We start from the raw sequence: 107,915 nt of genomic DNA, 5'->3' as shown, positions 1-107,915 counted from the left end.
TCTTACATAAATATTCAAATGTATAATGAGTTTTTTAACCGAAAAATCATTTAGTGTTTCAAATTAAAATTTAATAGTTCGTATATGCTATTATCAATATTCATAATTTATGTTGTGATTTCAAACACTCTAAAGTTTATAAATTAATTCAACTGTAATTTTTAAGAGATACATAGTAATTATGGTTTTGTATTTTAAAGAGAACTAATTTAGACAGTAAATTGTAATGAATTTTTTAAATTATTATTTATTTATTTGAACAAGTTAATAGAAATGACCCAAAAAATTCTCTAGTTTTAGGTGGAAATCGAAATGATAAAAGCAGGCAAAGAAGTTAAAATTAAAAATAGCTATATAATATAATAGTTGTGTAATGTTATTTCTGCAATAAATAAATAAAAATAAAAAATTATTTAAATCAAATTTATAGAAGATACAAAGACTAAACTAATTAAATATTTTTAAAAAAAAAATCAAAAGAATCTATAATTTTTAATATTTAATATATATTTAAATTTAAGTTTAAAAAAATAATATTTTTAATCTTCTTTTTTACCGTCATTTAACTTTATTCCTATCTCTTTATATCATTATGATCGAAAGTTTTTTTATTCTTTTAGCTGATGATATAGTACATCATTAGCTTTTTATACTTTTCATTACAATGAAAAGAATAATTGTAATAATATTATATTTACAAATGAATTATATTTTCTATTTTAATATTTGAACTTTTATTTTTAAATTAATAATTCAACTATTTAAAAATATATCAAATAAATAATTTTTATTTATATTTTTTCTAACATCGATGCGTGCCACATGACAAGAAAAAAGTCTCATATTTATTAAATTATTTTTATGATTTTAGTAAAATAAGGCAAATAGCTTGTGTAAAAACACCTATGTACGGGATCAAAATGACAAAGCATATTTGATTTATTTGTTGCATTGTTAGAAGTTCAGTGATTAAAAATAGTTAAAATGACTCGTTTGATTTATTTTTATAAAGTTAAAACATTAATTTAAACAAAATAAAAATATTAATTTAAAGGTACTTATACACTTAAATTTGCTTTTCTTGGATCAACATATATTGTTCAACCGACGAGTTTAGTGATTAATTAGGCTAGCGATACAAAGCAAACCCACTATGTTATAGTACTAATATCAAATTAAAAAAAAACATATGCATTAAGCACAACTTTTTGGAAAGCTACAAAGTCCAAGATGGATTCAAAGAGACATAAAGATTAGTAGAAGATAATCAAGATTATCATCAGAAGATGCTCTTCTTTAATTAGATTATGTTAGCAAGCAAAGACTTTTTTTCCCTCCTCAAGGCTCCTTCTTGGAGTGTGGAAGGTGATGTGGAACAAATCATCACAATCCATATGCAATTAAATAAACATAATGCATTAATATTCTTCTACTAAAATGCATAATTAAATAAAATAGAAAGATCTGTCATTGAAGGTGGCAGCCGGCCTTCAATTGTCTCAGCATTTTAGATGCAAATCCTACTCAGAGATACCAAAACAGGACGAAATATATATATATATATATATATATATATATATATATATATATATATATATATATATATATATATATATATATATATATATATATATATATATATATATATATAAACATTATTAAATAATAGTAATTATTAAAATAAAAAAGTAAAAGAGAGATAAAAAAAAGTACCAATGGAGGGGCGAGGGGCGGCCGCCCCGAGTGCTCCCTCTACTTTCGCTCCTATCTTAACAAAAACATTATTTTCAGCGACAGAAATAGAAATTTGATTTAATTACAAATAAAATCATTCATAATATTAAATATTCAAATTATAAATAAAATGATTGAACGTAAATTAATTAATATTAATCATCGACAATTTTAATACTTGGCAATGAAAAGTATAAATTATAATTTTTTTATAATTCATAACGCTAAGCAAATTTCTAATGTAAAAATTCTGATGTGGGTATTAGAATATTTAATTTTTCCGACAACCACGTTAGTACATATACTGAACTATAAAATAAAGAATAAAAAGTCAACGCGCCCCCTGAACTTGTGACACGGGTTCATCTAACCCAATTTATACTTCTTTGAGCAACTAACCCCAAATTTTTTTATTTTTGGGTCAAATAACCCCATAATTTATGTTTTTATTTCAAAAAATAGATCTAGGATAATTATATCGCAACAATTAAAAAAATATTTAATTACTTTTCTACATCACTCACCTCCGATTTGTATTTTACGTGTTTAAAAAATACAATTATGGGGTTATTTGACCCAAAAATGAAGAGTTTTGGGGTTAATTGCTCAAAAAAGTATAAATTGGATTAGATGACCCCGTGTCACAAATTCAGGAGGTGCGTTGACCCTTTGTTCATAAAAAATTATTTGTTTTTAGTATTATTGAGATTTAAAGTTCATGATTATTCTGCAATTAAATTTTAGAGAGATATATTTTAAAATCCAATAGAAGATCAAAATTTGTCAAATGTTAAGTTTTTTGTTTTTTAATATTTGTTTGCATTTAGGAAATCGGCATGTAACATAAAAATTCAAAGTCTAAACTCATACAACGTGTGTATCATTGGATTATGGGCAAAGATCTAACCTAATTAATTAACTTGATCTACTTGAGGATCTTTCTTTGACTCGTGTAACTTATAATTAAGTCTTAATTAGATTTATGAGTCCAAATGTTGATTAAAAAAAGAGATTAAAAATGTGTAAACATCTATAGATCAATGTCAGAATATGTAAGCCATGTGACATGTTGGTTTACATATTAAATGTTGAATATGCCATTTCTTTGCAAAAAATGACCCTTGCAGGGGACTACAGACCCTAAATTATAAGTGTATAGGGTCCTAAACTTGTTAGGGCATTTGATGGTTCCATCAATATTAAATGGTTGGGGTCTAATTTGTATTACTAGTGAATCCAATTCAAGCCCAACAAAATGTCGATTCATTTAAATTTTGTACCTTTTGTAGGGTACCAAATTTGGGTCTGGTATCTTTGTGCTTTACTTTAAAATAAAACATTCTAATTTTCTCAATTAATTTTATTTTAGAGCCAAATATTTGAGCCTTGATTGGTCTTTGGATCTTTGCTATTGGTTGTGGGGTTAATTGTTTTAATTATTATTTTTGTAAAAGATATGATTTTCAATGTTACTTTCTATACATTCTTCCCTTTTAATGCAACCCAATACCACAAATTCAAGATTTTTTTTTTGATTTATAGTTCAAAAGATAAATATTTTTTGTGATATCTGATTTTAAGTTCATTTATTTTTGTGATATAATTGTTTATCTAAAACTGTAGATATTGAATTTTTCTGATGCAAGGTCAGTTCTACTGAGTTTAAAGTGTCCAAGTTTTTTTTTTTTTTTTGACATTAAAGTGTCCAAGTTAAGGAAGGTGGGTTGAAGTATGGTGTAGGCAGATTATGAGGGTTTCCTTTGTTTTTTTGTTTTTTAATTTGACAAAATAATAAAATTACAGTAAAATGTTTCCTATTTGTTTTATTTTGCATCTCCTTCAATGGTTGAATTACAGAATCAAAATCAATTTATCTATCCATAACACTAATTCTTTTTATCAAATATATTATGCTCTTAAAATGAAAGTCGCTGTTAATTACATGTACTTTATAAGCGATCCCTAAAAAGTTGTTTCTGGCGTAAGTGAAATTGTAAGGCTGGATTGTATTTATTTAGATAGCCATTTAAAATATAAAAATAAAATTATATTTCTCAAAAAAATTATCCGAATTAAATACAAGTTAATCTGAATATAGAAAAATTAAAAATACTGCTTCATAATTAAATATTCATTATTAATTATCAAGAGGGTTGGAATAGAGTGACAAGGAGTCAATGATTCCTACTCTCTTAACTAGAGGTCTTTCGGTCCGAATTAATTACATGTAGCAAGAAAAATTTGTTGATTAAATTTATTTTATTTCATCTATAATTTCTTTTTCTTTTTTCAAATTTTTTTAGTGGAAATAGGGTGAGAGAAAAATGTCAAATCAAATTAACCTATTGATACTTTTCAGTTTGATTATAAATTTAGGTTCGTTCAGTTAGCTTTGAGAAAGAATATTGACTCCAATTTTCGGTTCGGTTTAAAATTTGAATTATTTATTTTTGTCGGTTTTAAATAGGTCGGTTCGGATCAGATTTTTTTCTTTTTTTTTCTATTTGAGTGGTTCGGTTTAGATTAAAATTTCTTATTCAATCGATTAAATTTCAACTTTTTGATCGATCAGTTAATTTTATTTGGAGTTATTTAATTCGGTTTTGACTAAACCGATCAAGTGCTCACCCGTAATGAAAAGCTCAACAATTTTCTTTCTCTTATGTTTTTCCATTTTTTAGAATTTGCTTTCCTGGATTCTTGATGAAGCTTAAAGCTAGGAAGTGTGTTTTTTTTTGGCAAAACCCATACTGACACCCTTGTACTATACCATTTTTGTTCAGAAAGCCCCTACCGCAAACTTGTTTATGTTCATATCCCTCTACTTACCTATTTGCGATTTTCATGCCCTTAATTGGACGGAATTTGGCAAGTGTATCTCACCTTCCGTTAGTAAGAGTATGAAAGGACAAAAATGTGACATGGTAATTTCAACTCTTCATGGCAGCATGCGTGGAAAGCTGACTGTGTACCTTCTTCTTCATATCTTTTATTTTGAAGAACAATTACAATTCCTTATTCATTTCTTTCTGTCTTTCTACTCTAAATTTCTAATTATGCAGAAATTAAAGGAAACAATCAAAACTCAGAAGCAACAAATTAACCGTAATTCATATTCCAAAAAAATTGTTGCACTTAAATACAAACACAAAGCAATCATCTTTCTCCTTTTCCTAATTTATCTTAAGCTTTCATCAATGGCATAAAAATAATAATAGCATCACCATTACGTCCAATGACAACACTGCCACCCCCAAACAAAATCAAGCAATTAGAGAGATAAAATTGAGCGAGTGAGAAGTTATGGGACTTGGAAGCGAAAAAATTGAAATCTGGATAACTCAATTTATGGCAAAAAATAGAGCTAAGAAAGGAGACTTGCTTGTACTAATTCATCCATGTTTCGATCCACGTGCTAACTGAAAAATTAAACCCATTTTTAAAAAAACGATGATCAGTGCTTAAATATACACATAGAAAACTTTTAAAACCCATCTCAGATTCAGCCATAGAAAATCAACAAAAAGAAAAAAAATCAACATTTAAATCATAAAAGTGATGATACAACTCATTCTTAAAACCAGAATTGGAACCAACAATACCAACATCGTCATGTTGATCGAAGAGAAAATCCAGCGGCTCAAAACGTCAATAAAGCAACCAACCACTTTAAATAATATGGGTTACATCACATGAACGAACTTTGTTGCCAGCGCCGGCGAGTGAGTATTAGGAATTGATTACATATTTGAAGTGGATTTTCAGAGAGGATGAACGGGGCGATCATTATTCCGGTGTGAAGTGGGTTGTTGAGGCATTTGCCTATGAGAAGACAGATCCAAGCTCAGTGAAAAGAGTATCGGAGAAGAAAGATTAGACAGATCTGGCGGTAGAGAAGGAAAGGGCTGGGGTTCGGTGAAACATTGGGTTAACATCATAGAGCTCGTCGGAGACGGGAGTTGGAACGGCGAAGAAGAGATTGATTAGGAAAAAGAAGTGAAATGCATTTTCATTTGGAAGAGAAAATAAGTGCCAACGTGGATTTTTTTTCATTTTTAAAATTAAGGAAAAAGTGCCAGCATGGCTTTTTCTTTTTAAAAGTTGCTCCGTTAATTAACAGAAAGGGAGAGTGGCATACACTTGCCAAATTCTGTCCCATTAAGGGTATGAAAATCATAAATAAGTAAATAAAGGGACATGAACGTGAATAAGTTTGCGGTAGGGGCTTTCTGAATAAAAACGGTATAGTACAGGGGTGTCAGTATGGGTTTTACCTTTTTTTTTTTGCCAAAGAAGCTAGGAAGTGTTGAGATAAAAGAATTGGTACCTATAGTATTTTAAACCTACCTAATGGAGCATTTTAAATGGTCCTTAATTATAGATAATGCAGAATCTTCACTGCACTCCAGCTAAGTGGCAACCTAACTTTATAGCTTAATGATATTTTAGAAGGAATCAGTGACCAAGTTTAACTTATATGAACCACTTGAAAAAAGAATCAAGAGGTACTAAAGCTATTTGGTAATTTCAAATCAAAGAAACAAAAATTTATGTGTGCTTTTTTCCTTTATAATCATCATTCTCATATACTATAATATTTCTAATTCTGAATCGATAAACATTATTTAAAACTCTTATCATTATTTTTATACTTAATTGTTATAGTAAGTCTTTGTTAGTTATGATTAAAAGCACTAATTAAAAAACTACATGAAATACTAATTATAAATACATTAAATTGGGATAATATTAAGTTGTTTTATACAAATAAAATAATTTTTTTTGAATATTTGTAAATTTTAAATTGTCTATCAATATGAAAAGTGGATAAATAATAATTATAGATATGATCTTTGTGTAGATCGTACACTCATTTGGTTAACTTTTAAAAATCATAATTGGGTCAAACTATGTTGTGAGCTCGAGGCAATGAATACAATATGGTGGTGCCTTGTAATCATGTATCAACTGAAATTAAATTAAAGTTCAAGGTGACCACAAACTCATTCAGAAACTGTTTACTGCACTAACGCTCATACCATTTAAACTATAATTCATTAATTATAGTCAAATACTATAAGAGAGTTTTTTTATAAAATGACACAAAAATTATGATTTATATGGGACGTAAAATACTGAGACATGTCTCTTTTTAAATGGGACGGAATAAGTATTAATTTAAAAATTCTACTAATTTTTTATTAACATAATCAATAAATTTTTAAAAATATAATTTTTAAAAAAGTTCAATTTTATAAAAGATTAAGAATTCTAATTTGTTTTCGCCTAACACGTAGTATACAAATTGATGAACTTTCAAAATATATGGTTTTCATAATATTTTTCTTGCCAAATAATAGATATTAGTTGAACTCATAGATTTCATAAAATTTAAGGTCTAATAGTAAAATAATCAAACTTTTGCGGATTGTTGCAGATTTATCTAAATATTTTAATTTTATAATATTAGATTCCAATTTTATTATTTCGTTCCAATTCTGACCAAATTTTTCTAATCAATTTAATTGTTTCAATTTTTAATTGAGCTTATAATATAACTTTGCAATTACCAAAATTTATTTTTTAGAATTTTAGAATTTAACCTTTATTATTAAAAAAAATTGAAAAACATTAAAATCTAGTTTTAAATTCTCTAATTTTTTCGATGGTTGAAGTAAAAGAAGAAATGAATTTGAAACTAAAAATGATCAGAAAAGTCAAATAAAACCGATAGATATTGTCTTTAGATGAAAGATTGAAAAATTAAATTAATTGAAAAAAAGATGGTTAAAATTGCAACAAAATATTAAATTAGGATATTATTATACAAATAAAAAAATTAAATTGCACAAATCCGTAATTTTTTTGTTCTATTTTGCTATTAGACCTAATTAATTATGATTTTTTTTATTCAAACGATACTTTAGACTATTCCATACAGTTTTTGTATAACCTAAAATCAATAAAAAGATTAATTATTTTTAAAGACAATCAATTTAACTCATATGTTATAACTTTTAAAATAGTTTAGTTTAAATAGTTTTAATTTTTAATAAATTAGAAATGATGTAGTTTGTCGTCTTAACCATAGGTTAAACCTGCAAAATAGAATAGATGGTCAATCAGACGGTGGTTGTCCCATTAACTCTCCAATATCAGTTTTGACTCAAACAACGTATTTGTGTATCGAATTTTGTTATGGTTGTAGGCATAGCTCATGTCTTTATATATTGCATGATGAATATTTTATAATAATTAGAGTAGTAAAGTGATTTCTATTTAGTTGTATATGTCTGGATAGGAAAAAGAGTTCTTATTCAATAAGAGTCATGTGTAGGAATATATTTTTAAATAGATTTATATTTTCACATAGAAATATATTTTCAAATAAAAAAATGATTCCATGAAATTTGGTCTTTTGTTTTCGTGTAATCAAGTTCTTCGGCGATGCGTTTTGTACTTGATTTTGGATCCTGGCGAATCCTACGAGATTCGGTCTTGCTGGGTATTCGGGTGAATCCTCTTGAGCAGTCTTCAGTTATGGCGAAGTCTCAAGGACTCAGATGCCGTTATCTTTGAACTTTCGCCTTTAATTGAATCTTTGAATTCACTCGGATGAGTGATCCTATACGACTCAGTTTAAAATTTATTCTGAAATTCAATTTCCATCGAGAAACATGTATATAACATATATAATATTTTTTTCAAAAAATAATAGTACTAAATTCATACATATTCAAGGTGTTAAAATGTAGGTAGCAATGATTAAAAGAATACACGTCTTCATATAAATATAACTAAAAGGTTCAATCTAAATAATTTTAATCCGATATAAAAGGTTAACCGCAAATTTAGCACATTTTAATAATTATTAAAATTAATATATATTTTTAATATTCTAAATGATGAATTAAGGAAATTTATAGGTGTGTTTTTAAAAAAAAAAATTACTTTATTTTATGCATTTTCACATATATTAACTTCTAGAAATCAGAATTTTAATACTTAATATCACATAATAATTAATTGCTGATATACAAATGTAGTAGACCTTTAAAATCGAGATAAAACTACAGAAATTTTAAAAAATGATTTAGTAAAAAGTAGTAAAAATTTAATTTTTTTTGTTCATTAGGCCTAAAATGTATGATATACTATTTCTATCTCAATTTAATTTCAAATTTTAACATCACTTACTTTTTCATTTTTACTTTTCAAATGAAAAAGATACTTATACCTCGATAAAACTAAAAATCAAAATTTATCTCTTTAATACGGTTCATATTCTCTTTCCTTAAACAATAGATTGTTTTTTTTAAATAAAAAAATACTCAATATTAAGATGCCTTAGATATAAAAAATTTAAGTTTTCTTGATTAATTTTATCTGTTTGTTAAGTTTAATATTTTGTACCAACTACCAAAATTATACTAATGCAAAACTAATTGAATGAGCTATTTTACTATGATTAGTATATTTTCAATTGTCCATGTGTAAGGCATTCCAAAATTGTTATAATTAATATATGAAGCATCCTAAGTCTTGCTGCTTGAAAGAAAACAAACAACAAAGACAGACGAATTTTTTTCTTCCCTTAAGTGCTATTCTTTTTATCTTTTGGAATGGAATTTTTTTTGGCTTTTATAGAAGATTTGATTACGATTTTAGCGGAACGCTCAGAAATCAGCAAATTAGCGACGGATTAGGAATTTATCACTAAATCTGTCATTTCCTGACAAATCCGCAGCTAATTTTCTGACGGATCGGAATTTCTCGCTAATTTAGGGAAAAACTTCCCGGCAAAAATTATCAACGGATTTTATCGACAGATCCATCGTTATTTTGGCGCAAAACTTCCCGCTAAAAGTTACCGATGGATCCGTCGTCATTTTGACGGGAAACGAGGCGCCAAAATATCCGGACAGAATTAGCGACGGAAAATTTGTTGCTAATTTTGGCGAGATTAGCACGGATTATTTGTCCGTAATAGATTTTTAAATGCTATTATGCACATTTTTCAGAAAAATAATTTGTATTTGTTTCTTAAAATGCCTAAACTATGTGGCTGACACACATATATAATTGGAATGACGTTTTATAGACAAATTCATGTATAACAAGAAAAGAAAAGTATAACTTTTTGCTCACTTTAGGATTAAGAGTGACTGAAACCATCTCAATTCATGCATTGTTTTGTGAGATTAAGGCTAAGCTAAATGACATTTGATTTTGAATTATTGGTTAGGCAGGAACATTTCCATTATTTTTTATGATATCAGAAATAGACATAAAGATTATTATTGTCACCTTGTCACCTCTGCAGTTTTATGATTAATCAAATCACAAAATTGGGTTTGTTTGTATTTTTGGGGACAATTTTATATTTATAATACCCTAATTTTATTTTGCAGGGAACCACCTTTATTGACCTCTCAGTCTTAAGTAATTCCAAATATGAATTATTTTCCATAACCATATATGTACGAGTTCATTTATGAATCTTTCAATTTGATTTTAATTATAAGAACTTTCGATAAATCAGTATCAAAAATCACTATAAATAAATTAGAATATATTCTATTCTGGTGTAAAACGAGATGTTTGAGTAAAAATGTGTACGATATTACTCGTGTTTTTCCTAACAAATTTAAAAAATAAAAATTACAGTTTTTTTAGTTAAAATAATACGACGAAATTCGTAATTTGAGTTGCATCATGCTCGAATTAGCAATATATATACTGATACATGAAATAGTATAGTAAAGCAAAAAAAAAAAAACAGGAAACATTGTCATAAACATATCTAAGTCTTAAATTGATAAAAATTAATGCGAAGCATATAGAATGTTTTAATGAAGTTTGTCATCATTGAATAATTCAAACATGGGCATGTGACCTCTACCCTAATTGCACATTACAAATTTGGAATTTTAGTCATGAAGTGGACCAAATTACTGTGGCCTACTAATTTTTGAATTAATTAGTTGAAGTAAAGGGGGTTTTATATGCTTGAAATACTTGATATATTTTTCCTATATTTTCTTTTTCTCCTTCAAATCAAAGTTCTAAAAAGGCCCGATGCTTCAAAACAAAAATACAGACCTTTATAATTTTTGTATTTTTTTTTATTAAATTTGACTTAGTTTACAAAATTTCATTTTAATTATAAAAAATCAAGACAGTATTTTATTTTATTTACAACACAAAAAAATGATATTTATTTGGGACGATGACAAAAATACCTAAAATTTTAAAAATATTTACAAAAGTCCTTGTAAACTTTTTTTATTTACAAAAATACGACTGATTTAAAATTAATTACAAAAGTATCAAAAAATGAAAATTAATTACAAAAGTACGATTTGTATAATGTCGGTATAATTATGGTATAATTTTGGAATATTAAAACTATAAATCAGATAATTTAAAAATAATATTTGGTTTATTATTGGTATAATTTCAGTATATTTTTGGTATATTGATTATAAATTTTTATATATATTTTCTAGTTGATAACATGTATTTTTTTTTATGTGTATTTTTCACTATAGTTGGTAATGAACAAGAAAATTTGTATACTCTTGGTATACTGATGGTATAATTTTGGTATATTATTAATTTAATTTTCAGTATACGATTTGATGTAATTTTGGTAAATTTTTATTTAATATTAATAAAGTCTCAGTATGTATAATGTTGGTATAATTTTGGTACAATGTTGATATAATGTTAGTTTATTAGTATACTAACATTATACCCACAGTATACACCGTATGTTTGATATTATTTTTTATTTTTTTGTACTTTTGTAAATATTATTAATATTTTTGTAAATGAAAAAAGTCAACATATACTTTTGTAATTATTTTCATTTTTTTTGGTAAATGGTGTAATTTCCTCTATTTATTACTCTTTAAAAATCTTGATGCACGAGTATCACTCAAATACCACGATAAGATTATAAATAAAACGATTTTTTATAAATTAGACTAATATTATTTTTATAATTATTAAAAGTTGGAATAAGATTTGATTTTTTCTTTTAGGAATAATTAGTAGGCTTTATAAAAATAAAGGAACGCTAACTTCCAACCAACTGAAGAAAAATACACTAGTAAATTAGTATTGTACATATTAATACATCCCAATGTTCTTGCTTTATAAAAAGTGACAACAGCAGAACAAAAAAAAGTGGAAAAGATCCAAGTTATGGCCTCAATTCTCAATCTGATGTTTTTGTCAAAAGCCTGAATAATGAGATTACATGTTCTAAACATCACACAGAAGGGAAGAACTTGTTGAGATTGAAGGGCAGAGAGTAGAACTCTTCGCTTCGAGTGTCGGTCTTGAATGACCGAAACTTAGCCCACCAATGCGCACCTCTATCTCTCCTAATTGCGCTGTCTTTATGGTGCAACGTCGTGTCCAAGAAGAAAGCTAAGAAGCCGGCCACAAATGCTTCCGACGAAAATGGCACATTTATCATGTCATTGAACTGCCAAAACGTTCCAAATCATTAGTTCCACATTACAATATTTTGTTTCCATTTCTGAAAATGCTGAGGAAACTCGAAAACTTTATATTTATAACATATTCTTGTAAATAATATGCCATTTCACTGTTTTCCGTTTTATCAATCCCATTTCAGCATTTTCGTTTTCGTGAAACATAGATTGTTGAAATAGAAAAGAGAAGTTGGCGGTTAGTTACCCATCTTGCTCCGGTGTGGACTGGGCCGTAACCATTAATGGCGGTGTATTCGTTGAAATATTGTGGTATTGATAAGCCCATGAAAAAGGAGAAGCCAAGTATAAACTTTGTCCTGAAACTGTTTAAGTTGCAGAACTGAAGAAAACTGAGACCTCCTGAACCTGCATCATGTGTAAGGAGAAAAAGAATGAAATTGATTATATACCTTAAACTGCACTATAGTCTATAAGCACAAAGAATTAGAAAATTGCATAAACTGAGGGCACATACCAACATATGCAAAGAAAAGACAATAGAGAGCCGCAATAATTGGCGCCGGAATTGAAGCAAAGACAGCACCAAATTTCCCTGCATTTATAACCAATTACTTTTAGTACAAGAAAATGGCAGATAGAGTTGTGCTTGATAGTTTACTCACCAAGAATGGAAAAGAAAATCATGAACCCTGATGATATTTGGACAACCCTTCGACTGCCAACGCGGGTCAATGCCAATAAACCGGCATTTTCACTGCAATTAACATGCGCAAGCCAATTCGATGAAAACATTGAAATGATTGAATGGTTTAAGTAGAAAAACGTTATGAGGATGCTTTTTTTCATTACAAAAATCTCACATAGATACTGATGCTCCATTTCCAGTTCCGAATATCCCCGAGAAAAGAATTCCAACTCCCTAAAGTGAGGATAGAAGACGTAGATTGGACAATCAATCATATTGCAGTGTAAAAAATAACTTTAGCTGTCTCATAAGTAAATCACACAACTTTACCTGCCAACCAACACCACGGCTAAGTATAGAAGGTGGCAATGGAGTGGCGCTAGCATATCTCGACACAGCAATGAAAGCACCTGTGGACTGTTAAATTATACAAGCACAAAATGAGAAAATATTGGTTGATCATGGGAACAGATAAGTATAATATAACCGGATAAATCTGGTATCGAAAATGCTAATTTTTCACATAAAATGTTTCATCAAGTGAAGAACTTATAGCTTCTATTCACAAATGAGAACATGACCGGGTAGTATAAGTAATTCATCAGCGCAACACGTATTCATAGGTGTGGAGCCTGATCCACGGTTAGATATGAGTGCATGGATTAAAGTGGTGAATATCTACTATAAATATACGAAACACTTCTAATTTGTAAATCACCCGGAAATTCATAAGCACAAGTAAGCAAACCTCTACAAGAGCAACAAATGAAGTGGCCATCATTGCAAAGGCCTCTCCAGCATCAAATGTTGGAGCTCCCCATTGGAAAGGATACGGAACTCTTATCCTGCACAAAAAGAGTGGACAAAAATAAATAATGCTTGTTAAGAACTTAAGACTAATAATAAATAAAATGAGATATATACGCACAAAAAATGCCACCAGCAATATCCGTTTAAATAACTAGAAATGATACTCATTCAGGTAGTCGCTCTCAGAAATAGCAATGCTGCTCATTTATATTATTATAGACATAGTCAAGATTACAGTGCCCTATGTTGTAAATTAGGACGAAATACTATAAGAGTCTCACCATGGAGCAGCACCAATAATTCCTGAACGATCTGTTCGGCAGCTTAACTGAGTTTTCGGCCCTGTATTTTTATATGCTCCACCGACAGTGAGGAGATGAGCATAAATCCACACGATAACTACTGAGAATATTACGGCAAAGCGATCAAAAATAGCCCTCTCCCCTTTTATCAAGTGGGGTAAATACTGCACAACACATCAGAATTACTTAATTTTTCATTCAAGCCTAGACTTAAAATGAAATTCTCTACAGTGCCCCAAAGAACATTGAGAGTATGTAATTTATAAATGAATGATGTGGAACTGCATTATACCTGTGAGAAAATAACTAGAAAGACAATCTGCGGTAGTCCAATCTCCACACATTTTGCAAGCTAGAAATCCCAAAGCTAATGTCAATTGATAAAAAGTAACAGAAGATAATTTGAGAATGAAATATCAAATACGTACCAAAGGAAAACCAAATTCATAGAGGCCAAAACCAGATAGAGCCACCAAAGGAACAGCAGACAATGGACTCAAGAACCTGGGCAAGCACATGGAAGCACAAATTGCTCAATATTAGTTTAAGCCGCTTCTTGATTATAACACTATGACGACTTCAATGCCTAACCGCTATAATCTTTAGAGTTACTACATTATATGATAAATCGAGTAGCAATTGACATTATAGTATTGTTCGTTCAGCACGGGAAGCTCTTAATAAGTTAACAAATTCACATTCAAGAAAATGGCAAACAACTAGATAAGAGAGGACAAAAAACTGAACACAGCTGTTCCTATATAAATTTAATAGAAACCATAACCACAATTCATTTCCTAAAAGTAAAAGATCATGTTATAATCGACATCTATCGGAATTTATCAAATGGAGTAGAATTAATTAACCTTGCAACATTCCTCCACAGGCCACTGAAACCAACAACGATCTGCAGAGTTGAAGCAACAATAAGAGCACCTTGGGTTCCACGCATTATCTTCTCAAATTTCTGCACGATTATCATAGAGGATATATCTGAATTCAATGTCAAGTAACAGTTGATCTTAGAAGCAACGAAATTATACAAATAACAAAGGTTCTAGTGAAGCAACCTCTTGGGGATTTAGAATGTCGCTGTATCGACCAGCCAAAACAATTGAAATGGTAGCAGGCAAATAGGTATACGAGGCTCCAATTACTGCAGGTAGACGAGAACCGAACAATGTTTGGAACAAAGTATTCAATCCAGCCACAAAAAGTAAAGTCTGAATCATCTTTGCTTTTTCTTCCTAAAACAAAATTCATACAAATTAGCAAACAATCCGTATAAGAGATTAAGATCATCTTTCAGCAAAAAAGATTGAGTATTAAAGCTCACATTTCCTCCACCCATCTGAGGAACTAGAGTAGTCGGTATAATTACGATTGTCCCAAGCATCACCAAGTAGTGTTGAAAACCTAGTAGAATTGCCTCAGCTGCAATTCAGAAATATCCCCATCTCATGATCCAATAAACAAGTGTAGTTTTGATTATCAAATGCGTATAATTCTAAAAAAATTAAAAGTATGCATTCGAATTTCGAAAGGCAGGATCCAAATTTCATCATGCTAGAACATGAACTACAGCAAAACTTAATGTCCAAATATATAGGAGTTATAAAAGTAGCAAAATTGGAACAAAATTGCTTTGATTATGATATTTCCAAAAGAACTAGACAATTACATCCAATGGTCCCATCAGCAAAACACTTTGACCATAAAGAATTTCTATTACAGAAACAACAACAAAAAAAGAATATGAAAAAGGAAACTCACGCCAAGGAGGAGGACTAGTAATACAATAAGCAATATTAGGCAGCTGATCCCTGGGTGGATGTGGCTGTAACTCTTCCATTTTCGGCGGCGGCGCCGGCCCTCCTCCTCCTCCACCTCCTGCCATCTCTCTCTACACCACCCTCTATTTTCTTCTCTGTCTCACTTCAAGAAACTCCTTTTAACAACTTTAGTTACTATTTTCACACTACAAAACTCAAATCTCCACAGTAAAACTCAAACCCCAAATCATTCAAGAAACCCAACAGAATCAAATTTTAATCAAACCCCAGATAACAAAATTCCCAAAAGATTACTCAAACAAAAAAAAAAACTTTACCACTTAAACCACCACCTCAGTTAAAACCCTAGTAAACAAACTAAGCTGACATGCAGAGGGAAATTAAAACACTTTACAGTGAAGTGCAACTGAATATAATGCAATGTAGCTTAATGAAGGCTGGTTTAAAGACAGAATAGAAAAAGAAAAAAAGTGAATGTGAATGAATTAAAGCAAAAGAAAGAATTCAAAATTAATACCAACACTTAGCTAAAAAGAATCTAGCTTTATTACTTGCATTGCTTTGCTTTATAATTTTTATTATGTTTTATGAAAACTTTAGCATATGTTTAGTGTTTAACGTGGGTCTACTGTCTCTCTTTAATTTCTCTTTTCTCCATTCACGTAAAGATAAAGCTTGGCTCTGCTACTACTGCTACTGTTTAAAAAAAAAAAAAGTTTACTACTCATTTTTCCACCGTCACCTTTTTTAACCATTTTTAGTTTTGATTAAGAGAAGAATTAACTAGTGTTGATTTGCATGTTAAAAAAGCTCTTAAACAGCCTTACCTTTCTGTTTCTTGCAGTTTGTATTACAGACCCATTAATGGATATGAAAAAACTGCAAAAATTTTTAGTGAAGAAAGTTTGGAAATTTTTGTACTTTCAGAGATTTTTTTGTTAATGGTGATTAGAAATTGAGGAAAGGGTCAATTAGGCATTTGAATTTGTGTTTTAAAATTAAATAAATTACTTTTAATATTTTGAGTCAATTAGATCCAAAAACGTATATCACATGGTTAAGTCATATTTAATGTTTTAGTCCGTTAAATCTTAAATTTTTGTCTCGGAGTCAAATAAATCGCGTGTTTGAGATATACAAATTAAGGTTATTTAACTTAAATTAAGAGAGTTTGTAATCTGATTGACTGAAAAAGTTAAATGTGACTTACTTAATCCCAATATATAAATTTTGAGATTTGTTTGGTCAAAAAAAATTAAATGTGATTTAGTTGAATATGTGACACAAGTTTAAGGGCCATAAAGTATACTGAAATAGTTTCAATTGACAATATAAAAAGTTTTTTGATTGTGATTAAGTAAAAATAAATAAATTATCAAGTGTTAATTATTAATTATAAAAAATAGTGTTAGTAATTTATTTAAGGTGTTTCTTGAAAATGAAGTTAGAAAAGAACAAAAGAGTAATGTTGATTCTGGTGTGAGGAATTTCGTGGGAAAGATCAGTTTTTTTTGTTCTAGTTTTGGAGTGTGTTGGTATATAAGACATGATATTTGCTGTTGCCTTTCAACTTTTCAGGTCTGTGAATTCTTTGCTTGTGGTTTTGGCATCACACAGTTCTGATTCAACAAAATTGACATAAACCCTCCAAAATTCTAATCATATAAAAGTATAATCTTCCTAAATTTAATTTGAGTTTTATATATTTTATCATATTCCTTTTTTATATATAACAATAAATATTTCATTAATAGTACAATTTCATCAACTTTTACATAAAAAAACACATTTCAAAGTACAAAATAAAAATAAAAATCAAATAATAATTTTATTATTAATATTCTTCAATCGTGTTTGATAGTGCTCTTTGATTGTGTAATTCGGCGATATGTCCGCTCTATTTAATGGTTATTTTAAACCGCAAACCGAATACTGTGCCTTTGAACGAGTCTAATTGAAAAAACATAAAACACGATTTTCATCAATAATAATTCAGATCTTGACTCCTCCATATATCCATGAAAGAAATAATAAAATATACTAAGATGTAAATAACATCCATATAGCTCTTTCTTCTCCCTATAACAGCTAGGGATTTCCACCGCTTTTTTTTTTCTCGGTTGGAAACAATGATTTTCATTTGTAGACCGGGGCTTTACTGTTCCTTCGCTCACCTGTTTATATTTTATGCTCTTTTTCTTTGTCTTTTTTTAGTAAATTTCTCCGTTCTTGATTTTTAATTGTGATTTATTTACGGTTTGTCAATGTTTTGTGATTCTATCAAGATCATATAGTTACGTCGTTCACCTGTACCGAATCTTATTTTAGTTGTTAATTTTTTAGTTCATTTCAAGTTTATTGTGGTGGTTTAAGAGTCTTTCTTGCTAGATTCAACAAGTTCTTGCGATGAAACAAGCTTATTTGTTGCAGATTTTTGATGGATTAAAGGATTTATGTAGCTCCAAGTTTGTAAGGCGATTTGCTCTCAAAGTGTTTATGTTTTTAGCATAAACGTCTTATTCTATGTCAGGTCATCGAATTATATCACAAAGCTTATGCTTGTAACTGATATTGTTTTGAGCTAATATAAATCTCTGTGTTGATTTCAAAAAAAAAAATAACATCCATATAGAAATAATAAAATTCCACAAAAGAAAACAATACATATTTAAAATATGTGTTTATTGAATAAAGAAGCTAAATATTGGACTAATGAAAAAAATTGTCAACCAATGATCAATAAAATTGATCGGCTATGGCTACATTTAATTTTTTTTCCTATTAATAACAGTAAGGAATAGAAGGAGAAAAAAGAGGCGACAGCTTAAATTAAAGAAATTTTAAAAGCTATTTTGACATGTCTAATGACGCTATCTTTTAGCATAAAGCCATAAACTCAGATCTTAATTGGAAAAGAGAAATACATAAATTTTAATTTAAAAGCACTAAAAAATTTCCTATTTAATATATGAATTATAATCCTAATTAAACCTGGTTTATTACTTCAACGATCTCTAATACTACCTCCGTTTTTTTTAGTTGTCCATTTAGCCAAAATTGCACATATTAAGATAGTGGAATTTTTGTCTTAAATAATAGGAGTAAATACTAATATAACCCTACTATATAATAAATGCTTTGTAAATTGAATTATAGAGTCATTTATTAGGGAGGGTTAAATTTGGAAGATAATAGCTAATGTTATCTTGAAATTCTAAATGGACAACTAAATATAGACAAATTCATTTGACTAAATGGACAACTAAAAAAGAACGGAGGGAGTAACAAACACAAGTGATCTCTCAACTCCTGAGGGATTCAAATTTGGTTTCAAATGCCCAGCCAGTGATTCTACCAGCTGATAAATAAACGTGAGTCTTTATTTTTATTTTTGAAAGTTAAACTTGAGTTTTTTAAAATAATTCATTCATATAAGTGACTCGAATCGAACTCTTACCACTTGAACTAAATCCTCTCGTTAAAGTAAACATTAATTAACTTGTATAAGGAGAATATCGCTTGATTAGTATTGACAAGAAATTTAGAGCATTTGGTACAAAAAAGTGTGCAAATAGTGATGATTTTGTAGCATGATGGATCGAATAATTGAGCATCTGCTTCATATTCCATTCCCATTATAAACAAAGCGTAATTACAGCAAAAGTAGCAATCACTAAAGTTATGCTACCATTAATGTGGAAATTGAAGAAGAAATTCAGGTACTAATATGATCAAATCCTACATAGAATAGCCAGTGCACCTGCTCGTAGGGCTGTGCGCAGAACCGAACCAAAAATAGTCGGTTTGGTTTATAAATTAGAGATTTTTTATAAATCAGTTTGGTGCAGTTTCAGTTTTAAAAAACCGAAAATCCAAAAAAAAAAGCGAACTTTTTTTAAAAGTATTTCTCTTTTTAAAATATCACTGTTTTCAGAAAATAATACTATTATAAATGTTAAAATGTATAATACATTACAATTTGACTTGGATTTGATTTCTAAAATTTAATATTTTTCATTTTTATCTTTAAAATTCTAAACAGTAACAATTAATATTTTTTATTATTTCGGTTAAACAAACCGAACAAAACCAAAATGTAACCCAAATTTTGGTGTGGTTTTTAATTTCTAAAATAACCGAACAGTTTGGACATTTGCACTTCCACACCGAACCGAAAAACCAAATGCGCAGCCCTACATGCTACTATCCTACATTCTTCGCTGTAAAAGTTGCCTTAAGAAAGCTTTAGATAATTTTTATTTAAAAGTCCATTTTTCTTTCTCTAAAGCAACTTTCTTGCTTAAAGTATATCTTCATAAAGAAGAGCTAAATAGCAACTAATCTTCCTAAACAATAGGTGCTCACCTGCTCACTTTCTAGAACAACTAATCTGATTTAAACTTTAATTAAAAAAATATCCGGTTTACACCAGAAACCAGATATGATCTGAACAACTAATTCAACTTTGTGAATATGCATCAGGATATTCTCCATGGAAATAAGAAAAACTCAAACTAATTTGGGAATATTTCAAGGATGAATTTTAGATGGACACTTGTTTTTAATAGAGATAACTTAGTTTAGAACAAATGAGAACTCAACAAGAAACTGCTAATTTGCAATAGCTATTAAAACCTGGATAAAGTTCTGCTCCACTGAAACAGTCGCCAAAATCGAAAATGCCACAGGCAGCATAATGAGCATAGCTAGAAAATACGGCTATGGCGAAAACCATATTACCTCACCAGCGCAACTTGCAATCTTCCAAGCATGGCTATTTGGTTTGCTCAGTTGAGATTGTACTGAGCTTGTGCAAGCTATAAACCGACATGCATTCTTCCAGGGTTTGATTCCCAACAGTAATAAGATGTGTGCTCATCACTGACCGGTACCACGAACATGCAACCTCTTCCTCTCAAACTCGAGCTGAAAAGGAGCATCACATACACATAAGACTTCCCAAATATCTGGAAAGGCGAAAAGAATTGTTTCATTTTGTTAGATGCATTACCACTTTCTTCACTCTTTCATTCGCAGCAGGAGTTCCTCCGCTTACACATTCAGCGAGATAGGGACTGTTAACGCGCACTTCATTCATAACTACTATAACAGTCTTGTCCCAGCGTACCGGAAGCCTGGTTACATGCAATAACATTCATTGCAAAATTTCACAATTTATTAGTGGTTTAAAGAGATGTAATTCTATAAAGCTAAATACCATTTTCATAACTGATATTTAAATTACAAAAGACTACAGCTTATTCAAAAGCTATGAGAGCACACAGACACAGTTCATGAAAATATGATATCTGGAATCAAAACCAGCAGATGACATGGTGGGCTGTTGGCTTAATGACTCGCCAAATGCTGATTCGTGATTCAAAGGACTTCTTTACTGCCCTAACTCCTAGAGTTGCTTTATACTAAGAGTACATTCATAGCAGTAGAACCCCAGAATTCCATTAAAGGTAGAAGTTTCAGCCAGCACATACGAAAGAAACTATCATAAAAGACCTCCATATAAGAAAACTAATAGACTTTGAGAAAAAATGAGTTGATGGCGCATATTCTAAATACAGCAATCAATGGAACTTTCTTCACTAAATGCACATCAAGCCTTTTAATCCATAGATAACTGACTTTTTGTTTTGGGGCCATTAGACAAGAGAGAGAATTTGTAAGCAGGGACAGATTCATGTTGCAGCTACGCATATGAACTGGCAACTACTGAAAGTCTTATGTTTGTTCCATTTGAGTCTAGATCAGCCTTTAGGAGGTGAAGTCTAATTCCAAACCCTAATAGACTCAGTAAACAGCGTCCTATATGAATCCTTCATCATATAAAGCACGGATAGGATGAAGCCTGTTTGAGACCTATCTTTCTTCTTCTATCATTTCCTCCTCTTTTCTAATTACTGTTATTAAAGGATTCCACATTATTACTCCTACAATTCAGCGATCACCAGACCTTACTCACATGAAACTTCAAAGTCATTGCATCATCACACCAACACAAACTTCAGAGCCACAAAAAATTATTCAGCACAAATTCCACTAACTAAGCTGTCCAAAACAAGCTATAACTCTCAAGATATAAATGCTGTTCCAGGATACCAGTATTTTGATCTTATTCGATTCATCAACCTTCTCCCATTAAACCTCTTAAATGTTTAATCATTTTAAAATCTTGAAAAATGACTCGCTGCCTCGATTTAAAACTTAACCCGACCTAACTGATTCTAGTCATTGCAATGGTGCAGAAGGAAAAGTGTTAACATAAAGAAATAATCCAAAGATGTCGGATGCTAAAATGAATCAATTTACAGAACACGTTGAATAGCCTTCTAGGAATTCAAGTTTACCACATACAGAATATATAGAGTCCCTGTTGAGTAATTGACTGCCAGAAGTTCATAGACCATTCCCAGTTAAGAACATTCTAAAAATTATCACTGCATCTCCTTGACCAGCATATTTCACCTCAAAATAAAATCTTCAACATGCTCAAACTTCACAAATCATTTCACTTCTGACCACAAACTGCTTTATCAAATAAGTAAACATTTGAGAAACCATGTGCATAACTTATAACTGTTGTAAGTCTAATTCATACTACCAGCTTAACCATCTGAAGCTTTCTTGGCAGCATTCTCGAAGTGAAAGCCGCACACAGAGTGCCCCAGAAGTGCATTTAAGAAAATTAGTTGACCTAATTTTAAACATATATTAAATTGCACCTTCAGACTCCAAACTATGCAACATTCTATCAGTCATCAACAACGATAATAAAAAATCAATCGTATCAGCAATAAATATATCTACTAATCAGCTAAGCTAAAGCCCGATTCCATTTACGACGACAAACATACTACATTTAACGTAAATCTCACACAGTCAATATAGGGCAAGAGTACATACGTTTTAGACAAGGCATCATAGATATGCTGTGCCTCAGCAGTAACACCTATTCCAAATCTCTCAGCCTCCGCCTCCGCTTGCCTGCAAAATTCAATCCATTTCCTCAAAAAACCAATCACAACAAATAAAGATACAAAAACCCAAGTCAAAACCACCTCAAAGCCAAATCCTCGCGAGCTTGAAGACTATTAAGATCAATATAACACTTGCTAACATCAAGAGGATCTTCAGCTTGACCAAGAAATGAAAAATCCTTAATATAATTAGCTTTCAAAAACCTTATATTTCTCTTAGCCCCATGCTTTGATCCCTCTTGTAAAACACAAACCCTAGTCAAGGAATCCATTACCGTAATACAGTTCAACACTCAGATAATTAGGGTTAGTAACAATAATAATCAGCAAGGCAACATTAAATAAGAAGCAAAGACTTGGTTTGGACAAAATAAAAGGATATGAAGTACGAGGATGTTGGAGAGGCGGTCAAATGTTATGACTTGACCTTCGAATTCGTCGCCTAATGTGGTCGTGATACATAGCAAGCAGCCCACTGCAAATTCTTCGCTGTTGGTATTATTGTTGTTGCTACCTTCCATGGCTGTTCTCTTCGATTTCTTGATTAGTTTCTAATTTTATTTTATTTTTGGGTTTTTGATGTGTATTTGAGTTGGGTTTATTATTGGTCAAGCCCATTAGCCCAATAAGTTGTAATGTGGTATTGGCTAGTTGAATAGAATCGTTTAGGCAATCCATAATGGTCTATGAAAAAGCAATATGGAGGGCCAACTTTTTTTTACTAATCTGGAAAAGAAGAGCCTTTGTGGAATAATTTGAATCCACGACCTAACAGTTTGCTACCTATCGCTTATACTATTTGAGTTATAACTCATTAGTTACTGGGACTAACTTAGAGATGTGAAATAGAGCGATAGTCTTCTGTTTTTGGCTGAGTCATTATTGTCTCTCTTCCGTATCTATATGTTCCTTTTATTGCTTGTCGGCTTAATAAATTTTTATGGGGGAGATTTGTTTTGTTTTTGTGGCTAGTTATATCAGTAGTTATTATACTTGTGTGTTTTGTCAAAATTTTGTGTGTTTCAGACGATCAACTATTTTAATTCTCAGCAAATCTAGTTGTTTAGATGGTTTTTAGTACATTAAAGTTTCTTGTAAATATTAGAACTTGCGATAAGTTGCCGCTTTTTTGAAGAATCAAATTGTGTATTAGCTCCAATGTAGTTATTTAATTCATATTTTTACAAATTTATAACGTGATATGTGATTAATACGTTTATGTATAATATGTCTTTTTTCTCATATCATCATGTTTACTCTGAATTTTAGTTATGTAACTGTGTTTGTTATTGAATTGATATATAATGTTTCTATGTTGAATTAAAAAATATGTTTTAAATTTTTATTCAGTTAAGGGTCAATTTGCCTTCAATGTACGACACAGGGTTAAATGATTTTTCAATTATTTTGATCAATTGATAATAATTCTCTCTATTTTAAAATTAATTAAGAGTAATACTATCTAATTCTGAGTCATTTAAGATAATATGTTGATCTAAAAAACAAACAGTGTAATTTTTAATTGATTAAAATGGTTTAAATATGTTATTTGGCCTGAAATCGTTAGTTCACTTCAGAGACCATATTAATTCTTTATTAAATTTTTTATTACATTAAGATTAATGATCCTTGATTTTTTTACAAACATCTCTTAAAAATTTAAATTATATATATATATATATATTACAACTTCAAATAACATAATTTTAATACAAAATACGACATTTATACTTCTTGCATATTGAGAACATGAATAACAAGAAAAACTTTTTTTTTTTTCAAATAATCAATCAATTGGTTGATAAAATCATTATTGATAAGTAAAAGCAAGAAAAAAATTATCAAACTACAATTTTATAGGTAAAAGGAAAATAGTAATTTTAAAAAATATATTGATATTTGATATATTGTGTGTTAATATTCATTTATACAAAAATTAAAACATTCCAATTAATTTTCATATTTGGAGTTTAAATTTTTAAAATTTTCAAATTGAATTGATTTCAGGTTGACATGTAATTGATATCAGGTAAAATGAAATTAAAATATTATAAAATATAAATATAAATTCCTAAAATACTAAAATATTAATACTTTTTTAAATAAAAAAATTGCAGATTATTAATGTAAATTTTACATATAACAGTTGGGTCATATAATGTATAATTTTTTTATAATTTTTATTAGAAATTGAACAATAAACTGGATAAAAGTCCAATAGTTGAAAATTGATTGATTTAATTAAAATAAAATATTAAATTATTTTATTCTATTAACCAAATCGGTCACATAAATTGAATTAGCTAATGTTTCTAAAATAATTTCGAATCAGTCAAATGAATCAAAAAATCCGCTAAAAGTATTAGAAATGATCATTAAAATATATAGATAAATAGAACATAAAATTATTTTTGTTAACTGGAATTTTATAATTTCTAACTATAACACAACTAAAAGAATTACTAACCAAACCGATCCAGTCAGAATAATAAATGAATCAAAAATTATTAATTAACTTTTTTTATTGAAAAATCAATCAAATTAATTGAAATAACAATCGAATAATTCGATTGAGTCAATTTAACCAACACAATTTGCACCTCTTTAGATTGGATGCATCGCCAAGACTAGAGAAAAATGAAAACCTTATAGATATTACTATTGTGTTGTCGGTGAAGCATGTGTCATGAAATTACGCAAACTAATTTTTTAATTTTATCCTGTAGATCAGATCTAAATTTGAATAAATCTAGATGTTTATGAATGGATTGTAGTAAATGTGGGTTTAAAAATTAAAATGACAACATAAACACAAAGACTAAAGTCAGTATGTGACAAAAGCACCTAGTTCTAAAATATTTTTAATGCAAATACAAAATAACATTATATTTGATTTTTTCAAAATAATGTTGATAATAAAAAAAATTATTACACCCAACCGTTGCGTTATGTCATTCGTGCGACAACCAATTATAGAATTTTAAATCCAACTATGATATTAAATTAGATAATTACAGTGGAGTAATATATTTCGGCTATCTAAAATGCCACCTACACAATTCATTACATACAACCAAAAAAAATAAATCTATAAATAAATTTAGACAAATGAAATCAATATAAAAACAGCAACAAAAAACACTAAACCGCAAACTAAATTTTCAAATAAAATGCAAAATATAGTCAAATTAACTGATCCATTAACTGAGTAAGATTTTTGAATAATCTTTTATAAAAACTTTAAATGGAGAAAAAAAATCCATATAAAATAGAAAACAAGACTATAACGCTAAAACTATTGATGTATGGCAAGGATCATTTATTAATTGTTAAAATTAAAAGAATTAAAAGATTTATTAGTCAAATATAATTTCTTAAAATAAGAGAGACAAAACTTCTGGTTAAAAGAAAAAAGAAAAAACTGAAAGAGAAGCAAAAAAAGTACAAAGCCATTTACACCGTTCAAAAAGTACAGTAACGAGCCGATTTAAATTTCAAACTCAATTTTTTTTCTAATCATCAATGTTTTAGATATCTAAAATAAAATAAAAATAGTTTAGCTTTCCATTCTTTTAGTATTAAGTAAATGAAAATAAATAAAATATTATTTTAAATTTATTATTCAAATATAAATAATAAAATTATTTATATTTGAGGTGTATAAAATAGATAATTTATTTATTAAATAAAGTAACTTATGTTTGTGGCACAAAAGGATAATTATGTTTGGCGCAATGCACAAAGTATACATGTGTAAGCTACCTCTATAAAAAAAATCTAATCGTTTATAGTTTTCTTTTAAATTTTTTCGCCTGCCGTTAATGATTTTTTCTTACTATTAACAATAGTCATCACTTATTTTATTTTATTTTAATTTCATAAAATATAATAGATAGTTAATTTTTTTTATTTTTTTTGTGGATTGACATTTATCGACGAGCGCAAGTCCAATTCAATTTTTTTAAACCAAGAATCAACGATTAATTGAAAAAAAATTAACAAAAAAAGGAAATCATTTATTGGTTATAATAGTTTTTCTATATATTTCAATGTTTGTTTGTTTTATAAATTTTTTTGTCATTTCTGTGTGAAAGATTTGTTGTCATTTTTCTGTGAAAGATTGGTTATTCCTCTTTTATGAAGAGTTTTTCTAGGTAGTGGCTATATCCGTAGTTTTTATTTTAGAAATCAGTTTGCGGGTGATAGAAAAATTTGATCAAAAACTGCGTTTATTAACAAAACGGTTAGATAATTTCTTTTTTATTTTCGTAAATAGATCTGCGAATCAGATCATATGTTATTTCTTGTATGTCAGGTCTTTGGATTTAGTTCTCGATTTTTTTTAATTTTTCTATAAAATATAATTGATTTATATTTGATTCAATAAAATTTGATGACTTAAAAGAATGATTAGACTGGATTTGAAAGCATGGAGTGTTGCTTGTTGACTATAGTAGCTTATGTTTCAAAAGGAATTATTCCTTTTTAGGTAAGAGGCCTTCTCGTAGCATTATGTGTTTCTCGCATGCATCACATTTTGGACCCAATATATGTTGCTCCCGGACGCGAATGACTGCTATTTTCATGATAAACCAATAAATATTTGTGCTAGTATTTAATATTTTATGTAATCTGATTTCTTCCATAAACGCTTTTTTTTTAATTATAAGAAAAAATTATATAGCTAATGTATAATTAATTTGTATTTTTTTTATAATTAGGAAAGGAGAAGCGCTTATGGAAGGAATCTAACCCACGACCTAATAGTTTACTGCTCAACACTTATACCATTTGGTTATATCTCATTGGTTGCATTATTAATTTGTTGAAAACATCAACAATTGTATTGTATAATTTTCCTCATTTTTCATGTGCTAATTAACCTTCAACTTAAGACTTCAGATTTAAATGTTGAAACAAAATAATTTTAAAAAGAAAAAAAAATTATCGTCTTATAAATTTTATTCAATAGCTAACCGAAGCAAGAACTTCAGATGTCGTAGTAACTAGTGGTGTAGCCATTTGAATATTTGATGGTTAAAGGGGGATTTTGCTCCCTTAATTTTTAAAAAATATATATAAATTTTTAAATAATTTTTGTAAAATGTATCATGTCATTTAGAAATATCTTTCATGTTAACCCTTTTAATTTTAATAAATTCTAAATATATTAAAAAAAATGATCCTTTTTAATTTTGATTTCTAGCTACGCCACTGAGAATAACCATACAAAATCAAGACTCCTTCTTTTTTAATATAATTGATTGTGTTTATTCCTTTTTAAAATGTTTTTATTTTTTAATAAATCATAATCTTTTAAATTAATATTTTTATATTATTTTTATTTAAAAAGTTTATTTGTTGCTATTATTTTAGCTATTATTTTAAGAAAATAAATTAATAAGAATATTAAAAAAATGATATAAATTTAAAATATTTAAAATATTTTTTTAAGTATGTGGAAATATAAAGTTCACAGTTATATGGAGTAGCTATTTGTTAAAATAGAAATCCAATGTTCTTCATTGTCATCATCACCGGCCATGTTTGATGAAGAAAAGATGGCAAGTGTTGTGCTGGTTCTATTATTTCATGAATGCAAATTTATTTTATGAGCAAAATGGTTCATTCATTGAAAGACATGTGAAAATCAGTAATGGGGTTATGGATACAAATGATGATAATCTTGAAATGTCTCTATATCCCATTCTTTTATCCATTTATAAAAGCTGATGCTACCAACACTCAATTTATTTATTGGATCTATATCTTTAAAGATTTTAAAATTAAGTTAATGGAGCATACATTTTTCTAAATGATCAACTGATAATTATTATATCAAATTATTACCCATATAATATTTTAAAAAAATCAAATGACTTCTGATGACCTTATATATAACGAAATATATGGGTAGAAAATGAACGATATTATTCGCATATCATCTTACAAATAATAAATGAAATCCATAATATATCTAATACGAGATATATTTTAATAATCCTGAAATCCATAATTCTACAAAACTTGAGTTATTCAATAAATGACTCATTTGGTTTTTGAATTTGTCACTCAAGGTTAAATAACGAACAAAGAATCAATTCACCACCTCAATTTGTTACGAAATATCAAATAAATCATTTTAAAGACTTTTGGTACAATTTAACCCGCAACTTAGCAAAACCGATCAATTTTCACCCTTCTGACACAAAAAAGAAAAATAAATTTCTTAATTAAACAAATTAATCATAATGAATCCTAATTAATACTGATTAAAATTTTAATTTAAACACTAATTTTAAAAAATTAACCTCTTTCTTCTTCTTCTTCCATTCTACCTTCCACCACCTCCGCCCAAAACACCGCCGTCAAATCTGCTCCTCCAAAACGAGGAGCAACAGTTCCTTTAAAAAAGAGGAGCAGAGCTCCTCATTTTTTTTCGAGGAGGAGCTGTTGCTCCTCAGTTTTCCGGCGAGGGGTAGGGTGGCGTAAAAAAAATTATAAGAAGAAAAGGGATTAAAAAGTCTCTCAGCTTTAGTTTAAAAATAAATTGATTTTTAAAGTTTTAAAATACAAGGGGTAAATTAAAGTTTAAAAATTATTAAGCATTAAATCAGAAACTAAAAATAATATTGAGTACTATTTTGAATTTTTTGTCCTTCAAAAGCAGAGGGTGTATTACACTCTTTGAGGGAGGGTGCAATTTGTTCGATTTTACCAAGTTGCGGGTCTATTTGATCCAAAACCATCCAAAATAATTTTTATGATATTTTGTGCCAAATGAGGGGGTGAATTGATCCTTTGTTCGTTAAATAACTCACGGTTAACTATTGAACAGGGACAATATACTACTAAAAAATTGTCCTTTAGCGACAGATCTTTCTGTCACTAAATTAACTATTACTATCGTTTTTAATATTTTCATAAACCATTTTTAAGATTTTTGTAATTTTTTTTGTAGGTCATTCATCCTGCCATTGCTCCCACAAAAGGTCCGTTTAACTATGAAGTTCCCAAACACTTAACTATATCTTAACCAACTCAAATTATCGTTATATATATATATATATATATATATATATATATATATATATATATATATATATATATATATTATATTTAACTTATAACAATAAAGAACAAATAATTACTCTTGTACTTTAAAATAATTATTTTTTTTTAAAATATTTTTGTTAATACTTTTTGCTAATATTTTTAAATAATTATTTTAATAAATATTTTTTTATAATTAGCGCTAATCAGCGACAAACACAACAAGTCGTCGTCATTTTTCGCCCTAATTTTTTGACGCTTCTTTTATTTTCGTCGCTTAGTTGACACATGTTCTGTTATCATAAGAGTGAGATTGCTGACCGAAAGAAAAGCGGGTTGGCCACAAATGTTTATTGTCTGCATTTCGTTTCTCGCCAAAACAGCGACTAATCATCGCTAAAAATATGTTGGTAACTTTTGGCACCTCATTTCCCACCAAATTAGCGACATATAAATCTGTTGCTAATTACAGATTAAGCGACGAATTTGTGATCCATTGTTAATTTGTAGTTTTCTAATAGTAATATTCTCAATTGTTGGGGGCAGTTAAGAAAATTTAAATCACTTTAACTATAAAACTTGTTCACCGTGTTCATATGGGAAAGGTGCAGAAATGATCCTAATGTATAGCCCGCGTGTCATATTGGCATTTCATTTGGAATCTCAAAAATGACTTTAACATTTTGAAAAAGTATCGAAATTGACCTTTCCGAAAATATTTCCGTTTAATGCAGTACACATTTATGTTTAACGTCGTCCATTTTTTTTGATATTTTTTCATAATATTAGGATCATATTGAGATTCGAAAAACATGAGGTGACAACAAAAGACACGGGGTATGTATGAGGGTCATTTTTGCACCTTTTTCCTTGTTCATATTATACTTAATAGACCAAAAATGAAAAACATTATTTTTAATTTTTGAAAGTGAATTATTTGGTACTGAGTTATAAGTTTAAGGACCAAATTTATCTTTTACCCAAAAGTAAATTATCTTTATGCAATACAGAAAACAGACAAATCGCTGTTCGAAATTTAAATAAATTAAACTTCAAAAATAAAAAACAAGTCACGGCTCTGCTAAAGAAATAAAAAAAGGAAAAAATTAGTTGGCCAAGACACAGGGATAATGGGATTCTCAATGAGCCTTTGACTCCATCACTCCACTCAAAAGAAAAATAAAAAGCTCAACTCCTCTTCCACCACTACCACCACCACCACCACCACCACCACCACCACCACCACTCCGTGCAGCCATCTCCGACGACATCAAGCTACAAAAATGCCCACCTTAAGTCCAACAAAAGACCACTCCCTCACCAAGAAATTTCTTCCATGGACTTTTTATACAATTATAGCTTGTGTTTTGCTTCGTCTATATTATCACCCACTCCTCATCTCCTCTTCACCACCTTCCTTATCTCTGTCACCTTCTACTTCAGGTACCCTACACTACTCCTTAATTTTTTTTATCCACGACCTAGCAGATTGCTGTTCAGCGTTTATACCATTTGAGCTCGAGCTGCTATAATTAATGCTTATAGTTACTGTTGTTTTCTCATTGCAGAACTGGAAAAAGCTTCTGAATATCCATGTGACTACAGTAATGGCAACTGGGTGCATGAAGACAGAGGACCTTTGTATAACACCACAGCCTGTGGAACCACCATTAAACAAGCTCAGAACTGTATTGCTCATGGCAGACCTGATACGGGCTATCTTTACTGGAGATGGAGACCAAGAACATGTAATCTCCCAAGGTTCGAACCTAACCAGTTTCTTAATCTGTTTCGTAATAAGCACTTAGCTTTTATTGGTGATTCCATGGCTAGGAACCAATTAGAGTCACTGCTCTGCATGTTGTCAACTGTTTCTGATCTTAATCTTGTTTATACTAATGGTGAAGATAATAAGTTTAGGAGATGGTATTTTGATTCTCATAATGTGACTGTTTCTGTGTATTGGTCACCTTTTCTTGTTCAAGGTGTGGAGAAGTCTAGTTCTGGTCCGAATCATAATAAGTTGTATTTAGACCAAGTTGATGAGAGATGGGGAGGTGATTTAGAAGGGTTTGATTTGATTGTTTTATCGGTTGGTCATTGGTTTTTGCATCCAGCGGTTTATTATGAGGGTGGTTCTGTTTTGGGTTGTCATTACTGTCCTGGTTTGAATCACACTGAGGTTGAGTTTTATGATATATTAAGGAAGGCTTTAAAGACTACACTTAAGACTATAACAGAAAGGAGAGGGGGTAAGGGCATTGATGTAATTGTTACTACTTTTTCGCCTTCACATTTCGAAGGTGATTGGGATAAATTCGGTGCTTGTCCGAAAACTAAGCCGTATAATGAGGAAGAGAGATTGCTCGAAGGAATGGATGCGGAAATGAGGAAAATTGAACTTGAAGAAGTTGAGGTTGCAAAGATGAATGCTTTGCAATTTGATAAGGTGAGATTTGAGGCATTAGATGTGACCAAGTTGTCGTTGCTGCGGCCCGACGGTCACCCCGGACCTTATATGTATCCGTTTCCGTTTGCGAACGGTATCGGTGAGCGTGTGCAGAATGATTGTGTGCATTGGTGTTTGCCGGGGCCTATAGATACTTGGAATGAGATATTAGTAGAGGTGATTAAGAAATGGCAATATGAATCAATAGGAGAGGAATGAGTCACGACAGCAACATATATCTTTGTCTTGAAATGATGCCTTTGGATGGTGTTAATTACGCCACTTGCTATACTTTAAACAAATGGCTCATATTAATCTTGATTCATCGGAAATTCTTTTTTTAACAGAGACAAACGGAAACAAGACGCATAAGGGAGGTTAGGTGGTGCCAAATGCCAGTGATAATGATCTTTTTGGAACATAATTTTTGGTTTTTGTTCAAAGTATAAATCAAGATTGCTGCAAGGGAAATTACCGATTTTTACGTTTTGGCGTTTCATTTTTATTCATAAATAAAAATGTTATCAGAACACCAAAATTTCTGTTTATATCATATTCTTGTAAAAAAAAAACTATTTTACCGTCTTCAGTTTCAAGATTTTTCGTTTTTTAGTAATATAGCATTATGAGGAAATGGTATTGATTGTAAGTAAGCAATCCTTCATTAATTCAATTTTTATCCTTATTGCTAAATTGTCGATTATAAAAAATTATAAATTTTAACGTGTTTTATGAAAAAAATATACATTAACATTTTTCATAAAAAAATAGTCCGGCCTCCGAATTGTAAAAAATAATAATTTGTGTTAAATATTGTCAAGATTTAAAATTTATGCAACATATACTAAAAGTTGAGGTAATTTGCATTTAACCCATTTTTCTTCCTTAGAGGTGTGTTTTGTTGAAGGGATGTAATTAGAGTAGTCTGCCCACAAAAGTCTCGACTCGTTTGCCGAATTTACTTTACCTAAATTTGCCAACCAAAGTGAGACATGCCTTAGAACTAGAATGATGACAAAACACTCTTAATTCTCAAAAGGTAAAAACTGAACCTTGCTGTTTTTTTTTTCCTTCCAAAAGGTCCATTTCTTAGGTTAAAAACAGAAAAAGGCCTAATCCAAAAGAATCCAATGCCTCTTTGGTATGCTTGTAATAGAAGAGATCAAAGGAGCAGTTTTGATACTACCAATTTGGTCACCACTTATGATTGTAAAACATCTATTTACTATGTGATAATTAAGTGACATGTGGCGTTATGGGCGTGATTATCAATCATTATAATACAATTATTCCCTCCGTCCCAAATTGATAGGTAGTTTAGGACAAACATGGTTATTAAGAAAGTTAAATTCTCAATATAAAATGAGTTAATACATAAGAAAATGTCATGTTTGTCCTTATTTAATGTAGTTGTAATTTTTATCTTTTGTGAATTTTGTTGTCTTTCCAATATATTCTCTATAATTAATGAGGGTATATTAGAGAACTACTTAGTAAAGTAAATATCTAATGCCTATAATTTGGGACAAGGAAAATAAAAATAGTGCCTATCAATTTGGGACGGAGGAAGTAGTTTTTATTATCACCAATTTATATGATATTTAACAATGATCACATTTAAAAAGGTCACGCAGAAGCATCACATAATAAATAAAGATTCACAGTCCTACATAATAAAAAAAAAGTCATTTATCTAAAGTTTGACTTGAAAATCAAATAAGCTCTCAATATCTAAAAATGTTCAAATATGCACCTAACATCTTAAAAAGTGAACAATCAGGCCCTCAACGTCTCATTTATGAGTCAAAATTAAGGATTGATTGTTCACTTTTTAAGATATTAGGAGCATATTTGAATTTTTCCGGACTTTAGAAACTTATTTGATCTTGTAAAAAAACATTAGGGGTATAAATGACCGTTTTTTCTAAATTAAATTCATGTTAAACATTACAAAAGCTATGATAGCAATTGCTTTCCTCATTATGCAATTGGCATGGGCATCAATTCTCCAACATAGGGCTTTTTTTAATCATATTATCATCAACAAACTCATTTCAATGGCACACCATGCTACTAAAAAGAGAAATCAGAGCATCAATTATTGAAACTTGACATGATTGCTCTACTGATTAAAATAATAAGTTAGTGGTTGCCAGTCAGAAGTTGGAGTAGTTATAATTAATTGATAAACAAGTCATCTAGACTCGTTGTCTCTATTAGCCTAATAACAAGTGGAGCTTATTCATTTTGTATTAAACTAAATTAAAATCCTAATCCATCATTATAATATTGTGTCGACATAAACAACTTGCAATTCATAGTTCAGTCATCAGACACTGGTCCTGGATTTGAACTGATTCTTTGTGCTCATCTAACATGTGCATCTTTTAAATAAGGGAGAAAGTGCAAAAATAACCCTAATGTATAATACACGTCTCTTGTAAGCACCTTATAGATTTTTAATTTTAAAATTACCCTAACGTCTTTAAAATGCATAAAATAACACAAAAATTAGATGGTTTTAAATAGAAATATAAATGGAGTTCAGCTTTTTTGTGTGTTTTTTCATGCATTTTTAAGACGTTAGTGTCGTTTTTGAAATTCGAAATATATGAGGTACTTGCAAAACACACGGGTTATACATTAAGGTCATTTTCCACCTTTTCCCTTGAAATTGATGTGTTTAAACGAATATTATGTGAAAAAAAATTAAAATCCAGCTGTCTCTCTCTTTTTTGATAAACTTTTCAAATTTTAATAAGTTTTTTTATATTCTTATTTATTTGAGAAGTGGTTTTTGGTCTTTTTTTTTATCAACGATCACTTCCCCATCTCTTAAGTTTTGTTTATAATTTTTGGATTTTTGTTTTGAATATAATTTTCTCAAACCAATTTTGATCTAGATTTAAAAATCATTTTCTTTTAATTGGTTTAGATCAAATTTAATCTAATTTAAAAATATATTAATTTTATTTTTAGAGATGAAAATATTAATTTTTGAGGGGCAAGTGATTGAATTTTGCAACAATTAAAGTCGCCATCTTAATAGATGATAACAAGACAGATGAAACAATCTCAAAAAGGAATCAAAAAGCCTATCCCCACTCTCAAAGAACCAAGAGAACCAAGACAGCCACAGAACAATCAAGTCAGTAACATCACAAGATAACTAAGACAATCATACCACGAGACATCCGAGATAAACACATCACCAGAACACCGAGCTAAGCAACCGAGCAGGATCGACCGAGCATATACCATTTATCTCACGAAGGACCTACTCGGACAATCGAGCAGGATCGACCGATCAGATACTATTTATCCCTCCAAGGACCTACTCAGGCAACCAAGCAGGATCAGTTGATCACATAGCGCATCCCAAAGAAGACATGCTCGATCAACCGAGCAAGACCTTCCCTGGCAGAAGGTCCTCTGACAACACCAACATTCCCTTCACAGACAAAAAGAATAAAATCATAATTGTCGGTCCAAACAAAGCCATACGACCATCAGAAATACCAAGACAAAGACATAGTATAAAAGACTCAAGAGCGGGTATCGTGCTTTCCAAGGGGAGATTAGTTGTGAATGGAGTTCTTTGTGGTCTGTTTTATTGCGAGTTAATGTTCCGTCAAAAGTTCAAAACTTCATGTGGAGAGTGGGTAATGGGTATCTCCTTACTGCGAGTGAGTTGCTGAAAAAAACATGTTGATGTGAATCACCTTTGCCAAGTGTGTAATGAAGCAACTGAGACAGTGGAACATGTTATGTTTGAATGTAACTTAGCCAAGAAGTGTTGGGCCGTGTTGCATGTTATTGTTCCTGCCCATGCAAGAATAAATGTAAAATTTTGGATGTTGTTAATTCTTAAACAGATGATAGTGGATGAAGTGTGTTTGATTTTTATACTGTCTGGCGAACATGGAGTCATCAGAATGAAGTCGTATGGAACAGCAAGTGGGGCACCATTGAGCAGATCATTAACGAGGCAGGTCACAACCTTGAAGCCTGTAAATTTTCTCAATCTTCTAGGGGGAAGATAGCTGCTACATGTCTGGCCAGAGATGAAGGGAGAATTTTATGGAAGCCTCCGCCGGCGGGTTGGCTGAAAGCAAATATTAACGCAGATGTTTTTCCGGAGAAGCACGGTATTGGCATTGCTTGTGTAGTCCGAAATGAACAAGGACACATCGTTCAAGTCAGGGCAGAAGCTTTTCAGGGGTTTCATTCTCCTAAGAACGCTGAAATTATTGCCAGCAGAGAGGCTCTGAGCTGGTTGAAAGGAGTTCCGGATGTTATTTTTGAAGGCGATGTGTTTGAGGTGATTTCTGATATTAGACTTCCGCTTAGAGTTGGCATCGATCCCTTAACTGATGACTGCGTTTGTTTTGCTAGTCAGTTACATAATTTTAATATTATATTTGTATGGCGGTCTACGAACTCTGCTGTTCATTTTTTGCTCAAACAACTCGTTCTATGTCAGGTCCTCAGGAGTGGTTCGATAACTTTTTTGGTTTTCTTACGAATGTAACTGATATTGATTGGTATTAATATATTCTCTTTACCCTAAAAAAAAAGTAAAAACAGAAAGATACTATATGTCAATTTTGGATTGATTTGCTAGGTATGTATTAGATTTAATAACCAGAAGACAAGTCTGCCAACAAATGTAGTATGTGACCACGGCAGCAGCAGTATGATAATGTTATTTATTTTTTTTAAAAAAAATTGACGTTCAATTTCGCATTTTAATTTCGCATTTTAATTTTTAATTATTATTTATTATTTTTAATTTTAGTATTTATTAATTCATTTTATATTTATTTTTCTACTGAATATTATAAAAAATATTAAGAAATAAATTTTTTTATCATTATATATAAATAAATAGGGATAATTATTTTAAAATCACATTTTTAACGTGTTTTGCAATTTTAACATGAATTTTCAATATTGACAATTTAATAGACCCAAAACACCAAGTAATTTTTCATTATAATATACTGATGATAAAATACATTATTTTTTGACGGAAAGTTGATGGTTACTCCAAATTTCAAAAATTTCAATATTATTGTCTGCATTATTAAAATTGAAATTTCGCATTAAAATTATAATACACGCTAAAATCTGTAATTTTTAAACAAATAAACCAAATAATTCATTTAGATAAATTTTTTTTATCACACATATGTTTCTCCCGAACCGTTTATCACTTGGACACTTCACAAAACCAGTTAAACAAAAGAACAGACACACCAATGAACAAAAACTCAGTCCTCCATTAATGGCCGCTACAGCTGCAACACTTTCATTCTCTTTAAACCTATATTCAGATCCCCAAACCCACCAAAAATTCTCACCTGCAATTTCCAATTACCCGTTTTTAACTTCTAAAAAACCCCACCGTCCCCACCTCAAATCCTTCTCCTCCCACTCCTCTCCGCCGGCAACAGAACAAACCACCGGACCCTCTTCAAACTACTCAAATCTCGAAGATTCGTTCAAGCCCGGGAGGTTCTTAACCAATGAAGAGCTCGAACAGGTTAGAAAACTCGAGAACTTTACATATTTCCAAGAATTAAAAACTGGGTCCTTACTCATTAGAGTGATGAGGCCAGATGAAATGGACGTCACCGTTAAGTTATTAGCTGAGTCTTTTGCTGAGTCGATGCTGTTGCCTTATGGGTACGTGTCTTTGTTGAGATTCTTGGTGAAGCAGTATTTGATTGAGAGGGGTAGTGTGATGCCGCATGCTGTTACTCTGATAGGGTTTTACAGAGATGGTGATGGTGAAGATGGGGAGGAGATGGTGTTGGCTGGGACTGTGGAGGTTTGTTTTGATAAAAGAGGAGCAAATGCTTCGCCTCCTACGCCTACTCCGCCCAAGAATTCGCCTTATATTTGTAATATGACTGTTAAAGAATCACTTCGCAGGTGTGTTATTATCTCCTTAATGTGATATTTATTGATTGGTTATGACGTTTATTATTGGCATGTGTCGCACAATAAGTTGATGGTCCATCGCTTATCACCAGCATTCAACTTGATTAGTTGGCTATATTTTTGTTGTGTTGCTTCCTATAAGACTACTCTAAGATGCAATGCAATACCAGCTTAAAAAAACATGGGATGTCTTCGTACAATGTATTGAATGAGAATAGATTTCTGATTATATAGTTGTGGAACTTTCAGGAGAGGCCTTGGTTGGAATCTTCTGAAGGCCAGTGAGGAACTGATTTCTCAGATGAGCTGCGAAAGAGAGGTGTACTTGCATTGCAGAATGATTGATTCGGCTCCCTTCAATATGTACATAAAAGCGGGATACAATGTTGTCAATACGGATAGTATATTTGTCTTGTTGATGTTGCAGAGGCGCAAGCATTTGATGTGCAAGAAACTTCCAGTCTTAGATAATTCTTCAGAAGTTGCTTTGTCAGACTCTGATATGGAAGTTTCTTCATAATTGGATTTGCGGATGCAATAATATGCGTCTCTAAGGTACACATATGTAGTTCCAGTTTTCTCTCTTTCACTTGCTCTCACGCTCTCTTATATATACACACATCTAGCTTGAGGGGGAGAGTTGATTCCGAAATTAGTGGAGCTGTATATGGCTGATTGTGCACCTTCATTTACTTGTTGTATAAACAGTTCACGAGGCTAAATTAGTGACACTATGTTATTATATAACTATGGTGGGCAAAATCGCAAGTATACGCATTGTTATCAAGTAATGTAGTATTGAGTAGAGCATCGTCCCACTGACGTAATTATTATTTAGTTAATTGGAAAGTGAATTTAATTGAAACAATAAAACAATACTTAAAGAAAAACATTTTTGTACACTGCCTTCATATGGAATTTCTATCAACTTGGTGACTATCATAATCAACATTTGCCTGTTAGATTTTCTAATAATAGAATTGGATTCTGGTCCAGGTTCTTTGTACATTATCTGACCAGATTGTGGTGATCATCAACTCAGGAGGATTATGGCGGGGAGGTAGTTCTGATTCTGTGGCAACTCCTTGCTTGTAATTTGTTGTAATTGTGGTAGAAACCTCTTGTGTTAAAGGTAATTTGAAACAGGTACATTCATTTCTTACTTACCTTTTACTCAAATTAATACGCTACATGTATATCTGTATTATCATTTGAGCATGAACTTGGATGAAAATAACAGAGATAAGAATGAAGAGGAAATATCACATACTGAGTTTGTGATAAAAACTGATAGAGAGAAGATGAATAGTTTTATAGATTTTATTGAAACCAATATATGCTCTTTCTTTGAGCAGGATATAATATACATTAATCTCTAATAAGCGCAGCAAAAAGAAAATCCTACTTAAAAATATTGATTCTAGATTTAAGCCAAACGAACAAGTGAAAGTTTCTTTCTGACTGCGGTCCTCATACTTTTTTCTTTTAAGGTTCATGTGAATCCCTCCTCCTAGATCTTCTTCAACTATGTAACTGATAAAGTACTAGGTTTTATTCTATACATGTCCTTTCCGTTGTATCATTAAACTCATAGGCCCCTTAGCTTCCAAGTTTTAGCACCCAATTGAAGGAATATAGAAAATTTGTGCTATTGATATATTACAGTTTGTGTCTGCTGATAACACATTAGGCCCTATTAGAGCTTTTGAAGGAATGCAATGCCATGCCCAAGGCTTTCGAGTTTGTATATATTGTCATTTGTAGTTCTTTTACACATTCAGTAATTGAAGGTCTTTCACTGCTCTCAATACGAACACAGCGGGAAGCCAGGTGTGCAAACATGGCTATAGATTCCATTGTGTATGAACTCCGACTTAATTCTGGGTCGATCACCTTACGCAATTTCTTCCTATCATTCAATATATGCCTAACCTGAAATGACAAGGATCATTCAATTACTACTTGTATAAGTTTATGCTTAGTTCCTGATGTCGTTAAGGACAAATCTGTATATAAGAAGAAGAAATATGGCCTCCCACCTGTAGTACAAGGTTCTGATCGCTTGATCCCTGACTCAAGTCTATAGCCCTACGTCCTGTCAAAAGCTCAAGAAGAACCACTCCAAAAGCATAAACATCACTTTGTAAAGTCAGTTTCCCCGTCTGTCACAAAGTTAAATCAACTATATGAGTAGAGAAACAAATGGAGGACACGAACATTTACTTTTTTGGGTGGTAGTACATTTTTATTTGATTCTAGGGCGTATAGTAGCCTCTGACCCCAAGTAGTTTGGCTGTATAATACATGATTGAGCTGTGTGTAAGTTAAGGTGACAGCAACTTTCGGTTTTGTTTATTTAAGTAGCTGTCAGATATATTCCTTATTCTGATTAAACATCACACGTTCAGTTTATTAGTTATGTCTATATATTATTGAATCATGCTAAGAATTGTTTAGTCTGTTTAGGCTAAATGTTACTGATTTGTTCGCAGAAACAAATAGAAGTAATAGAATTGAGGTGAAATGGTAGTTGAAATTTCACCTAGACATTCGAAATTGATAGTGACAAAAAAGATGCATACCGACGTATACTCTGGATCAAAATAGCCAAATGTACCGAGAACCCTAGCTGTCACAAATATTTCCTGACCTTCTGGCATCATCTTCGCTAGTCCAAAATCAGATATCTATGAGGAATCAAAATGTGAAGTTAATTTGGTTTGGTCAATAGTTTTAGTTTTGAAGAAAGTCTATAGTTTGAGGGACCAAAATATTGATTATTTCACATAAAGTTGTTTACCTTTGCTTCAAAATTGTCATTTAGGAGAACATTAGTTGATTTAAAATCTCTGTGAACAATAGGTATCCCAACTGCAGAACTTGAGTGGAGATAAGCTAGTCCTCTTGCTGCCCCGAGTGCCACTTTGACCCTCATTGGCCAATCCATTTTCGCTTCTCCAATTCCTACAAAGTACTAGGATGTAACATTGTGTAATAAGCTTGATATGAGATTAGAATTTTTAGTGATGCCTACCATTTAAGTGATCCTGCAGATTCCCCTTTTGCAGATATTCATACACTAGAAACCTGTGCTTCCCGTCAGCGCAATATCCTCTCAATGAAACCAGATTTGGGTGGTCGAGCCGGCTCAAGATATCAACTTCTACACGAAACTCTCTTTCTCCATCAGCTTCTTTAAATGACGGCAACTCCATTTTCTTGATTGCTACAACCTTCATGTTACAGAGAAAACAAATAGTTTGTGTTTATATAACTGGTCTGTGATCTTGACAATTTTTATTTCAATAATCATAAACTTTACTGAAGTTTGTCTACTGAGAACAAAATTGCATTATACATTTTCTTTTGGCAACCTGCATATATTCTTGGATGGTCTTAATATTTATTAAGGTTTGTAAGAGCTGTTCATGAAGGACCATGCTTTCATGCCATTAGAATCTATGTAGCACAAATGTAAATATGGGGAAATATGGCACTTGGACACGGTGAAACAATGCTATTTTAAGGTTTTCTATGTTAAAAATGAAGTTTCGTGTCCGAAACGCCAAGTTCCCGGCACGTTTACGAGACGAGTACGTTAATTGAATGAAGTGTTTATGCTACTTAGATTAGAATTATCATTGTTAAATAGAATGGCTTTGTTAGAACATATGTACCTCTCCTGAGCGCAGAGTGCCCTTGTAAACTCGGCCAAATCCGCCTTTTCCGAGAAAATTTTCCTCACTGAAAGAGGAGGTTGCCTCTTCCATTTCATTGAGTGTGAAAACTGAAGATCCATGACGTCGTTTTGTAGGCGGCGGCGCTGGTGTCTGATCCTCAAGTTTCCATAACTCAGCAGGTTTATAAACCCCTGAAAGAAAAGGGGTTAAAAAAAGAAAACGATGCGATAATGAAGACGAAAAAGAGGAGAACATACAAGGATCCGTGTGATCTTGCGACTTGCTTCTGCGGCGCTTGTTCCATGCAGAGACAAACCCGAAAGGCATAACGGCCGGTTCTCGGTGGATTCAATCTCTGTATAATCTGTTAGATAGACAATGTTTCAGGACAGTGGTGAAAGCATATTAGGCTTGTCACTACAGTGCGTTGAGTAAAGGGAAATATGATGAGGAAACAAAAGATTATAAAAGGAGTTGATGTTAGAATTATAGCATGAGTAGGCATTAAGGTAGATTAGGAAGATACTCAACTACATGGATTTTGGAATTTGTACTTGAAGAAAAAGGAAAAGCAAACTAAGGCAAAAAAAAGTTGGTATTGCTTACTTAACTTCTGGTGGTGATTTTGAAAAGGAAATACAATCTGCAGTCTCCAATTTTCATTTGATTTTATTTCATTATCAAAGAGAAATATTGCTGTTGAGATGCTGCTTTCATTCATTGTCATTTCTTTGCTAATTTTTAGTTTATTTATCAAAATTATCGAATCTTTTCCGTCTTTTCTATGATAATATTATTTATTTTACAATCTGAAAATGACAAATGAAACAATAAGTTGATTACACTGATAATGATAATCCATGTCTTGTATTTTATATAGTCACTATTATTCACTTTTCACCAACATAATAGGCTTTCACCAACATTATAAGCTTGAAGTTATGTTGTAATCAGAATGAACTCAATATATGAGAGAATATATTTATGAGCTCCGAAATGGAACCACAACCGTGGACTAAACACCACATTCAACTCAAAATTCAAAAATTATTTTCACTTATATATTTCTCATTCTACTTATATTTTTTTAATGTAGAATTTATCACACTTACTCCAAGATTGTCATTTGCTCAAAAAGTGAATCATACATTTAGATAATTTCACTATAAACTACCAATAATTGTCATGAAAGGTCATTTAGTGATATTCTAAACCATATTTAGTTTTAATTTCTTATTGTCTTTCAAAGAAAGAAGAGCTCTATGTTGTAGAAGAAGATTTGGGTAATTTTCATGGAATAGTTTAGGTTGTAGGGGAGTTGTTCTTGACTTGTTGTATTCCAAAGATAACAAAACCTTTTCAAGAGAGAAGTTCACCTCAATTATAAAAGGGTTATTTAATAAATCATTTTATTAATTTATTTAATTAATTTAGTATATACTTTATGTAAGTTATCTTGATACTATAAATAAAATTTAATTTAATGTATTTAGTTAAGTTAAAAAATCAGTTAAAATGATAAGTTAAACTTATAAATCTAAAATTTCTTGGATCAACATTTAGTGCTGAAATATTTCTGGCTCACAACAATTTGGATTTGTCTATTCCATTAGGATATCAGTTTTATGTATGGGCTTTACCAAATCCCAAATACATTACATAATAATATGCTTTTATAATCTCTGGGATTGCAATTGAAGTCTTATTTCAGTCATATTTTCTGGTTATGATTAAAAGGCCTCTCCTTTCCCTTAGGTTGAGTAAAGCAATTGGAAGAACACCAAATCAGATGTAATTGATGTCTGAATTTGGCAATGTACATTAGGCTGTAGCCAATTTGGTGTTTTAGATTGAAGATGACCTTATGTAAAATTGGCTAAATTCTTTGTAAAGTCTTTATATTATTTTCTTTTATTTGTTTGATCGGTAATAAATATTTGACATTTTATGTAGTTTTTAAAATATTTACTTTGTATACTCATACTTCTTTAATGCACGAAAATATAAAAGACGTTATCATTTTCATGCCGATCGAAACGTCAAAGTTTCAGATTTCTGATTCATTGAATGGATTCCCTAGATAAAGAAAAATGAAGACTGAAATGATTTTGCAACGAACAACTAACAACGAAAAATTATTAGGTATATTTAACTCAAAAAAACAATTATTAGGTATATATATATACACACACTACAAGTAATCCTGACAATTTAAGATATAATTAAATAATATGACATGATATAAAATAAATGAATTTAAATTCAATTCTTTAATGTAATAAATTTACATCATTAACGGATCAATTAATATATGACACGATTAGTCTTGTATCTAAACATGTTAAACTTGTTAACCCATTTATTGAATATATTAATTAAATATTATTTAATATTATTTTTTTAAGATTTTATGAAATTTTTAATAATATTTTTATTTTCATGTTTTGTAATATTATTACAATAATGAGTGTTAATAGTTTCACCTGTGCTACGTTAGCTTTTTTTTTTATATACATTATGTAAATAATAAAATAATTTTAAATGTGTTATTTTAAACACGTTGATCCACCAACACGTATAGTTAAACGTTTTTAAATGTGTAATTCATGTTATTAATGTTGTGTGCTTCAATTATATATGTGAAATAAAATTATGAACTGTGTCGTGTTAATGATTAAATTAACGATATTTTGTTTATACAAGAATTATTAGGGGTGGGCATGAACTGGTTAACCAGTCAATAATCGTTATTTGTAAACCGTTTTATGAAATTATGAGTTTTAAAATTAAAAATTAAAATCTAAAACTTAAATTGGTTAACCATTTATAATGATTTGAATTTTTGGTTTTATGTTTCTTAACCATATAACCATAAAAAGGTAAAATTAAAAAAAAAACAAATTTTAGGTGTATTCTAATACGAAACTATAATTTTATTCTATTTTTTGAAAAATAAGAAAATAAAATAGAAAATGTATTTTATTTTAAATATTTTAGTATATATACAATTTATAAAAGAAATATAAATTCTAAACCGGTTAATCGGTTAACCGCAATGTTTAAAACTTCAAATTCTAAACCTAAATTATTAACTATAAAATTTTAAAATATCAAATCTAAATCTAAATTCTTGGATAGATTAACTATATTGTTTAGCTTGATTTTCGGTTTAGTTAATAGGTTTGGTCGGTTTTTCTACCCAACACTACGAATTGTCATGTCTAACTACAAGTCACATATACTTTTAATATGCTAAAATATATTAGAAACAAAAAAAATTCTAAAATGTATTTTTTTTAAAATAGCATTACATGAATATATAAGCTGTTTAAAATTTTATAATTTCTTAAGAGTTTATTTTAAATTTTATAAATATCAATCTATATAATTTCCAAACAATAAATTTTGTAATTTTAATGCACGTGGTATCCACATAGAAAATCTGTTAGAAATTTAAATTCCTACTTAAAATCTTAATATTTTTTTAATAGCATTTAAAATTTGAAAATTAATAAATTTTAAATATTTATAACTACTCTATACATAATTATAAATTGAGGAAATTACACCATTTACCAAAAAAAATGAAAATAATTACAAAACTACATGTTGACTTTTTTCATTTATAATTTTTTTAATAATATTTACAAAAGTATAAAAAAATAAAAAATAATATCAAACATACGGTGTATACTGTGGATATAATGTTAGTATACTAATAAACTAATATATCAACATTATATCAATATTATACCAACATTATACATACTGAGATTTTATTAATATTAAATAAAAAATTACTAAAATTACATCAAATCGTTTACTAAAAATTAAATTAATAATATACCAAAATTATACTAACAGTATATCAAGAGTGTACACATCAAAATATACTGAAATTTTATTATTAAATCAACATTACACCACATCGCATACTAAATATTAACCTAGCAATATACTAAAATTATGCCAACAATATACAAATTCTCTAGTTCATTACCAATATAGTGAAAAATACATATAAAAAAAATATACATGTTATCAACTAGAAAATATATATAAAAATTTATAATCGATATACTGAAAATATACTGAAATTATACCAATAATAAACCAAATATTATTTTTAAATTATCTGATTTATAGTTTTAATATTCCAAAATTATACCATAATTATACTGACATTATACAAATCGTACTGTTGTAATTAATTTTCATTTTTTGGTACTTTTGTAATTAATTTTAAATCAGTCGTATTTTTGTAAATAAAAAAAATTGACAAGTATTTTTGTAAATATTTTTAAAATTTTAGGTACTTTTATCATCGTCCCTTATAAATTTAATACATGAGTTTAAGACACTGAAAATAAATGAAAAAAGTAGTTAGTAATGACTCGTCAAAATAGCCCAACTAGTGTAACAAAGTCCCACATTGCTTAATAAGAGATGCTTGAAAGCCTTTATAATAGCAATGTTAAGAATAGCAGGACACGACCTTACTTGAACAGGATCTGTTCTATAGGCTCGTACTTCTGTATCCTTTATCACTAAGGAGACAGGAACCTAAATCTGGTGGATGAATCATGACCGTGTGATCAGAGCGTGATTAACGGCTCAATCATTCTCGGATGACCACGGTTGTAGAGGATCGTTTCCAGCTGGCTTAGTCTGGCTGGAGTGGTCTCACGGTTGTCTGACAGATTTCTATTTTTTTTTGTTTGAATATAATTTTATTAATTATGTGTTGTGAAATGTTGTCCCACACACATCAATTGTATACTGGATCATGCATTCGTGTATGTTTGCTCCAGTCCGTCAATTTAATTATATAATCTTTACATTTTCAACCAAAGTTGAATTACTGCCTTATTATATTTCTACAAAATCTATAATTATTAATTATGTTGATCAAAGGCGCAATAATGAATTGTGACATAATATTACTGCATCACCATATGTTGATGTCAATATAAATTGACCTACATAAAATTTACGGTAAATATTTATAAATTTAATTTTTTAAATAATACAATTAATAGAGAATTTAGTAATACATTTTTATCCACTTTAATTATTGTATTTTATCAATAATTATTAAATTACGGTAAAATATATCGCATTTGATCTATTTAATCACATTATAATTTTTTTGAATATGTCAAAAATATGAATATAAAGAATAAGCAGCAGTGAAGCCATGTAATGAAAAGATAATCAATTAATTACCTTCTTTATTTTTTTAAAATTAATTAATTTAAATTACCCTCATTGAAGTCGTTTTAATATACATTGAGCGTGATTTTGCTACTGAGCTAAATAACATTGAGTAAAACCATTTGATTAAGTTAATTACTTGTTTAGTAAAAAGACAACAAAATACCACTATCTCTCTTTTATATTTCTTCCTGACTTCCACTTCATTAAACTATTAGGTGAGCTTTTAATTACTAATATTCTGATATTCATGTGAGCTTTTTACTAATAATGTATGCTTTACTAATTAAGTGTCAATTAAGCAACTAACTCACTACTATTTCAATATAATGAAATAAAGTTACCATACAATTCTTTATTTCTCTAATTAAACATAGCTTTAGCAATGCCTGTGTTGGTGGAAATTTTGTGTAGATTTATAAACTTCCACTTAACTCTAAAATAAAAAGTTCATCAATAATAACTCATTTCATAATAGCAATGTTCAATTAATGTGCTTTAATTTAATTGAGATCTCTTGATTTTTAATTAAACTTAAAAGATTTTGCTTTTGATTAATTCTCTCTTAATTGAACATTTATTAAATTTTTTGATGCTTAAATATAATGAACCGAGAAGGAGAATATATGCATTTCAAACATATCAGCCCATGAAATATGACAGATATTAAAAAAAAGGCGAAATGATTTTTTGTCCGTAACTTTTTTCATTTTGTCATATATATATTCCATGGATTGAGATTCTCTCAAGTTCATTTGAACTTGAGGGGGTCATGTTCACGATCTACATCGTTCATTATAAAATGAACGGTGTAGATTAATTTGATTAAAATTGTGCTTTTTTGATCTACACCGTTCATTTTATAATGAACGGTGTAGATCGCGAACATAACTCCCTCAAGTTCATTTTAAATTTGAGGGAATCCCAATCCATGTTTCATAAAATGATTTGGATATTTTGCCCCGTTAATTTTGCTGATTATGACACATGCAGTCTTCAACCTATTTTTGAAATTATTTTTTATAATTTGATTTCATGAATGATTATTTTACACAGTTGGTCTATGATTTGAATTTAGAAAGGATAATTTAGATTTAAAATGAGAATTATGTGTTTAAAAATTGGTTTATATTGAAGATTTGTTATGTTTGTCTTATTTTTTAAACGTTCAAAATAAATTTTAGATATGTGTGACTAAATAGATCCCGATTATGTGTTAATTGGCTAGGTGTCAGAACATTAATTCAAAGCGAATATATAATCCTTAAAATATGCTCAAACTGACCTACTTAATTACAGTTATAGTAATGGTAGATTGGTAGTTGAATTTTTTAGGTAATGATTATGAAATTTGAGCATTTCATGCAGCTAAGAAATCCACCTCCCTCTGCTATATAATGCACGTATCTACTGCATGAAAAATCACCTCAGATCACTCATAATTATCTTCTTTCTTTAAGACAATCATAATTAATTATGGCTTGCAGCAACGTAAGCGGATTTAGCTCCAACGGCGGAGTACAAGTTAAGATTAAGTCCACCCCTGAAAAGTTCTGGCAGGCCATTGTTAACTCCACAAGAATGTTCCCCACCGCCATGCCTGCCCTCTACACCACCATTATGCCGAGCAATTCCGATGGCTCCGTTCGTGTCATCACGTACGGTGAAGGTATATATACATCTATATTATTTTTTAAAATCGGTTATAAATATAAAATTCTAAAATTCAAGAAATGGGTATATAATGAAAAAGATTATTTATAAAAAAAAAGGCCCCGTCTCTCATTTTTGTAACGATTTAAACACTTTTTTTAAGAGCATTGCACCAAAAGATCTAACCTTCAATATTTAGTATGTTTGACCAAAAATAATTATTTAATGTCATTTCAATCATTAAAAACCGCCAAAAACATCGTTCGGTAAAAAAAAAAACTTTTATGACACGTTTTGAAAAGCTCGCTTAACTCGCTATAAAAATGTAAGGTTATGTTTTTTCTTTTTGCAATTATCCTAGATAAAAATAAAAGACAAAATGGTTTTATATATACGTAATTTTGACGTATTTTTTAAAAATAGACATGTCTGGTTCATAGAGCAAATTGAAACAATTATATCTAAAGATTTAATTCAATTAAAATAATGGATTTTTTTTAATATCCGGACTATTCAAATAAATTAATTTAAATAATCCACGTCATACTAGATTTGTGCTGGATATAATATTTTCATTTCATTTCGTAACGTAACATATATAGTTAAAGTCATGAATTAATAATATTATTTGGTAAAATAAAACACCAATACATATATATAGCGAGCAACTTTAACTGTTTTTTTTTCTTCTGTAGATTCTCCGAGAATTAAGCAGTCAGAACAACAGATCACCGAAAAATATTGGCCGACATTTCGTTACACCATTCTCGGCGGGGATATCCTAAAATACTATGCAAATTTCTGTGGGGAAATAACAGTGATCACTACCACAGATGATGGAACATGGGTGAAATGGACATGGGAGGGTGTGTATCCAAAACCTAGCAATCCTGTTGACATTGATGTGGACTTGGAGGAACTTGCAGTCAAGACCTTGGGAAAACTTGATGAGTATCTTCTTAGGGCATAATTATAGTTCCTAATTATTTGGGGATTATAATATTATTAATTGACCTATGCATGCATCAAATTATAAAATAAAATGCATAAATTTCATGTTTTAATGTAATATACATAAAGATCTTTGGAATATCAGAGATCTTATGGTTGCAAATGTTGTTTTATATATGTACGTAATAAATGGAAGTCTTGCTTTATCAAATTATTTTTATAAGCATGATTGTTATTGCATGTTGTTTAGTATAATTGAAAAAAGTATTATTATTCTCAGTGATTTTTGAGTTGACTTCAAAATTGATTGTTCAATTTGCTTTATCATTTTTTTCAAATGTTACCTGATATATGCTGACGATGTTTGAAACGTAGGCCAATTGAACATTGAATGTCTACGTATTTAAAATTTAGATCTAACCACTCAAAATCTCACTACCTTTAATCCTTTTTGCAATTACACTCTCTAGTAGAATTTTTTCATTCTACCCTAATTTGAGATTTTATACTTCAATTATATCAAAAAAAATTGATTTTTTATCATTTTAAAAAAAATTTAAAATAATCTTTCATTTTTAACTAATATTCTAATTAAATGCTAATGTTATTAATAATATAAAAAAAACCTTCTTGTTTATTTTATTTTATTTATATTAATTATTAGGCTTAATGGCAAAAAAATCCCAAACCTTTACGACTTGTTGCAATTATATCCAAAGCTTTTAATTTTTGCAATAATATCCAAATTGCATTATTTTGTTGCAATAATATCCAAATTGCACTTTTTATGTAATTTTTTTTTGAGTTTTTTGCCATTTTTTACTATATTATTATACATCAAAATATAATAATAGCCTAATATCTTAATTGAAAACAACAAGTTTAGCCATCAATTTAACTATTATTGCTACAAAAATGCAATTTGGATATTATTGTAACAAAATAATGCAATTTGGGTATTATTACAAAAATTAAAAAATTTGGATACATTTACAACAAGTTGTAAAGATTTGGATTTTTTTTTACCATTAGGTCTAATTATTAATAACTTATTAAAATCAAAAACCATAAAAAATTTCTTTTATATAAAATGAAGTCGATTTACAAAAAAAAATTAAAATGCTTAGCCAACAATTTTTTTTTTAAAAAAATATCCGTCGGTGGCTTCGTCGGGTTTGTTCTCCAAGGAAGACCAGATCTGGTCTGTTCTTCAAGGAAAGGAAGAACAGATGTGGTCGGTTCTTCCTTGAAATTTAAGAACCTTAATGATAAAGGAGGAGAACGGACTATAGGTGATTTATAGCTGATTTGATTGGACATGCTCAATTAATAGTTACTATAAGGTTGGTAGAATTCACATTTAGCTGAGCAATAGTGGCAACCGACAAATTAGTTGACCCGAATCATTTGGTTTCATTTAGTCGGGTTACCACCAATTATCTCCACCATTCATCGTCCTAGCTCACCAACTGGAAATATGGTCCAATATAACAGGCCACTCTGGCCACTACGGTAAGCAAATTTTATACCTAACCGAGTAAATTAAATTAATCAATTTATTTGATTAATTCGATTATTCAGTTGGTTTGATTCGATTCTATAAAGTTTTTTTTATTTCAGTTATAGTTTAAGAGTTTTAAAAATCCAGTAAATCAAATTAAATGAAAATTGTCTATTTACTTATTGCAATTACTTTTTATTTTGCATCGGCTAAAATAAAATTAATCCAATTAACCGATAGATTTAGCCAGTTTAATTTTTTATTTTAAAATTTTCAACAATTTTGTTACTTTGATTTCAGTCAATTTGCTTAATCCAATCAGTGATAAAACTAAATTAACTCAATTAATTTGGTATATATGGGTTATTAAGTTTGATTTTAACCGAACTGGTTATTTTTTCACGCATTTTATCTTAATAACAAAACTTTTGGAGCAATATACAAACACATAAAAGTTTAATATCCTTATTTCGAAAGAAAAAAGTTTAATATCATTCAATCTTTTATTTTCTTATCAGAGTTTAGCCATTTAAGCTTCCTTTAATTTTGACGGCTTATAATCACCGTCTTCTTGGCTTTCAGGCTTTTATCCTTGACGTTTTTAAATTTCAATTTTGTTTTATAAATTCATGAACTTCGATTTAAAAGTTGATAAATTCTTTTTGTCTATTTTTTAGTTAACACCGTTAACATTTGATGACGTGACACTTTCAAAAAAAATAATACATTCAACTCCACCTCATCCGACATGTCATTAAAAACACTTTGAAATAAATGTTCTTTTTAAATTTACATTTTAATATTCCATCAACTTAATTTTATCTATTTAAACATTTATAGTCTTTATGTCCATTGATATGTATATTCTATGTTGAATTATTATGTCTATTTTGATTTAAATAAAACTTTTTTTATAAGAAATATATTAAAGCTGATAGTTTAAAAATTTAGATAAATTAATTATTTGACGTTGGAATAGTTATGACAGAATTTCTAATTTTAATAATAAAACTATAATTAATCTATACTTCTATACTATATATAAAAGCACGGATAGGGGGGGGGGGGGGGGGGGGGGAGAACAAGCAAATTTACTGAATAATCATTTTCAGTTTACAACTAAATAAAGGTTTTATAGTCATTAACTAATTAGTTATTTAATTAATCACTATTGTGATTAAACTCCTAATTAAAATAGGTAGCTAAATTATCTCCAATTTAATTTTTAGTATGTAAAAAATAACTAAATTGTCTCCAAATTAGTATGAATACCTATCTTTTAGTTTAATTGAACTACAAAATCAAAATACTATATTTGTCAATATATTATTATTTAAATTTCTATCTTATATTTTTAAAGATGTTATTAATAAAATTAAGTTAATTATTTAATTATGGTTATTATAAAATCAAAAGAAGAATAAATTCAGTATGGAAAAAAAGTTAATAACCAAATATATTATATTTACTTTTACTATTAATTATAAATAAAAAATTAATATAATTATAATAAATTTATTAATATATTCATTGAGAAGTTACATTACGAGACACGTGCATAGCACGTAATGCAAAACTAGTAAAAATAAAAATTCATATAACTTCACCATTACAGCAGTCAAAGATTTGGGTTTTGATATAAGCTCATAGTAGTATATAATTGCTAGGCTAACCCTTGCTTATTCCAGATTTAATCGATATAAATTTTAAAGATAATTCCACAATATTTAGAAAAACAAATATAAATAAATTTATAAATGTAAAGGTTCAACCACCTATTAACTAGTTCTAGTTATTAGATCATGGTTGAACCTAAACACTCTCATAAACATGTGGAGTTGTCACATTTTCATCTATATGAAATCAATTACTCCCACCAATATTTCTAATATGATATCAGAGCGGGTCTGATCCGGGTTCTTAATTTGCCGATTGTCCGTCTGGATGTTCAGTACCAGTGGCCTGGTCCGGTGTTGCCGCTGCGTATTAAATCAAAAATTTCAGTGGGTCTGGCCAGAATTTTTGATTTGCCGGTTGTCCGTCTAGATGTTCATTCTCAGCGGCCCGGTCCGGTATTGCCGCTGCTTGTTAAATCAAAAAGTTTCAGTTTCAGAGGGAGTCAATTTCAAGTGACAACCGGATGTCCAGTCCCGGTTGCACTTGAGGGGGAGTGTTAAAGATAATCCCACATTACTTAGTAGAATAAATATAAATGAATTTATAAGTGTAAAAGTTCAACCACCTATTAATTACTTCTAGTTATTAGGTCATGGTTGAATCTAAACACTCTCATAAACATGTGGGGTTGTCACATTCTCGCCTATATAAAATCAATTACTCCCACCAATATTTTTAATATAAATTAAGAAAGCCCAGTCACTTAAAATTACTCATTTTTTTGGCTCAACTTTTTAAAATGACCAATTTGATCTAATTTTAATAAATATATTTTGATTATAGCCAATTAAATATATTTATAAAAATGTCAATTTCTTTTAATTTAAATCAAAATTAATCTCTTGTTAATCGAAAGATACTTATCGGAATCAGGCTACAATTAACAAAATAAAAAATGGTTATAGATGACAAAAATTTGAAAAGATTTGGCCTTTAAAAAGATAATTAAATGGTTAGTTACAATTCAAATGTATTATTGAATTTAGAATAAAATTGACATATATAAAAAGTTAAACTACTATAAATTAAAAATGTCTAAAACGTTTAGTACTTTCGATTGATCAAGTCAATTTAAGACGAGGGTCCATTTCTTGCATGAGACGGTGAAAACAGGTACATTTTGTTGATGATAGGAAAATGGCAGTTGAAGTTTTGATTAATGAATTTAAAGCTCTCATTCAAGATCTATCTTTCACTACCACTATATAATCAATAACATTTCAATCTCCCTAAATATCATCTACACTCATTCACAATCTTCTTTTTTAGTTCATTATTTATTTTTCTTGCTTAATTTATCAATGGCTGCCAGTGGAACACTTCATGTAGAAGTTGACATCAAATCTTCTCCAGATAAATTCTGGAATAGTATTAGAGACTCCACAACTCTCTTCCCTAAATTCTTTCCTGATCAATACGCCACGATTCTGGTACTCGAAGGCGACGGAAAGGCCGCTGGCTCAGTCCGTCTCTTCACTTACGCTGAAGGTACGTACATTTGAAATTAATATATCATTGTTAATTTACGACTGTTAAATATGTGAGAGAATTTCTGTCTTAAACTTTTGATAGAATTATGAAAAATTTGTGATGAAATTATGATAGAAAGTACTATCATAAAATATAATGACCGCAGTTTCCGTCACAATAATAAAATAACTGTAGTTCCGTCACAAATCTATTACAAACCTGTACGATGAAAATTCAGTCATAAATTTTACAGCTCCTAGTTGTGTTTGAATTATCTAAAATTCATCTAATAGCATTATTTTTATGAGAAATTAATTTTTAGATAAATTCAATCGACTATATTATCCGTGTGCCAAACCAATCATTTTAACACACATCACCGAATGATGTGATTAATGTAATTTTTTTTGTTAAATTTTTTACACATTTCGTGATGTGTTTTAAAACTATTAACCCAACTCACAGGTGTGATGTAGTAACTGAGTCTATCTATATAAATTTTATTATATTTAAATATCAAATGATTTTTTAATTATAAATAAAATACATTCCAGAGTAGAATCGAATCAAATAAAGGGTAAATTGTTTTTTAATTTTTTGTTTTCAGGCTCTCCCCTCGTTAAGATATCGAAAGAGCGGATCGATGTAGTTGATGAAGTCGAGAAGAAGGTTTCTTACAGTGTGGTCGAGGGCGATCTCCTGAAATACTACAAGGTTTTTAAGGGTCACATAGCTGTTCTTCCAAAGGAAAATGGGAGTTTAGTAAAATGGAGCTGCGAGTATGAAAAAGTAAGCGATGATGTTGAAGTCCCACATATTATTAAGGATTTTGTTGTCAAGAATTTCACCGAAGTCGATGAACTTATTCAAGATCAGAAAATTTAAGAAAAAAAGAAATTTTTATCTAAATCCGGTTTATGATAGCATGCGAGTGAACTTCATAATTTAAATTCAAGAATAATAGACTTTATGAGATGGTTTCATGAAAAATCGGTTTAGATAAGAAATTTCTATATCACTATAAGAATAATGGTGTGTACCTGCAGTTTGCTAATTATTAAGTTACTTCATTATCTTTCAGTTTTATTTATGTTTTGTTGTTTGTGTATTGGGTGTTCTTGTAATGTGAATCTTTTTCCACAATAAAAGTGTAACAGCTAGTTACTCATCTCTCAGTTGAGTATGATTAATTACGGAGTAAATTATTATTAGAGCCTCCATATATATTATAATTTTTATTTTTATTGGTCTTATTTAAATTTTTTTACGATACGGTCTTCTATTTTTATTTCTATTAACAATTTAGTCACTCTGATTATTTAGTGTTAGTCAACTAAATCAAAGATCTAATTAAAAAAAATTAATTTCCTTAATCTTTAAATTATTTTTGACACAAATAAAAATTATAAATTAATGAAATTCAATAGCTTAATAAAATTAATTAATTTATTATTTATTTATCTTTTAATTTTTTTATTTCATTTAATTTTTAATACTAAAAAAATTAAAATCATAAAATGAAATATTATTAAATATTAAAAATTAAAGTAAAGCTATTAATTTATTAAATCTCATAAAGATATGATTTTTATTTAGACACACTAAAAATTTAAGTTTAAGAATTAAAATGAAGTTCATTTTAAAAAAAATTAATTATTTGATTCAACAGACTAAAATTAAAAATATACGGAAGGACGAAAGATATAATTCAGACAAGAAAGATGAAAGTGTAAAATATAATACATATAGGAGTTTTAGAGTAATTTACTCTTAATTAAATGATAAATACTCCCTCCATTTTTTTAGTTGTCACTTTAGACAAATGTGTTTTTCCATCAATAGTTGTTTTTTTAGAAATTTAAGATAACATTAACTAGTATCTTCCAAATTTATCCCTCTCATAAGAAATGACTCTACGACTCAATTTATAAAAGCAATTATTAAATAGTAGGGTTATTTGAGTATTTACTCTCATAATTGAAGATAAAAATCCCACTTTTTTAATATGTACAATTTTAGCTAGAATAGTTATACAACGCAACGGTTGCGCCACGTCATTCGTGCAACAAACCAATAATGCGTTAGCCATGTGCAAATGTTTAATGATAAAAAAATAAACAATAAATAAAAATTCTCTATCGCAAATGATTATTGACTTGTTGTAAAAATGACGTGGCACATCCGTTATGTGGGATAAATACTCAGCTGAATAATTATACAGCGCAACGGTTGTGCCACGTCATTCGTGCAACAAACCAATGATGCGTTAACTGACTTCTGTACTTCAAAATTGGTCTCTAGTTAGGTCCACAAACTAAACACCTGAAAGACATTAAAGGTGAGGGGTCAGTATTTGGAAAAATACTGAGTGAGTTGACATTTACTAACAATATTAATATAGAAACATAGCATCACATCTCAAGAAAACAATAACATAAAACATATAAACATGTGAGTAATTTTTAGGAAAAAGTTATTTTGAGAGGCATAAAATATCAAATTCGAAACTCAATTAGAAAAATAAATAAAAAAATAGAGTTTGAATTTAGCTTTTGAAAATAAATAAATTTAACCGAATATAATTTATCATCAACTATCGATTGGATTTATAATTGGAATTGATTTGAAGCATATCTTCTGCAATTGTGTAATGTGTTGGTCTTTAATTTTCTTGAATTAAGGTACTACCATCAGCGGCTGCAGTTGGATGGATTTAGGTCAGATCATTTTGGGTGCAGGTCATTTTAAATTATGTTTTTTTAGCTTTTGTCAAATTTGTATCACTATCAATTCGAATTAAGTAGCAATTTGCCCTTCAACTTGTAAGTAATGGGCAATTAACACATAAATTAATTTTATTGAGAAATCAGTACACGAACTTGGTGATTATAGACAATTGCCAATCAGTTCATTTTAAATTAACTTACAAGTTAAGAGGGCAAATTGCCAATTTAAGTGACAATTAACTTACAAATTGAGGGGGCAAATTGCCAAAATGGGGCAAATTGCCCATAATCACCAAGTTCGTATACTAATTTCCCACAAAGTTAATTTATGTGTTAATTGCCCATTACTTATAAGTTGAGGGGGCATATTGCCATTTAAATACTTTCAATTCAGATCACTTTAAGTTAGATTCAGATAATTCTAATCATAATAGAGTAGTTATTTTCAGGTTTTTTTTCTTCAGAAAATACTCATGCTATTATTTGATTTTTAAAATAAAAAATTATTATTTTATTTAAAAAATCCAAAAATACAGTTTTCAAAAAATGTCACTTTTTACGTAAATATTTGCGACATAATCAAATTTAAATATGTCACTTTCTACGTAAATTTATTATATTCTATGTGAAGTTATCTTTGAACTAAAAATTTCATCATTTAAAGTGAAACATATGATATTATTAATTACTTATTGTTCCTGAAAAAATATTAATTTTGATATTCTATATTTGGATGTCAATTAAAATATTTACTGTAAAGTATAATACATTTATGTAAAAAGATAATATATTTTACGAACACGTCGTATTTTTTTTATATAAAATTGAGTGTACTAGAACTTTTTATGATCCGTATGTTAATGCAATTGAAGTTTGATGTGTATGTGTTATGGTGACATTATATATGAACTGTTTTTGATGAAAAATTGAACAAAAGATCAATTCACCCCTCAATTTGGCACGAAATATCAAATGAGTTATTTTAGAGTGTTTTTGGACAAACAAATCTCCGAACTTGGCAAAAAAAATCACATCGCACCTCTTCCAGAGAGTGAAACACAGTCTCTGGTTTTAAATGATAAAAAGATCAAAATAATGCTTAATATTTCTTTTATTTTCTGGTTTAATACTTAATGATTTTTAAATTTCAATTTTACCCCTTATATTTTAAAACTTTAAAAATCAATTTATCTTTTAATTAAAAATTTAGGGACCAAACTTCTCTTTTTTCCCTTCTTCTTCCCCATTTCCTCTTCCCTTCCACCAATTTCTTCCATTTTCTCCCTTATTTTTCTTCTTTTTTTTCCTCCGGCGTCCTAACATCTTCTCAGTGACGAGAACAGCCCAGTTCTCGTCACTGAGAACGATCTGTTCTCAGACGAGAACGGATCCGTTCTCAGTTACTGAGAACCGATCCGTTCTCAGTTACAAAGGATCGTTCTCTGTAACTGAGAACATATCCGTTCTCAACCACTGAGAACCGTTTTAAGTCCGAGAACCGTTCTCAGGCCACTGAGAACGGTTCGTTCTCAGTCCGGCGGTGGCAAGGGTTTCCGGTGTGGCACTATTGATTAGGTGTAGATAATTAATTAGAATGATTAGGTTTAATTAGAATTTTAATTAGATTTGATTAGTATTAAATTAAAATTAATTAGAATTAATTTTTTTAAATTAGTTCATTCACTCTCTTTTTTTATGTCAGAAGGGTGAATTTGATTCGGTTTGGTAAGTTGCGGGTTGAATTGAACCGGTTTTGCCAAGTTGCGGATCTGTTTGATCCGGTTTCGTCTAAAATGACTCATTTGATATTTCGTGCCAAGTTGAGGGGTGAATTGATCCTTTGTTCATGAAAAATTATACATGAAATTTAATTTTTTTATGAAATTTTATATATGTAAAGATTATTTGAGTATTTTTATAGTTTTAAATAGTTATAAGGGTATAGGTATAATGAGAAATTCTTACCTAGTCCCGGTTCATGAATTTTCCATACACCTACCCAATGAGGTATTAGTCTAATACAATTTTTTCTTTTTTTATTATTTTATCTTTCTTCTCATTTTTCTAACATCTCATTGGATAGGTCCATGAATTTTTCATGGACCGGATCTAGATAAGAACTTCCCATAGGTAACAATGCAAAAAAAAAAATGTCATAGTTGAATATTTTACCTTTTATATAATCTACATTATCTAGTAAAACAGAATTAAATACTTTACAGGTTACCGAACTATCAATTTATTTCAAAAAAGTTACCAAATTTTGATTTATTTCAAAAAAGTTATCGAACTTTCAATTTATTTTAAAACAATACCAAATTTCGATTTATTTCGAAAAAGCTACCAAGCTATCAATTTATTTCAAAAAGGATAGTAGACTTTCATTTATTTCTAAAAGGTTATCAAATATTAATTTTTTTAATCAATAAAAAGTTTTTTTAATTAAATTGAAGATTTATACACGTGTAGTTTGTGTGGCGAATAATTACTTTAAATTTGTCATGTATGATTCGGATGATTGAAAAAAAATAACTTTAGGTAATTTAAAAAAAAATGTTTGGTACCCTTTTTGTAATAAATTGATTGTCTGAAATAAATCAAAATTCAGTATTCTTTTTAAAAAAATTGAAAATTCGATGATTTTTTTAAAATAAATTAAAGTTTGATAATTTTTTAGAAATAAATTGATAGTTCGGTAACATGTAAAGTATTCAACCCAGTAAAACTTGTTGATTGATTTTTTTAATTAGTTATACCACTTGTAAGAATCTAATTGGTTATTAAAAATAACAATTATGGAAACATCCCACTACAAATTACCGATTTAATTATTAATAAGTTATCTAATATGTTTATTTTTAAATGGTCAATGTTAAACAAATTAAAATGAATGGTAATTTGAAAAAGAAAGTAACTTTGTTTTGTAACAAAATATCTCTAGAAAGACCCCTACTACCTCTATGACACTATATAATCAACAACATTTCAGTATTCCTAAATATTAACTACACTAATTAAAATCCCATTTTTAATTCATTAATCTTCTTGCATAATTCATCAATGGCTGCCAGTGGAACACTTGATGTAGAGGTTGAGATCAAGTCTTCTCCAGATAAATTCTGGAATACCATTAGAGACTCTACCACTACATTCCCTAAATTATTGCCTGATCGGTACCAGACCATTGAGGTACTCGAAGGCGACGGCAAGGCTGCTGGCTCAGTCCGTCTCTTCACTTACGGTGAAGGTACGGTTCGCTCATTCTAAATGTTCAACTCTTTTTAATTTTCTTTCTGGGTTGCATTTGGTTCAAATAAACTTTATAAAGTTCTATAATATTTATTTATAAATAAGTATAATTATATTTGTTTTATTTATAAATTTATTATATAATTAGCCTAATTACTTAAAAATATCAAATATTTTTGATTTATCATTTATAAACCTCACAAAAATGTCAACTTTGAACCTAATTTCGACAAATATATTTCAATTGCAGCTAGTTTTTCTTTTTTAAAGGCTAACACTTTTCGACTTTTTAAATTTATTACCAAATTTTTTAATTTTTATAAGTATTTTTCTATTGAAAAAGGAGAATATTATTTGACTATAAATAAAAGAGTAGAAAAAGTTTGTCTTTTTTCATATATATAAATATGTCTAGTTAGCTATCATTGATATATATTTGTCGAAATTTGATCAAAATCAACATTTTTAAAAGAGTTAGACTATAAATGAAAAAAATCCAAAAATAAGAGATATCCTTAATAAGTAACTACAACTATTTTTTTAAATTACCGAACTAGTTATTTTTATAGCAAATGAATTACTAAATAAATTTTAAAGTAAAACTGAATTTTTCTAAATTTTCTTTTCAGGTTCTCCACTTGTGAAGATATCAAAAGAGCGGATTGATGTTATGGATGAAGCAGAAAAGAAGGTATCTTACAGTGTGATCGAAGGCGATCTCCTAAAACACTATAAGGTTTTTAAGGGTCATATAATTGTTCTTCCAAAGGAAAATGGGAGCTTAGTAAAATGGAGCTGCGAGTATGAGAAAGCAAGCGATGATATTGAAGTTCCGAATATTCTTATGGATTTTGCTGTCAAACATTTCAAGGATATTGATGAACTTATTTAGGATCAAAAGGTATAAATTGAGCAAAATTCTCTTCTAAATCCGGGTTTATGGTAGACCAATTTCATACGAGTGAACTTCACAATTTGAATTCAAGTATAATATAGTTTACGAGATGAAGAACCAGTTTTAGATGGGAAATTTCTATATTGCTAGTAAAATAATGGTGTTCAATGTAGTTTGGTAATTATTAAGTTGCTTCATTATGTTGTATGTTTGTTCTGGGTGTTATTGTAACGTTCTCTTTGTTTTAAAAGCTAACTGTTCGCATCTCAAATGAACAATAATTAATTAAGTGATAGAATTATTTTCAGGAAAAAATAAGTTATTTTGAGAAGCTTAAAATATAAACTTTTGAAATTGCAAATTATAAATAAAAAAGTAGAGTTTGAAAATAATAAATAATAAATAATATAAAATCAAATTAAATTTATTAATAACCACCAACTGGATTTATAGTTTAATCATTAATTTTTTTAGTGGACTACTATTTGCGGCTCCTAGATCACTAGATGTCCCTATTATTATGCAAAATATGCAATTGATTAATCTCACACGCGCCCATCGACCTAATAATTTTTATTTTAAATAATTAGTTTTTATGACATATATTTATTTTTAACGATCATCATTTTTCAATTAATATGATGCAATGTCTTAGTAAAAATATGACTTATTTTTATTTTCCGCAAAACGTTTAAAAATACTCATGACTGATTTGATAGGATTTTAGAATTGAAACACAATTATGAAAGAAATAAAACTTGGTAAAATTATGTTATTTAATTTTATATTAGTATTTTTTAAGAGTATTTAAATTTAAGCTAAGCATTGCCTACCATGTGCTTAAGTGTAATGATATTAAAATTTATTTTTTTAATAGTATTGAAATTATTGATTTATCCTGTTATCGCCAGTTACATCATCTTTTTTTGTTTGTTTTTTTTGGCCAAACAAATATTTGGGTCCCTGCACTATCACTCTTTTCTAACTTAAGTCCCTGAACTATAAAATATTTAAAATAAGTCCCTGCACTATTAAAAACATCTATTTTAAGTCCCTATCATTGTGCAAGTTAACGGAATGTGGATGACGTTAACAATCAAATATCAAAATATGCTATTTTGGTCTCTGCACTATCATTTTTTTCCAATTTGAGTCCTTGCACTATTAGAAACATCAATTTTAAGTCTTTCTATCACATAATTTAAATACTATTAATAATATTTTTATTTTCTTTTCTCTTTTAATGTTATTAAATTTTTTAGCATTTCCAAAACTAGAATTATCTCCGACTATTAATAAATTTTTTTCAATTTAATTTTAAATTTTAATTATTTAAAATTTATTAATTTAATTAAATAAAAATAATTTTTTTATTTATACAATTAATTTTTTATTTTATACAATTAATTTTTTATTTTTATAAAAAAATTAAATATATTAAAAAACTGTTTGTCTACCTCGCAATCTTTAAAATATCATATTTTTAAAAATATTTATTTTTATTTAACTAAATTAATTTATTTTGAATTAATTAACTTTGAGTAATTAAAATTTATGGTAGATTTATAGTGTAAGGACTCAAATAGTAAAAACATTATAGTGTAAGGACTCAAAGTTTTAACTTCATAAATTTTAACTACAACCAATCTCAGAGTCTAGCGTTTGTATCTCACTCTCTAACGGAATGGCACGGAGGGACTTAAATCGGAGACTTTTGATAGTGTAGGGATTTATTTTAAATGTTTTATAATTCAGGGACTTAAATTGGAAAAAAATGATACTGCAGGGACCCAAAAATAGTTTGGCTTTTTTTTTTGCCAGATTGTTTGTTTCACTTATCATAAGATGAGATCATGTTTATAATACTGAATAGATAGAGAATATTTAATGAAGCGCCAGATACACAAAATAAAAGAAAGATGATTGCATTAGAAAACGATAATATTTTCAAATGCAAATTTTACAACAACCCTTTGCAACTTTACATCTTAATTAATTTATTCACACCAAGAGAATATATACATTTGTTCAAACATGGCTGCTGTCTGCATGCAAAAATTGAGGAACCTCGTCTCCAACTTCTGGCTTCCAACGTGAAAAAAATATATAAGAATTAACGTAAAAATAAATAGAACAAATTATACACAAAAAATAGATCAATAGTACTGATGCTTACTTATTCGAGGTTCTTCAAACTCTCACTCCTTTATGTACAATATAAATTTCAGGGTCAATTACAAAATAAATTATAAATTTAACATATTTTATAATTAAAACACGAGTTTTAAATTTTGATAATTTCAAACATGAATGATCAATTTTTTACAATCCGAAACACCAAGTAATGTTATTTTATCTAAAAATTATTTGGTGTTCCGAATGGAAAAACAATAATTATTCATATCTAATACCGTCAAAATTTAAAATTCGTGTTTCAATTAAACATACGTTAAAATACATAATTTAATTTGTGATTAACCTTAATATAGATAGCTACGCTTCTGCTGTGTCTTGATCTTGCAGAAGAGGGAGTTTCTCAACGGAAATAATGGCGGAACGGGGCTTGTAACTTTCGTCTTCTCTGGCTTGTCCCCACATTATTGTATAATATCCCACCCCACATATCACCGTTCCGATGATACTGCACTTATCATAATCATTCACGTGAAAAATAATACAACAGTTTAATATTATAAAAATTAAAGTCAGATAACGTTTTATTACCTGCCATAGTGAAGGCTATTAGCAAAGAAGGTGACACCAAAAAATGTAGCCCAAAATATTCTAAATGGCTGGAACAACGGCACATAAAAACGACCCTTCATCCGTGTAAACAATACGTGTATACTTCCTCGAACCACACTTGCAAACATTGCCTGTTTGCACCAACAAATTTTAATTTTTAATAAAAAAGATGATAAATTTTGGCGGTTAAATATTTTTGCGTTTATCAAATTATTCCTTTTTCTCTCTTTAAGACGGATATCGAATTGTGTTTTTTTGTAGGCTTAATCGCCAAAAAACCCCCCCACCTTTTAGCCCCTTATCAAATGCACCCTGACGTTGCAATTTTGTCAGTTGCACCCTAATTCGTACCTTTGGTTTTCAATTACACCCTCAAGTACTAAATTGATCTCTTCTCCATTTGGAAAAAGTTAAAATAAGTCATCCATTTTTAACTTTTTGTGTAGAAAAGAGTTCAAACGAGTACTTTATAAAGGTTTTTATGAATTTTTCCCGAGTGAAAAAGAGTCCAATTTGATTTTGAGGGTGAAATTGAAACCTAAAGGTGCAAATTAGGGTGCAGCTGACAAAATTGCAACGTCAGAGTGTAACTGAAAAAGGGCTAAAAGGTGAGGGTTTTTTTGGTGATTAAGCCTTTTTTTCGTATGAAATAGTTAGTGGCTTGTTGTATGGTTCTATATTTTTACATATCGTCCATATCAGCAAGCTGTTGTCCACAACCGATAACCGTTTTAACAAAATAATTTAGTCAAACTTTTCATAATCCAATAACCCTTTCTAAACAAGCTATAGTTCTGTAGTTGTCTTATAACTTTTTATAATTAGATAACCGTTATGTAGAAAAACTATAGTTCGGTAACTGCAAGTATTTAACCATAAAATTTGGATGAGGTGTTAATTTTTTAGTCACGAAATTTTTATTTAATTATTGTAATTAAATTTGTTAAATTTATTTTATTTAGACACTGAATTTAAAATACTATAAATATCATGATTTCTTTTAATAATTTAATGAAAAATTGTGTAAACAAGACAACTAAATTTTACCACGTCATATTTTCTCTTGCCACAATAATCGACATTAAATTTTACAGTCATTAAAATTTAATTTAATTTTATTCGGTGCAAAAAACAATTAATAGTATAATTTTTTTTAAAGTTTATCGTTGCTTATAATTTCAAATTTTCATATTTAAACCGAAACAAATTAAAATTAAATGAAATAACACAATTTGCATGCTTTTTATTTATCTACTAATATATTTTCATGCACTTACCGTTATAACAATAAGAAGTAGCTCCAAATTAATCTGCAATTTCCAAGCATCTAAATCCCTCTCCATAAACAAACAGAAGATCGTGGTTTGAATTGTTCCAGCTAAACTATAAAAAGCCGCTACTTTCATAACTTGAAGTTGAGGATATTGTTTCATAGTACCCATCTGAACCCAAAATAATATTATTACGTACAGTGCAAGAAAACGAATTAACACTGAATAAAAATTTAAGAGATGCAATTATACCTGAATAAGGTTCCATACTGAAACACATAAAGAAGAACCAGCCAGTAAAAACCCGCCAAGAACCCAGTGATCTGGTGTTGAATAAAAAACTAAAAGGTGCTGTTTTCGGTGCAGTTTTAGGGTTGAAGATGAAGCGTTTTTTACAAATGGGCCCTTGTAAAATGCTACTATTAATGCTCCGGTGATCGTTATTAACGCACCGGTGACTTTGAATCTGAAGCTTGGGCTGCTTAGTTCTATCTTTGTCATCCTGCAAATTGATGAAACGATAATTATTAAAATATTTATTTATTTATCAAGTTCAGGGGTTAAATAGAATCATTTAATAAGTTCAGAGGTCTGATAGATGAGACGTTAAATCAAAGAATTAGATGGGTAAAAAGATAAAAATTCAGAAATCAAACTATGTACTAAGCTATTAATTATATAAAAGAAAGTGGAATTATAATCTGACCCTATGCATACAATTTACTGATCCAATTTTTTTTTTTTGATAATTGGAGAGGAGGAGCGCTTGTGGGAGGAATCGAACCCACGACCTACCAGTTTGCTGCCTAGCGCTTATACCATTTGAGCTATAGCTCATTGGTATTTATTCATCCAATTAGTTAGAAGTTAATATAGTATTTTAAAATTATAAATAGAAAAAAATATGTTATTATTTTGATAAAATCAATTTTTCTACTATCAATTATAGTTTATTCATATATATTATGATTTATGAATTTTGTCAGTTTGGTATATATTTTTAAATGTTGTTACATATATTTATAACTCATTTAGAGCAGATCGATGTAACATAATATTTTATATACTAGATAGTATTTATTTTATATGCATGGATATTTTAAGGCAGAATAACAACGCTCCAAACAAGTTTTGAATATATTTTAAAACATAGACCCGAACAAAGTAAGAAATTTCTAGTGCAATAATAGAGGAAAAAAAATGAACCTGAGAATGACGCTAAGAATGAAGGAAAAGGCAGGAATTAGGAGGCCCATTGTACACACGACATATGGAGAACTATAGCTTAGACCCAAAAATGCAAGATTTTGGGACAGGGCAATCCTGCAACACACAATATAACACTTAATATTTTATAATAGTTAATTAAGAGAAATTAACTAATTAATTACTATACTTTTCAGAGTTTAGATCTGAATTATTATTTTCACTTAAAAATCACTACTTTTTCATTTTTTTATATATTTTATATAACTGAAATCCTCTCTCAAAAAGAGATTTAGTTAAAAAAATATTAGTTTTTTAAATTAATAAAAACAATAATTCATACCTAAATAATGATAACCAAACCTTAATAAAATTAGAGGCCCATCTCCTTCCAAAATCAACAACAAAAATCTAATTCCACTTGAATATTTATTTTTGTTTGCTATCTTGTCCACAGCACATGGCTACTAATAATTTTCTCCTCTGAATATTATCAATATAAACAGAATATTCCTTCTTGTTTTAACTCCTAAATAAAATAATATCCATGAATCTTGAATCTTAATAATTTATGATTGAATCTTAATTAACACCCATTATAAAAGTTTAATTATTCTTCTTCATCATAAGATCATACTTGGTTAAATTTACTATTAAAACTCCAAATTACATTTTATATATTAATCAAGAAAATTGCTAACAGAGACTGAGAAACACAAACCCTATTAAACCCAAGAAGAAGAACCGCAGTATGAGAGGCAAGCTGAAAAAAGAATATTCTGTCCTGCAACCAATTAACAAACAAACCAGAAAATAAAATTAATTAAAGATTTTAATCAAGTGATAATCATAATCAAGAAAAATTAAAAGTAATTAAATTTATGAACCTTTCCCTATGAAATAAGAAGGAATAAGGAAGAAGAAGAAGAGTGGAAATAGCATTTGTATATACAACAAAAACAAACGGACTCATTCCGTTACTCATCGCCGTCTTCGCCAGAATAGTAAGAGCTATGGTGCAACCTTCCATTAACACCATCACCGTAAACGGCGCTACTTCTTCTATCTTTTTACTAGCACCAGTCATCTTTTTTAAATTTCACAGAGAGAAATAAAAAGCTCTCTCTATTAATTTTAATTTAATTTAATTCACATTCTGAATTATATGATTAATTCTCTCTATATATATTGATACAAATTATAACGATGACATAAGCTAAAAAAAATAAAAAAATTGGATGCCCTTTCATAAATTTGTGAGGGTGTTTATAAGAGAAAAAGCTACTCGTGTGTTATGCCCCATGCACAAAACTAAAGGGGAAAGGTGACGTGGAATCATGTTACAGTAGAAATTGATTTGTTTGTCGATTAATTCGTCCTTTGGTGTATTAATTAATTTTATACTATAGTTAATTCTAATGTTTTACGTAAATAAAGTAAATAATTTCTGCTTAGATAATATGTATAAATTTTGTGCGGTGCACATTGAGAATGGCCCTACTTATAAAGGTTATGAATAATTAGTCTCTTGGTGATTGGTCCACCTAACTTTGGTATTAATCAATAATGACCCCAGAATTTAAAGATTTTTATATTTTTTTCTCTGTGATTTTTGTTTCTTTTAGGACTCTGTGTATAGAATATAGATTCAAGATCAAGATTAAGATCAAGAATCCTATTAGAATCAGTTACGTATAATGTAGAATTACAGCATTCAGATTCGTAGTTTAATTATAATTTATAAGTACTGATAATATAAAAGCTGGTCACTGTCAAATATTTCAGGCGGCTTCAACTGTTTTTAGTTTTTACAGTTAAAACATAACTTAGTTTAAAAAATAAAAAGCAGATAACTTATCAACAATGTAATAGCTAACTTGATTAGAGGTTTTTGAATTTGAATCTTATATGAAGCTGTATTAAATTTGATGGAAATAACATTTATGATTCATGTGGACCCGCTCCAATTAGAAATTTTCATGTAATTTTGTCTTGTTATCAGTAGGGTTGCGCATCATGACGGTTTGGTACGGTTAGGTTCCAAATCAACCAAAACCTACAGTGCGTTAAATGAAAAACAAAACCGTAATTTGTTTCTCTGTAAAAACCGGGAAAAAATGACCGAACTTTTTGGTTGGTTCGGTTTTGTTTTGTTTTGTTATTTGGTTTGATGACAGGTTCATAATTTTTCATCCAAAATCAAATAAACGCCTTAAAAAAATCTAGGCAAAAAAAAAAACAGAGAAATTCGGATATAAAATCAAATAAAAGCCTTTGTAATTTTTTGTTATTACAGTTAGTTCTGTTTTTATTTTTTTTGCTACTTTGGTTTTACAAACCTCCAGGCCTAACAATTGACCGAACTCAAAAGTTTTCTAACTTAGCCACCGAACAACATCATTTTCACTGAATACCTGGATCAAACAACAAATTTTAGTCTTGTTCGGATTTTACTCAGCCCGGTTTGTTAAATATATCAAGCTTCTCAGCAAATTGAAGATGTTTAGCAGAGTGCCACATCATCAATTCCAGCTAAAGCTTGTTCAGCAAATTGAAGATGTTTAGCAGATCAGTTCCAGCTAAGCTTGATTTATCAGAAGTTAGAAGTTGTTAAATCAGTTAGACTAGAAGTTAAAGTTTCTGTTAGGATTCTGTTAAGTTACCACCGTTAGAATAAGTTAACAGCTAATCAAGAATATAGCCGTTATGTAATGAACTCACAGAGTTCTTAGTATAAATAGCTTGTAATCTTCATTATTAAAGTTTAATGAGAATTTGCTCATTTTTACAATCTCTTAAGCTGATCTAAATTCTAATATGGTATCAAAGCCTATGCTCTTTAGCTGAAAAATAAAAACGGTTACTTCATCTTCTCCAAAGGGAAAAACAGAAATTTCTTATTGATTCTTGTTCTTATTTTCTTTGATTCTTTAAACGCATTCTCAGATCTTGTTTCAATCAGTCTTGATATTTTCTTTGATTCTTTAAAACCCATTCTCAGAACTTGTTTCAATCAGTCTTGATTTCTTTAACTCATTCTCAAATCAATCTTAAGGATTTAAGTTCTTTTACTGTTCTTGTTCAATCTTGAACAATTTTTCTTTAAGTAATCATGAATTCTTTGAATACAGATTTTGAAAATCCTTCAAGCCCGTATTATCTTCACCCAAATGAAAACCCTTCTTTAATACTTGTTTCTCCATCAATGAATGGTCAAAATTATCACTCATGGTTTCGTTCTATGAGAATGTGTCTTCTATCAAAGAATAAACTCAAATTTGTGGATGGAAGCATATCTGTTCCATCTAAAGAAGATGTAATTTTTCCTGTTTGGGAGCGCTGCAACACTATGGTTCTTTCTTGGATTCTGAGATCTTTGTCTCCTTCCATTGCTCAAAGTATCTTGTGGATGGATAATGCACTAGATGTATGGAAGGATCTGTATGACAGATTTTCTCAAGGTAATGCTTTAAGAGTTTCAGATTTACAAGAAGAGATTTATGTCTTTAAGCAGAATGATTTGTCTGTTACTGATTATTTTACTCAGTTGAAAATATTGTGGGATGAATATTTGAACTTGAGAATGCTTCCTGTATGTTCTTGCATACCTCAGTGTCATTGTGATGTGTTGAAAATAGTGAAAGATTATCAAGAAGGAGATTATGTAATAAGGTTTTTGAAAGGATTAAATGAGTGTTTTTCTGTTGTCAAAACTCAGACTCTAATGATGGATCCATTGCCAAAAATTAATAAAGCTTTTTCATTAGTTTTACAACATGAAAGGCAGATGGGTGTTGGGATTATTGCTACAAAGAACAATGAATCTGTAATTTTTGCTACACAAGGCAATACTTCTTTTCAGAAGAATTTTCAAGGAAACAGTTCTTTTCAGGGTAATAGGATTTATAGACCTCCTGTGAGTAGTTATAATTCTAGGCCTCAAGGAGGACAGGGGGGACAAAAGAGGTTTTATGCTGCACCAAATAATGGTAAACCAATTTGTAGTCATTGTGGATTTAGTGGACATTCTGTTGATATTTGCTTCAAGAAGCATGGGTATCCTCCAGGTTTCAAGTCAAAATATAAGCCTCAAACTTTTGTGAATCAAGTTGGAGAAGTTGTGTATCCATATGACCAGGAAAATGCTTGTTATTATGATCAAGGTCAAGTATGTGAAGTAAATGAGACTAGAATGGATGAAGGTTATGCTATGAATGTATCAAATGCTGGTAATACAGAATATGATAGAGTTAAGCATGATAATAATAATGGTACTGCTTTGGATAATTCTTCTACTGCTATCACTCAAGAACAGTATAATCAACTAATGAGCTTATTACATCAAAACAACATGGGATCTATTACACCAAGAGTCAATACTATCTCTACTAATGTTGATTCTAAGGTTGGTTCTAAGGCTACTGTTATCTCAACACAGGAGACAGGTACACATCTTTTTGCAAAATCTTATTTTAAATCTTTTGTGGCTTGTTCTTTTAAAAGGAAACCTGCAAAAATAATATGGATAATTGACTCAGGTGCTACTGATCATGTTGTATGCTCTTTAGATGCTTTTACTTCATATAAATTGGTGCATAATATGTTTGTTACTTTGCCCAATTTTCAAAAACTTGCTGTTACACATATAGGAGTTGTTAGATTTTCTGATGATCTTATTTTGGAGAATGTGTTATTTGTTCCTGATTTCTCTTTCAATTTAATTTCTACAAGTAAATTAATTGCACAATATGATTATTGCTTTATACTCCATAAAAATGTCTGTGTTATACAGGATCCTATCAACTGGAAGATGATTGGATTAGCTAAGCAAGTACAAGGTCTTTATCATCTTGATAAAGATCAATTTGAAACTAAGCATGCTTCTGTTAACTTTGCTGAAAGTGTTTCTGGTGTTTCTGATTTGGTTTCTGTGAATAAAGTGTTAGATTCTTCTATTACTGCCAACAATATATGGCATTTTCGTTTAGGTCACTTGGCTAATTCTAGACTAAAATGTTTACAGAATATTGATGCATCAATAAAAATTCCAGTTGATAGTCATTGCAAGTTTTGTCATTTAGCAAAACAGAAGAAAAATCCATTTCCATTAAGTACTTCTAATGTTGTTTCTTGTTTTGATTTAATACACATAGATATCTGGGGACCATCTAAGGTTCATTCTTTATATGGACATAGGTATTTTCTAACAATTGTTGATGACAAAAGTAGATACACTTGGCTGTTTTTAATGAAAGCAAAATCTGATGCAAGACAGATAATTCAGAATTTTTGTGTTTTTGTAGACACACAATTCTCACTTAAAATTAAATGCATTAGGACTGATAATGGACTTGAATTTAACATGCCTGTTTTCTTTCAATCAAGAGGAATTATTCATCAAACATCATGCATTTATACACCTGAACAGAATTCTGTGGTAGAAAGAAAACATCAACATATTCTTAATGTTGCTAGAGCTTTAAAATTTCAGTCTTTTATGCCTTTAAACTTTTGGTCAGATTGTGTTACACATGCAGTTTATTTGATAAATAGGATTTCATTTCCTGTTTTAGAAGATAAAACTCCTTATGAAGTTTTGTTTAAAAAACTTCCAGATTTTAGTTCTTTAAAAGTTTTTGGTTGTTTAAGTTATGCTACAACTATACCTCATGTTAGGCACAAATTCACTCCAAGATCTACACAGTGTATGTTTATTGGTTATCCAGAAAATGTGAAAGGTTTTAAACTTTTTGATATAGAGTCTAAGTCAGTATTTGTTTCTAGAAATGTTAGGTTTTATGAACATTTGTTTCCTTTTCAAGATTCTCATGTTTCTGATTTAAATTCATTACCTGTTTTACCTACTAGTATTGATGATCTAAGTGAAGAACATAGACAGCCTGTTTCAAAAAATACAAGTGATAGTCTATTTTCTGCTGATACATTAGAAACTGATACATTAGATTATACAGATGTTACAGGTCAAGAATCTATACAGAATAATACCATTATAGAACCAGTCAGGAAGTCTTCTAGAATTGTTCAGAAACCTGCTTTTTTGAAAGATTATATATATAAACTTCCAAGTACTAATATTGTTTTAAAAGAACATAATAGAACATCTCCTCATAGTTTTGATAAAGTTTTTACATATGATAAGTTACATTTGTCTCATAAGGTTTTTTCAGTACAAGTTGACTCAAATATAGAACCTAAAACCTTTAAGGAAGCTGAAAAGCTTCTTTGTTGGCAAGAAGCTATGCAAAAGGAATTGACTGCATTAGAACAGAATAACACATGGTATTTAACACAATTACCATCTGGTAAGATCCCAATAGGTTGTAAATGGGTGTTTAAGTCAAAATATCATAGTGATGGAACCTTAGAAAGACACAAAGCAAGATTAGTAGCAAAAGGGTATACACAACAGAATGGTATAGATTATACAGATACATTTTCTCCTGTGGCAAAAATAACTACTATTCGTGTTTTGTTAGCTATAGCAGCAGCAAAAGGATGGTTTCTACAACAGCTGGACATAAATAATGCCTTCCTTCATGGTGATCTTCATGAGGAAGTGTATATGCAGGTTCCTCCAGGACTGCCTTGCTCACAATCTAACACAGTCTGCAGGCTTACTAAATCCTTATATGGATTAAAACAAGCCAGCAGACAGTGGAATGTCAAGTTGACAGATGCTTTGATTTCACACGGATTTGTTCAGGCAACCTCAGATACTTCTTTGTTCACAAGACAGCATGATCAATCATTCACTGCTCTCTTAGTCTATGTGGATGATGTGATCTTAGCAGGGAATGATATGGATCATATTAACTCAGTAAAGACTTATCTGGATAAAGTTTTCAAGATTAAAGATCTTGGTAATCTAAAGTTCTTCTTAGGTCTTGAAGTTGCAAGATCTAAATCTGGAATAAATCTTTGTCAGAAGAAGTATGTGTATGATCTTTTGAAAGAAACTGGATATTTAGAGTCTAAGCATGCTTCAACTCCAATGACAACATCAACAAAGTTAGCTAAGTCAGATAGCCCTCCTATTTCAGATATTACAGCATACAGGAGATTGGTTGGTAAACTTATATATTTATGCAACACCAGACCTGACATTGCATACTCAATCCAGCAACTATCTCAGTTTATGGATTGTCCAACAGAAGCTCACTATGCTGCAATTGGAAGGGTACTGAGATATTTGAAGAAATCACCAGGCCAAGGAATATTCTTCACTGCTAACAATGATCTTAATCTGACAGCCTTCTCAGATTCAGATTGGGGCAATTGTCCAGATACCAGAAAGTCAATTTCTGGATTCTGTACTTTCTTAGGAGACTCACTGATATCCTGGAAGACAAAGAAACAAGTTACTGTTTCTAAATCCAGTTCAGAGGCAGAGTATAGGGCCCTAGCAAATGTCACTTGTGAAATACAATGGATAAGATATCTTCTATAGGATTTAAAAGTCCCTACAACTCAGTCAGCAAAGGTTTATTGTGACAATCAATCAGCTTGTTATCTGGCACACAATCCAGTGTTCCATGAAAGAACAAAGCATATTGAAATTGATTGTCACATAGTGAGACAAAAGATTCAAAGTGGATTGATTCATTTGTTTCCTATTTCCTCTGATCAACAGCTTGCTGACTTCTTCACAAAACCTCTTCCTCCTGCAATGTTTCTGCATTTTCTCAACAAGATGGGCATACATGACATCTATGCTCCATCTTGAGGGGGGATGTTAAATATATCAAGCTTCTCAGCAAATTGAAGATGTTTAGCAGAGTGCCACATCATCAATTCCAGCTAAAGCTTGTTCAGCAAATTGAAGATGTTTAGCAGATCAGTTCCAGCTAAGCTTGATTTATCAGAAGTTAGAAGTTGTTAAATCAGTTAGACTAGAAGTTAAAGTTTCTGTTAGGATTCTGTTAAGTTACCACCGTTAGAATAAGTTAACAGCTAATCAAGAATATAGCCGTTATGTAATGAACTCACAGAGTTCTTAGTATAAATAGCTTGTAATCTTCATTATTAAAGTTTAATGAGAATTTGCTCATTTTTACAATCTCTTAAGCTGATCTAAATTCTAATACGGTTATTTGGAGTCACAAACTTTTACTTTATTTTATTTTGATCAGGTAACTTTATTTAGTTTTAATTTAGTATGATTAAAATTACCAATAGCGGAAATTTCTTTAGTGATTTTGGGTTAAATTAGATCTACGGGCAAGCCGATCTTGACATATCATATTTCTCTTACAACATTCGGATTTGTACAGTTAATAATTGCTCACAAAAGCTGGCACTATCAAATACTTTTGTCAAGAATCAGCAGTTTCACTTCGTGCACACACATTTTTTTTACAGTTAAAAAGATAGCTTCTGTCGGTTTAAAAACTAAAAACAGATAACATCATAATCGTATTATTAAGAAAGTCGAGGACATGACCATGCACCAAACTTTAGATAAACTGATTAGGAAATAATAATCAGAAAATTTTCAATTCGAATTCTAAATATGCAATTGCATTGAAATTTGATTGATAGAATTTTATAGTCTCATAATTCAATTCAATTTTTAATTTAATTAATCACTTACATCTAATATGATGACAAGATATCATGCGATTCTACCAAAAAAAGGAGAAAATATTTTTTTTTCTATAATTAAGAGTATCACTTTAATAATATTTTATTTTTTATTTATAATTGATGGATACCACATTCTATAGTCATTACCGAAACATCAACCCACATAATCTCAAAAAATTAAGAGATTTGAAAGTTGTAGCACTTCGATTAAACAACATATATGGATAAAATCTTTCTTATTTAGAAAAGACATTTAATTCTTATGGAACTCATTTCTTCAATTTGTGAATAAAGCTCATAAGATCTCAACTCTTAAAATGCTAAATTTAAACGACATAATACTCCTCGGATCACCATTGTCCGACGAGCAATTTTCTGCCGCAAGGTTTTTTGTTGAATGTGTGACCATTGCGTTATTTACAATTTACACTTAATGCTCCAAAGATTACGACAAGAGTGGAGGGAGTGGAAGATGAATGCATTTGAAATGTCCTTTAAATTTATTTATTTATTTATTTTTCAAAAATATATAATTTCTATTTTGGAAGAATCAGCGAAGCAGAAACATTCCATAAGACTAAGACAAAGTTAAAATGGCCGACCATGACCCAATTTTAGGATATCATCATTAGAATTTCTCAGATATTCAATTTTTGCCGTCAACTGCTTACATCTATTTACAGGTAAGCCAGCGGCAATTTGCATTTTAATTAATGATGAACTGAGTAGTACTCAGTGACGGAATCGTGATTTTTTTTTAGTCTCGATTAAATTTCATTTGAATATTTAATCTATTTCTAACTTTTCGGCAGTTCGAAGTCAGCCTCTTTTTAGCCCTAGCTTCACTACAAATTTTACCTTTCTCTTAAAAATTTCCGTTCGGCGAGCCTATACTGCAGTCTCTACGTGGTACCGTCCATAGTAGCACTCGTATATATTACTAAATTACTGTTAAGAAATAAAAATGGAAATGATTCCCACGTGGTTATTGAACTACCATCATTTTATAGAACGATTATCATCGTTTTATCAGCAAGTCAAGACAAAAATTGCTCACATGCCAACATATGCACCGAATTACCATACAAACTTATGTTGTCACAAATGGAACGAAGATTATCTATTATTCGAGCTTGCATAACAATGTAGGTTTAACTGATGGATGAACTCACTCGACCCTGTATAACAACTTACGAACTGGACGATGGTTCGTCAGAAAAACTGTCACTAAAGTTTACATCATGCATATTACTAAGTTACCATAAAGAAATAAAGTGATTCTTAAACTAGAAAATGTCAATCCAACATTTAAAAAAGGTTTTGCAGAATCAGAGCCAGGTCATGGTCACCCTTTAAAATTCTTTATTCCATATTTAGGTAATAAGGTCAAAACAAAATGTCATCTGCAGAATTTATCATGTATGCCATATAAAATGAGCCTGTGTATCACGCGTGCATCTTACAGTCAATTACAATTTAATGATGATGAATGATAAAGCTGGTCATGATGGTGATTTAGTTGTAGTCTTATGAATATTTAATTTCATTACAAGTCAGCAAAATTGTGCAAATTTCAATATATTATATAGTATTTTTGGACAGTTAACTGACCCTTTGCAATTTGCATACCTCTGCAATTCTTCATGTACGTGCCTTCCATATCTATACATAATAAACAGAAGCTATTTCTTCATTTTTTTTCACACATTTTGCGGACTTCTTCCTTTTTTCTGGTCAAGACAGATAATAAAAATGAGTATAATCTCAAAATATTGTATATCATATGCAAATCGAACTGAGACGACTTCAAATAACATACATTATTATAAAATGCAGCAGAAGAAAATAGAATTATAGGAATTGCACCGACACGTTGACATATGAGAATTCTTACTCAAAATATTATTGTTAATATTGCAAAATTCATTCATTAAATTTGGTATATTGAAAAGATAAGAAGAAGAGTCAAGCATCAAAGCCGCCTCCTCAAGCACGGAGGCGTCAGGTAGCATCAAAACATTAAGCTTATAAATTATATACTTTAAATGTGTATGCATTTGAAACATACTTTGACATGCATCTAGCTAGAGGTGAAATCAAGAGACAAAGACAAACAATATGACTGATTAAAAAACTTGCATTTTAAAATTGCACCGACGTATGGTATTAGTTTAGCGAAAAGCCATTCCGAGCTTTAGAATAACATTGCATTTCTAGACTACACTACAGCTGACAGAATTAACCATTAGACATAGTCTAGAGCCATGGGACTTGTCCATTTGAGTATATTTTGAGCCACCTTGAATTTAATAATTAGCTAAGATAAGATTAAAAAATGATCCAGAAACACTAAACAAGAAACTCAATAGAATCAGAATTCAGAAGTTAATCCAGAGTTTGCAAAGTGCTGCAAGTCCAAAACTTAGGCGGGTGAGATCAATTAGGCCTTAACCTAATAGAGCACATACAACCTGCAAACCTCATAGAATGGACCTTACTCCGTACTCGAAATTAGAAAACTATGCTAATTGATTTCAATTTCATAGATACTCGAAATGCAGCTCTTTGTATACATGAAACATATATGTATGCATGCACCTCAGGTAAGTAAAGGAATTACCTATTTGGTCTGGAAAGGAGAAGCTTTGTTTATATCGTTTGAATAATGTTGGTTTTATATGTCATCAACATGGCTTTGCAGGAGATGCTCTTTTTGGCTGCCTGACTCGGTACTCCTTAATCTACGACTCGCACCCGTCTTCTGCTCTTTGGATTTTCCCCACATCACAGCATAGAATCCAACAACAATCACAATTGCTCCAACAAAACTACAATGTTTAGGTAATAACGTTACTAAAGTATCATTTATACTTGAAAAACAATGACATAACAAGGCAGGGATGAAATGAATCCCGTTCAATAACATGATCAGTCAAATTCATAACCACCTTAACGCTAGAACAAAAAATTGTGGTAACCTACCTTCCAAGATACAAGGTCTCGCTTAAGCAGACGGTTCCCACTGCAGCTGCAATGACTATGCCTATGGGCTTGAACATAGCAACAAAAACAGGCCCTGTCTGCCTCAGGCACCATGTTGAAATTCCAACTTGGAGTGCAGAGCCAAAAACTCCCTACAATATGACGGTGAAGATTCTCAATTTATAGAATGCTCTTTAGAATAGTGTCCATATCAGAATTATATGTGCTAAGTTGAAATGCAATGGCAGGAATTCCTATATTCACATTCACTAAAGCTCATTATGTTAGGTGCAGAATAGAATAAGCAAGTATTATTCGCTAACGATAGGTTATCTTATCAACATAAGAAATGCATTACGTTTATTTACTTACCGAGTACAAAATGGAAACAAATCTTATATTAGGTCTTAAACTCCAAGAAGAAGGATCTCGTTCAACAACCAAACAAACTATTGCAGACAGAGTGGTCACAAAGAAGCAATAAAAGAAGACAACAATTAGCTCCGCCGAATATCTCTTGAGGATCACTGCCTAAAAGGTTAAGAATGCAAAATTAGTAAAATCTTCTATTTCCAAAAAGTTCCCTTTCTGAGAAGGATTTGATCAACTTTACCTGTATGATAATCCATGCAGAAGTCAAGACACAATCAATTGCAAGTAGCAATCCTCCAATAATCCAGTTTGATGGTTGCATAGAAAGTTGATGAAATGAATTTAAATTAGGTGTCATGAAAAGCGGCGGACCTTTGTAATAAGTTAAAATGAACACTCCTCCAACTGAAATTATTGTTCCCATGGATTTAGCAATGGAAGTAGAGGTTCTCCAGTCAAGTTTTTCCATCCTAAAGCCATAGAATTAATCAGTTTTAGCTCATGCGTAGCAGTAATTATTTCATTCTTAGCAGCATTAGCAGTCTATCAATTGTTTCAGAAAAGGGCTTTTACTACCATTTTGCTGATCATTACTCATCTTCAAACCATGAGTTCAGCAAAAAATTATGTTAGTGGATAACAATTTTCTTTTGTTGTTATTCCTTCTTGGGAAAAAGAAAGTTCTTAATGACAGGAATTAGGAAATCAAATCCATTAAGTTACAGTGCAGGACTCTTACAATGAAGGCTGAGTAGAGAAGCTTCAAAGTACTAGAGCACTTAAATTTGTTGTAGGGGTCGAGCTTAATCAAACGATTATAGATAAATAAAACTAAGTAAAAACAAAGGTGACCTAATTTACAACAAGTTAGCACACCGCTTCTCTTTCCAAGTTATACCTCAATCTTATGATAAGAAACACAATGTCTTTAGTTTTATTTTGAAGCTGCATTCTCCCAATAAACTACGGATAAAACTTTGTGACTGTAATAACATAACCAATATGATGTCTATTCAGAATTACTAAATAAAGTAAGCAATATTTAACGATTGTACTCTGAAGTTAGTAACTTTTATCTTTGAAATACTGAATAGACTTTAGTTCTTGATGAGGAAAAAATGAAAAAACGCTTCACTTTCTTTGATTTACTTATACTGGAAGCATACACGAGTCACAAGTGATGTTCACAATTGGTACATGACGCAAGTTGATTGGAAGAATTTATATAGTCGGATCGCATTACTTATTTGAAAAGTTTGTATTTAAGAGCATTGATTTATGAATTTGCAGGGCATTCGAATGTACAAGCCAAGTCCATGCTTTGTAAGGGATGAGAACATAGTCAGAGTCTAATTTTATTCCTTTTGGAGCTCAATAGAAAAGGGATCATTTGTGTTTTGAAAATTAAGAAGTATAGTCTCCCTGAAAGTACATATACGGGAATGGTTTAAGAGAAGGTGCTATGACTAATGATTTAGTCAATAGATAATGTTTACTCCAACGCATTCTCACCAAAGCTTCCGAAAAAAATCTTCTACGCAACAATCAACCAGAAAACATGCTGCTAAAACTTAAGGTAGATGTCCACAAAACAATCAAATTTTCTATGTTTTATGCTGTCACTATAAATGCAATACATTCTGTAATCTAACATTTAAGTAAGCTAAGGTGATGACAGCCTAAGTAGCACGGACACTTCATTCAATCGACATTTCCCGATTCAAAAACATGTCTGAAATTTGGCATTTTGGACATAAAACTTCATTTTTTACATAGAAAACTTTAAAATAACAGTCTTTCGCCGTGTCCAAGTGTCATGTTTAACCGTATCCGTATCTTTTCTATCCGAATAATATTAGTCAAGTAATGCCATTAATTTCAAAATACCCATACCGTCTTCAGTAGTAACTAGAATTCAAAGCAATCAGATAGAGTAATGAATCTAACCTGAAAGCAACAGCAAGTATAAAGGTAAGACCAGGGACAAGATTGAGAATGGCAGTCCCAAGTGTAGGAGAACTAAGGTTAATCCCAGCATACCCAAAAAACTGAGCCAAGCACCTAAAATTAAGCCAACACCAATCAAGCCCAACACAATAAATTTCCTAATCAAAAACAAATTAATCCACAATTACATACCCAAATAAACCAAGCAAAAAGAATCCACAAACAGTTGAAAAAGTCAGTGGAGGCCTCTCTGATCTGCAAATCAATCACAAACAATTAAATAGTAATAAAAATAAATAAAATAAATAAGAGTATTACCTGTGAAATATCAAAGAAATGGGGAGAAGAACCAGAGAAGCAAGGGCATTAGAGTAAAAGACAAAGATGAAGATGCTCATGCCTTTAGACATGGCTACTTTGCTTAGAATTATGAGTCCAACTTGTGCAGTTTCTGCCATTATCATCCCTATAAATGGTAATGCTAATTTGATTTCCATTTTTTTTAGTTTAAGTTCAGTCATGTCCTAATTAGTGTACACTGAGGAGTGAGTGTCCGGCCCGGAGAAGATTTAGAGCAGACCAGTTTTTTTTGTAATAATTGAAGTAAGACCAGAGCAGTTTGAATATAGGGTCACGACAAGATTCCAACAACTAAACATTTATATTCCAGCGGAATGGAATCTCATTGGTCTTGAAGAAAATAGAATCTCTGTTATTCTTTGATTGAGAAACTGTAGTGGTAGCATTTTTACTTTTCATTTGTTTCCTTTTTAGTGTTTAAACTTAATTTTTATTCAATATAGGCCTGAAACTAGCAATTTTAAACTTTTTGTTTTACATTTTTAGTAGACATGTTCATGGTTCGGCCCGCGCCGGAATTGACAGACTTTACTAACTTTTTAGTAAACTCAAGCCCGGCCTGAGTCCAGTCCGGATTTCATAGTTGCTACTCAGTCTCAGCTCTCACATTCAATCTATACAGGTTCGAATTAAGCTTTTTTTGAATTTACATGAGAAATTATAAAAAAAAATGAAAGCTCGAGGCGCCCATAAAATAATGCCTTTTCCCAAACCTTGGACTCGAGCCGGGCTTAAGACAAGAAAATTAGTGGTCAAATCCGGCCCCAGAGAGACGGCATGGATGAATATCCAGATTCATAACAAATCTATTTGTTAGTATATGAACTTAAATTTCATTCAATTATAAACATGAACCAACTATTCTTAACAATGTAATGTGTATAATATTAGACTTAAAGAGATAATAGATTCAATTTATTACAATAAATAATTGAATTATTCTTATCTTTGATCATTATGGGTGTAAATGGACCGAGTCGAGCATGAATTAGAGCAAGCTCGAACTTAGGGTTTTTGACGTAAAGATTTTTCGTAGCGAAAATATTTTCATATTTGTGCTCCTTCGAAAAATATTTCTACTTTTGTGTTTGGGTCACTGAATCCGCAATACCATACTGCGGATTCAGTTTAAGCTCAAGTGTGTTAATCAAATTTACTATAACACTATTCTAGCAATTTGAATTCGACTTGAATTTAATAAAAATAAATTTATTTAATTTATAAGGGATTTGTTTAAGCTAGCGAGCCTCACGAACCTCTATATTGATATTTGAACTCTGTTCATAATGAAACTCGAGTCATTTGAGATACATTCGATATTTTTTTAGTAGATTTCGAATAATTCACGAGCAACTCATCTCCAATAAGTTTATTGCATGTGCAGATATTACATTTCTCTGTTTCATCTTTTTCTTCAGAGAAACTACATTATTCTAAGGCCAAATGTTGTAAAAAGGCCAAATCTTTCACAAAAGTTTCTCAAAAGTCCTGACCTTTTAATTTTGCCGATTTTGACCAAAAACTGATTATTTGGTTTCACAAAAGTCCTGACCTTTCAATTTTGGCGATTTTGGCCAAAAATGAATTATTTGGTTTCACAAATATCCTGACCTTTCAATATTAGGCATGCCACATAGGCGCCACATAGGCGTCACATAGGCAAATTGAAATCAAATTGAGAGTTGGCCACAATTGAAACCAAATAATTTATTTAGCCAAAATCGACAAAATTGAAAGGTCAGGACTTTTGTGAAACTTTTAAGAAAGGTTTGGCCTTTTTACGACATTTGGCCCTATTATAATACTAACAGCCTAACAGGTCTTTGCAAAGATTTGAAATACAAATGCAAGTAAATAGCAAGAAATCAATCAAACAATCAAGAACATTTGAAAAACAAAACCATAATTTATTAACAACATACATAATAATCAAAATCATTAATAAAAACAGAACCAAATCACTCTTGTTTAAGAAAAGAAACAATCTTGTTCTGCAACTCCACAGCTTTTTCAGACTCAAAATTACCCAAATAAAAACAATGTTCTTCATTTTCATTCTCAACAATTTCAAAACTACCTTTGAATCCACTCATCTTCATCTTCTCATAATAAAATTCCCCAGGCCCCTTCAAATAATCTTTCCCCGCAACAAAAATTAAAACTCTCCCACACCCAAGCTTGCCGATATCCTCTACAGACGGGTTCATTCTAGGATCATGCAACCCTTTATTATCAACACACATATGCATCCACATCTCATCGTCTTCACTCCCACCAAAAAACGGATGCACCAAAAACGCACCGTTTAACTTAACTCCATCGGGTAACCCGATTGTCCCGACCCGAAATGATAAATCATGCGTTATATTACCGCCGGCACTGTCGCCGCCGATGAAAAGTTTCTCAAAATCGACATGATCGTTCAACCAATTCTCCGGTCCGTTTCCGTTGACATGAGAAGCCACCCACTGAAGCCCGATCCATGAATCCTCGTAGCAAGCGGGTATGGGTCGGGTTGGGAAGAGACCGTACTCAATGGAGACGACGACGGCGTTAGCTTCGGCGGCGAGGAAAGCGCAATGACGGTGGTAGTGAGGAGAAAAGGCGGACATCATTGAAAACCCACCTCCGTGAATGTAGAACAAGACTGGGTTTTTGTTTTGGTTAAGGTTTTGGAGTTTGGGTAAGAAAATACGAGCGGAGACCGGTGGTTGTGTGGAGATTGTGACGTCTTTTGATCGGACACCGGTTACTGGGTCGTCGGACGGCGGGACGGTTTTCCAGTTTTTAAAGAACAGGTCAACGGTGCCGTCTTTGTATACGTTGAAGAATCTGAATTCTTTGGCGACTTCTTTAGTTTCAGTTTGTGGCGGTGGTGCCATTGAAGAAGAGAGTTAAGATTAAAAATTTAAGAGTTGAGTTAAAAGATTCATAAGTAAAATTCAAGTATTCAAAGGATTAAGAAATACTTAAGAATCACCGAATAGATGAATGAAGAAAGCAGTCATTTTTTTGGCTTAATATTGAAAAATGCTATGGCACAATTTTTTAATTTTCAATTTAAATTACAATGATTTTTTTTTTTAAAATACTGTATATAGTAGACCCTATAATAGTTAATATTCAATAAATTAATAATTCTAATAATTAATAAAAATTGAGGGAACCAATTTTATTACACTGGATGATTAATAATTCTATTATTTAATAATTAATAAAATTTAAATTATATTCTATAGGAATATTAATTATTAGAGAGATTTTTCTACTGAAATATATAACAAGTAATGTTTTATTTAGAATAACACTAACCTTAATTCATAAGATGGAAGATGAAATATCATCAAATTATAACTTTTTGTTTTGTTTGAGAAATTTTTTATGGGAAGTTATTAGATGAACAAGTAAAAGTAAGTAAAACCAATGATTAAAAACCCGGACCGGACCGGCCGGTTCAACCGGTTGGATCGGGAACCGGAGACCTGTCCGGTCCGATTCTACCAAAAGACCCGGATTTCCGGTTCAACCTCTTTGAACCGGAAATAACCGTAAGAAACGGAGAACCGTTGAACCGGTTAACCCATATAAACCGGCCGGTTAAGATATTTGCTACATAAATCTCAAAATTTTACTATAAAAGCTGTTGGTGCCGTAGAGATTCGTGAAATAAGAAACTTCTTGCTGGTTGGTGGCTTATGGAAATGGGGGGTAGGTGTTGTATATGTCATTAAACGACGCATAATATTGGTAAAGTAAAATGAATTTTGTTGAATGTTGGCATGTCACTGCGGCTGCATAGAAGATAGTAAGAACATTTTTGATGATAAAACCCTAGAAGCATCCGTTATTATGATAGGCCAAATAAAAACATATGGCAAGAGATAATTAGAGCAAAAAGGCTTGGGCTTTTTTATGACACTTGAAGTCTAATATTCATTCACTCTTTTTTGTTTGAGAAAACATATTTGTTCATTTTTAGTGCTGTAAAAAAAAGAAATTACATAAAATATTTATTTTTGTAATTGTTTTTAATAATATTTAGTGTTTATTTTAAAAATGTTATAATTGTCATTTGTCAAAAATTCAAAATCTTATTGAATATCAGTTTATTATTTAAAAACTTAAATCTATGCATATATATCTCACTTATATTATATAAATATATAAATTTTTATAAAACAGGTTGAACCGGCGGTTGAACCGGTTCAACCGGTTGAACCTTAATTCGATGGCTACACCGGTTCTTTCACCTGTCCGGGTTTTAAAACATTGAGTAAAACATCTCTCCTCTCAAAAAATAAGTAAAACATCTCTAGTACAAAAATATATTAAAATTATTTTATTTCATGAATACAATTTTTTTTATACTTAATTTTCATCAAGTTAATATTTTTTAAACTGAATGTTAAGTTATTTCTTTTGGATTGAGTGATTGTGAAGTGTATTTAGTTGATTTTTTTTATAATAAGTAAAAGCAAGTAAAGCATCTCTAGTACAAAAATATATTGAAATTATTTTACTTCATGAATATAATTTTTTTATACTTAATTTTCATTCAATATCAAGTTAATATTTTTTGAACTGAATATTAAATTATTTCTTTTGAATTGAGTGACTGTGAAGTGTATTTAATTGATTTTTTATAGTATAATATTAATATTAGGTTGATGAATATAAATGCTTTAAAATATATTTTATACTTTTTATAATTTTTTCTATATAAATTAAATAAATTAATAATTCTAATAATTAATATTTTTTTGATCCACTATTCATATTAATTATTAGAGAGTTGACCGTACATATTTGAAATTTTTAATACAAATTGTAAAAATATGATGAAATAATGAAAAATATATTTGAAATTTTTTTAAGCTAATTTAAATAAATAGCAACAATTGAAGCTATAAATTGATAAATGAAATAAAATTAACAATTTTAATAATAGATATAAATTAAAAAGTTAAAAAGATAAGATTTTTTTCGTTATGAAATTTAATATTTTTAAAAACGTTTCTCCTAATAAAAAGACAAAAATAGAGGACTATAAAAATTGAAACAATTTATTAGCCATTATAGAACACTTCCATTGGTACTCCATGTTTCAAGGAGCATAATTGAGAAAATAGAATAAATCTCAATTGTGTTGAAAATGGTTATGATAAAATAGATACCAAAAAATCATGGAGCAACCTTCTGTTTCAGGAACTCAATTTTTTTTAAGATGAACCGAATCCATCACATAGGATATTGCTGGTCAGTGGCCGCTAGACAAGAACATATATTAACTGTTTTATTTCATGTTCAAAAAGGCTAAGCCACCACGATTTCTGATTTAATTTTAGTTGGTAGCAAAGGAGCTTTTCTACCCAAATCTGTATCATGATCAATTACATACTCCTCTTTGGCTTTACCCCACATTACTAAATAAAATCCGACAACTATTACACTTGCTCCGATCACACTGCAATAGATTTTATAGTTGAACATTAACATAAACATTAGATGTTCTATAAATAAAAAAAAGACCGAAAAATAAAGTAAATTTGGTACCTTCCGAGATGAAGGGATTCGCCTAAGAAGACGAAGTCTAAGAGCACAGCAAGAATAATTCCCAACGGCTTGAACATAGAAACGTAGAGAGGTCCCGCCTTCCATAGGCACCACGCGCATAAGGTGTTTTTAAACACAGTAGTAACAATCGTCTGCATCATATAATTTTACAATTTTTGAAAGGTTTGAATAGATTTTCAGTAAGTTGAAAAGGTTCGACTGTTTAGCACAATTAGGCTTATTTACTTGACATCAACAATGATTTTATTTTCTGAAACTAAAACGGTTCTGCTTACGCTGTATAAAAGAGCAACCAGTCCGATATCAAGCCTTAACCGCCAAGCATCTACGTCATTGACTACAACGAAGCTGTACACCCCACAAACTATAGTGCAAAAGAAGCAGTAGTAAAACATAACTGTAACGACTGCTGGGAAACTCCGGAGAATGAACGTCTGCAATGCTTCAGGGGAAATAGAATCAGTGTTTCGGATACATTTTATTTTGCTGTTCTATTCGCTAAGCTTTCTATAAATAGGTGCAAATCGAACCTGTAAAATGTACCAAACTGAAATTAAAAAGGATTCAGCTGTAAGGAAAAATCCTCCAAGAATCCAACTTGATTTTGGCGTCTTCAACAACGTTGCGCCCTTGTAAAATGTGACAACAAATGCCCCAGTAATTGATACTATGGTTCCCAATAATTTAGCCACACTGCTTCTGCTTCTCCAATCCAGTTTCTCCATTCTAAGTCACAAAATTAAAATTAAAAGGTTTAATCATCGAAAACACTACACCTTTTCAACCTATTTTGTTTTTGGTTCAAACTTATAAAATCATTAATTTTAATTTCATTTTTCAATTTCAAATTTCAATTATAGCCATTTATTTAAAGCAGAGTGGAATATATGTCCTTCATATTTAAAATTCTTGATGGTAAAATGGCAAATTGAAAACTATATGAAGCAATATAAATTTGAATCTTTTTTCACTCTAGTTTGAAATTAAAAATTAAATAAGAGCAAATTACAATGAAATCTCTCACATTTGATATAATTCACAATTTAGTCCCTCTTATTTGAAAATTAAACTATGTAGTCCCTCAATTTTGCTTCCGTCAATATTTAAATCCCTCTGTCCATTTTTAGTGTTAGTCAACAAAGTCAAAGGACTTATGGATAAATTAATTATCAAAATTAAGGGACAAAATCATTAACAACAATAAAAGTAAGGGGTGAAATAGTTTAGAAAGACAAAAGTGGGGGACCATATAGTTTCGTTGACTTTGTTGACTAACATTCAAAATGGGCAGAATGACTAAATCGTTAACAAAAACAAAAGTGAGGGGCTATATAGTTTAATATTTAAATAAGAGATTAAACTGTGAATTATATGAAATATGAGGGGTGTTATAGTAATTTACTCAATAAAAAAATATCAAAGATGATTATGCCAAATGAAAATGTTTCTAAAAATAAATTGAAAGACAGAAATATATGGAAAAAAATGACAACCTCAAAATGAGAGTCAGTGCAAAGGTAAAAGCCGGGATGAGATTAAGCATGGCTGTAGCAAGCACTGGAGAGCTGTACTCTATACCAACACTTGAAAATATATTTAGAACCACTCTGCATGAATACAAAAAATTACAATCAGAGAATAATATCAGAATTTTCAACTGAAAAAGTTTAATCAATTAAGCATTCAAACCCGATAAGCGCCAGCAAGAAGATCCTTAAAAGCACAGAGAAGCTCAACGGAGGCCTCTGTGATCTGTTGGAATAAATTAAATTAAAGAGATTATTGAAAAAAAATTAAAAAAAAATCTGAGTGAGAGTTTAAACATAGTTACATAGTAGAGTTATAGAGAAGAACCTGTGAAAAATGAATGAACAAGGAAGAAGAATGAGGGTGGAGAGGGCATTAGTGTAAACTAAAAGAACATACTTGTTGATGCCATTGGAGAAGGCTAGTTTGTTAATTACCAAAGAGCCAACTTGAGCTAGAATAACCAGCACCATTCCTATAAAAGTTAGGGCTGTCCCCATTTCTCTCACTATTTCTGCCTCACTTTACTTTATGTTCATTTTATACATAATTGAGTCTACAATTGGGTGCCGTTCACCATCACCATTCATATACTCATTCGGTACTGTTTTAAAAGTGACTTGCTCGATTTTTACATGCCTTTTCTTATCGGTCAAATGACTAAAAAAAAGCTATACCTTTTATAAAAGTTTTATAAAAGTTCAAATATTTCGATTTTATTCAATTTGTCCTGAAATACATGATTTCATTTTAATTATGTCCAATTACACAATTTTGCTTATGTGGCGCTGATGTGTGGCATCCCACATCAGCACCACATAGGCACCATATGAAAAAAATTATTCCCTCCATCCCAATAGAGTTGTCCATTTTACTTTTATCACACAGTTTAAGAAAACATAATTATTATTATGGAACTTATAAATTTTTCTCTAGTTTTCTTATTATACCTTTATTTAATGTGGGTCCACTTTTAATTTACTTCATTAGTGGAATTTAAATAGGGATAAAATAGGAATATTAGTTTTTAAAATTGTTACTTTTTGGAAGTGGACAACAATTTTAGGATAATTTTTTTTTTAGCAAAGTGGACAACTCTATTGGGACGGAGGGAGTACATAGTTGGACAAAATTGAAACGAAGTCATGTTTTTTAGGACAAATTGGATAAAATTAAAAGTTTGGACTTTTATAAAATTTTCACGAAAGATTTGGCCGTTTTTAGTCATTTGTCCTTTCTTATAAGTTCATGTCGCATTCTCTCTCCCAATTTATATTGAATTTTTTTTTATAAATGATTCATGAGGTTTCTTGAACGGGTCTCAACTATGAGATGATACCTTTAAACCTTTCACATTCAGATTAATCCTCATTCAAGCCGTGTAGGTTTCTTGCAGGAGACAAACTCTGACCCCAAGTTTTAAACGGTTGCATGCATAAGTACGGTTCGAACCCACGACCTCACTTAAGACAGAAGAGTGTCTTACTAAGTCATCCGCGCCATATTATCTCTATAGTGAGTTTAAATAAGCATTAAATATAATTTAGGTATGATTCCACTAATTAACAAGGACAAATGAGGTGGTAAAATAATATTACCATGTTTTATTCATTTTGTGCAAAACTCGTCTATCTTTTTTCAAACGTGTTGAGAAAAGTATTTATTTAGTAAATTTGATTAGCCGTTAAATGGTTTTAAAAGGTATAATTACTTTTTACATTGTAAGTAAATTATATTATATTAATTAATTTTTTATAGTATAAAACACCTTTAACTTTAGAAATTACTATGTGTTTGTGTTTAGTGTGCTCATATATACTTCATGAGCTCGAAGATTCTGCTGCTGTCTTTAGTGGTTGTAGAGACTAGAGAGTTTATCAATGAAAATGATTATGATCACTTTTGACGGTCACCATGGATTTAAGGGTTTTTGATATGAGGCATCCAAATTTTCAAACCAGTGCCTCTTTCGGAATTAATTCCGAAAGAGTGCATGGTCCCACCCGTTCCGCATTCTAAAAATGCGGAACAAGGCAAGCAGCTGATTAACAGTAATCAGCTGCTTAAGCACGTTCCGCATTCTAGGAATGCGGAACATGCTTCCCCAATGATTGGGGAGACAAAACTGTCTCCCCAATCATTGGGGCTGCAATGATTGGGCATTTAGTGTCCAATCATTGCAGAATTTTTATTTTAAAAAATAAATAAATATTATTTTAATTTTTTTAATATAAACTATAAACTAAAAACAATTTAAAATAAATATATTAAGAATCGATTTAAATGCTTGTTTGATTTAACTACTGATTTTAACAAACACTTATAAAAAAAATTAAAAAATTAATAGACGATTTAAATATTTGTTTTATTTAACTAATGATTTTAACAGACGCTTATAAAAAAAATAACAATTTTAACAAACGATTATAATATACAAAATATAGTAAACATACAACATATACTAAAATACAAAAATCGATAAATGAACAAAAATATGAAATCTAATCCTCATATCTACGAGTCCTCGGTCTCTGTATTCTCAAACCGTGAGTCTTCCGTCGGTGCCGCGAGCGTGTTCCGCATTCCTAGAATGCGGAACCCCACATGTTCCGCATTCCTAGAATGCGGAACATGTGGGTCCAGACACTCTTTTGGAATTAATTCCAAAAGAGGCACAGAACTGGATTTTTGGGTGCCTCAAAAACCCTGGATTTAAATGTCAAAAGTTGGCTTAATATAATCTAGGTAAAAGAGAAAAAAAAAATTCTCATAGTTTACCCAAAAAGACAGTATAAGTTTTTAAACTTTTTCTGGGTATAATAAATGCAGAAGGTATAAAAAAACTATCGATTTTTTCTTAAAAGTACAATTATCCTTTTAATTTTTTAGGCACAATTAAGCTTCGTGTTTTTAAAGTTGAATAATTAAACCCTCGTTATTTTAAAATCGAACAAATAAACCCTTTTAGTTTACTTTTGGGACACTTACCCCCTCAAATTTTTGGTAAATATTCTAAACATTAAAATTATTTTTGGACTTTTTCCCTATATGATTATGGGAGACATGTCAGCCATTAACGAGTGTTTCTAATGGTGTTGAACGAAAGGGGTTATTTGCTCTATTTGGAAACAAAGAGGGCTTAATTATACCCAAAAAAATAAAATGGCCGATTTGTACTTTTATGAAAACTACGAGAGCTTTTTTGTACCTTTTGCTTATAATAAAACTCCCGTGCTTTATAAATTGAACAATTAAAACTTATTGTTTTAAAACCGGATAAATAAATCTTTCCGTTAAATATTGTAATTAACAGAGTCAGATTCGATAGAAAAAAAGTTTAAAAATAACTTTAATATTTTTAATAATGTCCAGATTAAACTCTTCAAAATTTTAAATCTAAAACCAAAATACGCTTTTTTCTTTTTAACAATTTATTTTAAATTAAAGACAAAAATGCGCTTTTTCTTTTTAATAATTTTTAAAAAGAGAAATCCTCTCCGCCGACTAGCTCCGCTGCCGGCTGGACCTGGGACCGGTTCGAGATTTATATTTTCTTCCCAAATCCTACCCTTATAATCTATATATGTGGGTTTTTGTACCGAGATTTTTTGAGCTTATGTGTAAAAGTATGAACCCGTCGATAAAATAATGGACTTTTGTCAAACTCGAATTCGGGCTCGGGCCAAAAAATCACTACCTAAGCTCGTCCTAGGAGACAAATAGATTTACTTTCAAATATACATTGTTTTGATAAAATAAGGCCTCAAGGTGGGTTTAACCTATCACATATTCACATATATCTATAAGATGTTCATTAAATGTGCCAAAAAAATAGGAACAAAGGATTAATTCACCCCCTTAACTTGGGGTCAAACAGACCCACAACTATGCACTTTACCATAAAAAAAGCCCCTTCCAAACTCTTGCCCATTCGCACCCTATGGAAAATGGTTTAGAAAAACCCTTATATTTAGAGAATGTCGGTGATGTCAGAGTATCTTTTGTCATACTTTGTTTCTGTAACTAGGATAGATCATGCTCGGTTGACCGAGATGGTCGTTGCTTTTGGGGGATCCTGCTCGGTTGGGCGAGATGACGGTTTCGCTTTGAGGGATCTTGCTCGGTTTAGCCGAGATGAGCGTTATGCTTTGGCCGAGTAAGCCTTTATATATGGATTTACTCGGTTTGTTGAGATGTGCCCGTCTCGGTTATTTGCCGAGTTCTTCCTTTGTTATTTGTTCGCTCCGGTCTCTCTGCTGGGTCATGTCGGTTTTGGCGACAATCCTGCTTGGTTTAGGTTCTTTTTTGAGTTTGTTCCATCTATCTTGTTATCAGGTACGAACTACGATGGGAAACACAAGAGGCCGCCGGCGGTGAACCAACAAAAACGCTTTCCACTGCTACTTTTCCAGCATATTCCTTTACTTCTTCTTCGCCGACCATCATCTTCAGTTGCAGTTCTATTCTTCTTCGCCGTCTGATTTTTTTTCTGGTTTGCGTTGTTTGAATAGGTAAATGGTTATTGTTTGGTGTGGTGTGGTGTGGCTGTTACGAGTTGCTTTTTGGTCTGTGAGTTGTTGCTGCGGATTGCTGGTGGTAGCTGCTGGTGGTTCCGGCAGATGAAGAAAAAGCCGACAGCAACAAGTGGATAAAGAAGGCGGCTGAGTTAATGTTAAATTAGGAATTAATCTGATCAAATTAGGTCTATAATTAGGATAAATTAGGGTGATTTGAATTTTAGATTAAGTTTTAATCAGGTTGAATTAAGGTTCTAATAATGGTTTACTTAGGATCATCGTGTTTAGTTAATTTAATTAAATAAAATTAAGAATCTCACTCTCTTTGGTGTTTTCGATATAAAAACGCAAGTTGCGAATCTGTTTGACCAAAACTCTCCAAAATATTTTTTTTGATATTTCGTGCCAAATTGAAGAGGTGAATTGATCCTTTGTTCCAAAAAATACTTACAAAAGCCAAAAATAGCAATAAGTGGAAACATGGGTTATTTAATTGTACCATATGTATATTGTTTCAGTGCAAAAATGGTATAAATTTAAGGAATTTGTTGCGTAAAAGTGGGGCTTTAAGAGAAGATGACTCGAAACCGCAGCTTTCTTTGTCTTCTCGGCTTTTCCCCCACATTACACCATAAAACCCTATGCCAATTGTACCACCTCCTATCACACTACAAAACAGATATTTCAATAAGAAATTTAAACACACATATAGTGCATATATCTAAAGCGATACTGAAAAAAAAATGCTAAAAAAATAATAATTAAACAAAGACCGCGATACGTAGATATTTTTATACCAACAGGTTACAAGTATAAAGATTTAGAGTTTTAAAAATTAAGATGAAATACCAAAATATATGATTGGATAAATATACACGCACTAAAGGTGTCCATCGGCAATTTGGTCCGAATTTATCCAAATTTTTTTAAACGAATTGTCATCGAAATATATAAACCAAATTTCAATCGAACCAAAATAATTGGTTGGTCCAGTCTTCCAGTTAATTAAATTAATGAATTTTATTAATGTCAAGTTATTTTAAAAGATAAAATTTTGGTATAATTTTTAGTTTTTCTTTTATGAATATAATTTTTAGTTATATGCAAAAATAACATTTATATTTGTATAACTTTGTTAATTATGTTGGTTTGGTCAATTCAAAATTTTCATACTAAAAATAAAACCAAACCGAATTAACTAATTTTAAAAATTACTAACTATAACTAAAGAAAATTAACCAAAAACCTAGCTAATTAAAGTTTTAATTAAATTTGGTCGGTTAATTCGGTTATATCCCAATACCATGCACTAGATTGATATGTGAATACCTTCCAAGATAGAGATTGTCTCCAAGAAAAGAAACTCCCATAAATACAGCTATAACCATTCCAAGTGGTTTGAACATGCAAGTGTAGACAGGTCCTTTCTTGTGACATGCCCATGTATGCACTATGGTTCGAAGTGACACACCAAAAACTGCCTGTAAAATTCAGCAACACAACACATTAAGTCATTAATAATTATAGTACATAATAGTTAGTTATACTTCATAGGATTTTAATATGTAAACTTATGGATTATGTACGTTTTTACAATTTAACCATAGTTTATAAAATTGGTAAAATTATATATCAATTTTTTTTTTATTTTGCAAATTGATATATATAAGTGAAAATTGATGATATAGAAGTTGAATTTTCAAAACACACTGTTTTGATGTGTGAATGACGTGATCAATTTATTCGGCTTCCACTTCATCAATTTTCACCGAATTTTTAATTGGTGTATCGATTTATCAAGAACGGAGTTGGTGTACATGTTTATTAACTTTATATATGCATACCGTAAAGCTAATGGATAGTAACTGAATATCAGGAGTGATTGTCCAAGCATTTGGATCTTTTTCTGCTACCAATGAAACTGAGGCTGAAAAAACGGTCACCATTGTTGAATTTAAGAGTGTGATCATGAGTTCTGAAGGATAATCCCTGATTATCCAAGTCTGCAAAATGTTAAATTAGAGTTTTTATAATACAAATATGTAATTCTCTTTACTGAAATTGTTAAATTAGGTCCTTGAATTTATGTGTCATGTTAATTAACTCATGCTTAATCATTTTAATCAATTAAAACAACACTCTCTATTTTTAGGTCAATTAACTCGAAAATTAACGCTTTCAGAAACCGTGAGGATCCAATTTGAGGATTAATTGATCTTAACACAGAGAGTATTGTCCGTAGCTGATTAAAATAAGTTAATATGAGTTAATTGATCTTGACTCATAAATTTAAATACCGAGATAACATTTTATTCAAAAATTAGTAACAAACTCTTAATATTTTTAGAGACTAACCAGGACTATATAGATTAGAGCCAGGATGAAACTATGAACTGAAAGGAAAAATCCTCCAATTGCCCAGTTTGATGGAGATGAGAAAATCATTTTTTTCTGTAAGTCATCATCGTCATCGCCACCTGTAATCGACGGACCTTTGTATAAAGTAAAAATTAATCCTCCGGTGATCAATACCATTGTGCCGATACACTTTGCCTGACTACTTTTCATCCTGAAATTCAGGATTTCCATCCTATATGCAAGATAAAAATTCTAATTGAGTCACTTTAGATTGAATTGAATTGTTGCCCCCTATGAAATGCTACAGAAACAGAAATGCTGAAACTCCCGAAACATGAAACGGAAAAATGATATATTTTTTAGTATAGTAATTTATAAATTCAGAATGTCGGATTTTAAAAACTGTTGGAACCAAAATGAGCACAACGTATAAAAAAATACACTTATGAGGCCATAAAGGTAACTAGGTCACACTCAACCTCAATTCTTAATACCAACGAGATGTAACTTAAATGATATAAGCGCTTGATAAAAAACTGTCAAAATCGTGGGTTCATTTCCTCCAACAAGCGCTCCCCCTCCCAATTATCAAAAAAGAAAAAACCTCAATTCATAATTGTTAGTAATTAATTGGTTAATGAGTCATTTCTATTTAAATGTTCAACATTTTATTTCTAATTTTTCAATATGAAATTTATATCATACTTGCTTGTTGTCAAAGTATACATTTAATATTAATTATTGAAAAATAAAAATAAAAAATCAATTGTGTATCAATTTTTAAATATATACAAATTTTGAGGAAAAATTGATATTTAAGTACTAAAAATATTATAAAAATTGCCTTAAGTCTTTTAAACTATAGAAAAATAAAATTATATATATTTCGGTTAATTCAAAAATATTATATAAAGAACCGAATCATGCATATGATTTGAAAAGTTTCTGTGCAATATAAATTGTCTTCGATGAAATGAGAAGCGCTAACCTTGCGAAGACTCCAAGAATGAAGGTAAAAGCCGGAGTTAAATCAATCATGGCAGAAGCTAGAGTTGGAGAGCTGTATCCTATTCCAATATTGGTAAATACCTGACCACAACAACTAAACCATACAAACACACTTAAAATCACTTTAATTAATTAGCAAAATTATCACAGAATTAATTAATTACCTGAGCAGACTTAGGACAAAAATCCTGCAGATTAAAGAGAATGTAATTGCTGGCTCATTTCTTTTTCTGTTGAAAAGAAATGAATTTCAAATACATGAAATTTACAAAGAATTGGGAATTAGTGAAATTACGGAACTTGATTCTCATTTACTGATCAAAATTTGATTACTAAATTTTAGTTCCAAAATATCAAAAATACATATGCAGAGGCGAAGCTACCTCTTAATAAAGGTGGGGACCACCTTTGATAAAATAGTTTCTTAATTAATACATGTACATATTATTATAAATTTATATATTTAATTAATTTTACTAATACTTGCCCACATTATACACCTAATGACAATTTATATGTATAATTTGTAAGTTTTTTTGCCCCCCTTTAAAAAATTGTCTGGCTTCGCCCCTCAGCCATCGGTTTTTGCTGATTTTAGTCTGAAAACTTGTCATATTTGTATAGTTTGCGTAAAGTTTTGTCTTAAAATCAAATTATACGTACATGATAAACTTTTTCGGACGAAAATATGTTAAAATAAGCAAAAACCGGCTGTCACATAATGTATTTTAGTCATAAAATTTTCAAAAGTTTAATTCGATAATCAAATTAAAACGAATCAAAATTATATAACCAAATTACAAAACGGTAATACTTTAAATACCCTCGGACTTGCCTGTAAAAGATGAAGGAAGAAAAAAGAAGAAGAAAAACAGCGATGAAGTTAGAGTAAACTACGAGTGTATAGCGACTCATGCCTTTGCTCATTGCTGCTTTATTTACAGTGTTAATGCCCACATCCATCGCCTCTAACGTAAGCATAACGGCGGTTACTCCGACCGATCCAAACATCTCTGTGAACTGATAATTATTTAATTCAGCAGCTTTGATCTTCCCATGGAAGAGATTATATATCAGACTGTTATTGAAGGGTTCTTCTATTGTACAATTGGGTATTTTAGATGCCACTTGTATTGTACGAGATTATTAATTAGGTTATTCTAATTTTAATCTGAAATGCTGACATGTCAAATATTGTAATCTCAAAAGCTGACATGTCATCTAAAAAACCAATAGAATCACTAGTCACCTAAAAATTGGTTGGTCAGTGTTACTTTCGGATTAAAAGTTACAAATGGTCTGGTTCGATTTTAGATGAAATGTCAGCATTTTGATTAAAATTTGTTGATTCAACAATATATGAAAAGTTTGAAATTATTTTTAAAGGCTATAATTAACACAATAAATATTAAATCGAGCTAAATGTAGTGATTTTAAAAGTATTAGTTTGAATTGACTTCACCTGCAATGTATTGGTATTTTTAACACATTAAACCTTATTTCAATGATAATACTTTTTTTATCTTTTATTTATTCAAAAATCTTCGTATTACTAGTTTTTATTTATTTAGTCCTTGCCAAATTTTTCATTTTAAAATCTTGTTATACTTCTTATGTTTTGGCAACGGAATTTGGAGTGTGATATCAAACGCCTCCAATCTAAAGATAATCTTAATTTATTAAGCATCACTTGTGGTCATTCACTTTCTGATGGCAATTCCTATAATTAATCCGAATTACCGTCTACTTTCAGTCCGGTTCGGTTATTTTGATAATTAGGTTCCATGCACACCCCTAACTGTAAGCTTGTACTAAATGACTTAACGAATTTGGAAGTAGCCAAGCAGGGACTTGTGGCTGACAGGATGTATCTTCAACGATACGTATTGCATGGTACTTTTTTCTTCATTTGGTAAAAGATATTGGAACTCAATTTAATAACCAAAATAAACCTTTATTTCTCAAGCCTGCGGAAGTTTCCTCTTTAGCAGTAATTATTGTAGGAAAAAAGGTACAAATAGATACTTAATGTTTATCTCAGAAACCAGCAAGTACGCTTGTTCATGGATCAGGTAGGTCCAGACAGATTCGAGTTGGATCCAAGCGGATCTAACTCTTTTATTTACACGTTTAAGTTCGGTCAGGATCTGATTTATTATTACCCAAATTAACTTACAAGTTAGATTTATGCAGATCCGAGCAAAAAAATTCAGATCTATTAGTAAATTTAGTTAAAACTAAAAGTTTAAGCCGCTTGTAAAATAAGCTAAATGCTGGCTCATATCGAACATTATATTAAGGTTAAGGTCCTAGTCCGCCTAGCTTGGATGCGCTTGAGCAGATACCCAAACCTATACACATATTAGTATGTATTTTTCAAAAAAATTGTTTCATTTTTTTTTAAATTGAATCAATTATATCCTAGCATACAAACGCATCATCGATCAATTTGAAGCTAAAGCAGAATCATATAGAAAAACTTGAAGCCTTGTAATGGGGATAAGGTGAAACGGAATTTAACTGCTCCACATTTAATTTTAGGCCAAATCCATACTAAAACCCCTGTACTATACGACTTTTGTTCAGGAGGCCCTTATCTCGAAAAACTTATTTCTCCGGTCCTTATACTTGTTATTTCTGCGGATTTAATGCCCTTTTCTGGACGGAATGAAGAGAGTGTGGTTCACTCTCTCTTTCCGTTAATTAACAGAGCAAGTTTTTCTTTTTATATGCCACGTGTCATCTCTCCTCTATTCTTTTGTCATTTCTCTTTTTCTTTAAGCAATTAAATCTAATTACTACAATTAATCAAATTCCAAAACCCATGATTCATGTCTCCTCTGTTCTTCTATCCTCTTCTTCCAGTAACTCTCGCCAATTTCCATGGCTAATGAAATTTTCTTCCTTAAGCATTTCATCTCTTTGTCACTTTCAACACAAACACAGAGATATCAACCATGAACACCCAAAATTTCTAACACCATATAAGTAATCAAGAAAACAATTCATACGCAGCAAACACAATGCATTCAAGAACAAGAAAATGACTTACAACACGACAGCCCCTCCTGTACCCGATTCCAAGACCAGATCTAAAAATGAATACCCATTAATGGGTCTCAAGAAAAGAACAGATTTCGGGAGAAAAAAGTAAGGTTTGAAAAAAATTAGGCTTACTGGTTATAGAAAAACGCCATTTCTGCTCCTTTTAAATGTAAATCATCGCATCATTATTAATTTTCTGGCTACTTCGTTCACTATTTTTCTGTCTTCTCTTCGATTCTATTCAGACTTTGTAAATCTATCGCCATGGCTATCACTTCTATTACCGGCGGATCTAATGTTATGACGGCGACCAAATCCACCGGAAATTTGTCTAATTTCTTAGGAGATAAATAAATTGGCCCCTTTTAGCAGTGGTCTCCGATTTCTACTGGCATTTCTCAGCTTCAGTCTTCACGAAGTAGCCTTCGTTGTAGCTCGGAGATGAAGTGAAGGAAAAGTGAAGAAGATGAAGTGAAGAAAAACAAAACGCACCGTTTCTTTTGAATATACTGATTAAATAATTAAAAAAGATTAAAATATAAATCTGGTTTTAGAATTATTAGCTGCTTTAACAACTTTAATACAACAATTACACCTAATTTTGGTTTTCTAATCACTCTTTATATAAATATATACACGTGGATTTAAATTTATTCATGATTTATATTTCTTTTTTTGCCTCCTACTCTCACTTAACGAGAGTGAATCACACTCTCTTCATTCCGTCCAGAAAAGGGCATTAAAATCGCAAAAATGACAAGTATAAAGATCAAGAAAATAAGTTTTTCGAGATAAGGACCTCCTGAACAAAAATTGTATTGTACAGGGGCCTTAATATGAGTTTGGCCTTAATTTTACATTGCCACATCTGTGACATTTTTAATATTATACAGACCAATAATCTAATCGCATCTACATCTAATAACCATCTATTCTCGTTCCTTCAATTGCGAATTTACACTTAATAATGTGCTTCTTGCAAGAATATTTGACAATACCGATCATCGAAATTTCTCACTTAATTCGAGTTGCAACGTTATTCATAGACCCAGCCAATCAGATAAAAAAACTACACATTTGTTTTAAATGTGTAATTTTATAACTTATGATTGGATAAATCTATAAATAAAATATAAACCCGAGCAAGATAAAAAAAAAACTTTCTATAAAGTACGGATCGGCGCTAAGTAAGAAATTCCTCTAATTCATGTTGTTTACCCATTAGACATCCAGCTTTTTGTTTTGAAGGAGAGGGACTTTAGGAGAGGATGGTGACTGATCATAGATAGAGTAGTTTTCATCTTCAATTTCAATCATCTTATCTTCTTGGCTTTTTCCCCATAATACAGTATAAAATCCCACTGCAATTATAGTTCCTCCAATTATACTGCAAAATTCACTCACATGTTAGTCATTTAAAACAATCTTTCAAAGGATTAAACTAGGTTAAATATTTTACATGTTATGGAACTATACACTTTTTATAAAGCCGTTACCTACATTTCCTTTATTATATTGTGACAACGAATTTTTATTTTCCCAACAACAGAAGGTCAACCGATCAATTCTGGTTAATAATTACCTATATGGTAGACAGATTGCTGGATATTCAGCTTTACCACGTAGGCAATCCGTAGGCCAAATAGAAAATTATTGGACAGAATTAATTGGATAATCTTGTGTAGTTGAGAAAATAAAAGTTTGATAACCAAAATATAATAAATAAAACGTTGATAACCGTTTTCTAAAGTATATATTAAAAATATTTAAGGCGATAAACTAGGATTAATTATATATGAAGAGAAATATGGTACCATCCAATATAAAGAGTGTCTCCAAGAAAAGAAACACCCAAGAGGGTTGCAATAATCATTCCAAGTGGATTGAACATGGCAGTGTAGAGAGGCCCTTTTATATGGCATGCCCATGTATGAACTACATTTCTAATTGCTACAGCAAAAATTGCCTGCAAATCATGTTAGGTTACTAATATTCAAGAATAAACCAATGTGAATTCATGAAAAATTATAAAATAGACACTTACTGAGCAGATAATGGCTAATAGCTCAATATCAGGCTTTAATATCCAGGCGTTTACATCATTAACTGCGATTACGCCGATGATAGACGAAAACAATGTGACAAAAGAGATCGATATGCTTGTCATCATCAACTCCGAAGGGAACTCCTTTAGAATCCAAGTCTGTATACACAGTCATCACAATTCACATGTTAATTTTCAGAAGTGTTTTCAGAAAAAGACACAAAAAGTTAAAATGTAACACTCGATAAATTTACGTGTAACATACAACATACCTGAACGACATACAAGGACGATAAGCACCATGCACCAGCTGCACAAAAAATGCCACCAGCTGCCCAGTTGGGTGTGGCGGGCAGATCATTAAGCGTACTAGAATGTGCTGGAAGACTTGTGAGTGGCAGCCCTTTGTAAAATGTTACAATTAATGCTCCAACAACTGATATTGTAGTGCCTATAGACTTCGCTTGACTACTCTGTAATCTGCACTCTAGCCTTTCCATCCTGAAATCATAATCATTGGATCAAAATTAGATGTTGCTTTAAAAAATTAGGCAAAATCCATCTTAAGGTCATTGTATTAAACGTTTTTTGTTAATCAATTGAGATTCATCAAGCCCGTGTATTTTTATCTTTTTAATTAATAAATCTTTATCTTAACAGAAATGAATCACGCATCGGTGGTTATACATTGACAATTTACAAATCTGCAGCAGAGAAATAATTTACACATCATTAAAGATAAGGTCAAAGCATAATCCAGTTGAGAGACTATGTTTAAACTTGATATTTGATGGTATGTAAATTTTATGAACGTTAACTAATGACGTGCAGTTGTAATTTTACCATACCACAGCATGGCTATGGAGCTCATGAAAGAGTTCAAACTAGTCGAATTCGAAGAAGATAAAAAAATATTCCATATTTCTCATGAGGAACATGATTCTTTCTGTTAAGAGAAGAACTTGGTAATTGGAAAAATAAAGGTACAGGGACCTGAAGAGTTTTGATTTCTAAGAACCAGATAAAATACAACTACAATGTAAATCTTGATATGGATTTTGCCAAAAATTTATTACATACTTCACCATACTTGGGTTATTAATTTTTTTATTCAAGTAAATAATGATATTCATAAAAAAAAAGTAAATAATGATAACTGATGAGGCATGATAATAAATGTCTGTCACCAACATTGTCACAATTGCAAATTGCTCATTTTTAATTCTCGTGACTTTTTTGTTCAACATTTTTTTCAAAATGACCAATTTGTGGAAATGTGATAAATGTGACGAATTATTTTGTTGAAAGTTGCAAGCAAGTATATATTGCGTTTAATACCTTGTTTTCCTCGTTTTGCTACATAACTTATCCATTTAGATTAGTGAATGAGATTAGGTCAATTCAATTATCAAAATGTAATTGAAAGTTATGTTAAGTGAGTTCTAAGGGTTGTATGTCATGCTATTTTAAATAAAAAAATGAGCAGTACTGATATAGATATAATCCACACTGATTAGACAAATGGTATAGAATTTTCAAATTCCCATCAATAAAATAGTGCAATCAATCTTAAATAATTGAATGTAAACATTATTGATGGTGACTATGTATTTGAAATAAATAGCTCATTAACATTAAAAAAATCACATTTATATTATTGTAGGATACCATATTCGGCATCCAGATTTATCCAGGTCCTACATGTTTGTTTCTCAAAATCTTTTTAAAGATTCAAAAAGAAAATTATTGAGCAGGCCATACGTGTTTGTCCCTTTATACCAAAATAAGACTTGAATGCATAAAATAATAAGGAAATATGTTTAAAATATGATATTTTGAAAGAAAAAAGTCACAATTTTATTATATTAGAGAAAATTTCCATTCACAACATCATTGGTATGCCAAGAAATTCAATTGACCCATATTGTTAAATCAAGGTTTAATCATTCAAAATATTCAACTGTTTTTATTTACAACTCAACTTTTTAATTTCTTCCACTGTAATTTAATTTTGATAAACATATTTCTTGTAATAAAAAACCAAACATTTAGGACTTTTTTATTTATGATCAAACAATTTACTTTCTTCAATAATTGTCTAATTTTAATAAACACCAATCGATTGAAAATATTAGGTTTTATTATAATTAAAAAGGTTAGAAAGCTTTTGCTTTTTTTTTATAAATCCACCTAATTAGTTATTATTGAAACGTATTTATTAGATTTAACTACAATAATAAAATTAAAATTTAACAGTATAAATAAAAAAATTTAAAAACTTGAGTATATTTTAGTGATCAGGCCTTAAAGCAGAAAAAAATGATTCAAATGTGGAGAACAAAGAGCCAATAGCGAAGAGCCAAAAGCCAAGAGCCAGGACTAATGTTTTGTTATCTACAAGTTGGCTAATTTTGATAATTATCAAATATAACAGATAAAAAAATGTTGAGTGGTCGTCACTATGATAGATCAATAAACAATGTGTGACGTCAAAACTTGCATAAGAAACAGTAAATCGTCCATTAATGTTGACTCAATGGTCCCCGTACGTCCAATTACATAAAAAATGGCAACAACTTCCTCAGACAGTACATACAACCACCCCAATGATATAAAACGATGAAGATTATATTATATTATTTAATAAAATTATTTATTTTGCCTTTTAAAATTGACATAAAAAATCAATTAAAATTAAATTAAAAAAAAGTTATTTATACTCTTAAAATTTGATTACAGAATCAAGTACACCATCAATGTCCGGAAAAGTTTAATTATGCCTCTAACGTCTTTAAAAGTGAACAAACAGGCCCTAATTTGAACGCATAAATAAGACATTAGATTCTAATTGTAAAAATTTAATTAAATGATTTTATAATGAGATTATCAAATATTCGGTGGAAAAATAGCTACCCTTAATAATTTGCACATAAACTAATTTGAATCATTTTGCAATTCACTTAAATTATAGATTTACTATAAATTTTATAATACCCCCACAAATTGAAAATCTATAACTCCAATTATAATAGGTATATCGTTTAGTTGATTTGTGTCTGTTTGTATACGACCTTCGGTAATAAAATTCATAATTAATACTCAAATAGTTTTAAAAATTTAAGTTTTTTAAAATAAAAATAGTTTTACCCCGCAGTGGTCAATTTAGCATTGATAGATTTGCCTGGTTCTATCAAGATTCCTGTCGGCATACCCATCTACCCCTGCCTCCAATCCAAATCACTCCAGTATACTCATCCTCCACTAATTATTAATTCTTTGCTTATTAAATTAGAATACAATATACAATCAAAATAACAAAAAGCATATTAATAAAAATAATCAATTTAATTATTATTTTGTATTTTTTATTTGTATTTTTTAGTTGACGTAGCTGTCCATTATAATAGTAACATGTTTGTTACCCAACGCAAACAACCAATCAAATCTGCTACTATACTCTAATTCAATGTTAAAATATCATTTTCGTAATATCGTGTGAAACTAAAACTAAAACCAAAACCGAATAAATTCTAACTGTCAGCTATAGTATATAACTGATATTTTGATTATTTTATATACTGGGACTAAATAAAAAATTATCTAAATTCAGCAATTTTATCTTGAATTTAACACTAAAAAGAGTTTCCAATTACAGAAAATATAATTTTCAAAAATTACATTTGTAACTTAAAATTGCTATAGGGAAGAGAATACATATATTAAGAGTAAAGAGCCAATATGGTCGTAAATTTTTATATTTTCAAATATTTTTAATTGTTGGGTTAATTAAGAACGATAATTTTTATTTTTATGATGATTAAGAACAAAACTAGCTCATTCCGGTCCTTGAATTTGTTCATATGGTCCTCAATCGATTAAAAACAGAGAGTATTATCTTTAATCGATTAAAATGTTGAAAATAAATTATTTAACCATGAGTCATAAGTTGAAGGACTAGGTTGAACCTTTGCTCCATATACCAAGGATGCTCAGAAATTATCGAAAACGAATTTGGATTTTTATGCATAAAGGATATAAAAACAAGAAGCATAATTTTAGAGGGAGACCCACCTGGAAATCACGGCAAGCACGAAGGTAAAAGCCGGCGTGAGATCAGTCATGGCGGCAGACATCGTCGGCGAGCTTAACTTAATCCCAGTGTTCATAAACGTTTGAACACAGCAACTGTACTCAATCAGAACAATTATTTAATTAGAATGATTAAATTTTTAATCGAAAAGTTTTAACAGATTAATTAATCAAGTAAATGAAATAAAACCTGAGAGTTCCCATCAGCAGAATTTTGCTGAAAATACGAAGAGTCAGGCGAGGACGAGGCCTTTTCCTGAAACAAATTAAATTTAAAATTAGAGTATGAAATCAGAATCGAAACCTAATTAATAAACCGAGGACGTACCTGTAGAAAAAATAAGAAGAAGGGAAAAGGAAGAAGAGAGCCAAGGCATTGGAGTAAGCAATATAAACAAACTGACTCATTCCTCTTTCCATGGCAGCTTTCATCATCGTACTTATGGCCACCTCCGTGAAAGCCGTCGTCACCATAGCCACCGTTACGGCGGTTCCTGAGTCCCACATTTTCTTCTGTTTTTTTCTTTTTCTCCTTTTCTCTCTAATTCTGAATAAAAATGGCTTTGTAGAGAGAGGTTTTTCAGAAGTGTGCTGTTGAAGGATCTAGGATGCCATGTCGATTTTTATATGCGTTTTTCTGTTTTTTTTTTTATTCCACGTTAATATTAAATCAATTCTTTTTAAAGATATTTTCGTGGAAAACATTTTATTAGTATAGATGTAAACCAATCTTATTTAATTAGAAAGATTCTTTTTGAACATTATTTTTAAAAAAAATAGCAATTTTACTTTTATAACCTTACCTAATATTACATACATTACAATTTTTTTTAATGAAATTCTCTTTCGAAAAATATTAATTGAAGAGGATTATGAAAAATTGTGTAAATAAAAATAATCAAACTATAATAGAACACCTACAAAAATTTAGTTTGAATTACATTGAAACCGAGAAAGTAATATTTATGCTATGCAGTAATAATAATACGAAGTTCTGCTCTATCTATATCAATATTTAATTAATTTATTGTCCTAGACCCCCCCCCCCCCCCCCCCCCCACCCCACACACACACATGTACTATAAAATAAACATTTAAATTGAAAATTTATTAACCATAGGAAAAAAAAAGAAGGTACAACTGAATAAGAATGATAAATGTTTTTTGCTAGGTTTGTGCAAAAAGGCGGGCGGAGATCCGAAGGACATGAATTATTGAATTTTGTTATTTATTTTGATAAATTGATGATTTCATTATCATAACTTTTTATTTTTTTCCCTTTTAAATATTTTGTATGTTTGTACATGAATAATTGAAGATAGAGCAAGAGGGGCTAGAATTATAAGATTGGAGCAACGGAGTCACAATCACTAATTCATGCCTTTTTTAAATTTATGGAGTTGCATTTAATATGCGATGCCTCAAAAGAAAAATACAAAAAAGATTAGTAGAATGTGAGGACACAGACGGCTGCTACTCTTTCACGTTAATTGGTTGAGTGTTTGGTAGTTGATCACTTACGTGCGGTCGAACTTCCTTTCAATTCTACCATCGGACTATTATGCCGTAAGTCTAGCTGGTCTCGTTTTTAATTGTTATATTAAAAATACAAAATTAACTGTCAATTTTTTTTTCTTTTTTCTGACTTAAAATAATTGTCTATTATAACATTTTAGAGAATTTTAGAAAAAATACAATTAGTTTTTAAATTTTTTATAAATTAATTTTAATTTTGAGTTATGGTGATAAAATATTTCATCTTTTACGTTTCTTTTTTCGATTCAAGCACACTCTGCTAAACATAGAATCACACATCCCAACCGCTAATTCTGTTTTGGTCATTTAAAACGGCTAAAACGATATTGTTTTCGCGAGAAAAAAACGCCTAAAATGGCACGTTTGGTAAAATGTACTTAAACAAAAAAAAAAAACAGAAAAAAATATTTTATTACCGTGATCTATTACTTTTAACTATTGTATATCTATATTATATACTATGACCAACTCATTTTATTTTATTTTGAAATAGTAACAATAAATAGTGAATTTTAGATAAAGTCAATATAAAAATATTAATTTTAATTAAAAATGGACATATATTTGGAGAGAAAAAAACAATTGTATTGGAAGTACTTTTAAAAAAACTGGATTCTTCCTCTATTTTTTTTCCATATATTTTTAGTAAAACGTGAAATTTTTAATGTGATAACAAGCTATAAAAATACAATTATACTAATATATTTAATGTATTGTCTTAAATAATGCATAAATATTTTTGACAATGAGACAAATAAAGTATAAGATATAGGATAAACATTTGGATAAAATAAAAGAAAAGCAGCCTAAGCTACAATTTTATAAAAAAGGTGAATCAAATAACTATGTTTTAATTGAATACGATACAATTGTTTTTTCCGAATATCATGAAAGAACGGGTAATTATGTAACAGAGGATATGCATTATTGCCTGCATCAGTTGATTATCACACCAGTGCTACCGCTGCTCCAACACTTCGACCACCGGAAATCCAGCTCAGAGACAGCTCATAGCCATCCAGCTCAGAGACAGCTCGTAGCCAGCTCATCAAACCCATACATGCTTCATTGTGTGTTTAACATTCTCTAGAAATCGTTTTTCAGCACTGTGTATAAATAGAGGAATAGCTTTACATTTACTCTTTGATTTGTAGTTTTACAATCCAATCAATATAGTTGTTTGTTCTCTGAGTTTGTTTTCTGATATGGTATCAAAGCGGGTCCGAGCCCGGGAGATGGCGTTGCCACCGGTGTTGCCGCCGCGTTTCAGATTGAGTGTTTCTTCTCCGGTTAACTGTACTGGATGTCCAGTCCCAGCAGTTCCGTGATTTCAGATTTATTGATTTGTTTCTTCTCCGTTGTATCTTTGGATGTCCAGCGCCAGCGATCCGGATTGAGTTTAATTTCAGTTTACGAGCATCGCTATCGGTGACTCGGTTTCTGTTTGTGAGCATCGCTATCGGTGACTCAGTTTCAATTTCAGT

The 107,915-nt window shown here is 30.2% G+C and overlaps 13 protein-coding genes, 1 long non-coding RNA gene and 1 other non-coding gene across 20 annotated transcripts; 7 read left to right on the top strand and 8 right to left on the bottom strand.

Moving 5' to 3' along the window:
- Positions 1-11,820: 11,820 nt before the first annotated feature.
- On the bottom strand, positions 11,821-16,382 carry LOC126686457 (nucleobase-ascorbate transporter 6). The gene is made up of 14 exons (XM_050380511.2): positions 15,771-16,382; positions 15,334-15,431; positions 15,068-15,244; positions 14,864-14,964; positions 14,426-14,501; positions 14,290-14,349; positions 13,977-14,161; positions 13,634-13,730; positions 13,216-13,302; positions 13,061-13,119; positions 12,863-12,954; positions 12,715-12,792; positions 12,445-12,605; positions 11,821-12,229 (listed from the first exon to the last, which is right to left on the bottom strand). The coding sequence occupies exons 1-14, from the start codon at positions 15,892-15,894 to the stop codon at positions 12,011-12,013; spliced, it is 1,614 nt and encodes a 537-aa protein (XP_050236468.1). The 5' UTR covers positions 15,895-16,382; the 3' UTR covers positions 11,821-12,010.
- Positions 16,383-20,276: 3,894 nt separating this feature from the next.
- LOC126686462 (uncharacterized) lies at positions 20,277-23,349 on the bottom strand. Its single transcript, XM_050380517.2, has 5 exons — positions 23,166-23,349; positions 22,864-23,024; positions 22,709-22,789; positions 20,802-20,925; positions 20,277-20,716 (listed from the first exon to the last, which is right to left on the bottom strand). The coding sequence occupies exons 1-5, from the start codon at positions 23,301-23,303 to the stop codon at positions 20,669-20,671; spliced, it is 552 nt and encodes a 183-aa protein (XP_050236474.1). The 5' UTR covers positions 23,304-23,349; the 3' UTR covers positions 20,277-20,668.
- Positions 23,350-30,900: 7,551 nt separating this feature from the next.
- Positions 30,901-32,768, top strand: LOC126686458 (xyloglucan O-acetyltransferase 1). Its single transcript, XM_050380512.1, has 2 exons — positions 30,901-31,278; positions 31,404-32,768. Exons 1-2 carry the CDS (start codon positions 31,119-31,121, stop codon positions 32,501-32,503), a joined length of 1,260 nt encoding a protein of 419 aa, XP_050236469.1. The 5' UTR covers positions 30,901-31,118; the 3' UTR covers positions 32,504-32,768.
- Positions 32,769-37,479: 4,711 nt separating this feature from the next.
- Positions 37,480-41,556, top strand: LOC126686461 (uncharacterized). Of its 5 annotated transcripts, none has more exons than XR_008790943.1 (4): positions 37,480-38,221; positions 38,480-38,785; positions 39,273-39,362; positions 41,299-41,556. XR_008790943.1 is itself a non-coding variant. In XM_050380515.1 (3 exons), exons 1-2 carry the CDS (start codon positions 37,572-37,574, stop codon positions 38,748-38,750), a joined length of 921 nt encoding a protein of 306 aa, XP_050236472.1. In that variant the 5' UTR covers positions 37,481-37,571; the 3' UTR covers positions 38,751-38,785; positions 39,227-39,392. The 5 variants fall into 5 exon arrangements, 1 of the variants encoding a protein (XP_050236472.1); XR_008790942.1 differs by having other exon boundaries at positions 39,273-39,376; XR_007643967.1 differs by having other exon boundaries at positions 37,481-38,221; positions 39,227-39,362.
- On the bottom strand, positions 39,522-42,562 carry LOC126686459 (probable serine/threonine-protein kinase PBL28). The gene is made up of 7 exons (XM_050380513.2): positions 42,168-42,562; positions 41,908-42,101; positions 41,265-41,463; positions 41,031-41,194; positions 40,813-40,917; positions 40,270-40,392; positions 39,522-40,162 (listed from the first exon to the last, which is right to left on the bottom strand). Exons 1-7 carry the CDS (start codon positions 42,235-42,237, stop codon positions 39,917-39,919), a joined length of 1,101 nt encoding a protein of 366 aa, XP_050236470.1. The 5' UTR covers positions 42,238-42,562; the 3' UTR covers positions 39,522-39,916.
- Positions 42,563-46,400: 3,838 nt separating this feature from the next.
- Positions 46,401-46,613, top strand: LOC126654222 (small nucleolar RNA U3). The gene has a single exon (XR_007632476.1). It is a non-coding gene; the product is annotated as a small nucleolar RNA U3 (small nucleolar RNA).
- A 1,950-nt stretch (positions 46,614-48,563) lies between these two features.
- LOC126686464 (MLP-like protein 423) lies at positions 48,564-49,903 on the top strand. Its single transcript, XM_050380520.2, has 2 exons — positions 48,564-48,793; positions 49,473-49,903. The coding sequence occupies exons 1-2, from the start codon at positions 48,601-48,603 to the stop codon at positions 49,745-49,747; spliced, it is 468 nt and encodes a 155-aa protein (XP_050236477.1). The 5' UTR covers positions 48,564-48,600; the 3' UTR covers positions 49,748-49,903.
- A 4,231-nt stretch (positions 49,904-54,134) lies between these two features.
- Positions 54,135-55,584, top strand: LOC126686465 (MLP-like protein 423). The gene is made up of 2 exons (XM_050380521.1): positions 54,135-54,394; positions 54,984-55,584. The coding sequence occupies exons 1-2, from the start codon at positions 54,208-54,210 to the stop codon at positions 55,259-55,261; spliced, it is 465 nt and encodes a 154-aa protein (XP_050236478.1). The 5' UTR covers positions 54,135-54,207; the 3' UTR covers positions 55,262-55,584.
- A 4,356-nt stretch (positions 55,585-59,940) lies between these two features.
- On the top strand, positions 59,941-61,410 carry LOC126653874 (MLP-like protein 423). The gene is made up of 2 exons (XM_050347865.2): positions 59,941-60,349; positions 60,981-61,410. The coding sequence occupies exons 1-2, from the start codon at positions 60,163-60,165 to the stop codon at positions 61,241-61,243; spliced, it is 450 nt and encodes a 149-aa protein (XP_050203822.1). The 5' UTR covers positions 59,941-60,162; the 3' UTR covers positions 61,244-61,410.
- A 1,745-nt stretch (positions 61,411-63,155) lies between these two features.
- On the bottom strand, positions 63,156-67,634 carry LOC126685833 (WAT1-related protein At1g70260). 2 transcript variants are annotated; one of them, XM_050379804.2, is made up of 8 exons: positions 67,356-67,634; positions 67,190-67,252; positions 66,469-66,585; positions 65,515-65,764; positions 65,269-65,433; positions 63,971-64,122; positions 63,423-63,887; positions 63,156-63,331 (listed from the first exon to the last, which is right to left on the bottom strand). In XM_050379804.2, the coding sequence occupies exons 1-7, from the start codon at positions 67,553-67,555 to the stop codon at positions 63,740-63,742; spliced, it is 1,095 nt and encodes a 364-aa protein (XP_050235761.1). In that variant the 5' UTR covers positions 67,556-67,634; the 3' UTR covers positions 63,156-63,331; positions 63,423-63,739. The 2 variants fall into 2 exon arrangements, with proteins under 2 accessions (XP_050235761.1, XP_050235760.1); XM_050379803.2 differs by having other exon boundaries at positions 63,156-63,327.
- Positions 67,635-77,152: 9,518 nt separating this feature from the next.
- Positions 77,153-81,198, top strand: LOC126653977 (uncharacterized). Its single transcript, XR_008790945.1, has 2 exons — positions 77,153-77,675; positions 77,774-81,198. It is a non-coding gene; the product is annotated as an uncharacterized LOC126653977 (long non-coding RNA).
- Positions 81,199-82,619: 1,421 nt separating this feature from the next.
- On the bottom strand, positions 82,620-83,770 carry LOC126686026 (2-hydroxyisoflavanone dehydratase-like). The gene has a single exon (XM_050380037.2). The coding sequence runs from the start codon at positions 83,613-83,615 to the stop codon at positions 82,692-82,694; it is 924 nt and encodes a 307-aa protein (XP_050235994.1). The 5' UTR covers positions 83,616-83,770; the 3' UTR covers positions 82,620-82,691.
- A 2,104-nt stretch (positions 83,771-85,874) lies between these two features.
- On the bottom strand, positions 85,875-88,406 carry LOC126685981 (WAT1-related protein At5g40240-like). Its single transcript, XM_050379984.2, has 7 exons — positions 88,162-88,406; positions 87,997-88,059; positions 87,801-87,914; positions 86,838-87,033; positions 86,583-86,741; positions 86,287-86,438; positions 85,875-86,197 (listed from the first exon to the last, which is right to left on the bottom strand). Exons 1-7 carry the CDS (start codon positions 88,332-88,334, stop codon positions 86,047-86,049), a joined length of 1,008 nt encoding a protein of 335 aa, XP_050235941.1. The 5' UTR covers positions 88,335-88,406; the 3' UTR covers positions 85,875-86,046.
- Positions 88,407-92,761: 4,355 nt separating this feature from the next.
- Positions 92,762-96,815, bottom strand: LOC126686248 (WAT1-related protein At5g40210-like). The gene is made up of 7 exons (XM_050380291.2): positions 96,553-96,815; positions 95,882-95,947; positions 95,698-95,811; positions 94,707-94,941; positions 94,196-94,354; positions 93,681-93,832; positions 92,762-93,019 (listed from the first exon to the last, which is right to left on the bottom strand). Exons 1-7 carry the CDS (start codon positions 96,726-96,728, stop codon positions 92,866-92,868), a joined length of 1,056 nt encoding a protein of 351 aa, XP_050236248.1. The 5' UTR covers positions 96,729-96,815; the 3' UTR covers positions 92,762-92,865.
- A 2,710-nt stretch (positions 96,816-99,525) lies between these two features.
- Positions 99,526-105,498, bottom strand: LOC126686941 (WAT1-related protein At3g28050-like). The gene is made up of 7 exons (XM_050381245.2): positions 105,224-105,498; positions 105,086-105,151; positions 104,878-104,991; positions 101,079-101,307; positions 100,807-100,965; positions 100,577-100,728; positions 99,526-100,149 (listed from the first exon to the last, which is right to left on the bottom strand). The coding sequence occupies exons 1-7, from the start codon at positions 105,400-105,402 to the stop codon at positions 99,984-99,986; spliced, it is 1,065 nt and encodes a 354-aa protein (XP_050237202.1). The 5' UTR covers positions 105,403-105,498; the 3' UTR covers positions 99,526-99,983.
- Between the last annotated feature and the right edge of the window lie 2,417 nt (positions 105,499-107,915).

Source organism: Mercurialis annua, linkage group LG6 (assembly GCF_937616625.2).
Source record: "Mercurialis annua linkage group LG6, ddMerAnnu1.2, whole genome shotgun sequence".
Lineage (NCBI taxonomy): Eukaryota > Viridiplantae > Streptophyta > Magnoliopsida > Malpighiales > Euphorbiaceae > Mercurialis > Mercurialis annua.
The sequence above is the reverse complement of the archived record's forward strand: the minus strand, read 5'-3'. Positions and strand labels throughout refer to the sequence as shown.

Excerpts from the sequence above, each read along its gene's own strand:
- LOC126686457 (XM_050380511.2), bottom strand. The coding sequence starts at position 15,894 with ATGGCAGGAGGTGGAGGAGGAGGAGGGCCGGCGCCGCCGCCGAAAATG. Across the intron at positions 12,955-13,060 it reads AATGGAGCATCAGTATCTAT|TGAAAATGCCGGTTTATTGG; the intron begins GTGAGATTTTTG and ends TGTTAATTGCAG. Across the intron at positions 12,793-12,862 it reads GATTTTCTTTTCCATTCTTG|GGAAATTTGGTGCTGTCTTT; the intron begins GTGAGTAAACTA and ends TTATAAATGCAG.
- LOC126686462 (XM_050380517.2), bottom strand. The coding sequence starts at position 23,303 with ATGGAAGGTAGCAACAACAATAATACCAACAGCGAAGAATTTGCAGTG. Across the intron at positions 23,025-23,165 it reads TCTCCAACATCCTCGTACTT|CAAGAGGGATCAAAGCATGG; the intron begins CATATCCTTTTA and ends GTTTGTGTTTTA. Across the intron at positions 20,717-20,801 it reads ATGAAAGAGTGAAGAAAGTG|CTCGAGTTTGAGAGGAAGAG; the intron begins GTAATGCATCTA and ends GCTCCTTTTCAG.
- LOC126686458 (XM_050380512.1), top strand. The coding sequence starts at position 31,119 with ATGCCCACCTTAAGTCCAACAAAAGACCACTCCCTCACCAAGAAATTT. Across the intron at positions 31,279-31,403 it reads TCTGTCACCTTCTACTTCAG|AACTGGAAAAAGCTTCTGAA; the intron begins GTACCCTACACT and ends TTCTCATTGCAG.
- LOC126686461 (XM_050380515.1), top strand. The coding sequence starts at position 37,572 with ATGGCCGCTACAGCTGCAACACTTTCATTCTCTTTAAACCTATATTCA. Across the intron at positions 38,222-38,479 it reads GTTAAAGAATCACTTCGCAG|GAGAGGCCTTGGTTGGAATC; the intron begins GTGTGTTATTAT and ends TGGAACTTTCAG.
- LOC126686459 (XM_050380513.2), bottom strand. The coding sequence starts at position 42,237 with ATGCCTTTCGGGTTTGTCTCTGCATGGAACAAGCGCCGCAGAAGCAAG. Across the intron at positions 41,464-41,907 it reads GCACTCTGCGCTCAGGAGAG|GTTGTAGCAATCAAGAAAAT; the intron begins GTACATATGTTC and ends TGTAACATGAAG. Across the intron at positions 40,163-40,269 it reads ATCAGAACCTTGTACTACAG|GTTAGGCATATATTGAATGA; the intron begins GTGGGAGGCCAT and ends TTGTCATTTCAG.
- LOC126686464 (XM_050380520.2), top strand. The coding sequence starts at position 48,601 with ATGGCTTGCAGCAACGTAAGCGGATTTAGCTCCAACGGCGGAGTACAA. Across the intron at positions 48,794-49,472 it reads TGTCATCACGTACGGTGAAG|ATTCTCCGAGAATTAAGCAG; the intron begins GTATATATACAT and ends TTTCTTCTGTAG.
- LOC126686465 (XM_050380521.1), top strand. The coding sequence starts at position 54,208 with ATGGCTGCCAGTGGAACACTTCATGTAGAAGTTGACATCAAATCTTCT. Across the intron at positions 54,395-54,983 it reads TCTCTTCACTTACGCTGAAG|GCTCTCCCCTCGTTAAGATA; the intron begins GTACGTACATTT and ends TTTTGTTTTCAG.
- LOC126653874 (XM_050347865.2), top strand. The coding sequence starts at position 60,163 with ATGGCTGCCAGTGGAACACTTGATGTAGAGGTTGAGATCAAGTCTTCT. Across the intron at positions 60,350-60,980 it reads TCTCTTCACTTACGGTGAAG|GTTCTCCACTTGTGAAGATA; the intron begins GTACGGTTCGCT and ends TTTTCTTTTCAG.
- LOC126685833 (XM_050379804.2), bottom strand. The coding sequence starts at position 67,555 with ATGACTGGTGCTAGTAAAAAGATAGAAGAAGTAGCGCCGTTTACGGTG. Across the intron at positions 65,434-65,514 it reads CAGTATGGAACCTTATTCAG|ATGGGTACTATGAAACAATA; the intron begins GTATAATTGCAT and ends TTTTGGGTTCAG. Across the intron at positions 63,888-63,970 it reads AATAGCCTTCACTATGGCAG|TATCATCGGAACGGTGATAT; the intron begins GTAATAAAACGT and ends TGATAAGTGCAG.
- LOC126686026 (XM_050380037.2), bottom strand. The coding sequence starts at position 83,615 with ATGGCACCACCGCCACAAACTGAAACTAAAGAAGTCGCCAAAGAATTC.
- LOC126685981 (XM_050379984.2), bottom strand. The coding sequence starts at position 88,334 with ATGGGGACAGCCCTAACTTTTATAGGAATGGTGCTGGTTATTCTAGCT. Across the intron at positions 87,915-87,996 it reads TTCTTGCTGGCGCTTATCGG|AGTGGTTCTAAATATATTTT; the intron begins GTTTGAATGCTT and ends GTATTCATGCAG. Across the intron at positions 87,034-87,800 it reads GCACTGACTCTCATTTTGAG|AATGGAGAAACTGGATTGGA; the intron begins GTTGTCATTTTT and ends TTTGTGACTTAG.
- LOC126686248 (XM_050380291.2), bottom strand. The coding sequence starts at position 96,728 with ATGTTTGGATCGGTCGGAGTAACCGCCGTTATGCTTACGTTAGAGGCG. Across the intron at positions 95,812-95,881 it reads TTTGTCCTAAGTCTGCTCAG|TTGTTGTGGTCAGGTATTTA; the intron begins GTAATTAATTAA and ends TGTATGGTTTAG. Across the intron at positions 94,355-94,706 it reads CTCTAATCTATATAGTCCTG|ACTTGGATAATCAGGGATTA; the intron begins GTTAGTCTCTAA and ends AACATTTTGCAG.
- LOC126686941 (XM_050381245.2), bottom strand. The coding sequence starts at position 105,402 with ATGTGGGACTCAGGAACCGCCGTAACGGTGGCTATGGTGACGACGGCT. Across the intron at positions 105,152-105,223 it reads TCTTCTTATTTTTTCTACAG|GAAAAGGCCTCGTCCTCGCC; the intron begins GTACGTCCTCGG and ends AATTTGTTTCAG. Across the intron at positions 104,992-105,085 it reads CTGCTGATGGGAACTCTCAG|TTGCTGTGTTCAAACGTTTA; the intron begins GTTTTATTTCAT and ends GATTGAGTACAG.